This window comes from Salmo salar, chromosome 09 (genome assembly GCF_965601325.2).
Source record: "Salmo salar chromosome 09, fSalSal1, whole genome shotgun sequence".
NCBI classification, from domain to species: domain Eukaryota; kingdom Metazoa; phylum Chordata; class Actinopteri; order Salmoniformes; family Salmonidae; genus Salmo; species Salmo salar.
Genome location: NC_138299.1, coordinates 123645958 through 123789827, shown reverse-complemented (window position 1 = coordinate 123789827; position 143870 = coordinate 123645958). Strand labels below are relative to the sequence as shown.

General features: G+C 43.6%; 8 protein-coding genes across 14 annotated transcripts in view; 5 read left to right on the top strand and 3 right to left on the bottom strand.

The window, feature by feature from the left end:
- The window catches only part of plekhg2 (pleckstrin homology domain containing, family G (with RhoGef domain) member 2), a 45069-nt gene extending 39762 nt beyond the window's left edge, over nucleotides 1-5307 (top strand). Inside the window, exons 7-16 of the mRNA XM_082955534.1 lie at nucleotides 419-569; nucleotides 2290-2421; nucleotides 2710-2892; nucleotides 3115-3207; nucleotides 3314-3400; nucleotides 3610-3643; nucleotides 3771-3848; nucleotides 4337-4435; nucleotides 4874-4906; nucleotides 5270-5307. Coding sequence (XP_082811660.1) covers nucleotides 419-569; nucleotides 2290-2421; nucleotides 2710-2892; nucleotides 3115-3207; nucleotides 3314-3400; nucleotides 3610-3643; nucleotides 3771-3848; nucleotides 4337-4435; nucleotides 4874-4906; nucleotides 5270-5307 — 928 coding nt within the window. The remainder of the gene's footprint in view (nucleotides 1-418; nucleotides 570-2289; nucleotides 2422-2709; nucleotides 2893-3114; nucleotides 3208-3313; nucleotides 3401-3609; nucleotides 3644-3770; nucleotides 3849-4336; nucleotides 4436-4873; nucleotides 4907-5269) is intronic.
- LOC145850356 (uncharacterized) lies at nucleotides 5242-15543 on the top strand. Of its 3 annotated transcripts, none has more exons than XR_014378876.1 (5): nucleotides 5242-5518; nucleotides 5754-7398; nucleotides 7714-8872; nucleotides 11133-13490; nucleotides 14929-15543. XR_014378876.1 is itself a non-coding variant. In XM_014214083.3 (4 exons), exons 1-4 carry the CDS (start codon nucleotides 5351-5353, stop codon nucleotides 13156-13158), a joined length of 5004 nt encoding a protein of 1667 aa, XP_014069558.2. In that variant the 5' UTR covers nucleotides 5242-5350; the 3' UTR covers nucleotides 13159-13495. The 3 variants fall into 3 exon arrangements, 1 of the variants encoding a protein (XP_014069558.2); XR_014378875.1 differs by having other exon boundaries at nucleotides 5242-5524; XM_014214083.3 differs by lacking the exon at nucleotides 14929-15543 and having other exon boundaries at nucleotides 5242-5524; nucleotides 11133-13495.
- Nucleotides 15544-32320: 16777 nt separating this feature from the next.
- il15l (interleukin 15, like) lies at nucleotides 32321-49979 on the top strand. 2 transcript variants are annotated; one of them, XM_045724405.2, is made up of 4 exons: nucleotides 32321-32947; nucleotides 33542-33589; nucleotides 43075-43212; nucleotides 48657-49979. In XM_045724405.2, the coding sequence occupies exons 1-4, from the start codon at nucleotides 32789-32791 to the stop codon at nucleotides 48783-48785; spliced, it is 474 nt and encodes a 157-aa protein (XP_045580361.1). In that variant the 5' UTR covers nucleotides 32321-32788; the 3' UTR covers nucleotides 48786-49979. The 2 variants fall into 2 exon arrangements, with proteins under 2 accessions (XP_045580361.1, XP_045580359.1); XM_045724403.2 differs by having other exon boundaries at nucleotides 43072-43212.
- Nucleotides 49980-56426: 6447 nt separating this feature from the next.
- On the top strand, nucleotides 56427-84880 carry LOC106612680 (transcription elongation factor SPT5). Of its 3 annotated transcripts, none has more exons than XM_082956186.1 (31): nucleotides 56427-56527; nucleotides 60997-61016; nucleotides 61435-61550; nucleotides 61792-61948; nucleotides 62079-62144; nucleotides 67330-67341; nucleotides 67527-67596; nucleotides 67711-67776; nucleotides 67872-67937; nucleotides 68044-68074; nucleotides 68177-68245; nucleotides 68842-69093; nucleotides 69212-69301; nucleotides 69389-69459; nucleotides 69568-69673; nucleotides 70888-70981; nucleotides 71093-71229; nucleotides 71726-71881; nucleotides 72007-72153; nucleotides 72447-72593; nucleotides 73910-74035; nucleotides 74176-74260; nucleotides 74442-74552; nucleotides 75014-75116; nucleotides 75233-75360; nucleotides 75470-75575; nucleotides 75770-75928; nucleotides 76085-76253; nucleotides 80630-80833; nucleotides 84247-84342; nucleotides 84475-84880. In XM_082956186.1, exons 3-31 carry the CDS (start codon nucleotides 61464-61466, stop codon nucleotides 84613-84615), a joined length of 3252 nt encoding a protein of 1083 aa, XP_082812312.1. In that variant the 5' UTR covers nucleotides 56427-56527; nucleotides 60997-61016; nucleotides 61435-61463; the 3' UTR covers nucleotides 84616-84880. The 3 variants fall into 3 exon arrangements, 2 of the variants coding, with proteins under 2 accessions (XP_082812312.1, XP_082812311.1); XR_014378874.1 differs by lacking the exon at nucleotides 56427-56527 and adding an exon at nucleotides 82009-83297 and having other exon boundaries at nucleotides 60693-61016; nucleotides 84475-84616; XM_082956185.1 differs by lacking the exon at nucleotides 56427-56527 and having other exon boundaries at nucleotides 60701-61016.
- A 45-nt stretch (nucleotides 84881-84925) lies between these two features.
- On the bottom strand, nucleotides 84926-90055 carry rnaset2l (ribonuclease T2, like). Its single transcript, NM_001140972.1, has 10 exons — nucleotides 90010-90055; nucleotides 89551-89654; nucleotides 89152-89209; nucleotides 88992-89059; nucleotides 88804-88861; nucleotides 88654-88721; nucleotides 86329-86442; nucleotides 86160-86208; nucleotides 85643-85723; nucleotides 84926-85348 (listed from the first exon to the last, which is right to left on the bottom strand). The coding sequence occupies exons 2-10, from the start codon at nucleotides 89640-89642 to the stop codon at nucleotides 85151-85153; spliced, it is 786 nt and encodes a 261-aa protein (NP_001134444.1). The 5' UTR covers nucleotides 89643-89654; nucleotides 90010-90055; the 3' UTR covers nucleotides 84926-85150.
- Nucleotides 90056-90206: 151 nt separating this feature from the next.
- cox7a1 (cytochrome c oxidase subunit 7A1) lies at nucleotides 90207-93538 on the top strand. The gene is made up of 4 exons (XM_014214087.3): nucleotides 90207-90606; nucleotides 92658-92744; nucleotides 93185-93269; nucleotides 93383-93538. Exons 1-4 carry the CDS (start codon nucleotides 90592-90594, stop codon nucleotides 93436-93438), a joined length of 243 nt encoding a protein of 80 aa, XP_014069562.2. The 5' UTR covers nucleotides 90207-90591; the 3' UTR covers nucleotides 93439-93538.
- On the bottom strand, nucleotides 93449-97167 carry chp2 (calcineurin-like EF-hand protein 2). Of its 2 annotated transcripts, none has more exons than XM_014213712.3 (7): nucleotides 96883-97167; nucleotides 96195-96267; nucleotides 96007-96087; nucleotides 95609-95733; nucleotides 95439-95500; nucleotides 94945-95067; nucleotides 93449-94696 (listed from the first exon to the last, which is right to left on the bottom strand). In XM_014213712.3, exons 1-7 carry the CDS (start codon nucleotides 96947-96949, stop codon nucleotides 94643-94645), a joined length of 585 nt encoding a protein of 194 aa, XP_014069187.2. In that variant the 5' UTR covers nucleotides 96950-97167; the 3' UTR covers nucleotides 93449-94642.
- Nucleotides 97168-142661: 45494 nt separating this feature from the next.
- Nucleotides 142662-143870, bottom strand: part of dlc (deltaC) — a 6039-nt gene continuing 4830 nt past the window's right edge. The window contains exon 9 of the mRNA XM_014214088.3: nucleotides 142662-143870. This exon is cut by the window's right edge and continues 175 nt beyond it. The gene's annotated coding sequence lies outside the window, so the exon portion shown is untranslated.

Here is a 143870-nt window from a genome sequence, read left to right as displayed (position 1 = left end):
CAGAAACAGAATTAGATTTGTTATGAGACGTCGACGGTGCCCTGGCCCTGTACCTGAGCTGTGTGCATTCATCCAGGGATGTCTTAAAAAAGACCATGTTCATAGCTCATCCGAAAAGATGCTGTTAACAGATATCAGAGCTTTTGCCTGAGAAAGACATCACAGTCGGACAGCGAAGGGAATGAAGCAGAATGTTTTAGTGTATGTAAATAGTTGCGTTCAGCCAAAAAGAGGCCCCTCTGAAGGGGGGACCGGAGGCATACGCTGAACACATTACTGTACGCTTCACCATAAGATGAAGTGCTGTCTGGCATAGTGATGAGCCAACTGATGAGTCTTACTGTGGACCCCCCTCCTCCTCCTCTTCCACCCCCAACATCCACCTCCACCCCCACTCCTCCTGGATCTCTTTCCCCAGCTCGGTGGCTGTTCTGAGGGACTGCATGAAGAACAAGAGCCTGGTGGGCTTCTTCCAGGAGAGGCAGACCACCCTGTGCCACTCCCTGCCCTTGGAGACCTACCTGCTGAAGCCAGTGCAGAGGATCCTCAAGTACCACCTCCTGTTGCAGGTCAGTATGGGTCATGGACTGGGTCAGAGAGACAATATGATGATACTGATACAATACTATCAATGTCAAACTTATTCAGAGAACTACTACAACTACTTTATATTGTACACAGAGGAAAGGTACAGGCCCCATTGTAGACAGTTTCCCTTCACTCCAAATCATCAGAATTCATCCTGTTTCTTACTCTGCACTCCTTGCCTCAATTGGTGTGTGATACTCAGCAGACCAAGGGTACAGCTAGCAAGTAAATGAAGCATAGAGATTCTGTGAAATTAAATAAGGATCCTATCATTAAACACAGACTCACAACTCATGGCATTTAACTAGCTGTGTTTGGACACTGATCAACGACCTAGGGTTCTCTCTCCCACCTCTGTGGTGGTTGTTCTCAGGTATGGGTAGCTGTAGCCCAATATGGTATGGGCGAGTGGGTGTATGGAAAGGGAATCAGCTCATTTCAAAGTTGATAAACCAGTGCGAATGAGGGAGTTATATTAACCTGAGAAACGGTGCGCTGGTCTATGGCCCCATTGGCCAGTGACATGAACGGGCAAAATCGAGCAATGATCTGTGCCGTTCTATCATGTTGTCAACAACACAGCATGCTGCATCGTCCAGAAACATACAACATCTCTTTTCCATAAAATATATGTTTGAATTTTCAAACTAGTTTTCATTGGGAAGGCAGATGAAGCGTTTTTATCAAAAGCAATCACTTTTGCACGTGAAAACACAAAATCCTACTCATTATCCACATGCTTACAACTTTTCCGTGGGCTTTGAACAGAGCATCTTAATCACACCCGGGCCAGATAATCGAATCCCTTCATTGACTAGTGCGCCGGTGTTGTGTGGAGCAGCTTGCCGACATGAGGTGCTCCCCATTGGGCAGCTGTTCCAGTGTTGCAGGCTGTAGCTAACGTTTTTTTTTTACCTCCTATGATTTTATTTCAAGTAGGATAGCAGCCTACACAAGAAATAACTCATATTGAAAACCATCTAGATGTCACCTTGATACATACAACATCACCGAGACACAATGTCCTTCGCTCTCGCTTGCCAAGCACTACTGTCCCGCAACGATGTGGGAAGTAGATACCTAGTAGCCAATGTTAGGGTGACAGTCACAGTAAGAACACACACATGATCAGTACTTTTAATAAAAAATAAACAATAGTCAGTTTTATAACTGAAAACGTTAAATTATTGGTGTAAAACTAACAGTTAAATTACAACCCAGACTCATCCTCTGGCTTCAAAACAGAAGTTCAAACTCTCGCGGTACAGTAGTTGCCTTGTTACTCCTTTTCCTTTCGACACACCCACTCGCCCATACTCCGGTCGCCATATTGGGCTGCAGCTTCCCTTCTCGTTATACTGACACTAACGCTTCGAACACACCGACAGCATTAATGTGCAACATAGTACGCCTGGATATATAGTATCATCTGGATATGTATGCAACAAAAGTTCAACATTCACTGTCTGCTACCATTTTTGTCAAGCCGTCTACGCAGACAGTTTGACGTATACGTTCGATAAATCCAACGTATGCGCCACACCGAACGCACTGCAACTGCCTCTGCAACGCAATGCTGCAAGGCAAACGCAGGGTTTCATTTGAAATCAATGTAATTCTGGTGTACCAAAATGCAATGACACTGACGGTGAGATCGAAGCATAATAGAAACCTAACCTCACTATCGCCCCCGTGTGGCAGGAGCTGGCCAAACACTTTGATAAAAGTGACCCTGGCTACGAGGTGGTGGAGGATGCCATCATCACCATGACAGCCGTGGCCTGGTACATCAACGATATGAAGAGGAAGCAGGAGCACGCCGTCAGGCTGCAGGTATGGACCACCAGTCAGACTCTACCCAGTCACCCACTACAGCAGTTGTCATTGAAAATGTAACAAAGAAGTTAGCTTTTGTTGCTGATCATAATCTATGACTCTGAACTGGCTGTAGAGGTCAGAGGTTAAAAGTCAAAAGAGGTTAGAGGTCGCAGAGGTCTTTGGACACCTCAATCTCCACTACATCTGGAGGTTTTTGGACACCTCAGTCTCGACTACTGTTTTTGAAGGTCAGAGGTCAAGCTTGGGTTAACACAAACACTTTTTGTCTTTTGGCTCTGGCAGGAGGTTGAGAGCTTGTTGACCAACTGGGCAGGTCCAGACCTGAGTGGCTTTGGGGAGCTGGTGTTGGAGGGCGCCTTCAGGGTTCAACGGGTCAAGAAGGAGAGGGCATTCTTCCTCTTCGACAAGATGCTGCTTATCGCTAAAAAGAGGCTGGAGCATTTCATCTACAGCACCCACATATTTGTGAGTGACGTGCGGACACCGGAATGAATTGATCAGATTGTGTTTCTGTAAATGCTAGGAGCATGTATCATTAGAGATGACACCTACACCAATCAAAAAAGACGAATGTTTTCGTTTTTGTTGCTTGATTCTCTACTGACACCCTTATTTCCCCTCCACTCTCTTTCCTCTCGTCTTTCACTCTCCCCTTTCCCTCATCTCTCTACCCTTCTCTCCCGTCAGTGCTGTAATCTTCTTCTGGTAGAAACCATGAAGGACCCCCTGTGTTTTAAGGTGTCCGATCAGACCATCCCCAAACTGCAGCACATTGTACAGGTACGAGTAAACCACAATCAAATTACAAGTGAACCACTATCAAAGAACAGGACATTGTATTGTGTTAGACCAGTGTATTTATACTACCCTCCTACCCATGTTACAGACCAAAAACCAGGAGGAGAAACGCCTTTGGCTGCACTACCTCAAGAGACTGATAGTGGAGAACCATCTTGCCTCTCTACCCCAGAAGGTAAGGCTTATTGTACATTACTGTAAATGTTGCCGATATGAATGGCAATACTTTTCAGCCAATATTACACTTAAGGTTGTGGCTAAACTGAAACAGAGAATATTGTAATCACTCTGTTAGGATGTGCTGCCACCTTGTGGCTGGTTCTAGTTACCGCAAACACTGTCACAAGTTGAACAATCCTTGAAATACCTGTATGTATTTTTCAGGCAAGGCAGGTACTCGGTGACAACTTCTGTCAATGTGAGTTTCATGTCATTTCAAACCATCATACATTCATACACCTACACTTTTCACTTTCAATTTGACACCAATTGTGCACAGTTTACAATCATGCACAACTCAGTAACTCGCAATTTCTTTTTCACAGCTCCTCAGTTTGATCAGGATCATTTAAAAAAGTCATCTCCAAGATGCGATGAATACCATCGAGGGAGACGCCAATCAGGTCAGGACAAGCCATAGTATCTCATTTGAATCAGGTCAGCACACACACAGGTCAGCTCATTTCAATCAGGTCAGGACAAGCCATTCTTACCTGTAATGCACCTAGTATCTCATTTGTATGTGAACGACTTTTTTGTTTTAGTTCAAAACACTTTTATTTCTGTTGGATATCTTTACTGGTTTTAAGCACATTTTTTACCCCAAAGTTGGATGAGAGGGATGGCTTCTTCTTTGTCATAAATCTAATAAATAACAAAGCCATTTTGCCATATGCCTGTCTGGTCTGTGTTTGCTGAGTTAAATTAATTCTCTCGTGTGTGTGTGTGTGTGTGTGTGTGTGTGTGTGTGTGTGTGTGTGTGTGTGTGTGTGTGTGTGTGTGTGTGTGTGTGTGTGTGTGTGTGTGTGTGTGTGTGTGTGTGTGTGTGTGTGTGTGTGTGTGTGTGTGTGTGTGTGTGTGTGTGTGTGTGTGTGTGTGTGTGTGTGTCCAGAGCCCCCAGAGTTCATCTACACCCCAGAGAAGGCCAAGAAGAGCCTTCCCCTGCTGCTGGAGGGGAACCTGTCCTATCGCCGCGGCAGGAGGCAGTCTGGTGAGACTTCATGTCTATAGACCAGAACCTGTGTCCACAAAGCGTCTCAGAGTAGCAGTGCTGATCTAGGATCAGTTTAGCATTTTAGATCAGAATGAATAAGATTATATGGACAGATCCTAGATCAGCATTCCTACTCTGAGACACTTTGTGGATATAGGCCCAGGGCCCACATACATGAAGAGTCTCGAAGCAGAAATGCTTATCAAGGATCAGTTTAGCCTTTTAGATCATATTTGAATATAGATTATATGGACAAGGAGGACCTGATCCTAGATCAGCATTCCTACTCTAAGACACTTTATGAACAAGGGCCCAGAGAGGAATCACCCACTGCACAGGACTTGGACTAAACATACAGAGCTTGAAAATATGAATTCATAAATGTAATAATTGGAAATGACTCATTCTTGAATGCTTATGGCTGTTTCTTTCCAGCTCCAACTAAAGACTTCGAAACAGCATATCATGGTGAGAATTTTCTTAAAGGATTTTTGTTTATCTTGTTTCCTTGTTGTGCTTCAGTCTGTCAGGGCTGAAAGATTTGGTATGTTTTTAATGGAAAGTAAAAACACCCTTGTTTGTTTCCCCCCAACCATTCCTATCTTCTCATGGAATCCAGTCTCTTCAAAGGTAAGCTTGATTCAGACTGGTTTTGCCCCTATCCACCCACACAACTGTCATACACATCAGATGATATCTCATTTGCAAGAATGACTTGACAATAATTACTATGAGCAACGCCTTGTTGACATTGGAAATGCTATTGAGTAGTACACCTTCCCTTCCTGACATTCTCCATCTCAGTGTTGATGTTCATGTCCATCTCCACAGGCTGGCAGCGAGGGGGAGCTGTGTCCTGGGGCAGATAGCCTGGGATCCTCAGGCAGCACCAACACCCTGGCCTCCTCTGTGATGGAGGTGGAGGCTGAGGCAGAGCGGCCGGACCCCTGCCCGGGCCTGGAAGAAGAGGACCTACCCCCCCTGAGCCCCCCGCCCACCCTCTCCATCACCGAGGAGATCATGCAGTTCATTAACCAGAGCCGCGTGCGAGAGGGCATGGCCGAACTCAAGCCTGACATAGTATGGGTGGGCTATACTGTCTTTCACAATTCACACACTATTAAACAGCTGCCATGGATTTAAAGCAACCTGTGTCACTTGTCTAGTCACTAGACGTTAGTGTCTAGTTTTATGAGCTATCAATTTCATATCTATAGACCAGGATCTGGTCTATGCTGCATTACTTCCCCATGTACGTATAATAGGAGCTGCGGGGATGACTAGCTTTTTTGTGTCTGTTTCTGTCTCGCCACAGGATTCACCCCTGGATGAGTCTCTGGAGGACCAAACAACTGAGCCAGATCCATGTCCAGTTGCTCAGCAAGGAAATGGCCTGCTGCTTGCTTCCCCTACGGAGGATACTTACGAGTCGCAAGACCCCCATCCCAATAGTGCAGAGGAGATGACAGTGCAACTGGAGGGGAGCAGAACCAAAATGGAAGACCAAACTCTTCCACCGTGTCTGTCCAGGGAATCCTCAGAGGAAGGTGGTTGTGAAGAGGGAGAGTCAACACCTTTGCCAGCTGATGTTATAGAGGAGATGCCTCAGGAGGAGAGCACATCAGCCAAAGAAACCGGGACAGTTGGGGAAAGAAATGCATCAGAGGTGGAGGACGAGCAAACGTTCGAAACCCCGACGCCGCTCTCTCCTGTAAACCTCTCAGGCGAAAGGGAGAGGGAGAAGGAACTCTGCTCTGACCTCCCCAACGAGGACAAGCCCTCAGAAGCTCCTCTCTCCGTCCCAGAGCACACTGTACAGAGCCCTCTGGCGCCCAAGAAAGAGACCCAGCTCACCAGGTCCGACAGGCAGATCATCGAGAAGATCCGGAGCTACTACGAGGCGGCTGAGGCAGAGGCAGGAGACGCAGGAGAAGGTGACAGCAGACCCACCCCCAGGAGAAACAGCTTCTCCCTCATCATCCCCACCGGCCTGGTCAAAGACTCCGTGTCCCGCTTTGCTGTCTTTGGCCACCAGGACAGCCTGTGTGACTCGGAGAGCGGGCGCTCCGATGGGGGTGCAGAACCTGAGTCAGAGCTGCCCTCCCCACTTCCGTCAGTGCCTGACCAGGGAGAGGGAGCCCTCAGCCCAGAGTGTTCCTCTACTTCTGCTGCTGGTTCCCAGGAAGATCACAGCCAGGCACCAGGTCAGGGTGAGCCTGCTGTGGAGGAATGTAGCAGGTTTGAGCCAGTTAGTGAGCTCCTGCCCTGCACAGAGCTGATGAAGGATTGGAAAGAGAAGGAGAAAGTAGGAGCCGCTGTTAGAACAGAGAGGGAAATCATACCAAACCTGTCAACAGACATCACCGAAGGGCCCTCATTCAGCGACGAAGCAGCCAAAGTGATCACAAAAGACCAGCAGGTAATCAACGGCCACGGACCAAGTCCAAGTGATCCGGACGCAGAACCTAAAGAGGCCCAGAAAGACTCCACTGTCCTTCCACTTACAGGCCTTCATGACAGTAAGACCGCCCCAGTGTCCCAGGCTGGGTGGGGTAGAATCAGAGACAGGAGCTCCCTCACTGGGAACCTAGAGGGCCTACCCTGCCAGATCAAGGTGGGCTGCTGGTCCCACCACTGTAAGATGGTGTCCTCCAGTCGGACCTTGTACGAGAGAGCAGCGGTCGCAGACGTGGCGGGGATAGGCCTGTTCGAGGCCAGCCCCGGTGATCCATGTCTGGTGGAGAACTCAGAGAGGATCCTCAGTAAAGTTCAAATGCTGGCTCGAATGTACAGCGCCAAGGCCAGCATCATGAAGGTGCCACTTCACCACAAGAGGGTGTGTGTGGGTCATGCACCGTGGACCGTCACCACCAGGCACAGTGTCCCTTCTCAGGCCCAGCCGCCACAGCAGCATCAGGAGGAGAAGATTACAGTAAAAAGAGCTCAGAGCCATTCCACTGGTCAGTACCTTTAACATCCTGTATAAATGGCTATGATTTGATTAGATAGTGTAGTAGTGAGGATATCTAAAGACTTGTTGGTGTCTTATTGTTGAATTTTCTCTGAGTTGTTTTAGTAAGCACTGCTAAATAATGGAAGAACACATATAAACTGTGATTTACCATGTTTGATAGGGAAAGTAAAGCCTTCATATGGTTGGTCAGGAAACACAACAAATAAAACATGAAATGCAAAGCCTCCATATTGTTTATCAGTGAATGACAGTGTTTAGGCTGATTTTTTTATTTATTTTTATTTTTTTTTTAATTTTACAGGTTGCCAGGAGATGACTTCAGTTTCCTCAGAAGCCCAGCTCTTTGGCCACATCCTTGTCAGCGAACAGCTGTCCCCCACCTACCGCCAGCAGGAGCACAACTGCGCCCTGACCGGACCCAGGGACAGTGTTTCCAACCTGGGATCCACAGCCATTGTCTCTCCCCCCTCCTCCCCTCTGACCACCCCACCAAAAACCACTCAGGTTGGGCCTGAGGAGGTAGTGACAACTGCTCTGGAGGGGAAGCTTATGGAGAACCAGTCTGAGGAAGTAATCTCAGGAGCTGAGATGCGGAGGCCTCACCCCAAGAGGGCCTCCCCAGTCCAGGAAGGCCCCATCCAAGGGGTAGGGGTGGAGGTTCCAGCTGATGGTTATCCAGGGACCCCAGAGAGGTCTGTGAATCTCAGCAGGACTTGGGCAGAGCAGAAAGGACATAATCTGTACTCCATTAGGGAAGATTCTGCTCTGGGGGCAGCAGCAGCCTCTTTAGCAGACCCATGTGGGAACAAAGACAGGTCTCCAGGGGTTGGAGCTGCAGAGAAGCTGCTGAAGACCATTCAACAGCAGGCTCCAACTGAACCAGAGACAAGCCAGGTGGTGAAGCCAGACGAAGCCAGTTTAAACCCCAAGATAATGTCGCCTTATGTGGCCAGTGGGGCTGAGAGGGGGAGCTCACTCCAGATGGCCCCTGGTCAACAAAGCAAAGCTGAATCCACCAAAGCCAAGTCACAAGATGTCACTCTAGATGATCGGGATGTTTCACCTGCAGCACCAAAGATTTCCACTCACATCTCCGACACATCTCCCACACAACAGAGGTCCATCTCTGGGATAACTGAGGGGTCAAACCCCTTAGTGTGGCGTGCCACTCAGTCAGCCATGACTGAACCCATGCAAGCAACATATACATCTGGTCAGAGAGTCAAGGAGAGTCAAGTCCCAGAGGATTCCAAAGGAAAAGAGGGGGACATGGTTCCCCGTCCGTGGTCATCGCTCCAAAGCCTGAAGCCTACACCTCCGCAAGGGGTGCAGTCCTCTGACTGTCTGCCTAAGTTCACCAGCCAAAGACCACCCAACCTGCACCTACCCACTACCAAGGGCAGAAGGAGCCTTCCTATGAATTGGAACGGATCAAACAACGGCACACTCCCCAGCCAAAGGTACAGTATTTAATAGGACTTAATACAGTAGTAACACAATTTCACCGGTCCATAGCTTCATTCTTCCACTAAGAGTTATTGTAGATAATAGGCAGAATCTACTACATACCATGGCAAAATGTAAAACTGGAGAAAGATTAAAGGAATGTGCCTCTGACCGGAAGTGTGCAAATACTGTTTCCTGTTTCTCCACTAAGAGTTCTGAAAGAAATTCTATGAATCAGATAAAACAGTGTTATTCACAGAGTAGATGGAAAGAAAGCATTTTACAGTGTCTTCGTAAAGTATTCATACCTCTTGACTTATTCCACATTTAGTTGTGTTACAGCCTGAATTCGCAATTGATTACATTCTTTTTTTCCCCTCACCCATCTACACACGGTACCCCATAATCACAAAGTGAATACGTTTTTAGAAAGTTTAGCAAATTTATGAAAAATGAAATACAGAAATATCTAATTTACATAAGTATTCATACCTCTGAGTCAATACATGTTAGAATCACCTTTGGCAGCAATTACAGCTGTGAGTCTTTCTGGGGTAAGTCTCTAAGACCTTTGCACAACTGGATTGTAGAATACTTGCTAATTCATCTTTTTAAAATTCTTCAAGCTCTGTCAAGTTGATTGTTGATCATTGCTAGACAGCCATTTTCAAGTCTTGCCATTGATTTTCAAGCTGATTTAAGTCAAAACTGTAAATAGGCCACTCAGAAGCATTCAATGTTGTCTTGGTAAGCAACACCAGTGTTTTAGGTTATTGTCCTGCTGAAAGGTGAATTTGTCTCAGTGTCTTTCGGAAATCAGACTGAATTAGGTTTTCCTCTAGGGTTTTGCTTGTGCTTAGCTCTATTCCGTTTTTTTTTTATTAAAAAAAACTCCCTAGTGCTTGCCGATGACAAGTCTACCCATAACATGATGCAGCCACCATGCTTGAAAATATGAATACTGGTACTCAGTGATGTGTTGTGTTGGATTTGCCCCAAACATAACGCTTTATATTCAGGACATAAAGTTAATTTCTTACCCACATTTTTTGCAGTATGACTTTAGTGCCTTATTGCAAACATGATGCATGTTTTGAAATACTTTTTATTCTGTACAGGCTTCACTCTGTCATTTAGGTTAGTATTGTGGAGTAACTACAATGTTCTCCTATCACAGCCATTAAACTAAACTGTAAAATCACCAAATCCCTGAGCAGTTTCTTTCCTCTCCGGCAACTGAGTTAGGAAGGATGCCTGTATCTTTGTAGTGACTGGGTGTATTGATACACCATTCAAAGTGTAATTAATAACTTAACCATGCTCAAAGGGATAGTCAATGTATGCTTTTTCTTATTTTTATCCATCTACCAATAGGTGCTCTTTGCGAAGCATTGGAAAACCTCCCTAGTCTTTGTGGTTGAATCTGTGTTTGAAATTCACTGCTCGATTTATGGACCTTACAGATCATTGAAATAATGTTAAACACTATTATTGCACACTATTAGTCCATGCAACTTATGTGACTTGTTAAGCACATTTTTACTCCTGAACTTATACTTTCTGAAGGCACTGTAGATGCAAAGTATGTGAGAAGGCCCCTGACATGGAAATCACTGTGTTTTGTCATGAATGTCCATCGCTTTAGAGGTTGTATTGAGTGGGAAAATGTTCAAGAGTTCCTATTTGGTTGTATAATAAAAATAAATAGTTTTATTTTATTTAGTGTACATCGCAGCTAAGAGCCAAATTGCATATACAAATGTACAAACGTACTATCAAAGTAGCTTATTTTCACAAGACTGAGTAATCGCTGCCTGCACTCCTCTCCTCTCAATTCTGCTTCTCCTCAAGCCAGGTTTTGTGGCAGTGGCATTAATCAGTCCCCCCAGGGTTTCACAGGGATTTTTAGTGGTAATATGCATGGCAATATGCAATGATTTAGTTGAATTTGTAGCGAAAATGCACTGACGAGGAAAAAGGTTTGTTAACGTGTGGCTTGATTGAAACATGTTCTGTGGTGAATGTGCAATGATTGGTTGAAATTCCTAGCCCTTTTTTTGTACTGCGTTGATTGGTCAGTTCTATGCAATAACATTGTGATGATTTGGCTTTTCTATGCTGAAATAGTGCAGTGATTGGTCAAATTTGCAACCCCTCACATATTGTGTGTGAAATTGTTGATTTTGCATAACAAATTGCCATCACATAATCCTGGAGGGACTGATTAATCAAGTCTATTCATTTCCTCTTCTCTATGCTTTCCTTTGGTTATAGACTACCACCTTCTCCACTGAGGTCCAGAGAGCCAGGCCAGGATCCATCGCTCCCATCCATCCATGCCTCAGGGTTATCCCCCGTCAGACGGCCTTCCTCCCAGCCCTCACTGGAGAGATCAGCCACCATGCTTCCAGGCATTGGTCAGCCCATGGATGCCAAGCCCCCCTCTGCCTTCAGCCCCAGTCTCCACCAGCAATCTCCCTCCCCCATCAGGGGACTCCCCTGCTCCTCTCCCACCCCTTCTGCCTTGACCAAGTCCCTGGCTGCCTCCTGCATCAGCCAGTCCATCAGCCAGAGTCTGGCCAAGAAGAACGCTCGCTTCCAGGACCAGGCCACCCCTCCCCCAGACAGTCCAGCCCCTCTGGCTCCCGCTCCCACTGCATTCCCACTCAGGATGAGGTCTCCCTCCCCCAAACTCACCTCTGGCCCCAGCGGCCCCCCTCTGAGTCCTGGCTATGCCCATGCTTCCTACTCCAGAGATGGGAGCCAACCACCTAAGTGTCCCCCTTCCCCTCTCCGGTCTACTTCACTCCGCTCCAGCCCATGCGCATCCCCAGCCCCAGCCCTGTCCCCCCCACCGTACCGCAGCCAGCGCTCAGTCTCCCCAGCCCCCCCAGTCAGCCTGCATCACACTGCCTCTTCCTCTGCCTCTCCCCGGCCCAGGCCTGCTGCCCTATACCAGCCACGTCATATTGGTTTGAATGGAAACAGCAACAACAATAATAACAATAACACCACTAACGGAGGATGGGTCGCGAATCACCGGAAGCCACCGTTAGCGAGTGCCAATAGTATACCCCATCCCCATGATCCTCTTTGGAGTGGTTCTACTCACACTCTCAACAGGGTGGCAAGGCCCTTCTCTGCCTCGGAGCCCAGCTCACGAGTGCAGTCCCCGTCCCCCTCTCCCTCCCCATCTCCATTCAGCAGGATCTGCTCCCCTCCCCCAGTCCAGAATCATACAGGCCCCCTGATGAACAAGCCCCCCAACCCTAGAAGCACCCGGGCAGGAGGGGCTTACCCCTTCAATCACCTGGGCCTCTCCCTGGAGCTCCCCAGGGCCTCCTCAGCCTGCTCCTCAGGCATAACCTCCCCTCCGCCCATTGGGGTTCCTGCCAATATCTGGGGAGTCGCCGCTCCTCAGCCGCGGAATGCCAAATTGGCATTTCCTTTCTCCTCCATATCCTCACCAACATGGATAGATGTTTTTCCCCCCTCCATTCAGAGAAGCTCCAGCACCACCTCTCCTCCCCCATCTGGTTTCTCCCCATGCTCTCCAACCCATTCTCAGAACCTACGGAGGACCAAGGGAAGCAGCCTGCCCTTCCTTAGCCTGGCTGACCGACCACCCAGTCCAGTCAGGAATGGGAGGGGGTCTTGGGGAGAGAGCGGAGGGCGCAGGTCTGTGGATGCGGAGCAGGAGTCTGGGTTGATAAGCCCCCGAGGGGGATCCTGCTCCTATAGCAGCTCCTACAGTGGCTCCCCATCCTGCCTCAGCCCTGGGGCCTTGTCCCCTGTCAGACTGGCCCCTGGGAAGAGCACCCACGGCGAGCAACACTTCACCAGCATTGCCTGGCCCGACGTGCGAGAACTCCTGACCAAGTATGACAGTGGGGACAGCCCTGACCAGAGTGCTCCGACCTCCCCTGTCTGGCCTCAGGATGAGTGGGGTGACCCAGACCTTGGGGAGGACAGTTGCCGGAGCCGCCTGATCTGTGCCTATGTGCCTCGGGCCTCCCCAGCCCCAGACATGGGCGCACCCATCCAGTACCCTCACAGGAGTGAGCCAAAGCCAGAGGACACCTCCTCAATGCAGGCAGCCAAAAGGACTCTAAAGACTAGCTATGCTACCACTGTGAACCTGCAGATTGCTGGCAGTGGACGTATCACTTCTTTCAGCAACACCCAGGTGAGCCTGAACCAGACCTTAGCCCCCGTGGTAGACAGCCAGGGCAGACGGAGGGTCAGCATCAATGCCTGCAACCTTACCCTTCCCATTCCCCAGAACTGCAAGAGGCTGTGAGGGGCTGCGACTGGGGGACTCCTCCAAGGTGCCTTATGCCTCAGTGAAAGTCTAAATAGGCACTTTACCCTGAAACAGTGGTGTTCATAGGGATCCTATGAGATATAACTCCAGGTAATATGGTAATGAATTACATTAGACTTATTGGACAGTAGACTGAATCACCTGTTCTTCCAGATGACAATCTGACAATGTCAGGGATTCTGCAACCAAGTCCACATATCACCGTCCGGCCACCTATATCACTGTCCAACAGGACACCGACTGAACCCAGTGTCGTTTTTCTTAGTCTTTTTGTTGTTTGTTCTTTCAAAATAAATTCTGTTTATTCTGTTAACCTCTTGGGGCTAGGTGGGACGCTAGCGTGCCACCTGTGGTGCACTCCATCAACAGCAGGTGCATTTCAAGAGCGGCAAATTTGAATCCAAATAAATGTCAAAATTCAAATTTTTCAAAAATACAACTATGTTACACCATTTGAAAGATAAACATCTCCTTAATCTAACCACGTTTTACGATTTCAAAAAGGTTTTACGGCGAAAGCATAAATTTAGAGTATGTTAGGACAGTACATTTACAAGAGTTGTGTGTAATGTTTTGTCAAGTCAAAGACAGGGTCACCAAAACCATAAAACCAGCTAAAATGATACACTAACCTTTTACAATCTCCATCAGATGACACTCCTAGGACATTATGTTAGACAATGCATGCATTTTTAGTTCTATCAAGTTCATATTTATATACAAAAACAGCGTTTTACTATGGCATTGATGTTGAGGAAATCGTTTCCCTCCAATAACCGGCAGTCAAGTCAGCGTCAGAAATTAAATAATTAAAATTAGAAAACATTGGTAAAATATTATATTGTCATTTAAAGAATTATAGATTTACATCTTTTGAACGCAATCAACTTGCCAGATTTAAAAATAACCTTACTGGGAAATCACACTTTGCAATAATCTGAGCACTGTGCCCAGAAAAATACGCGTTGCGATACAGACTAGACGTCATGTTGGGGAGATCTAAAATCGAAAATACTATGTAAATAATCCATTACCTTTGATTCTCTTCATCAGATGTCACTTCCAGGTATCACAGGTCCATAACGAATGTAGTTTTGTTCAAAAAAGCTCATCATTTATGTCCAAAAATCTCCGTCTCGTTAGCACATGATGTAAGCCAGCCGGACTTCTCGTCATGAACGAGGGGAAAAAATATATTTCCGTTCGTTCAAACATGTCAAACGTTGTATAGCATAAATCATTAGGGCCTTTTTTAACCAGAACATGAATAATATTCAAGGTGGACGAATGCATAGCCTTTTATAACGTATTGGAACGAGGGTACCCAACATGAAGTAGCGCGCCAGGTGTCTAATGGGACATCACCGTTCCATGGCTCTTGTTCGGTCAGATCTCCCTCCAGAAGACTCAAAACACTTTGTAAAGGCTGGTGACATCTAGTGGAAGCAATAGGAAGTGCCAAAATATTCCTAAACCCCTGTGTTTTTCAATGGGAGAGGTTTAAAGTCAATACAACACATCAGGTATCCACTTCCTGTCAGAAAATGTCTCAGGGTTTTGCCTGCCAAATGAGTTCTGTTATACTCACAGACACCATTCAAACAGTTTTGGAAACTTTAGAGTGTTTTCTATCCATATATAATAAGTATATGCATATTCTAGTTACTGGGTAGGATTAGTAACCAGATTAAATCGGGTACATTTTTTTTATCCAGACGTGCAAATGCTGCCCCCTAGACCCAACAGGTTAAACAAAAAAAAAACGATGTCTTGTTTATCAAACTCCTGTGTTTGTGCTTGTGGCTGGCATGGTAAAAATTGTCAATTTTTTGTAATTTATGAACTAGTCTTATTTTGTCTGCATTTCTGGCACTTAATTTTATGTCTTTATTTTGCACAATGTCCTCAGCTGTGTGTGTAGTTAAGACGTGTCTGTGAAGGTAGCTTTTATTTCAGACCAAATCATGATGTTGATGTTTTTATGTGTTCTAACCTATGTAGTTTTATCAGTGGTTCATGTTGAAAGAATACATGATTTATTTGGTTACACAAGAGCAGAAAATAAGGGAAAATAAGAGCAACAAATTTCAGGGAAAACAAAGTGCAAGAAAATGAATAGTGACTCAACCAACATGCATTTTTATTGCTACACAACACAGTGTCTTCAGGCTACATTGGCCCGTTTTGATAGCATAGGCCTAACTACTTTTTTAAGTACAGTATTTAAATATCAGATTTGAAATTATGTGAACTCCTGTGGTCAAAAGACTCAAAGAACAACCACTGTGTCTATTACTGATGTGCATTTCAGTTATTTGTACTCCAATAATAATAATAATAAAAATATTAAAGACCCTTTAATGTTGTCTGTCTCCTTTTAGAAATCCTTCAATTATACATTATGATATCGATTAGTCAATATCCTGGAAAACATAGCTATTGTTGTGGAAATGCACCACTAAGGACTCAAATTCAAAGTAAATGACGAAATCTTTATTATCACGGCCCGGAGAGGTTCACAAACTCAATACAAGCCCGATGAAAACTCTGAGAAGGGGGTTCCCTTTCAGTCCTTATATACTGCTACACATACAAGTTATATAACCATGATTTACATTATTCATCATGAACGTTGATTCCTGCATGTGACTGATTGATACCTGACGAGGCTTCTTCTCTCAAAGCTGAGACCTTGTATCGCGTATTTAGTCACAGATATTTATTTTATTTATTATTTCACTTTTATTTAACCAGGTAGGCCAGTTGAGAACAAGTTCTCATTTACAACTGCGACCTGGCCATGATAAAGCAAAGCAGTGCGACAAAAACAACACAGAGTTACACATGGGACAAACAATTGTACAGTCAATAACACAATAGAAAAATCTGTATACAGTGTGTGCAAATGAAGTAAGGAGGTAAGGCAATAAATAGGCCAATAGTGGCGAAGTAATTACAATTTAGCAATTTACGCTGGAGTGATATATGCAGATGAGGATGTGCAGGTAGAAATACTGGTGTGCAAAAGAGCAGAAAAACAAAAACAAATATGGGGATGAGGTAGGTAGTTGGTTGGATGGGCTATTTACAGCTGCAGCAATTAGTAACCTGCTCTGACAGCTGACGCTTAAAGTTAGTGAGGGAGATATAAGTCTCCAACTTCAGTGATTTTTGCAATTCGTTACAATCATTGGCAGCAGAGAACTGGAAGGAAAGGTGACCAAAGGAGGTGTTGGTTTTGGGGATGACCAGTGAAATATACCTGCTGGAGCGCGTGCTACAGGTGGGCGTTGCTATTGTGACCAGTGAGCTGAGATAAGGCGGAGCTTTACCTAGCAAAGACTTATAGATGACCTGGAGCCAGTAGGTTTGGTGACGAATATGTAGCGAAGACCAGCCAACGAGAGCATACAGGTCGCAGTGGTGGGTAGTATATGGGGCTTCGGTGACAAAATGGATGACACTGTGATAGACTGTATCCAATTTGCTGAGTAGAGTGTTGGAGGCTATTTTGTAAATGATATCGCCGAAGTCAAGGATCGGTAGGATAGTCCGTTTTACGAGGGTATGTTTGGCAGAATGAGTGAAGGATGCTTTGTTGCAGAATAGGAAGCCGATTCTAGATTTAACTTTGGATTGGAGATGCTTGATGTGAGTCTGGAAGGAGAGCTTACAGTCTAGCCAGACACCAAGGTATTTATAGTTGTCCACATATTCTAAGTCAAAACCATCCAGAGTAGTGATGCTAGTCGGGCGGGCGGGTGCGGGCAGCGATCGGTTGAAGAGCATGCATTTCGTTTTACTAGCATTTAAGAGCAGTTGGAAGCCACGGAAGGAGTGTTGTATGGTGTTGAAGCTCGTTTGGAGGTTTGTTAAAACAGTGTCCAAAGAAGGGCCAGATGTATACAGAATGGTGTCGTCTGTGTAGAGGTGGATCAAATAATCACCCGCAGCAAGAGCGACATCATTGATATATACAGAGAAAAGAGTCGGCCCAACAATTGAACCCTGTGGCACCCCCATAGAGACTGCCAGTGGTCTGGACAACAGGCCCTCCGATTTGACACACTGAACTCTATCTGAGAAGTAGTTGGTGAACCAGGCGAGGCAGTCATTAGAGAAACCAAGGCTGTTGAGTCTGCCGATAAGAATACGGTGATTGACAGAGTCGAAAGACTTGGCCTGGTCGATGAATACGGCTGCACAGTACTGTCTTTTATCGATGACGGTTATGATATCGTTTAGGACCTTGAGCGTGGCTGAGGTCCAACAGTGACCAGCTCGGAAACCAGATTGCATAGCGGAGAAGGTATGGTGGGATTCGAAATGGTCGGTGATCTGTTTGTTCACTTGGCTTTCGAAGACTTTGGAGAGGCAGGGCAGGATGGATATAGGTCATATATAATCAAGATGGCACCGATAGATAGGGCAGCCGTGCTTCTAGCTCCTAAGCAACTTTGCAGTATTTTGTTTAAATGTGTTATTTCTTATATTATTAGTCTAGAAAATCTTTTGTGTTGTTACATACAACCGGAAAGAACTTTTGGATATCAGAGCGATGGTAACTTACCAGCATTACCAGCATTACGACCAGGAATACGACATTCTCAAATTGGATCCTTTGTTCGTACCCCCCAGGACAATTGAACTGATCCAAAACACTGCTGGTGGAGAAGAGGTAGACCTACTCAGGAGGCATGCACACCACCTACCGCTTCCAAGTATATTACTCGCTAATGTTCTGTCTCTGGGTAATAAAGTTGACGAGCTCAGGGTGAGGATCTCCTTCCAGAGACACATCAGGGATTGTAACATACTCTGTTTCACGGAAACATGTCTCTCTCGGGATATACTGTCTGAGTATGTACAGCCAGTTGGGTTCTCAGTTCATCGCGCAGAATGGAATAAAGATTTCTCCGGGAAGAAGAAGGGCGGGGGTGTATGTTTCATGATTAGCTACTCATAGTGTGATTGTGATAACATACAGAAACTCATGTCCTTTTGTAAACCCAACCTAGAATACCTCACAATCAAATGCTGACCGTATTACCTCCCAAGAGAATTCTCTTCCGTTATAGTCACAACCGTGTATATTCCCCCTCAAGCCGATACTACGACAGCCCTCAAAGAACTACAATGGACTCTATGCAAACTGAAAACCACATATCCTGAAGCAGCATTTATTGTTGCCGAGGATTTTAACTAGCTAAGCTAATCTGAGGAAAACGCTACCGAAGTTCTACCAACACATTGACTGTAGCACTTGCTCTGAGAAAACATTGGACCACTGCTACTCAGCTTTTCGAAATGCTTACAAGGCCCTCCCCCGCCCTCGCCTTCGGCAAATCTGATCATAACTCAATTTTTCTCCTCCCTTCCTATAGGCAGAAACTCAAACAGGAAGTACCTGTGCTACGGACCATTCAATGCTGGTCTGACCAATCGGAGTCCATGCTTCAAGATTGTTTTGATCACGCGGACTGGGATATGTTCCAGGTAACCTCTGAGAATAATATAGGTGAATACATGGATACGGTGACTGAGGTTATCAAGAAGTGTATAGGAGATGTTGTACCCACTGTGACTATTAAAACCTACCCAAACCAGAAACCGTGGCTAGATAGCAGCAATCACGCAAAACTGAAAGCGCGAACCCCCGCATTTAACCATGGCAAGGTGACAGGGAATATGGCAAAATATAAACAATGTAGCTATTCCCTCCATAAAAGCAATCAAAAAGGGAAAACCTCAGTACAGAGACAAAGTGGAGTCGCAATTCAATGGCTCAGACACGAGACGTATGTGGCAGGGTCTACAGACAATCACGGACTACAAAGGGAAAACCAGCCACATCGCGGACACTGACCTCTTTCTTCCGGATAAGCTAAACACCTTTTTCGCCCTCTTTGTTGATAACACAGTGCCACCAACATGGCCAGCTACCACAGACTGTGGGCTCTCCTTCTCCGTGGTTGATGTGAGTAAGACATTTAAGCGTGTTAACCCTCGCAAGGCTGCTGGCCCAGACGGCATCCCTAGCCATGTCCTCAGAGCATGCACATACCAGCTGGCTGGAGTGTTTAGAGACATATTCAATCTCTCCCTATCCCAGTCTGCTGTCCCCACATGCTTCAATATGTCCACCATTGTTCCTGTCTCCAAGAAAGCAAAGGTAACTGAACTAAATGACTATCGCCCCGTAGCACTCACTTCTGTCATCATAAAGTGCTTTGAGAGACCAGTCAAGGATCATATGACCTCTACCTTACCTGACACCCTAGACCCACTTCAATTTGCTTACCACCCCAATAGATCCACAGACGATGCTGTCGCCATCGCACTGCACAATGCCGTATTCCATCTGGACAAGAGGAATACCTATGTAAGAATGCTGTTCATTGACTATAGCACAGCATTCAACACCATAGTACCCTCCAAGATCATCATTAAGCTCGGGGCCCTGGGTCTGAACCCTGCCCTGTGCAACTGGGTCCTGGACTTCCTGACAGGCCACCCCCAAGTGGTGAAGGTAGGAAACAACACCTCCACTTCGCTGATCTTCAACGTGCATGCTCAGCCCCCTGGTCTACTCCCTGTTCACCCATGACTACGTGGCCACGCACGCCTCCAATTCAATCATCAAGTTTTCAGACAACACAACAGTAGTAGGCCAACAATAGTAGGCCAACAATGACGAGACAGCCTACAGGGAGGAGGTGAGGGCCCTGGGAGTGTGGTGCTTCAGGAAACTGCAGAGAGAGCACCCCCCTATCCACATCGATGGGACCGCAGTGGAGAAAGTGGAAAGTTTCATGTTCCTCGGTGCACACATCACTGACAAACTGAAATGGTCCACTCACACAGACAGTGTGGTGAACAAGGTGCAACAGCGCCTCTTCAACCTCAGGAGGCTGAAGAAATTTGGCTTGGCACCTAAAACCCTCACAAAAGGTTTACAGATGCACAATTGAGAGCATCCTGTCGGGCTGTATCACCGCCTGGTACGGCAACTGCACCACCCGTAACTGCAGGGGTCTCCAGAGGGTAGTGCGGTCTGCCCAACCCATCACCGTGGACAAACTACCTGCCCTCCAGGACACCTACAGCACCCGATGTCACAGGAAGGCCAAAAAAATATCATCAAGGACAAACAACCACCCGAGCCACTGCCTGTTCACCCCGCTATCATCCAGAAAGCGAGGTCAGTACAGGTGCATCAAAGCTTGGAACAAGAGTCCATCAGACTGTTAAATAGCACCTTAGAGGATGCTGCCCTATATATATAGACTTGAAATCACTGGCCACTTTAAAAATGGAACACTTGTCACTTTAATAATGTTTACATATTTTGCATTACTCACCTCATATGTATATACTGTATTCTATTCTATTCTACTGTATTTAGTCTATGCCGCTCCGACATTGCTCGTCCAAATATGTATATATTCTCAAATTTAGATTTGTGTCTATTGTGTGTATTGTTGTGAAATTGTTAGATATTACTTGTTAGATATTACTGCACTGTTGGAGCTAGAAACACAAGCATTTCGCTAAACCCGCAATAACATCTGCTAAACATGTGTATGTGATCAATACGCCGGCAGACTATGTATTTTTGTAAATAACAGCTGATGCACGATATCTAAGGAAGTCTCGAGCTATTGCTCACCAAAGGTAGAGTATCTCATGATAAGCTGTAGACCACACTATCTACCTTGAGAGTTTTCATCTGTATTTTTCGTAGCTGTTTACATACCACCACAGTCAGAGGCTGGCACTAAGACAGCATTGAATGAGCTCTATTCCGCCATAAGCAAACAAGAAAACGCTCACCCAGAAGCGGCACTCCTCATAGCCAGGGACTTTAATGCAGGGAAACTTAAATCTGTTTGACCAAATTTCTATCAGCATGTTAAATGTGTAACCAGAGTAAACAAAATTCTGGACCACCTTTACTCCACACACAGAGACGTATACAAAAGCTCTCCCTCGCCCTCCATTTGGCATATCTGACCATAATTCTATCCTGATTCCTGCTTACAAGCAAAAATTTAAGCAGGAAGCACCAGTGACTAGATCAATAAAAAGGTGGTCAGATGAAGCAGATGCTAAGCTACAGGACTGTTTTGCTAGCACAGACTGGAATATGTTCTGGGATTCTTCCGTTCAACACCATAGTGCCCTCAAAGCTCATCAATAAGCTAAGGACCCTGGGACTAAACACCTCCCTCTGCAACTGGATCCTGGACTTCCTAACAGGCCACCCCCAGGTGGTAAGGGTAGGTAACAACACATCCGCCATGCCGATCCTCAACACAGGGGCCACTCAGGGGTACGTGCTCAGTCCCCTCCTGTACTCCCTATTCACTCATAACTGCATGGCCAGGCACAACTCCAACACCATCATTAAGTTTACCGATGACACAACAGTGGTAGGCCTGATCACCGACAACGACGAGACATCCTATAGGGAGGATGTTAGAGACCTGGCTATGTGGTACCAGGACAATAACCTCTCCCTCAATGTGATCAAGACAAAGCAGATGATTGTGGACTACAGGAAAAAAAGGGTCGAGCACGCTCCCGTTCTCGACGGGGCTGTAGTGGAACAGGTTGAGAGCTTCAAGTTCCTTGGTGTCCACATCACCAACAAACTAACATGGTCCAAGCACACCAAGACAGTTGTGAAGAGGGCACAACAAAACATATTCCCTCCAAGGGGACTGAAAAGATTTGGCATGGGTTCTCAGATCCTGAAAAGGTTCTACAGCTGCACCATCGAGAGCATCCTAACTGGTTGCATCACTGCCTGGTATGACAACTGCTCGGCCTCCGACCGCAAGACACTTCAGAGGGTAGTGTAAATGGCCCAGTACATCACTGGGGCCAAGCTTCCTACCATCCAGGACCTCTATACCAGGCGGAGTCATAGGAAGGCCCTAAGACTCCAGCCACACTAGTCATAGACTGTTCTCTCTGCTACCACACGGCAAGTGGTACTGGAGTGCCAAGTCTAGGTCCAAGAGGCTTCTAAACAGCTGCTTCTATCCCCAAGCCATAAGACTCCTGAACACCTAATCAAATGGATACCCAGACTATTTGCATTGCCCCCCCCCCCCTCTTTTACACCTCTGCTACTCTTTGTTGTTATCATCTATGCATAGTCACTTGAATAACTCTACCTTCATGTACATATTACCTCAACTATGCTGCTCATTAATTACTTGTTACTTTTATTTCTTATTCTTATCCAGTTTTTTTTTTTTTACTGCATTGTTGTTAGGGGCTCGTAAGTAAGCATTTCACTGTCAGGTCTACACCTGTTGTATTTGGTGCATGTGACTAATAAAATGTGTTTTGATTTGAATACAATTTGATTTGATTTGTTTATAACATTATTATAGGCGTACTTGCTTGCGAGTGATAGTGTGGATTCCTCCTCAATCAGTCACTCGCATGTACTCAGCCAAGTGAGGTTGTGATTGAGGTGGACTCAAGTGCTCTGAGCATGTGACATTTCAGGATTTTGTTGCGGCAGCAACAAATATTATACATTTTTGCTAAACAAATTGAACTTCAACTTTGGATTTTAAAAAGTGTTCTAGGTCTGCTTTACGGGATTACTTTTGTTTTCACTTTGTACCTACCTATGATGCAAACTTCAAAAGTCGCTCAAGCTGATTTACCATGCCAGGGTAAGTTTTTGCTATGTGTAATAACCAATAGCCTACTGTAATAGAGAATAATTTTGTATTTCTTGAGAGTACCTATCCCAAATGCCACAGAAAAAATGAACTATCTTCTTTGCATAAATCGCTCTGTGACTCAGGTTTACAGTAGGCTAGGCTGTATGAGATTCTTATCATTTCCCATACAGTAGCATTCATGAATCCTGTGGTGTTTAGGATCAGCTACCTGTTACGCATTGCTTTAAATTGAATGTTCGAAGTGCAATAATGACCAATAAATTGCACGGATGGCAATTTCTTACATATCTATCCTATTGGATTCAAAGATGCGGGGTGATCTCAGAAAATCGATGTTCTTCTATTCTACAATTTAGGGACGATATTCTTGATTTTAGGCTCAAAAGAAGTGCGAAATCCTCTCCCATGGTGTTGTCCATTTTATATTCCGCTGTGTTTTGTATGTTTGTTTATGTTCCCTGTTTTTGTGTTTGGAATGGCATGGTTAGCCATTTATTTCCCTTTATAGTTTATTCGCCTAAGCATGACCTTCATCCACATACCATATTTCTCTCCAAACGTTGCTTTTTTCTGTCACCAATTAGACATTGCTCTTGGGGGTGGGGGGGGGGGGGGGGTAGTCAACCCCTACTGTTGTATCATGTCAATTTCATTATAAGTCATTTTGCTCCCAAGTCAGATGTGCTCTTAAACTCCAGAGTGCACTCAGAGTGCGCTCGTATATTCATACCCGTTGTCAAATTGTCCATTCAGAAATGTTCGCTTTTGGCCGAGAAGTAGAGTTGATCCGAGCGCTCTGACCTCACAAGCTAACTGGCTAAAGTTGGCTAGCTTGCTAGCTACTTTTAACACAAATGAGAGAGAACCTCACTCTGACCATTTTACTCGCCCTAGCAGAGCTGTTAAGGATGTTTTCATGTTATCTAGAGAGTTTGTGACTGTGCTGCTGGCAACAATTGAATTAGGCTACGTTTTTGGGCGAAGTTTTTACTGACACCGGTCAACGGGGGTTGTGCGTTCGTAAATTCATCAGTTATTCTGCACTCTGGCACACTCAGACGAAAGTGCGCTGAACTCGGAGTAGATACTTCTCTCCCAGTCCGCAGAAGGAAAAGAGCCACTCGGACGGCGAGGTACAAGTGGAGAGATGACAGGAGGAGACCATAGGTCCTTTACTAACCATCAGCTAACCACCCTCACTAACCATAATTTGGTCTGCAAAGCTCACCGGGCAAAAGTGCTATAAATAAAAAATGAGGGTTTTTAACTAACGTTGACGACTAGATGGGTATTTGTTTATTTTCTAAGCTGACATATGGAGTTGTTTTAAGATGGTCATACTATGGATCATTTAGCTATTTGATTTAGAATTTTAGGACCCTTTTAGGTATAAAAAAAAATGAATAAATACATATTTGATCAAATATTGAATTTGGCCTTTACTACTATAGCCCAGAGAAACGCATTGAATAACACATTCATAAATGACAAAAAAGACAGTCAAAAAATTATTCATAAGAAACAAGGATTTTAAGTGCTTGTTCTATATCTAGGAGATATAAGAAAAGCTCAGGCGCAGGTTTTCATCAAGGATCTCTCTGTCCTTTGCTCAGATCATCTTTCCCTTGATCCTGACTAGTCTCCCTGTCCCTGCCGCTGAAAATCATCCCCACTGTAATGACCGATGCTGGAGATGTGAAGCAGGTACGGGGAGTCAAACATTTAATCAGGAACAGACAGGTAACAAAACAGGAACAGCGTCAGCACACGGGTAAACAACGACAAATGACAATTAATGCTGAAGCAGGGAACAAAGCGGGGAACTAGACATATATAGGGAAGGTAATGACAGAGGTGATTGAGTCCAGGTGAGTCCAATAATCACTGATGCACGTGACGGGGGGAAGGCAGGTGTGCGTAATGATGGTGGCAGGAGTGCGTAATGCTGGGGAGCCTGGCGCCTTCGAGCGCCAGGGAGGGGGAGCAGGAGCAGGCGTGACACCCACAGCACGGTGCTGCCACCACCATGCTTCACCGTATTGATGGTGCCAGGTTTCCACCAGATGATGCTTGGTATTCAGGCCAAAGAATTCAAACTTTGTTTCATCAGGACAAAGAATATTGTTTCTCATGTTCTGAGAGTCTTTAGATGCCTTTTGGCAAACTCCAAGCGGGCTGTCATGTGCCTTTTACTGAGGAGTGGCTTCCGTCTGTCCACTCTACAATAAAGGCCTGATTGGTGGAGTGCTGCAGAGATGGTTGTCCTTCTAGAAAGTTCTCCCATCTCCACAGAGGAGCTCTGTCAGAGTGACCATCAGGTTCTTGGTCACCTCCCTGACCAATCCCCTTCTCCCCCGATTGCTCAGTTCAGTCAGGCAGCCAGGTGTAGGAAGAGTCTTGGTGGTTCCAAACTTCTTCCATTTTAGAATGATGGAGGCCCCTGTGTTCTTGGGGACCTTCAATGATGAAGAAATGTTTTGGTACCCTTCCCCAGATCTGTGCTTTGACACATTTCTGTCTCAGAGCTCTACGGACAATTCCTTCGACCTCATGGCTTGGTTTTTGCTCTGACATGCACTGTCAACTGTGGGACCTTATATAGACAGGTGTGTGCCTTTGCAAATCATGTCCAATCAATTGAATTTACCACAGGTGGACTCCAAGGAAGTTGTAGAAACATCTCAAGGATGAACAATGGAAACAGGATACACCTGAGCTCAATTTTGAGTCTCATAGCAAAGGGTCTGAATACTTATGTAAATAAGGTATTTCTGTTTTCTATTTTTAATAAATATGCAAACATTTCTAAAAACCTGTTTCGCTTTGTCATTATGGGCTATATATATATATATTTATTCTTCACATATTTAACCCCTTTTTGGCTAGGCACAAAACTACCTTCAAACTTCCATTCATTTTTTTCCCCCGGTACCGGTTAACTTCAGATGAGCCCCGACACTTGTAGGGGTCGTAGAGCCGTGTTCGTTAGAGTCTTCCCTATCCATAGAGTGGTCATAGTTTGTAGGCTAGACGTTTTCGTGACAAGACTGATTTTCGGGATGTCTCATGGTCTGAAACACTGTTGTAGCTCGGCCACCTTTCACCACAGATGCGGAAGTGCGACATCGGCAGATGCAGTGGATTGAGGTAGCCTATATAATGAGTCAAATAACCACTAGGACCTAAACATAGGTAACAAACGTGGGTTGGTAGACACACTGGAGAGGTGGAAATTACTACACTTCCACGCTTGGATGTGGTCGCATCCGTGCGAGATACAAATTCTAGCTGGTCGCTTCACTCAACTTTCTAGTTTTGGGGGCAGCTAAACCATAATTAGGTCAGTGGAGTCTTGATTCCTGCATTAAAGTGTTTGCCCTGCCCCAGTTTCTCCCTTTCTCCCAACAAAAACAGTAGGCACAGTTGTCGTTTTGGTTTCAAGTTTCCCTTTCATCAGTGATTAGCCACAAGTGAATTAGCCTATGTGACAGCCTATTTGTACACAAAATATGTAAGTATATTAATCTCTGTTGAACAAAATAAATGTGCAATTCTGGAGCCCTATTTTGACAGCAACAAATTCATGCCAATCACTGGTCTCGGTATTGCACAACAAAATATCTGTATCGTGCATTCCTGCTTGGACATGTTAGATTAAACAATTTATTTATTGAATAAATCTTAAGTCTGTAGCCCTCCTATACTGTTTTTTAAATATATGGATAACATGGGTTCATGGTAGGTGTCACGTCCTGACCAGTAAGGGGCTGTTTGTTATTGTAGTTTGGTCAGGGCGTGGCAGGGGGTGTTTGTTTAGGGTGTTTCGGGGTTGTTTGGGTTATGTTCTATGTTAGTGTATTTCTATGTTATTTCTAGTTGGTCTATTTCTATGTGGTGTTTATTGGGTTGACCTTCAATTGGAGGCAGCTGCTTCTCGTTGCCTCATTGAAGGTCCTATTTATAGGGGTGTTTGTTCTATGGGGGTTTTTGGGTAGTTATTTCCTGGTTTAGTGTTTGTTGCACCTGACGGGACTGTTTGGAGTTGTTTGTTTTGTATACGTGTTTATTTTGTTTTTCCTTCTTCAAATAAAAAAGATGAGTATACATTTTCCCGCTGCGTTTTGGTCCACTCCTTACGACAATCGTGACAGTAGACCGACACTGAATTGTGTAGTCCTTTTCCAGTCTCCTTTTCACCTCATTTAAGACCTGATTTACTTAACAAAAGTGATATCTCAATAGGTGGTCCAGGTCAGACGTCATGGCACAAGTGGGGGGATGGATGGGCCTTTCCTCTAGTCTTCCTCAAGCAAGGGGGAGGCTGATGACATCACATTTGACCATCAGACCAAATCCTTGAATGCTCTACTCCTTGAAGCTTGCAGTTGTGTCTAAAAAACACACATATTTCACTACACTTTAGTGTATGTACTTTATAGTATTTATACTTGGGACATTGCTTTTCAACAGGAAAAGTTTAAAAAAAATCAGGAGTATGTGCCATGATCCCAAGGGAAATAGATCTATGGGAGTTTTTGAAATTCTCCTGAATTGAGAATATTGCTATATCCAACAAGCAGCAAATAATCTCCAGACCTACATAGATGAAATCGAGAAATGGTCCAACAAGTGGAGAACACAACTAAACCCCATATAAACCCAATTTGGTCTCTCAATGTGTCGAACTAACAACAAAATTAAAACATGTATGGACAAAACCAAAAGACAGAAAAAATTGCAAAGTCCCTGGGGGTGACATTCCAGCAAGAAATGAAATATATAACACACATTCAAAACCTTCAAACAGAAGGAAAAAAGAGAATACCCCCCCCCCCAAAAAAAATAAATCCACTGTGTGGGAGGAGTACCGGAGCAGAGCCAACTAGGCTAAAGTACTGAAAGTGTATCAGAGCTACATCAAATCAAATTACAGTTTATTTGTCACATGCGCCGAATACAACAGGTGTATTCGTGAAATGCTTACTTACAAGCCCTTAACCAACAATGCAGTTTTAAGAAAAAATTGAAATAAAAAATACGAATTACGGAGCAACAATAAAATAACAGTAGCGAGGCTATATACAGTGGGTTCCGGTACAGAGTCAGTGTGCGGGGGAACCGGTTAGTCGAGGTAATATGTACATGTAGGTAGAGATAAAGTGACTATGCATGGATAATAAACAGAGAATAGCAGCAGCTTAGAAATGGGAGGTGGTGTGGGGACAATGCAAATAGTCCGGGTAGCCATTTGATTAACTGTTCAAGAGTCTTATGGCTTGGGGGTAGAAGCTATTAAGAAGCTTTTTTGACCTAGACTTGGCGCTCCGGTGCCGCTTGCCGTGCGGTAGCAGAGAGAACAGTCTTTGACCAGTGTGGCTGGAGTCTTTGACAAGTTTTTGGGCCTTCCTCTGACACCGCCTGGTATAGAGGTCCGAGATGGCAGGAAGCTTGGCCCCAGTGATGTACTGGGCCGTACACACTACCCTCTGAAGTGCCTTGCGGTCGGAGGCCGAGCAGTTGCCATACTAGGCAGTGATGCAACCAGTGAGGATGCTCTCGATATAATTGTTTACGGATCTGATAGTCAGTCAGTCAAGACTCTTCTCAGTTGGTCAACCATTGCTCGGAGTACACATCCTGGTAATCTGTCTGGCCCTGCGGCCTTGTGAATGTTGATCTGTTTAACTCACATTGACTTACTCACATCGGCTACGGAAAGCGTGATCACACAGTCGTCCGGAACAGCTGATGCTCTCATGCATGCTTCAGTGTTGCTTGCCTCAAAGCAAACATAGAAGTTATTTTGTTCGTCTGGTAGGCTCGTGTCACTGGGCAGCTCGCGTGTCTTCCAGTACTCCTCGCCTGGACTCAAAAACAAACTACCAGTCATACAGAACACAACCATAGGAGCAGCCTAGCTTCTACCAAGCTACCCGTCAGCTACATACATGATACACTATATATACAAAATTAGTGGATTCGGCAATTTCAACCACACCCGTTGTTGACAGGTATATAAAATCGAGCACACAGCCAAGCAATCTCCATAGACAAACATTGGCAATAGATTGGCCTTACTGAAGAGCTCAGTGACTTTCACCAAAACCGTCATAGGATGCCACCTTTCCAACAAGTTATTTAGTAATATTTCTGCCCTGCTAGAGCTGCCCTGGTCAACTGTAAGTGCTGTTATTGTGAAGTGGAAACGTCTAGGAGCAACAACGGCTCAGCCATGAAGTGGTAGGCCACACAAGCTCACAGAACGGGATCACCGAGTTCTGAAGAGTGTAGCACGTAAAAATTGTCTGTTCTCGGTTGCAACACTCACTCCAATTTATCTCTGGAAGCAAAGTCAGCACAAGAACTGTTCGTCGGGAGCTTCATGAAATGGGTTTCGGCTGGAGTGGTATAAAGCTCGCTGCCATTGGACTCTGGAGCAGTGGAAACTCGTTCTCTGGAGTGATGAATCACACTTCACCACCTGACAGTCCGATGGACAAATCTGGGTTTGGCGGATGCCAGGAGAACGCTACCTGCCGCAATGCATAGGGACAACTGTAAAGTTTGATGGAGGAGGAATAATGGTCTGGGGCTGTTTTCCATGGTTCGGGCTTGGCCACTTAGTTCCAGTGAAGGGAAATCTTAACACTACAGCATACAATGACGTTCTAGACGATTCTGTGCTTTCAACTGTAAGGTTCTGAACAAACAGAGTAAAACTCAGGACAGCTAGTAAAGCTCAAACCAAGTTCACCCAATTGGTCAAACAGCTGAAAAGATAAAGACATGTTTCCACCAGCACAAGTATTTATACCCTCAATTTTGGTGGAGACAACTCCTTGCACATCTTGACAGGCAATACATCTCTGTTGCTAGACAGGAACTTAAGTGGTGTGTGTAATACATCTGTATCTTACCTGACCTCAGCCCAAATTCCTCACTCCTCCCTAATCCACGGCTATTCAACTTGATCAGTGACCACAACCAAGTGTTTGCAGTTTTCCTCACTCAGTAACTTTCCATATCCCTAGTTCTTTTTCACTCTCCATTGATCCCGCCATATACATTCCTTGTACATGTAATCATTAACTTCTAGTATAGCAAGTATTTCAAGCTAGAATCAAACACAACTTTGTGGCAAAAATTTGGGGATGGCCCTTTCCTGTTTCAGCATGACAATGCCCCTGTGCACAAAGCGATGTCAATACACAAATGGTTTGTCAAGATCGCTGTGGAAGAACTTGACTGGCCTGCTCAGAGCCCTGACCTCAACCCCATCGAACACCTTTGGGATGAAATGGAACGCCGACCGTGAGCCAGGCCTTATCGCCAAACATCAGTGCCCGACCTCACTAATGCTTTTGTGGCTGAATGGAAGCAATGCCCTGCAGCAATGTTCCAACATCTAAAGGAAAGCCTTCCCAGAACAATGGAGGCTGTTATAGCAGCAAAGGCGGGACCAACTCCATATTAATGTCCATGATTTTGGAATGAGATGTTCGACAAGCAAGTGTCCACATACTTTTTGACATGTAGTGTAGTTTCCCATGTAGCAAAAGTAGTGAATCTTATCGAGGAGTTGATTCCTAACAGAATCGAAGCTTGACACCCAGAAATGGGACTCCCCACCACTTATGCACAAGTTTGAAAATTTCTGTTAGAATGCCCTGTTTTTGTTTTGTCACACTCACAACTGCAAGCTATTTTCTGTAATTAGCTCACCATTAACTTGTAAATAATGATCTTGTTGTAAGTTTATTTTCCTGTAATAATAAATAAAAAGTTGTTGTCAGCTATGATATTGTCACGTCCTGACCAGCAGAGGGTGTTGTTGTGTAGTTTTTGGTCAGGACGTGGCAGAGTATGTCTGTGTATGTGTGTTTCTATGTGGGTCAGCTGGTTATCGTTGTTCCTGATTGGGAGTCATATAATTAGGAGTATGTTTGTCACTTGGGTTTGTGGGTGGTTGAGTTAACACTGCTATTTGTTTGTTCGTAAGTAGCCTGTTAGCATGTCGTGAGTGTTTATTGTTTTTCTGTGTATACTTTACTTATATATATTAAAAAGATGAGTATCCACATTCCGCGTGCAGTTTGGTCTCTTCAACATGGCTTCAACATTTATGACAGATATGGTCATTATTTGAACTGGCTAGCTAGCTAACAGGCTTGAAAATAACCAAAACATTGTTTAGACAGTTGCTTTTAGTTGCCTGGTTTGCTAGATTGACATAAACTTCATTCATTTTTAAAAGGATGGGTTTATTGGTGTTAAAATACAGCAGTTATGCTATTTTGGACCACCAGGTGTCAGGTGCGTCGTAAAAGCTAGACCAAGGCGCAGCGGGTATCATGCTCATCTTCTTTATTTATTATAAGAGAACATTTAAACAAAATATAAACGAACGCCAAACAACAGTTCCGTAAGGATACAAGCACTACACGAAAAACAACTACCCACAAAACCCAAAGGAAAACAGGCTGCCTAAGTATGGCTTCCAGTCAGAGACAACGAAAGACACCTGCCTCTGATTGGAAACCACACTCGGCCAAACCTGGAAAACAGAACATAGAAAATGAACTAGAACCAAAATCCCCTAGACAAAAAAAACCAAAACACAAAACAAACACCCCCCTACCACGCCCTGACCATACTACCATGACAAAAGACCCCTTTTCTGGTCAGGACGTGACACCAGGCTGCTGATGTCATGCAGCCGGTCGTTTTTGTGTTTATACATTTTCATAACGACAACGATAAGTATGATGTCCGATGACAATAGAATGTTTATGTCACTGCATGTCGACAGACATGTCAATAGACAAACTGAAAACCTGCCTTAAGTTGTATGGCAGGACAGTAACTTTTGCAACCAAATAGTTTTACTGTGCATGGTCGCACACAGACTTTTATGGTCACATAAGGTGCCAACGGTGGATTCAAAATATATTAGGCCTTTTCCTCATGTCATTTATATGCTCATTTGAGTCATGTCTTTGTCCAGTGTCCAATGTGTCATGTCTCCATTCCATACCTCTAAATAGACTACGCAGTGATCTAAGGCACTGCATCTCAGTGCAAGAGGTGTCACTACAGTCCCTGGTTTGAATCCAGGCTGTATCACATCCGGCTGTGATTGGGAGTTCCATAGGGCGGCGCACAATTGGCCCAGCGTCGTCCGGGTTTGGCCGGGGTAGGTCATCATTGTAAATAATAATTTTATTTTTAATTGACTTGCCTAGTTAAATAATATATATAAAATATATATATATTATAGCCTTATTATTAGAAAAGTATTACACATAGTGAAGAATGTTATTCATATAAAACAAATGTCATTTCTCAAGAACATTCAAATTTCCATGGCAGCCTTGTTCTCCTTTGAAATGTTATTTATTTTTTCAAGTAGATAACATAGATAACAATGTAAATGTTGTACCTTTTATAATCAGTGATCAATTATGTATGACATCTCTTTCATAGATGTCAGCAATATTCTCTTCATAAGCATTGTTCACACAGTTCATCTTTCTCTCTCAACAGTGAGGAGCCTAGCCAAGAAAAAGGAGGCAGATGCTGAAGACTTGCCTAATCTCTTCTGCTGTTTTTACAGGACACACAAGAAAGAGGCTGCGTAATAAGTCACCGGGAAGATAGAAGAACGTTTTACCCTTCTTACAAAAGTAGGGAGCCTACTTGCTAAGAAGGAGGCATATAGCTGGAGTCTTGACTCATCTCTACTGCTGCTTCTCAGGACACACAGGGGATATACTGTGTCACAAAGAAGGCTGCAGATGACATGGACAAGAGGCTGAACCCTAAAACAATGGAGGATTTTAAACTAATTCAAGCTACTTTCCCACTGATCTGAAGCTCCTGTGACAGAGTGGGTCCATGCAATGTTGAGGAGACAGAGAACTGACTCTCTTCTAAACGTTTTGCTGTGGTTTCTCTTCTTCATTGCCATGACAATGAAACAGGCTTATGGACCAGCCATTAGCAGTCCAGAAATTCACCAAATTGTGCAAACATTTATTAAGGAGGAAGCTCACAAGATGGTATCAAGATGTTTTCAGTATTAAAAAAAATCATATTACCTCATGAAATATACACTGAGTGTACGAAATATTAGGAACAGCTTCCTAATCTTGAATGGGGCAATTTTTTCCCCTCAGAACAGCCTCAATTTGTCTGTGCATGGACTCTACAAGGTGTCGAAAGCGTTTCACAGGGATGCTGGCCCATGTTGACTCCAATGCTTCCCCCAGTTGTGTCAAGTTGGCTGGATGTCTTTTGGGTGGTGGACCATTCTTGATACACACGGGAAACTGGTGAGCGTGAAAAACCCGACAGCGTTGCAATTTTTAACATACTCAAACCGGTGCGGCTGGAGCCTACTACCATGATTGAAGTGTATTTAACAAGTGATATTAATAAGGGATCATAGCTTTCACCTGGATTCACAGAGTCAGTCTATGTCATGGATAGAGCAGGTGTTCCTAATGTTATGTACACTCAGTGTATGATGGAATACAATGAAGTCGCTGTACAATCAACATCCATCTGTTACAGCACACATTTTCAATACTTTGACTGTTTGTTTTTATGTTTACATTATCTGTGTTGTAGCCTGTTATTTTCTGTCATATCAGGAATCATTTGATTGCAGACTGTACACCCCAACTTTAGCTGATTATAAGGTATGTGGTTTCTTTTTATGTGTTATTTCTGCATACCTAATACAGTCGCTAGTGAAAGCCTACACACCCCTTGCACAGTCTTCACATTTTGTTGTCTTAAAATGTTATCTAAAAGGGATTCAACTGGATTTTTTTCCTACAGATTTACACAACCTACTCCACATTTTCAAAGTGTAAGAAAATTATAGAACATTTCCCAAATGAATTAATCATTTAAAAAATAAGAAAATGTATTGATTGCGTATGTCTTCACATCCCAGAGTTAATAATTGGTGGAAGCACCATTGGCAGCCATTACAGCATTGAATAATTTGGAATAAAATTCAACTAACCTTGCACAACTCTTAGGGCAACATATATCCATTGTTTTTGTCCAAATTACTCAAGATAATATAAGTAAATTTGGTTGGGAATTGTTGACGGACAGCTGTACTCAAACCTTTTCTCAGATTTTCAAGAAAATTTAAGCCAGGTCTGAGACTAAACCAATCATAAACACTCAACACCTATTGGAAAGTCATTCTGGTGTGTCTTTGGTATAAACAATCATACCCATACCACGATGCTGCCATCATAATACTTGAAAATACAGAGGATCAACAATATTGCATTCACTTAACATTACTGGCCTGTATGACAAACTGAAAAGAAGGAAGCCTGTATTAAAAAATACACTCAAAATCATCCATTCTGTTTGCAACAAGATCGTTAGGTAATACTGTCGTGGAAATTCCGTACTGAGAGAGACTTGGTCATTTCTTCAAACAATCCTCTTTATTTAATATCGATGAATTATTGCAGTAATGAAGCAGTCAATCCAACAGTCTTGACTGTCGAACTGAGTGCTTAACTTTTACAGAAATGCAGAGTTGTATATATAGTAGACCTAAAAATGCATTCATGGCTCCACCCTTCCCATGCATACTAAGGGCCATCATAAGCCACTCTGGGTTCATTTCCTGGTCATCTGCCTCTGGTGTTATTATTAACCCCACCATGTCTTAGTTTCCCAGATGCCAGGATATTTAGGAATACTGAGGCCTTTGTTCTGCTCCTCCAGGCTATCTCTATCTCGACTAAACATACACCATATCTTGTCTATGGAATGCAGGCTTAATCAGACTGGAGACATATGTCTCACATGCACCACTAATCCTAGAATGAAATGTGTCTGTTTGTTTTTTTTAATCACCGAGACATCAATCAATTGTCAGCTTCAAGCTATCTCCAGTAAAACCCATGTCCTCAACGCCGAGACTAGCTGCAGGAAGCTAGAGTGGACACCATAAAACTCAGCCTTAGCAGGCCAGTCTTTACTCTTAGTTAAATATATAATCGTTAACTATTAATATGAAACAAAATCAGGTAAGTATCTAATTTTTCTATCACACAACACAGAAAATCATTTTTTGGCCTGAGTTAAAAACGATAGTTTTGTTTCAAATCCAATACAACACAACAAAGAGTGAACCTTCTGTATTGTAAAGTATTGTGGTGGCAGCATCATGTTATTGGTATGCTTATCACCGGCAAGGACTGGGGAGTTTGTCAGGATCAAAATAAATATGAAAGAAGCAAAGCCCAGGTAAAAAGTTAAAGGACGTCATGATACTTAACCCTGGGATAGTTTAATTTTTCAGTGGGTCAATTACTCAAATTGTCGGCATCAAGTAATTGTCTCTGGCCCCCTTGGGGGAGTGATGAGCTCTACAGCAGTCTCACAACTCAATCGCTGGTTGAAAACTGTTTTCTGCCCCTCTCGAAAGATCGAATTTGTAGATAATTGGCCCTCTTTCTGGGACTCACCCAAAAACAGGACCAAGCCTGGTCTGCTGAGGAGTGACGGACTCCATCCTAGCTGGAGAGGTGCTCTCATCTTATCTATCAACATAAACAGGGCTCTAACTCCTCTAGCTCCACAATGAGAGAGGGTGCAGGCCAGACAGCAGGCTGTCAGCTTAGTGGAGTCTGCCACTAGCACAGTCAGGGTAGTCAGCTCAGCTATCCCCATTGAGACTGTGTCTGTGCCTCAATGTAGGTTGAGCAAAGCTAAACATTGCGGTGTTCGCCTTAGCAATCTCACTGGAATTAAGACCTCCATTCCTGTCATTTTTAAAATATATGTTTTTATTTTATTTATTTATTTATTTCACCAGGTAGACTAGTTGAGAACAAGTTCTCATTTACAATTGCGACCTGGCCAAGATAAAGCAAAACAGTTCGACACATACAACAACACAGAGATACACATGGAATTAACAAACCTAGAGTCAATAATACAGTAGAAAAAATGAGGAAGGATAAGGGAGGTAAGGCAATAAATAGGCCATGGTGGCGAAGTAATTACAATATAGCAATTAAACACTGGAATGGTAGATGTGCAGAAGATGAATGTGCAAGTAGAGATACTGGGGTGCAAAGGAGCAAGATAAATAAATAAATACAGTATGGGGATGAGGTAGTTGGATGGGCTATTTACAGATGGGCGTTGCTCTGTTCAGCTGGTGCTTAAAGCTAGTGAGGGAGATATGAGTCTCTAGCTTCAGTGATTTTTGCAGTTCGTTCCAGTCATTGGCAGCAGAGAACTGAAAGGAAAGGCAGCCAAAGGAAGAATTGGCTTTGGGGGTGACCAGTGAGATATACCTGCTGGAGCGCGTACTACGGGTGGGTGCTGCTATGGTGACCAGTGAGCTGAGATAAGGCGGGACTTTACCTAGCAGAGACTTGTAGATGACCTGGAGCCAATGGGTTTGGCGGCGAGTATGAAGCAAGGGCCAGCCCACGAGAGCGTACAGGTCGCAGTGGTGGGTACTATATGGGGCTTTGGTGACAAAATGGATGGCACTGTGATAGACTGCATCCAATTTGTTGAGTAGAGTGTTAGAGGCTATTTTGTAAATGACATCGCCGAAGTCGAGGATCGGTAGGATGGTCAGTTTTACAAGGGTATGTTTGGCAGCATGAGTGAAGGATGCTTTGTTGCGAATTTGGAAGCCGATTCTAGATTTAACATTGGATTGGAGATGCTTAATGTGAGTCTGGAAGGAGAGTGTACAGTCTAACCAGACACCTAGGTATTTGTAGTTGTCCACATATTCTAAGTCAGAACCGTCCAGAGTAGTGCTGCTGGGCGGGCGGGCAGGTGCGGGCAGCGATCAGTTGAATAGCATACATTTAGTTTTACTTGCATTTAAGAGCAGTTGGAGGCCACAGAAGGAGAGTTGTATGGCATTGAAGCTCGTCTGGAGGTTAGTTAACACAGTGTTCAAAGAAGGGCCAGAGGAATGCAGAATGGTGTCGTCTGCGTAGAGGTGGATCAGAGAATCACCAGCAGCAAGAGCGACATCATTGATGTATACAGAGAAGAGAGTCGGCCCGAGAATTGAACCCTGTGGCACCCCCATAGAGACTGCAAGAGGCAATCGTTTGAGAAACCAAGGCTGTTGAGTCTGCCGATAAGAATGTGGTGATTGACAGAGTCGAAAGCCTTGGCCAGGTCAATGAATACGGCTGCACAGTAATGTCTCTTATCGATGGCGGTTATGCTATTGTTTAGGACCTTGAGCGTGGCTGAGGTGCACCCATGACCAGCTCTGAAACCAGATTGCATAGCGGAGAAGGTACGGTGGGATTCGAAATGGTCGGTAATCTGTTTGTTAACTTGGCTCTCGAAGAAAGGCAGGGTAGGATAGATATAGGTCTGTAGCAGTTTGGGTCTAGAATGTCTCCCCTTTTGAAAAGGGGGATGACTGCGGCAGCTTTCCAATCTTTGGGAATCTCAGATGATAGGAAAGAGAGGTTGAACAGGCTAGTATTAGGGGTTGCAACAATTTCGGCAGATCATTTTAGAAAGAGAGGGTCCAGATTGTCTAGCCCGGCTGATTTGTAGGTGTCCAGATTTTGCAGCTCTTTCAGAACATCAGCTATCTGGATTTGGGTGAAGGAGAAATGGGGGAGGCTTGGGCGAGTTGCTGTGGTGGGTGCAGGGCTGTTGATCGGGGTAGGGGTAGCCAGGTGGAAAGCATGGCCAGCCGTAGAAAAATGCTTATTGAAATTCTCAATTATAGTGGATTTATCGGTGGTGACAGTGTTTCCTAGCCTCAGTGCAGTGGGCAGCTGGGAGAAGGTGCTCTTATTCTCCATGGACTTTACAGTGTCCCAGAACTTTTTGAGTTTGTGCTACAGGATGCAAATTTCTGCTTGAAAAGCTAGCCTTAGCTTTCCTAACTGCCTGTGTATATTGGTTCCTAACTTCCCTGAAAAGTTGCATATCACAGGGGCTAATCGATGCTAATGCAGAACGCCACAGGATGTTTTTGTGCTGGTCAAGGGCAGTCAGGTCTGAAGAGAACCAAGGGATATATCTGGTCCTGGTTCAAACATTTTTGAATGGGGCATGCTTATTTAAGATGGTGAGGAAGGCACTTTTAAAGAATAACCAGGCATCCTCTACTGACGGGATGAGGTCAATATCATTCCAGGATACCCGGGCCAGGTCGATTAGAAAGGCCTGCTCGCAGAAGTGTTTTAGGGAGCGTTTGACAGTGATGAGGGGTGGTCTTTTGACCGCAGACCCATTACGGATGCAGGCAATGAGGCAGTGATCGCTGAGATCTTGGTTGAAAACAGCAGAGGTGTATTTGGAGGGCAAGTTGGTTAGGATGATGTCTATGAGGGTGCCCGTGTTTACGGATTTGGGGTTGTACCTGGTGGGTGATAATTTGTGTGAGATTAAGGGCATCAAGCTTAGATTGTAGGATGGCCGGGGTGTTAAGCATATCCCAGTTTAGGTCACCTAGCAGCACGAGCTCCGAAGATAGATGGGGTGCAATCAATTCACATATGGTGTCCAGGGCACAGCTGGGGGCAGAGGGTGGTCTATAGCAAGCGGCAACAGTGAGAGACTAGTTTCTGGAAAGGTGGATTTTTAAAAGTAAAAGCTCGAATTGTTTGGGTACAGACCTGGATAGTAAGACAGAACTCTGCAGGCTATCTCTGCAGTAGATTGCAACACCACCCCCTTTGGCAGTTCTATCTCGTCGGAAAATGTTAATGTTAGATCCCTCACTTTCAAAGCAGTCATAGTCAATGAACTAATCACTGATCATAATCTTCATGTGATTGGCCTGACTGAAACATGGCTCAAGCCTGATTAATTTACTGTGTTAAATGAGGCCTCTCCTCCTGGTTACACTAGTGATCATATCCCGCAAAGGCAGAGGTGTTGGTAACATTTACGGCAGCAAATTTCAATAATTCAAAAAAAGACTGCGTTTTCATCTTTTGAGCTTCTATGCACCCTACTCAATCATTTTGTATAGCTACTGTTTACAGGCCTCCTGGGCCTTATACAGTGTTCCTCACTGAGTTCCCTGAATTCCTATCGGACCTTCTAGTCATGGCAGACCCACTCCAAAAGGCTTTCGGAGCCGTCATCGACTTAGTGGGTCACTGGACCTACTCATTGCCAAAGTCATACCCTGGATCTAGTTTTGTCCCGTGAAATAAATATTTTAGGTCTAAATGTTTTTCCTCATAATCCTGGACTATCAGACCACCATCTTATTACGTTTGCAATCACAGCAAATAATCTGCTCAAACCCCAACCAAGGATCATCAAAAGCCGTGCTATAAATTCTTGGACAACTCAAAGATTCCTTGATGCCATTCTAGACTCCCTCCACCTACCCAAGGACATCGGAGTACAAAAATTGGTTAACCACCTAACTGAGGATCTAAATGTAACCTTGCATAATACCCTAAATGCAGTCGCACCCCTAAAAACCAAAAACATTTGTCACAAGAAATGTTCTCCCTGGTATACAGAAAATATCCGAGCCCTGAAGCAAGCTTCCAGAAAATTGGAACGGAAATGACGCTCCACCAAACAGGAAGTCTTCCGACTAGCTTGGAAAGACAGTACCGTATAATATCGAAGAGCCCTCACTTGTGCTTAATCATCCTATTTTTCCAACCTAATTGAGGAGAATAAGAACAATCCCACATTTCTTTTTGATACTGTTGCAAAGCTAACTAAAAAGCAGCATTCCCCAAGAGAGGATGGCTTTCACTTCAGCAGTGATGAATTAATGAACTTCTTCGATGAAAAGATCATGATCATTAGAAAGCAAATTACGGACTCCTTTTTCAATCTGCATATTTCTCCAAAACTCACTAAAAGTGGCAGTCAAACTTGAAAAAGTCAAACTTGACCCGGAAAATGTAAAAAACTATTGGCCTATATCGAATCTCCAATTCCTCTCAAACATTTTAGAAAAAAACTGCATTCCTGAAGACAAATAATGTATACGAAACGCTTCAGTCTGGTTTTAGACCCCATCATAGTGGAGTGGGTGTTCTGGGCAGGGTGGCAGGACTGACGAGACGTGGGGCTGGAGACAGGGACCAGTCAGAACGGACGGAACTGTAGCGGAGAGAAAACGGCGTCATGCAAGGGAAAACGGGCACAACATGGAAACAGGCTCTATGCATGAGCCAATGGCTAAAATGCAGACTGCATGAGCCAATGGCTAAAACGCAGACTGAATGAGCAGAGGCTACGATCTGGCAGCGGCAGGGCTGAGTATTTATAGAGGTCTTGATTATGGAATAGGTTGCAGCTGGTGGGGATCTGCTCTGACTCCAGCACACCTGTCTCCGCCGAGAGAGAGAGAGAGAGAGAGAGAGAGAGAGAGAGAGAGGCGCGGCAGGTCAAGAAGACACAGGATGAGCAGTAGAGGGGCGTGGCAGGAGCAGATGTAACACAGGGTCATGTTTCGGAGGACGCATGGCTCTCGACCGTCGCCTCTCCCTAGACCGTACAGGAGTTGCAGCGATTGAATAATACTTTAACTACCAATTGGATATCACAAAATTGGGTGGGCGAAAGTACCAAAAACTTATAAAAAATTCTAACCTGAAATGTCTTTGTGTCAATAAATATTCAACCACTTTGTTAGGGCAAGCCTAAATAAGTTCAGAAATAATTTGCTTAACAAGTCACATAAATTGCATAGTTGATTTTTGGATGACTATTTCATCTCTGTACCCCACATATACAATTATCATATTGGGGCAGGCAGGTAGCCTAGTGGTTAGAGCTTTGGACTAGTAGCCGAAAGGTTGCAAGATCAAATCCCTGAGCTGACGAGGTAAAAATCTGTTGTTCTGAACAAGGCAGTTAACCCAATGTTCCTAGGCTGTCATTGAAAATAAGAATGTGTTCTTAACTGACTTGCCTAGTTAAATAAAGGTAAAATAAATAAAATCTGTAAGGTGAATTTCAAACACAGATTCAAAGACCAGGGATGTTTTCCAATGCCTCGCAAAGAAGGGCACCTATTGGTAGATGGGTAAAAAAAACTGACATTTAATATCCCTTTGAGCATGGTCATTAAAAACACTTTGGATTTCCTTCATAACTCATTTCACCATAAGGCCCATGGTGACTTTAAAACAGTCACAGATTTTAATGGCTGTGATAGAAAACTGAGGATGGATCAACAACATTGTAGTTACTCCTCAATACTAACCTAATTGACAGAGCGAAAAGAAGGAAGCCTGTACAGAATAAAAAATATTCCAAAACATGCACCCTGTTTGCACCAAGGCACTAAAGTAATAGTGCAAAAAAATGTGGCAAAGCAATTCACTTTTTGTCCCGATTACATTTTATGTTTGGGGCAAATCGAATAAAACACAGTACTGAGTACCACTCTCAATATTTTCAAGCATAGTGGTGGATGCATCATGTTATGGGTATGCTTGGAATCTTTAAAAACTCCACAGTTCTTCAGGATGAAAATTAAATGCAATTGAGCTAAACACAGGCAAAATCCTAGAGGAAAACCTGGTTCAGTCTGCTTTCCACCAGACACTGGGAGACGAATTCACTTTTCAGCAGGACAATAACCTAAAACACAAGGCCACATCTACACTGGAGTTGCTTACCAAGACAACAGTGAATGTTCCAGATTGGCTGAGTTACAGATTTGACTTAAATCTGCTTGAAAATGGCAAGACCTGAAAATTGTTGTCTAGCAATGATCAACAACCAATTTGACAGAGCTTGAAGGATTTTGAAAATAATAAATCAGAACATTTTGCACAGTCCAGGTGTGGAAAGCTCATAGAAACTTACCCAGAAAAACTCATAGCTGTAATCGTTGCCAAAGGTGATTCTAACATGTATTGACTCAGGGGGTTGAATATTTATCTAATCAAGATATATTACTGTTTTATTTTTCATATATTTCTTTACAAATGTTACAATTTGTCTTCCACTTTGACATTAGTGTATTTTGTGTAGATCATTGAAAAAATTGAGAATTAAATCAATTTTAATCCCACTTTGTAACACAACAAAATGTGGAGAAGGTCAAGGGGTGTGTCACGTTGGTATAAAGGGATCGGGAGACAGGCGCGGGGTTTTTATTTCCCTAAGTTACAGCGTGCCATGTAACGGCACGGGGACGAAGACCAAACAAACATGTATACAAAACACAGGGTTGAGCCCCAAACAAAAGAGCGAGGAGTACCTCAAATAAATACACAAGCGCAAAATGATACCACACGGGAGGAGACCTGCAATCATCTGCGCAATACACGTGGCACGAAAGCCAAAACAACACAGCACAGGTACTCGCACGACCAACGGACATTGAAACAATAATCGACAGCCCAATGAGGAAATAAAGGGCACATTTATACAAACACAATCAGTGAGGAATTGAAACCAGGTGTGCGCAATGACACAGTTCAGTGCAGCCTAGAAGGCTGGTGATGTCGACCACCGAAAATGGTGAACAGAATGAGCAGTGCTAGTCCATGACAGGGGTGCGAATACTTTCTGAAGGCACTGTATGTTGCCCCAAGAGCTGTACAAAGTTGGTATAATCTTATTCAGAATTATTCACGGCTGTAGTGGCTGCCAAAGGTGCTTCCACCAAGTATTAACTCTGGGGTGTAAAGACATATGCAATCAAGACATCTTCGTTTTTCTAAAATTATTAATTTATTTGGGAAATGTTCTGTCATTTTCTTTCTCTTTGAAAATGTGGAGTAGGTTGTGTAAATCTGTAGGAAAAAATCCAGTTGACTTTTAAGGCAGCAAAATGTGAAGCCTGTGCAAGGGGTGTGTAGGCTTTCACTAGGCACTGAATAGGATAAAATTATGGAGACATAGTAAATGACACTCACTGCGCTGAAGGTTAGACAGTTAGACACAATATTGAATTATAATTGTTGGAATTTATCATCCTGGGTTAGTTAACTGAACTGTTTTGTCCATGCACAAACCTGATTATTTATTTTCATTTATATAATGGGCTTATAACTCAAAGCATTTTACATTCCATGAAGGTAACTCTCGTCTCTCACCACCAAAGAAAGATACATATTTCGATCTGTTAAATCTTGTCTGGATTCTTTCAGATGTTTTACATCCATTGTTTGAGTTTCATATTATCCCCTCATCTCCTCAGCAGAAATGCCCCAGGTCCACACTCACATGCTTTACAACAGAAGTGAAAGTCCTGATGTTAGAATATGGGAAACGTTCCTCATCCTTACACCAGAAAAGACTAACCAAACGACTGACTGAATTGACGTCCTTGATAAAACAGGTAAGCCAATCAGTGTGAGGGAAACACAGGCCAGCTGCATTTGAGGTGCATTGGGATGTTTCTGATTCTACTTCGTCCTTTGGCTGTATAGTTTAATTCCAGCTATAGAGCATATTGTTGTCTAGGTGAAAATGATGGAGAGAGTCTGAATAGCTAATTTGTTACTGTTTGCTTATACTATTGTTATTCTCAGACAGTTCTCACACATTTGTTTAACATTTTCCATCTCTGTTTATAAGAGAAACATAAGCCTCATGTCACCATTGACTAATAGCATGATTATTTTAAGATAAAAAAAAAACATCTCAATGGAATAGTTTTGAAATTCCAGCGCTACTAAGGCTGCGTTTACACAGGTAGCCCAATTCTGATCTTTTGCCCATTATTGGGAAAATAGCTGGTCGGATTGTTCAGAAGACCAATTAGCACTGGGATTCGAACCGACAAGCCTCCGGTTGCTGGCCCCTATCTCTAATATATACTAATCAACTGAAATTCCAAACTTGGAACAAGCAAACAGTGCATTTGGAAAGTATTCAGACCCATTGACTTTTTCCATATTTTTGTTACGTTACAGCCTTATTCTAAAATGGATTAAATAAAGTTTTTTCAATCTACACACAATGCCCCATAACGACAAAGCGAAAACAGATTTTTTTTAAATGTATGCAAATGTAATAAAGGTAAAAACTGAAATACCTTATTTACATAAGTATCCAGACCCTTTGCTATGAGACTCGAAATTGAGCTCAGATGCATCCTGTTTCCATTGATCATCATTGATCATCTATCTACAACTTCATTGGAGTCCACCTGTGGTAAATTTAATTGATTTGACAGTGCATTGCAGGGCAAAAACCAAGCCATGAGGTCAAAGGAATTGTCCGTAGAGCTCAGAGACAGGATTGTGTCGAGGCACAGATCTGGGGAAGGATACCAAAACATTTCTGCAGCATTGAAGGTCCCTAAGAACACAGTGGCCTCCATCATTCTTAAATGGAAGAAGTTTGGAACCTCCAAGACTCTTCCTACAGCTGGCCGCCCGGCCAAACTGAGCAATTGGGCGAATGGCCTTGGTCAGGGAGGTGACCAAGAACCCGATGGTCACTCTGACAGAGCTCCACAGTTCCTCTGTGGAGTTGGGAGAAACTTCCAGAAGGACAACCATCTCTGCAGCACTCCACCAATCAGGCCTTTATGATAGAGTGGCCAGACGGAAGTCACTCCTCAGTAAAAGGCTTATGACAGCCTGCTTGGAGTTTGCCAAAAGACACCTAAAGGCTCACAGACCATGAAAAACAAGAAGAATCAAGGCTTTAGTCGCTGCCAAAGGTTCTTCAACAAATTACTGAATAAAGGGTCTGAATACATGTACATTTCATTATTCAGTTTAGTATTTTTTATAAATGTGCACATACATTTCTAAAAACCTGTTTTTGCTTTGTCATTACGTATTATGTTTAGATTGATGAGGAGAAACAAAACAATTTAATCCATTTTAGAATAAGGCTGTAACATAACAAAACATGGAAAAAGTCAAGGGGTCTGAATACTTTCCAAATGCACTGTGTATCCTGTCCCGTTTGATCTACAGTCATGGCATTTTAATTTTGTACATATATGCAGCCCCTCATGAGCATCAAGTTTCCTATGAGGACCTATGCCTATGAAATTTTCCCCAAATTATACTTTTTGTCCCACATCAAACTTTGAACAAGCATATCTCCTGCCCATTTGATCTGCAGCCCATGTAATTTTGTATATACAGTACCAGTCAAAAGTGTGGACACACCTAATCATTCCAGGGATTTTATTTATTTGTACTATTTTTTACATTGTAGAATAATAGTGGAGACATTTGAGATGGTGAAGCAAAAGCAGCCAACAAGAACTCAGCATATGTGGGAACTCATACAAGACTGTTGGAAAAGCATTCCAGGTTAAGCTGGTTGAGAGAATGCCAAGAGTGTGCAAAGCTGTCATCAAGGCAATGGGTGGCTACTTTGAAAAATCTAGAATATATTTTAATATTTAATATATTTGTTTAATACTTTTTTGGTTACTACATGATTCCATATGTGTTATTTCATAGTTTTGATGTCTTCACTATTATTCTACAATGTATAAAGTTTAACAAATAAAGAAAAACTCTTGAATGAGTAGGTGTGTCCAAACTTTTGACTGGTACTGACTGTACTTGTACCCATTTGTAAGGTCTGTCGTCAGGAATGGACCAAGGCGCAGCGGGAATGTGGATACTCATATTTTTAAGAAACTCAAGTAAAGCATCCACAGGAAAAAAACTATAAACACGACAGCAACAGTTTTGCAGGCTAACAAACGCAGTGCAAAAACAACTACCCACAACCCCAAAGAAAAACACACACCTGTTTATAGGACTCCCAATCAAAGGCAACTCAACACACCTGCCTTCAATTGGGAGTCCAACAACCCACTCACATGTAACACAAAAATCTCTGCCACGTCCTGACCAAAACTAATACAATTGCTCACTCTGCTGGTCAAGACGTGACAGTACCCCCCCCCCCCCTAAAGGTGCAGACCCCGGAATGCACCTTAAAAAAGAAAACACAAAAAATCCCCAATACCCCAACAAAACCAATAAACAATACCCCCTAAACAATAAGGGAGAGAAGGGAGGGTGGCTGCCGTCAACGACGGCACTGTGCTACACCCTCCCTCCCCAACCCACCTATCCTGGAGGTGGCTCAGGTGCGGGACGTGAACCTCGCTCCACCTTCGGCGTCGCCCACTTCGGTGGCGCCGATAGCTGCGCCGGATAGACGGGCCACTCGGGCTGACCCTGGCAGACGGGCCACTCGGGCTGGGCCGGAGGACAGGCGGGCCACTCGGGCTGGGCCGGAGGACAGGCGGGCCACTCGGGCTGGACCGGAGGACAGGCGAGGCACCCTGGCAGATCTGGGCAGATGGGCCACTCTGGCAGATCCGGGCAGGCGGGAGAATCTGGCAGCTCCGGGCAGTCGGGCCACTCTGGCAGCTCCGGGCAGTCGGGCCACTCTGGCAGCTCCGGGCAGTCGGGCCACTCTGGCAGCTCCGGGCAGTCGGGCCACTATGGCAGCTCCGGGCAGTCGGGCCACTCTGGCTGATCCGGGCAGACGGGCCACTCTGGCATCTCCGGGCAGACGGGCCACTCTGGCCGCTCCTGACTAGCGGGCGGCTCTGGCAGCTCCTGACTGGCGGGCAGCTCTGGCAGCTCCTGACTGGCGGGCAGCTCTGGCGACTCCTGACTGGCGGGCAGCTCTGGCGACTCCTGACTGGCGGGCAGCTCTGGCGACTCTTGACTGGCGGGCAGCTCTGGCGACTCTTGACTGGCGGGCAGCTCTGGCGACACTTGACTGGCGGGCAGCTCTGGCAGCTCCTGACTGGCGAGGCTGGGCTGACGCACTAGACGCCTGATGCGTGGGGCTGGTACTGGACGTGCCAGCCTGGAGACATGCACCTCCATGCTAGTGCGTATAGCGGGAAACACCGGACCGTAGAGGCGCACTGGCGGTCTTGAGCGCAGGGTTGGCATCACCCCTTCAGGCTCGATGCTCACTTCGCCCTGGCACATGCGGGGCGCTGGTACAGGGCGGACTAGGCTGTGCGTGCGTATAGACGAGATAGTGCGCACCTCAGCAAAACATGGCGCCTCCACCTCATATGCTCCTCCATGTAATCACGGGTAGCTGGCTTACGGCTCTCCCTTGGCCTAGCCAAACTACCAGTGTGCCCCCCCCAAAACAATGATTGGGGGTGCCTCTCGGGCTTCCTACCCAGCCGTGTTCCCTCATACCGCTGCCGTTGGTTCTTCTGTCCTCCTGCTTCCGCTCTTCTGAGTGCCTCCACCTGTTCCCATGGGAGGCGATCCCTTCCAGCCAGGATCTCCGCCCATGTGTAGGATCCCTTGCCATTCAGGATATCCTCCCATGTCCATGAGTCCATAACGCTGTACTCCTGTGGCTCCTTCCTCCTCCGCTGCTTGGTCCTTTTGTGGTGGGTAGTTCTGTAAGGTCTGTCGTCAGGAATGGACCAAGGCGCAGCGGGAATGTGGATACTCATATTTTTAACAAACTCAAGTAAAGCATCCACAGGAAAAAAACTATAAACACGACAGCAACAGTTTTGCAAGCTAACAAACGCAGTGCAAAACAACTACCCACAACCCCAAAGAAAAACACACACCTGTTTATAGGACTCCCAATCAAAGGCAACTCAACACACCTGCCTTCAATTGGGAGTCCAACAACCCACTCACATGTAACACAAAAATCTCTGCCACGTCCTGACCAAAACTAATACAATTGTTCCCTCTGCTGGTCAGGACGTGACACCATTAAACTCTGCCCGTTATATTTTCCGCAAATTATACTTTTTTTTCAATACAATTCATTTTTGTAATTAAATGCTGCTGCTCTTCCTTCCTATATGATTTGATGACACTACATAACTGCCTGGTCTTTTGTCACCAAACTTTGCGCAATGATTGACCACATGGTGGCTTAAATGTGGCTATGGTGTTCTTGGCCCCCTGGAATTGCTGCTTGTAGCTATATTTTATTCATAACTGATATTCAGATTTAGACCAAAAAAGTTAAGCATAACACCACTTCGCAAAAGCTTTGATGACATATCTGCCTGTTCAATAAACTAATTTCTAATCGCACTTCTTTTCATTGTTGACTCAAGTATGAAGTTGGCAACCTTGGTTAATGGTTAAAAAGACTGACAAAAAAATTCATGGCTGGCATTAAATGTAACAGTATAGCTTCCGTCCCTCTCCTCGCCCCAACCTGGGCTTGAACCAGGGACCCTCTGCACACATCAACAACTGACACCCACGAAGTATCGTTACCCATCGCGCCACAAAAGCTGCAGCCCTTGCAGTGCAAGGGGAACAACTACTTAAGGTCTCAGAGCGAGTGATGTCACCGATTGAAACGCTATTAGCGCGCACTACCGCTAACTAGCTAGCCATTTCACATTGGTTACATAAGCAAATGAACATAAATGTGCCTGCATTAGATATTCTCAACATAGTATTTTTTTTGGCGAGTACTTGATAATCATTTAAGGTGAGTATTCAAACAGTGAAATAATTTAAACTGCCCTAGTAACGCCTTACATGCCTACTGTGGAGGTTATTTGCATAAGTGTAAATGATAGACACTGGTGGATCGATGTGAATATTTAACTGTCAATTCATTGACATCGACCATTATGTTACTATCAGTATAGTCTGATCTCACTGGCTCTCTCTCTTTCTGTGTATTCTAACTAGTACTTAAAATATTAGCATTATTGCATTATTATAATATTAAAATAATGATTTCTCTGTCTTTCTCTCACTTGCTGTATCATAGAGCCTCTCTTTTTTGACTATGTATACCTATGTTGTGAGTGTTTTCCTCTTTGTATTGCAGAAGGATGGTGCCAACTGTCCAAAGTGTGAGGTCCACAGAGAACAGGCAGCAAATGATTTCTTAACAACATTACAAGGAATTCTGGAGTGGATGAACAATCAGGGGTCTCAGCAGCCAGCCAGCCACTGAGATGTACACACCCATAGCTAGGGACATCCAAGGACTCACATAAGAGCAGAAAGCTACCTGAACAATTGCTAGATGTAGCAAAATACTATATACACTACCGTTCAAAAGTTTGGGGTCACTTAGAAATGTCCTTGTTTTTGAAAGAAAAGCACATTATTTGTCCATTAAAATAACATCAAATTGATCAGAAATACAGTGTAGACATTGTTAATGTTGTAAATGACTATTGTAGCTGGAAACGGCAGATTCTTTATGGAATATCTACATAGTCGTACAGAGGCCCATTATCAGCAATCATCACTCCTGTGTTCCAACCCGCAAAACACCAGTCTCAACATCAACAGTGAAGAGGGATGTTCGTCTTCTAGGCAGAGTTCCTCTGTCCAGTGTCTGTGTTCTTTTGCCCATCTTAATCTTTTCTTTCTATTGTCCAGTCTGAGATATGGCTTTTTCTTTGCAACTCTGCCTAGAAGGCCAGCATCCCGGAGTCACCTCTTCACTGTTGATGTTGAGACTGGTGTTTTGTGGGTACTATTTAATGAAGCTGCCAGTTGAGGACTTGTGAGGTGTCTGTTTCTCAAACTAGACACTCTAATGAACTTGTCCTCTTGCTCAGTTGTGCACCGGGGCCTCCCAGTCCTCTTTCGACTTTGGTTAGAGCCGGAGGAAATGGCAGCAGTTTTACGGGCGCCCAACCAATTGTGCTATTATGTGGGGGTTTTCCGTGTTATTCGTAACTTATTTTGTACATAATGTTTCTGCCACCATATCTTACGGCAAAAAAGAGCTTCTGGATATCAGGACAGTGATCACTTACCTCGGATTACGCTACGATTTTTTCTTCAACAAGCCGGACGCACAGGACATACTCCGAATACCTGACAAGGCCAACATCCCCATTATTGGCAAGAGGAAGAGACGCAGGTACAGAGGACACAGGGCGGGGTGCCTTGTAAGGATCTGCAGAAGGTGAGTGGGAAAGCTGCCGTTACCGTCAATATTATTTGCCAACGTGCAATCATTGGACAATAAATTAGACGAGGTACAATCACGAATATCCTACCAACGGGACATCAAAAACTGTAACATCTTATGTTTCACGGAATTGTGGCTGAATGATGACATGGATATTCAGCGAGCGGGATATACGCTGCATTGGCTAGATAGAACAGCTCCGATAAGACGGGGGGGGGGGGGGGGGGGGGGGCTGTCTGTGCATATTTGTAAACAACAGCTGGTGTATGAAATCTAAGGAAGTCTCTAGATTTTGCTCGCCTGAAGTAGAGTATCTTATGATAAACTGCAGACCACACTATTTGCCAAGAGAGTTTTCATCTTTACTTTTCGTGGCTGTTTATTTACCACCACAGACGGATGCTGGCACAAAGACCACACTCAGTCAGCTGTATAAGGAAATAAGCAAACAGGAAACTGCTCATCCAGAGGACGCACTCCTAGTGGCCGGAAACTTTACTGCAGGGAAACTTAAATCAGTTCTACCTAATTTCTGTCAGCATGTTAAATGTGCAACCAGAGGGAAAGAAATTCTAGTTCACCTGTACTCCACACACAGAGTCGCGTACAAAGCTCTCCCTCGCCCTATATTTGGTAAATCTGACCACAATTCTATCCTCCTGATACCTGCTTACAAGCAAAAATTAAAGCAGGAAGCACCAGTGACTCAGTCTATAAAAAAGTGGTCAGATGAAGCAGATGCTAAACTACAGGACTGTTTTGCTATCACAGACTGGAACATGTTCCTGGGATTCTTCCGATGGCATTGAGAAGTACACCACATTAGTCACTGGCTTTATCAATAAGTGCATCGAGGACGTCGTCCCCACAGTGACTGTACGTACATACCCCAACCAGAAGCCATGGATTACAGGCAACATTCGCACTGAGATAAAGGGTAGAGCTGCCGCTTTCAAGGTGCGGGACTCTAACCAGGAAGCTTATAAGAAATCTTGCTATGCCCTCCGACAAACCATCAAACAGGCAAAGTGTCAATACAGGGTTAAGACTGAATCATACTACACTGGATCCGACGCTCGTCTTATGTGGCAGGACTTGCAAACTATTACAGACTACAAAAGGAAGCACAGCCGCGAGCTGCCCAGTGACACGAGCCTACCAGACGAGTTAAATCCCTTCTATGCTTGCATGATGAGAGCATCAGCTGTTCCGGACGACTGTGTGATCACGCTCTCCGTAGTTGACGTGAGTAAGACCTTTAAACAGGTCAACATTCACAAGGCCGCGGGGCCAGACGGATTACCAGAACGTGTGCTCTGGGCATGTGCTGACCAACTGGCAGGTGTCTTCACTGACATTTTCAACATGTCCCTGATTGAGTCTGTAATACCAACATGTTTCAAGCAGACCACCATAGTCCCTGTGCCCAAGTTAAGGCAACCTGCCTAAATGACTACAGACCCGTAGCACTCACGTACGTAGCCATGAAGTGCTTTGAAAGGCTGGTAATGGCTCACATCAACACCATTATCCCAGAAACCCTAGACCCACCCCAATTTGCATATTGCCCAAACAGATCCACAGATGATGCCATCTCTATTGCCCTCCACACTGCCCTTTCCCACCTGGACAAAAGGAACACCCACGTGAGAATGCTATTCATTGACTACAGCTCAGCGTTCAACACCATAGTACCCTCAAAGCTCATCACTGAGCTAAAGATCCTGGGACTAAACACCTCCCTCTGCAACTGGATCCTGGACTTCCTTACAGGCTGCCCCCAGGTGGTGAGGGTAGGTAGCAACACATCTGCCACGCTGATCTTCAAAACAGGAGCCCCTCAGGGGTGCGTGCTCAGTCTCCTACTGTACTCCCTGTTCACCCGCGACTGCGTGGCCAGGCACAACTCCAACACCATCATGAAGTTTGCAGACGACACAACAGTGGTAGGCCTGATCACTGACAACAACGAGACAGCCTATAGGGAGGAGGTCAGAGACCTGGCCTGGGTGGTGCCAGAATAACAACCTATCCCTCAATGTCACCAAGACTAAGGAGATGATTTTGGACTACAGAAAAAGGAGGACTGAGCACATCCCCATTCTCATCGACTGGGCTGTAGTGGAGCAGGTTGAGAGTTTCAAGTTCCTTGGTGTCCACATCACCAACAAACTAGAATGGTCCAAACACATCAAGACAGTTGTGAAGAGGGCACGACAAAGTCTATTCCCCCTCGGGAAACTAAAAAGATTTGTCATGGGTCCTCAGATCCTCAAAATGTTCTACAGCTGCAACATTGAGAGCATCCTGACTGGTTGCATCACTGGCTGGTACGGCAACTGCTCGGCCTCCGACCGCAAGGCACTACAGTGGGTAGTGCGTATGGCCCAGTACATCACTGGGGCTAAGCTGCCTGCCATCCAGGACCTCGACACCAGGCGGTGTCAGAGGAAGGCCCTAACAATTGTCGAAGACCTCAGCCACCCCAGTCATAGACTGGTCTCTCTTCTACCGCATGGCAAGCGGTACCGGAGAACCAAGTCTAGGACCAAAAGGCTTCTCAACAGTTTTTATCCCCAAGCCATAAGACTCCTGAACAGGTAATCAAATGGCTACTCGGACCATTTGCTTTGTGTGCCCACCCCAACCCCTCTTTTATGCTACTGCTACTCTCTGTTTATCATATATGCATACTCACTTTAACCATACCTACATGTACATACTACCTCAATCAGCCCGACTAACCAGTGCCTGTATATAGCCTCGCTACTGTATATAGCCTCACTACTGTTATTTTTCACTGTCTTTTTACTGTTGTTTTTATTTCTTTATTTATCTATTGCTCACCTAATACCTTTTTTTTACATAAAAATTGCACTGTTGGTTAGACCCGGTAAGTAAGCATTTCACTGTAAGGTCTACACCTGTTGTATTCGGCGCACGTGACAAATAAACTTTGATTTGATTTGAGTTTGCGCTGTTCTGTAATGGGAGTAGTACACAGCATTGTATGAGATCTTCAGTTTCTTGGCAATTTCTCGCATGCAATAGCCTTCATTTCTCAGAAGAAGAATAGACTGACGAGTTTCAGAAGAAAGTTCTTTGTTTCTAGCCATTTTGAACCTGTAATCGAAGCCACAAATGCTTTTTCTCCAGATACTCAACTAGTCTAAAGAAGGCCAGTTTTATTGCTTCTTTAATCAGATACAACAGTTTTCAGCTGTGCTAACATAGTTGCAAAAGGGTTTTCGAATGATCAATTAGCCTTTTAAAATGATAAACTTGGATTAGCTAACACAACGTGCCATTGGAACACAGGAGTGATGTCACAAGCGTCGTAAGGGACAGACCAAGGCACAGCGGTTAACACTCAAAACAAAATGAACAGACGACGAAACAGTTCCATAAGGCACACAGGCTATACAGAAAATAACCACCCACAAAAACACAGGAAAAACAGGCTGCCTAAGTATGGCTTCCAATCAGAGACAACGAAAGACATCTGCCTCTGATTGGAAGCCATACCTGGCCACACATAGAAAAAGAAACATAGAAATAGAAAACTAGAACCAAAATCCCCTAGAACCAAAAAAAAACAAAACGCACAAAACAAACACCCCCTGCCACGCCCTGACCATACTACAATTACAAATGACCCCTTTACTGGTCAGGACGTGACAAGTGATGGTTGCTGATAATGGGCCTCTGTACGCCTATGTAGATATTCCATAAAAAAATCTGCCGTTTCCAGCTACAATGGTCATTTACAACATTATCAATGTCTACACTGTATTTCTGATCAATTTGAGGTTATTTTAATGGACGAAAAATGTGTTTTTCCTTAAAAAACAAGGACATTTCTAAGTGACCCCAAACTTTTGAACGGTAGTGTATGTATTGTAATGTACCAGACCACCGCTATCTTTCTTTCGGGGTAGCTGATGATCTGCCAGGGACAGAAGGTGCAGGACATCCTTGGAATTGGCAGAGGATGGCATCATCTCCTTCACTTAATAGTCTGTCTGATACATTTTGTACATTGATGCACAAGGTACACACCAGTGTTTAAATACAGTGTATCATATGTTGTCTATATTGCTCGAGAGTAAGGTCTTTATTTGTATATTTTTTATTTGATTTTGAATTTTAGAACCCTTTTAGATATAGAAAAAACCCCAGCATTGAATAACACGTTCATAAATGGCAAAAGAAATACAGGTTTTGAAGTGTTAGTCTTATATCTAGGAGACATAAGGACGCTCGGGAAAATGTGTAGTTATTTTTTTACACATATTGTAATGGCCGTCGTAGGAGGTGGACCAAGGCGCAGCGGGTTGAGTGCTCATTATAACTTTATTTAGAACACTTACTAAACAAAACAAGAAAACAAACGGCCAACAAACAGTAATGCAGGCTACACACAGCTATGCACAAACAACCTCCCACAATTCCCATAACAAACACACCCCTAATTATAGGACCTTCAATCAGAGGCAACGAGAAACAGCTGCCTCCAATTGAAGGCCCCAATCACAATTAACTAAACATAGAACTAAACACCCTAGATCAGACATAGAAATACACAACATAGAACCTAACCAAAAACCCCAGACTAATCTAATCAAACACCCCTCTACATAAACACATACTCTAACACACCCCGAACCACATAAAACAAATACCCCCCTGCCACGTCCTGACCAAACTACAATAACAAATAACCCCTTACTGGTCAGAAAGTGACACATATTTAACGCCTTGCTCTTGATGACAAAGACCTATCTCCATACTTCCATTCATTTGTATGGGTTACCTTCAGACGAGTCCCGTGAGACTTGTGAGGGAGGTAGAGCAAAACAGAGAGCACCATCGTGTTTGTGAGAGTCTCCCCTTTTCATAGAGTGGTCATAGTTGGTAGGCAAAACTGTTCAGACGCTACAGACGTTTTCCTGAGAAGACCGATTTTCGGGATGTCTCATGGTCTGACAAACACTTGTAGCCACCTTCCACCACTGATGCGGAAGGCTGACATAGGCGGATACGGTGCTGCTGCATAAATTATGTAATATGCCTGGGAGATATGTATACTGTAGCTAAGAAAGTAATACTAAGTGTATGTTGTGTAGTAAGCTGTTAGTAGCCCATATGCCTCACCCTAATAATTTGGCTCCTTTCTCCCTCATAACTTAGCCTACTGTTCAGACTTGGTGGTGCACATGTAGCCTATAGCTCGTTTTAGAGAAATGTAATCATAGAATATTGTAAGAGCTTTTATTGTCTGCTTATATACACCCTTTATTTATCCTATGGTTCTGACTTGGTGTACAGGGAAAATACTGGCCCATGTTCTGAATTCTGTTGCTGTACTTTTCAAAACTGCTGAACAAATGGTTATATTGACTACGTCCGTCCTAGCTCGCTCATTAATGTCTTAGTCAAAATGACGGATTGCCTCTTATCTACTCGTCGTTCCTGAATGCCATATTTTGTACATCTTAATTGTGAGTAGAAACCACATAAGTCAGCCATATCAGCTATGTTTTTAAAAGGCAGTAAATGAAGCAGAATGAACTGTTTCGTTGCCAGACAAGGCTCTGCTGACAGCCAGGTGTAGCAGTGTTAAGGATTCACTCCATGGTGCTGAAAAGAAAGATCTGCTGTTGGGACAGCTTTATGTAGGTCCAAACAGTTTGTGGTCACCGTTTGTCACCATTATAGTGCAATTGATGTATTGTTTAGCATTGTGTTGTGTTCTGTAGTGGCTTTGCTGGCATGCATCAACCCCCCAAAACTGGGAGTTTACCCCACCAATATTTACATGCAAAAATTGCCACTGATGATATGTATTGCGATTCTCACGATTCTATATGTATTGCGATTCAATACTGAGACTGTATTGCAATTTGATGTTCCAAACATATTGCTAACTATATGTCTGCTGTATTATGTGAAATATGTCAAAAGAACCCGGAAAAGCCTTTATGCACAATATTGCGATAATGACCATCATATTGAAGTAAACTTGGAGTCGCATATGATATGTTGTGTGGTCCTTTCAGTATGACTTGTGAAAGCATGCAGTTTATTAGGATACAGATGAAATAGGCCCTATGTTATGTTGAACTTCACAGAGTCTTATTCTGGTGACATGATGATCGATGCTTGACTGCCATTTGACAAATAAAAACGATCTCGCTCACTAACCACGTTTCCATCCAGTTTTTATGCTTGAGTTAAGTCATACTGTATGAAAATAAAATCTTGACACCTGTGATGGAAACAGGGATTTAAGGAACTATTTTATAAATGCCTTTGTTCGTTTGACATGGAGGGATCTTTTTGTTTATTAGGCTATAATAAGTTATAAATTATGATGAACTTCCCAGGGTGGTGAATGTCGAGGGTCTTATTCTGGTGACATGGTCGATGCTTTACTGCCGTTTAATAATCTCATCATGTTGACAATTATTTATTTTTTCGCTCTTATCCATAATAATCACATCATGTAGATTCATACAGCCTACCAGCAGAGCCTAACCACACTGTATCTGCGAGTTGTTGCTATGGTGCATGTCCCAAGACCAGAGTAGGCACATTTGCTATTTAATGCAACTGTTTTTAAACAACACTGTTTGATATTTAATGAGACTGCACCACTTTAAGAATTATTTCAAACCATCGCGAGAATGTGGTTCGTTGCCTTCCAAATTTCGAAGGAAGTGACAAAAAAATATCTAGTATATTTTTGTTTTAGTTAAGTCCAAACCTGGGGCCTGTTGCACAAAACTAGGATAAGGGATTAAGCCAGGATATCTTGGTGATCCTGGCTCAATTGATCCGTAATCCGGTTGCACTAAAGATGGATAGGGGGCAGGAGGATATGTTATGGTATAAATTACCATGGAGATTTATTCTGTGGAGCTAGCCTGCTCCAGACCAGGCTAAATTCCAGGATCTATTTAATCTCATCCCTAATGTCAGTCAGCAGTCACCACAAATGGAAACCAATAGTTATTTCACTGCTCACTATACATTGTTATCACATAACTAGACCCACTGTCATTATTTAAACGTTTGTGATCATTAATTTCAATGATTTTGGATAAAAAATAATTTTTAGATTATGTTGCTATCATTAGATAATTTACAGTTTCCCATAGACTATAAGGCTATATATAAAATGATAGAATATTAGGGCCACAGAGGGGAAAAAAACACAAGTAATAATATTGTAACCGGTTGTTTTAAAGGAGGACAGTTGTTAAAATGACAGATGTGGGGCATTTCGTGAAATTGTACTTCAGTATGGTTTCATAAACAAAGACATGCTGATGTGCCAGAATATTAAGTATCACATTGTCATAAGTATCAAAACTGTAAAAACAATATGTAGCTTTTCTGCAGAAAGAACCAGCCTCATAAATTTATGACTTTATCCTTTTTCTTCAGTGTGGCCCTAGTACTCTGTCATATAAACAAATACACATTCCATATGAATATAAAAACACAATGTGTAACATTATGTTCCTTTATTGAATAAGGACAAAACAAAGCAGGTAAACCATCAGCTCCTTTCGAAACTGAAGTCACAGTGACTACAAGATGGAAAGCACAGAATCCAAGCATATTATACAAAATGATACATACACATTCAAAGGTCTGTATATAACACACCCTGCATGTCTGCACACTAAAATAAATGCAGGACAAATCCATACACATCAACTGAACAGACAAATGAATGGATGCAGTAGCCTCCCTGCAGCCTTGTATTACACACAGTATACCGCACAAACATCATAAGAGGCCAAATTCGTAAAAAAACGAACCCAAAAAAAACCCAATTCCTCTGCCACCGCAGGACATATTTAACCAAAATTGAAAGCACACATACTAACTAAAATAATTCAACACATATTGGTCCCTCAGCAGCCGACCACTGTCGTCATCAGGGAAGATTGCCGGATTGTCCCAGTCCATGGCTGGTGGCACTCTGGGGGCCCTCTCCTTCCTCAGGCAGGCCACATTGTGGAGGACAGCACAAGCCACAGTAATATCACATGCCCTAACAGGGCTGACCCTTAATTTGTGAAGGCAGTGAAAGCGTGCCTTCAGGAGGCCAAAGGTCATTTCAACTCTGGCCCTGGTCCTGGCATGGGCATGGTTGTAGGCCTGCTGTGCTTCCTGGGGGTCTGTGAAAGGTGTCAGGAGAAAAGGCTGGCAGCCATACCCCCTGTCTCCCAGCAGCACACCAGAGAATTCACCTGTCAACACAAAATCTCATCATTACTACCTCATAAACACAGTGATATTCTTGACACAGCCATGATGGTTATAAATAGGGGTTGTGTGGCTTACCTTGTGATAGGCACTGATAGATTTCAGAGGCCCGAAAGATTCTGGAGTCATGGACTGAGCCAGGCCATTTTGCCACAACATTGCTGATCACACAGTCAGCATTGCAGACCATCTGAAATCATAAGATGAGGAATATTACACCAATCAATGCACATCACTGGCAATGCAGAGTGTTCGTCAATGGACAATATCAAAAAGTTATGTTCACCTGAACATTAATGCTGTGAAAGGATTTCCTATTCACAAAATCGGCCTCATGGGCACCTGAGGGGGCTTTTATCCTTATGTGTGTGCAGTCCACTGCACCAATGTCATTGGGGAAACCTGTCACACAAAGTAATGAGTATCCTACTATGTGTTAACAGTTGTCCTGTAATTTGTAGATCCTCTTACCTGCAATCCTATAGAACTCCTCTTTGATGTCACAGAGTCTTCTGTGGCCAGGGAAGGAGATGAAGACATCTGCTAATGCTTTGATAGCCAGACACACACTCCTTATTGTGCGGCAAATTGTGGCCTTGTTCAGCTGTTCTGCATCCCCCACTGAGTACAGGAAGGCTCCACTAGAAAAAAAGCGCAAGGCCACACAAACCATTTGCTCCACACTCAGTGCATGGCTCCGTGCAGTGCGGTGCTTAATCCTGGGACCCAGTAGTCTGCATAGATACCTGATGCCATCTGCAGAAAACCTGTATCTTTCATATAGATGGTCATCAGGGAAGGCCAGTGGGTCCAACCGGTCCCTGAAGACCCTTTCTCGCCTGAAGGCTCTCCTCAGCACAAGTGCTTCTTCATCCACCACATCTCGCACGAATGGGCATGCCATTGTCAGAGCAGAAAGGAACACACAATTTTGGGCCTTCATATAGGCTAGTGGCCACAGCTGGTGCTGGGGGGGTGGGCAAAAGAGGGCGATGCCTTATAACGATGACTTGGTTGTACTGATTGCTGGGAAAATAAAAAAAACCTTAGAAAGATGCCACCGTCCTGTGTGCTCACAATAAGAGCTCATATGTCATGGCTCACTTGACTTTACGAGAATATACCTAATTTTTATTTTGAGCTGTGTCATCTTCTTGGAGCTGGGGGAGGAAAGAAAAATAATGATTAATACATTTGTGTTACAGTTAGCATACAGTGTACATTGAAGGCATATCTCACCTCCCTCTCAAGTTTTTTTATTTCAAGGTCCAGTTTCCTAATTGTCCTCTTTTTTATTTCGGACTCCAGTGCAAGATTTTCCATCTTTTTCTTCTTGTACTGAATGTCTATGTCTGCCAGTTCTATTTGGCGCCGGAGGTGGTTGCCATACAACTTTCTGATAGCTTGTGAGCTCTGTGAACACAATACAATTAGCGCAGCTGGAATTTGGCAGGATGTGGTGTCCTTTTATTAATACGCACTATGTTGCCAGGCTGGTTTTCCCACTGTATAGCATCTGGGTCCTGTAAAAGAAATTAGATTTTTTGATTTTGATGAGGACTCCTCACCATTGTAGAGTAAATAGTACTTTCACAGTCTTAACATGATACCTCATGCCTTCTGGAATCCAGAGAGATGGTCTCCTCCTCATCATCGTCTCCATCATGTGCTGTTGCTGCTGCACTGGGGCCTTCACCCTATCACATTTAATCGGATTCATATTGAAGCTAGTAGACAAGACATGCCAGGCCTACAGTATGCCTTTGATGGAGTACTCACTGGATCAGCATCGTCTGGTGCTTGTGCTGGTGGCTCTAACAGGAACACAGTGCTGCCAGACACTGCAAGGCAATAGGTAAACCAAAGTCAGACAGTCCAAATTGATTCAATATGAATGTGGTTGTATCCCATGTAGAGATGGAAGGACATACCTTGAATGAAGCGGGTGGCATCTTGGGAGGAACCTATGCTCGTCTCTTTCCCCCCAGGGATCCCCTCTAAGACGGGCCTGCCTTTATTTAGCTCCAAGGCCATGTCCTCTGCTGGGGTAAGGTCAGCCTTTGGTGACCCACCACCCGTGCCTTGTCTGTGGGTATTCTTTTTCACTGCTAAAACAGTACAGACAATGTGTGAGCAGGCACCTTCTGGGTACAATATATGCTTGTGCTTTGTTAAATATTAGTCAGGGACCATACCATTCTGCAGAATGTTCTTGTATTTGATTTTGACCTGCTGCCATGTCCGTTTTGGCCCGTTCATGTTTAATCTACACACACACACACACACACACACACACACACACACACACACATTTAATGGAGTCACACTGCAAAAAATTACTTGGCATTTTTGTCTTGTTTTCAGTAAAAATATCAAAAAATCTATCATAGCTTTATACAGTGTGATGGAGTTACTTTACACAATTTCACTCATATCTGCAGTGCATTTCAATTAAAAATTTAACCGTTTCATAATTACAGTACAACTGCATTTTTGGAGATGTGAATTAAATATTTGAATTGTAATTGTGATGTTTCAGCGGAGCGGTGACTGTGTAATTGTGCACTACTTACGCATTCAGGCGGTCTGCAATACTTTGCCACGCTTTTTCTCTTTGCTTTATCACTGTGGCGGTGTTGCCTTTCTTCTTAATTATATATTTTACCTCCTCGTATGCCTCCATGAGGATTTGTGCTTCCGACGGGGAAAAGTACGCGGCTCTAGTTGCCATGGTAAATCAGTTAATCTGTGATCTGTGGCGGGGTCTATTTGAGTGAGCCGTGAGCGCGCACCTATCCAGGATTGGTTTCACCTGGTTTAATGAATCCGTGTCTGCTCATCCTGGCTTGGTCTTTGTGCAACCAATTAAGCCTGGACGCACATGTTTTGGCTTCATTGAGCTCAGCTGAGTCATTTATCCCGGATGTCTTAATTCTACTTTTGTGCAACAGGCCCCAAGACACGTGTTTTAGAAAGGTAAGATATAACGTTAGCTATGCTTGGAATGTATTTATCAAAATATTATTGTACATTTGGGTTGTTTGCTAGCTTAACGTTAGCTTCCTAGCGGCCTCGCGTGATCCTGAGGCTACTAACTTACTATACTAGGCCTTGCTTTCGGTTTTAGCTATCAACATTGTACATTCTCTGTATGGTTTCGGTGGTTACATTATCGTAATAAGCTAACTAACTATAATGTGCATTGTTAGAGAATAATGTAGCTTAGCGTATTATCCTGAAACATATATTTTCTCCAGCTTTGTGGGTAGATACTGAAGCTAGTAATACAGTCAGTGTTAGATAGCATTTAGTTTTCAGTCTCACCCAAACAAGGACTGTCTGAACTCAGTTAACGTTAGTTAGAAAACTAAAGTCATTGTGCTTTTCAACTCAGTCTCTTTGGAGGAGACCCCGGGTCCAAGAATGTCGGACAGTGAGGACAGCGACTTCTCTGACAACCAGAGTGAACAAAGCAGCGAAGCCGAAGAGGTGGATAAAAATGAGGCAGAGGTAAGCTAGCTAGCTACCTAACAAGGCTCTGGCTAATGTCTGCATGCTAACTAACAACACAAAGCCTTGTACTGTGTGAATGGGTAGGTGGTGGAACAGATGCACCTGTGCATGCATTGCCCTCAATTTGCTACTGTATCAGAATTGATGCTAACAAACCTAGACTGGCTCCAAATTGACATTGTACGTTTTACTGCATTGACATAACTTGTGAGTGGTTTGAATGTTTTCCCCTATATAGGAAGATGGCCAGGCAAGTTTATCTGGCAGTGATAAGGCAGCAGAAGAGGAAGGGGAAGACTTGGCAGATGAGGAGTATGACGAAGAGGAGGAAGAGGATGATGATGACCGTCCCAGAAAGAAACCCAGGCATGGAGGTTTCATCTTAGATGAAGCCGGTAAGACAAATCTAGACTCTAATAATACCATTGCAGTGTAGAATAGTTGTCAACATGTTCTTGGTCACCAAAACGTTTTAGTTTTAATGTATCTGAAAGAAACTTTACTTATCCCTCTGGTTTTGTTTAGATGTGGATGATGAGTACGAAGATGAAGACCCGTGGGAGGAAGGCGCTGAGGATATTTTGGAGAAGGGTAAGGTCACACATGGGGCCATGTTTGAGGATATCTAATACCTGAGAGGAAGTTCTATATGAACAACGTTGGGGCAGTAGTCTGTTGATGAGGACCGAGTTCATGAACTTTGTTGAATTTTAAATTATTAGAAAATTACTTTCCTATGGGTGGTGTGCAGATGCTTAGGCATGATGGATTTGTCTGTAGTATTGTTTGGATTCAGGAAAGGACGGGAAGCATTACAAATACAATCAACAAATCTAAGCCAAAATGAGTATATGTGAGTGTTCTTCCTGTGCTAATAATTACTTTTCTTGTGCATGCCTCCTTCAGTTAACGGTAAATCAATTCCAGATTTTCTGCTGTCTGTTTTCCTTGTATCTAATTAAGTAGATTAGTTATCTCTCATTCAATAAGTCACATTCTGTTATAACTCCACCCACATTTTCATACTGCTACATTTCTAATCTTAAGGAGCACTGATGGCAAATGCATTATTGGGATCTCCTATAATAACTGAGGCTACCTGTATGAGGTAATCTGTATTTGACAGCTGTGACCTATTTACTAGTCAGGAAAATATTGTAGAAATGTTGTTGGACGGTATGTTAACCTGACACCGGCAGAGTTATGACTAATCAGTAGGGATGCAAAGGGTCGGAAACTTTCCGGAAGTTAAGCCTGGGATTTGTTGCTTAAATTCCTCAAAAAAGTGATCTTATAACAGTGAATGTTTTTTTGGTGGGATACACATAAGGCAATTCTAGGTCTTGTGGCATATTTTGGTTAAACTATCCCCAATTCAATGGAATTGCAACCCTCTGCATGCACAGTGCATTCTTCCATCACATGTACAGCTGATTCTCAAGATCTTGCATGCTAATGAGATGCTATTGAGCCAACACTACTACACTGTCTGAGCCAAGGACTACATGCTTTCTGGTAAGTTTTGATTACAATACTGGGTGGGGTGAATATATTTTACGACATAATTTTTTTGTTAACTAGTAAATAAACTCAGCAAAAAAAGAAACATCCCTTTTTCAGGATCCTGTCTTTCAAAGATAATTTGTAAAAATCCAAATAACTTCATATATCTTCATTGTAAAGGGTTTAAACACTTTCCTGTGCTTGTTCAATGAACCATAAACAATTAATGAACATGCACCTGTGGAACGGTTGTTAAGACACTAACAGCTTACAGACGGTAGGCAATTAAGGTTACAGTTATGAAAACTTAGGACACTAAAGAGGCCATTCTACTGACTCTGAAAAACACCAAAAGAAAGATGCTCAGGGTTCCTGCTCATCTGTGTGAATGTGCCTTAGGCATGCTGCAAGGAGGCATGAGTACTGCAGATGTGGCCAGGGCAATAAACTGCAATATCCGTACTGTGATATGCCTAAGACGGGACGGACAGCTGATCGTCCTCGCAGTGGCAGACCACGTGTAACAACACCTGCACAAGATCGGTACATCCGAACATCACACCTGCGGGACAGGTACAGGATGGCAACAACTGCCCGAGTTACACCAAGAACACACAATCCCTCCGGTCAGTGCTCAGACTGTCCGCAATGGGCTGAGAGAGGCTGGACTGAGGGCTTGTAGGCCTGTTGTAAGGCAGGTCCTCACCAGACATCGCCTATGGGCACAAACCCACCGTCGTTGGACCAGACAGGACTGGCAAAACGTGCTCTTCACTGACGAATCGCGGTTTTGTCTCACCAGGGGTGATGGTTGGATTCGCGTTTATTGTCGAAGGAATGAGCTTTACACCGAGGCCTGTACTCTGGAGCGGGATCGAGGTGGAGGGTCCGTCATGGTCTGGGGCGTTGTGTCACAGCATCATCGGACTGAGCTGGAGGTCATTGCAGGCAATCTCAACGCTGTGCGTTACAGGGATGACATCCTCCTCCCTCATGTGGTACCCTTCCTGCAGGCTCATCCTGACATGACCCTCCAGCATGACAATGCCACCAGCCATACTGCTCGTTCTGTGCGTGATTTCCTGCAAGACTGGAATGTCAGTGTTCTGCCATGGCCAGCGAAGAGCCCGACTCTCAATCCCATTGAGCACATCTGGGACCTGTTGGATCGGAGGGTGAGGGCTAGGGCCATTCTCCCCCAGAAATGTCCGGGAACTTGCAGGTTCCTTGGTGGAAGAGTGTGGTGACATCTCACAGCAAGAACGGGCAAATCTGGTGCAGTCCATGAGGAGGAGATGCACTGCAGTACTTAATGCAGCTAGTGGCCACACCAGATACTGACTGTTACTTTTGATTTTGACACCCCCCCCCCCCCCCCCCCCCCCTCCTTTTTTCAGGGGCACATTATTTAATTTCTGTTAGTCACATGTCTGTGGAACTTGTTCAGTTTACGTCTTAGTTGTTGAATCTTGTTATATTCATACAAATATTTACACATTAAGTTTGCTGAAAATAAACACAGCTGACAGTGAGAGGATGTTTCTTTTTTTGCTGAGTTTAGTTGCCTACAGCAGTGTTTTAAATAATTTCTAACTTGTTAACAATTTCTGCTAGGTAGTTTTTGCTACCATGTGGGTTTTAGCTTGCTTGAGCCTGCTAACTGAGGAGTGTTAATTCACCTGTTTCCATACATGTTTCATTTTAAAACATGTATCTTACAAAGGAGTCATTTAATCTAACTGCTTAACTATTTATTTATCTGTACATGGAATTGTATTTTATTATTTTTTTACACATTTTTTTGTAATCTTTACAGGAAAATGCCACGGGCACTATCTGATGTGTGGAGACATTTCACTGCAGCTCATGTAGAAGGAAATGTGTACATTTGCAAATACTGTGCCAAATCATGTGAAGAATGCAACAAAGATGCAGAATCATCTGGCCAAGTGCATAAAGTTCCCTCAGTGCCTTCAACAAGAAACCTCTGACAAAAGTCCCTCTACTTCTATTCGAGGTGAAAATGATGAATCAGACACCATATCGATAACAGCTGGAATCCTGGAATCCAAAGTTCTTTTGACTCAATGGAGGAACATAGTCAGAGAAATGTTGATGAATGTCTTGCTCAAGCTGTGTATGCAACTGGTTCACCTCTGCTCACAGGCAATGTGTATTGCAAGAGACTTCTGAATGTTCTTCGCCCAGCATACACCCGTTCAACTAGACATGCTTTATCTACTCATTTGCTGGATGCAGAGTACAACAGAGTTCAAGTGATGGGCAAGCTAATCACAGAGAAAGCAGACTGTATTGCAATCATCTCTGATGGGTGGTCGAATGTTCATGGGCAAGCAATCATTAGCTACATCTCCACCCCTCAACCAGTATTCTACAAGAGCAGGAACACAATGGACAACAGACACACCAGTCTCTACATTGCAGATGAGCTGAAGGCAGTCATCAATGACCTTGGACCACAGAAGGTATTTGCACTGGTGACAGACATGCATTGAATCTGCTCCTCAAGGACATCATGGCACTGAAAACAATGGATACACTCTACAAGAGAGCCAAGGAAATGGTTAGGTATGTGAATGATCAACAAGTTATAACAGCAATCTACCTCACCAAGCAACGTGAGAAGAATAAGGGCATCACATTGAAGCTGCCCAGCAACAGCCATTGGGGTGGTGTTGTCGTCATGTTTGACAGTCTTCTGGAGGGGAAGGAGTCTCTCCAAGAAATGGCCATATCACAGTCTGCCGATATGGACAGCCCCATCAAGAGGATCCTCCTGGATGATGTATTTTGGGAGAGAGTGGTAAGCAGCCTGAAACACCTGAAACCTATAGCAGTAGCCATTGTATGGATTGAGGAAGACAATGCCATCCTGTCTGATGTTCAGACTCTGCTTGCAGATGTAAGAGGAGAAATCCGTACTGCCCTGCCCACTTCACTGTTGCTCCAAGCAGAGGAAACAGCAGTTCTGAAATGCATAAAAATCGCGAAGACTTCTGCCTGAAGCCCACACATGCTGCAGCGTGTATGCTGGCAAGAGCATCCTGTCTGACGCAGCGATCAACAAGGCCTATGGTGTCATCACTACCGTGTCTCGTCACCTTGGCCTAGATGAGGGCAAGGTTCTTGGCAGTCTGGTGAAGTACACTTCCAAGCAAGGGCTTTGGGAAGGAGGTGCAATATGGCCGTTGTGCCAACATATCTCATCAGCACCTGGTGGAAGGGACTTTGTGGATCTGAGGCTCTTTCCCCTATTGTTTTCATCATCCTCCAAATCCCACCAACATCAGCCGCCTGGTTCTTGTTTGGGAACACACACACCAAAGTACGCAACAGGTTGACCAATATAAGGGTTGAAGAATTGGTGGCAATCTGTGGAAATTTGAGGCTTTTTGAGCCTGACAATGAGCCATCCTCAACGTTGGAAAGTGACAGTGAAGATGAGGCCTCAGAGTCTGACGTTCAAGAGGTGGACTTTGAGGAGGTCCAGGGAGAAGACATGGAAGCCTGAGAGGAAGACAACTAAAGCTTTAGTCCAGAAACTATCATTTTACAGAGATGCGATGGATCATTCAATATTCTCTTTCTTTTGTTCTTCAGTGAAATCGTCTCGGGATGAGTCGACTCATTTAATTAAAGTTCAATTCATAACTAAATTGTTTTTATTTCTATTGGAAGGATTCAATTATTTGCAATTGTCTACTTATGATAAGGTAAGAGGTTTGTTTCTGTCTCCATATGGTAAATATATCCAATGCAAAAAGCAATCTACATTTAAATTGAATTAATATTAATTTTCATATATTCCGTTAATTCCCACGGAAAGTTTCCACCTCTGAGTATTACCCAAAATGTACAACCTTATCTGTAGTAAGTAATCAGACCATGGGGTTCTAGGCACTTATGTGATCAAAGAGTGAACCAAGTGTGACCATTTGCCTGAAATGCTACCTGCTAGAAGAAAGCTAATATGTGTGATTTAGCTAACTGATATTGATTGTTTAAGCTTTTTTTGGCTCATCAATCAGCCATATCACAAAGACTCATAAGCATCCACATTACAATTACCCACATTACAATCATCCATGGTCTCATGAGCCATTTGGTCTTTGACCATCATTCATGTAAAAATGTTCTTCCTTTCATTTGTTCCTGTCTGCCCCTGCATCTCTTTGCTGTGTGTGTATGACAATCTCATTTGGCTCTTAATGTGTTTTTCTCCCTCTACCTTAACCTGCCTGGCCCGGAGCAGAGGAAGCGGAGGGTAAGTGTTTTACTTCTTCCAGTATGAAATAGACCCACCTGCCACTTAGGGCTAGACATAGGTGTACACAGATTAGGTTCTTTAAAGGACCACTTGTTTGAACTGAGAACTTTTACATTCAATCTTATACATTAAATTGTTTTTTGTGTGACTAATGTGCTCACTGAGTCTGCTTTACTCTTCAGTGTCCAACATTGACCATGTGGTCCTGGATGAGGACAACTCTGGCTCCCGCAGGCTGCAGAACCTCTGGAGGTAATGTGTTCATATGGGCTACGAGTGGCTAGGCTTCTTTCCATTACTGTTCCAGTTGATACTATGCAAAGCTGTGTTCTTGAAGTCTGACATTTGAATGTTTGGATATTTCAGAGATTCCAGAGAAGAGGCCTTGGGTGAATATTACATGAGGAAATATGCCAAGCAATCAGGAAATGAGTGAGCATTTTCACAGTAATCTGTTAATTGTTGTTTCAACATTGATTTTACCGGTTATCCCTTTGACTGAAATATCGGTTTTTGATTCCCTCTAGTTTTCTTGGGGGTTCTGAGGAACTGTCTGATGACATCACCCAGCAGCAGCTGCTCCCTGGCGTCAAGTATGTATCACCTTCACCAAGATGGGGAATGGATTTTTAGTGCATTACAACAATCCAATATATACATATTCTCAATGTTCTTGGTATTGTATTTTCTTTTTCAAAGGGATCCTAATCTTTGGACGGTCAAGTGTAAGGTATGGAGCTTATATTTTAGTGTAGACATCCTAAAGTTCAGCACACAAACCATTTTTTTTTTAAAAGTAATTTTGCCTATGTCATGCATTTTGTCATTACAGATTGGAGAAGAGAGAGCAACTGCCATCGCATTGATGAGGAAATTCATTGCCTATCAATTCACAGACACGGTATGTCCCCGCCCTCATTTTCTGCATTCACAGCTTCTACCCCCAAGCCATAAGACTCCTGAACATCTAGTCAAATTGCTACCCAGACTATTTGCATTCCCCCTCCCCTCTTCACACCACTGCAACGCTCTGTTGTCATCTATACATAGTCACTTTAATTAACTCTACCTACATGTACATACTACCTCAACTAACCGGTGGCACCACACATTAACTCTGTACCGGCACCCCCCTGTGTATATATATTATTTTTTTACTGCTCCTCTTTAATTACTTGTTACTTTTATCTCTTATTCTTATCTGTATTTTTTTAAACTGCACTGTTGGTTAGGGGCTCGTAAGTATGTAAGGTCTGCACCTGTTGTATTCGGTGCATGTCACCTAATAAGATTTTATTTGAAATGTTCTATGTAATAAGATGCTAATGTTTACATTTAGTGTTTTATATGATGGATCTCTTGATAGTATATGTATGTATATATTGTGTGTGTATGTATGTGTGTATATATACATGCATGCATACATACATACATACATACATACAAGTGCACTTTGACAACCTGTGAAACGGTTTCCTATACACCATTTCTACACAGCCCCTCCAAATCAAGTCGGTAGTGGCTCCCGAACATGTCAAAGGTTACATCTATGTGGAGTCTTACAAGCAGACTCACGTCAAGGCTGCAATTGACGGAATAGGCAACCTGAGGATGGGCTTCTGGAACCAGCAGATGGTTCCCATCAAGGAGATGACAGACGTCCTCAAGGTGGTCAAAGAGGTGACCAACCTCAAGCCCAAGTCCTGGGTCCGACTCAAGAGAGGCCTCTACAAAGATGACATTGCCCAGGTATGCTTGAAACACATTGTGGAAGTCAACACTTGTGAAGACTGATGAAAAGGTATTTTGAAGACAAAGGTAAATATCCTTACCATATTCTTGGAACATACATGTATTCTCCTTTTAGGTGGACTATGTGGAGCCCAGTCAGAACACGATATCACTGAAGATGATTCCCAGGATAGATTTGGACAGAATTAAGGCCCGCATGAGCATGGTAAGACACGCCAGCACTCTGTTATGGGCTACTCACCACCCTCAACTTTGATATCCCCTGACACTCTTCCTCTTGTCTGTCTCCCAGAAAGACTGGTTTGCAAAGCGGAAGAAGTTCAAGAGACCAGCCCAGAGACTCTTCGATGCAGAAAAGATTAGGTACAATGAAACATGTCCTGAAGACTATCATTATTGGGGATTTGATTACACTGTCCTAAATAGATAAGATCGCAGCCTCGGTTACTTCCTGATGGTGTTTTCTTCCAGGTCACTTGGTGGGGATGTCAGCCATGATGGAGACTTCATGATATTTGAAGCTAACCGCTACAGCCGTAAAGGGTTCCTCTTCAAGAGCTTTGCCATGTCTGCTGTGGTAAGACGACCACGTTGCCTCAACACTGTTTTTATTAACCATTTGTTGAAAGCCCTATAGTGAAAAATGGGGCTGAAAAGTGTTCTCAAATCAAATTTATTTATATAGCCCTTCGTACATCAGCTGATATCTCAAAGTGCTGTACAGAAACCCAGCCTAAAACCCCAAACAGCAAGCAATGCATGTGAAAGAAGCACGGTGGCTAGGAAAAAGCACCGTGCACGGTGGCTAGGAAAAACTCCCTAGGAAAAACTCCCTAGAAAGGCCAAAAACCTAGCAAGAAACCTAGAGAGGAACCAGGATATGAGGGGTGGCCAGTCCTCTTCTGGCTGTGCAGGGTGGATATTATAACAGAACATGGTCAAGATGTTAAAATGTCAGCATGGTCAAATAATAATAATCATAGTAGTTGTCGAGGGTGCAACAAGCACGTCCGGTGAACAGGTCAGGGTTCCATAGCCGCAGGCAGAACAGTTGAAACTGGAGCAGCAGCACGGCCAGGTGGACTGGGGACAGCAAGGAGTCATCATGCCAGTTAGTCCTGAGGCATGGTCCTAGGGCTCAGGTCCTCCGAGAGAAAGACAGAAAGAGAGAATTAGAGAGAGCATATTTAAATTCACACAGGACACCGGATAAGACGAGAAATACTCCAGATGTAACAGACTGACCCTAGCCCCCCGACACATAAACTACTGCAGCATAAATACTGGAGGCTGAGACAGGAGGGATCAGAAGACACTGTGGCCCCATCCGATGATACCCCCGGACAGGGCCAAACTGGCAGGATATAACCCCACCCACTTTGCCAAAGCACAGCCCCCACACCACTAGAGGGATGTCTCCAACCACCAACTTACCGTCCTAAGACAAGGCCGAGTATAGCCCACAACGGTCTCCGCCATGGCACAACCCAAGGGGAGGGGGGGGGGGCGCCAACCCAGACAGGAAGACCGCGTCAGTGACTCAACCCACTCAAGTGACGCACCGCTCCCATGGACGGCATGGAAGAACACCAGTAAGCCAGTGACTCAGCCCCTGTAATAGGGTTAGAGGCAGAGAATCCCAGTGGAAAGAGGGGAACCGGCAAGGCAGAGACAGCAAGGGCGGTTCGTTGCTCCAGCCTTTCCGTTCACCTTCACACTCCTGGGCCGGACTATACTTAATCAATTCTTAGTTATCTGTACCCATGGCTGTCTCATTATTGTGATCTATAGATCACTGAAGGAGTGAAACCCACTCTGTCAGAGCTGGAGAAGTTTGAGGACCAGCCAGAAGGCATTGATCTGGAGGTGGTGACTGAAACCGCAGGTAACAGCCACTTCTAAAGCATGCTCAGGTTATACGAGATTTGGTATTTACTTTCTGGTTTTCATTTATGTGTATCTGCTTTTGTAAGAGACATGTCTTATGTGACCACAGGTAAAGAGCGTGAGCACAACCTCCAGGCCGGGGACAACGTGGAGGTGTGTGAAGGGGAGCTGATCAACTTGCAGGGCAAGATCCTGAGTGTGGATGGCAACAAGATCACCATCATGCCCAAGCATGAGGACCTGAAGGTAATGACAAGCACCAAGCAGACAATGACATTGGGAGGACATTTCAGATTTGTCCTCCTAGAGTTGGGCCTAAAGTCAAATTGTGTGGAAACAGGTTCACATTGGTTAGAATTGTCAAAACGGTACATAATGTTCTGCTAGTTTTCGGCAGAATTTTGTTCAGATGTTCTCAGGCCCTAAAGTAAGATATTCAGTCTGCTTGTTGTTAAAAACAAGCCAAAGACATTGACCCGGGGTCAAGCGATCACAAACCAGATTCTTGTTTGCATAGGAATAATGTGGTTAGTTATTAGTCAAGCCACAAAAACTGGAATTTAGAGAACTAACTCCCATCACAGCATGATGAAGAAATGGGGCTTCCCAAAAATGTGGGACGGATAGAATTACGAGATAAAAACGTTCACATGAGGCGGCCAGACATTCCCAGACAGTGTTCTGTTCTCATTGGCACTGATACAAAGTAATGGTTTGTTATTGATGTCTGGTCTGTGTGCAGGATCCGCTGGAGTTCCCAGCCCATGAATTGAGGAAGTACTTCCGTATGGGTGACCACGTCAAGGTGATAGCAGGCCGCTACGAGGGCGACACCGGCCTCATCGTACGCGTGGAGGAGAACTTTGTCATCCTCTTCTCTGACCTCACCATGCACGAGGTAAGCAACATCACATTATTGAACTGGGACATCTATTTTTTTAAATAATGATATTTTACATCATTCCTACGTAACTTCAGTGAACCATTATCAATGTTACGGGGGGGTGTGTGTGTGCTCTGCAGTTGAAGGTCCTGCCCCGGGACTTGCAGCTGTGCTCTGAGACGGCATCAGGGGTAGATGCCGGGGGCCAACACGAATGGGGGGAGCTGGTCCAACTGGACCCCCAGACCGTGGGAGTTATTGTCAGGCTGGAGAGAGAGACATTCCAGGTTGGCACTCATATTACTCTTCCCCAAAATACATTTCCACTTAAATGATCAGGTTCAGATTAGGACAAAATAAATGTTATTTTACAAGAGATTGGGTGTGTGGCTTGGAGTCGTTGTTGTGTGCCTGCTGGAGAGATGTTTGGTCCACCATCTGTTCTTGAAATGGGAGCTTGAGTGATTTTGCGCAATTTTAAAATTGGCACAGTGTAATGTCTATTAAATTGAGACAGTCAAGCCTAAATCCCTGAGCGTTCCTTAAGTACTCACACTTATATTCCTCTTCTTCTCCCCAGGTCCTCAACATGCACGGCAAGGTGCTGATGGTGCGTCACCAGGCAGTGAATCGGCGGAAAGACAACCGCTTTGCTGTAGCGCTGGACTCTGAGCAGAACAACATTCACGTCAAAGACATCGTCAAGGTCATCGACGGGCCACACTCGGTAAGATTCACCACAGTTCTGCTTTCTATAGGTCTAAACTCATAAATGTATTTCTCAACTCCAGCTTTAGTAGGGCCCTATAAATTCTGCGATGTGGACAGGAATCACGGAATTAAACAATATTCAAAAATGTATTACATTTAATAGGAAATCAACTAAATGTGTTGAACTTAGATCATTTATTAATTTGCCTAAGATGATCATAATCAAGAACAAAATGCATAAGTGATTCTTAGTTTCCTTCAACTTTCTGAAGAGACAACGTGGAATTGCTTCGGGCTGTGTGCGCGTTTGTCTACCTACCACTTTGTGTAGCCGTTAGTTATCATTAGCATCATCGCTATCTTCTGGTAGATGGAAAGGCTTTCCAAAAAACCTTCTCAATTTAAATGTTAACTACAAAGTAGCCTACCTAGCAGAATAATCATGATTGTTTGCATCAATCCAGTGGTGATTTGTTTAGCAAACTCTGCAGTCACATTTGTGCTATAGAAACACTGCTAACCGAACAAGTCTCTTGCTGGTGTACACTTAAATTTGAAGCGGCTCTACACCCAAAAATGAAAATTCCTTAAATTTTCCCCAGACCTCAAACGTGGTCTCCTGATTTCGTATAAGCCTTGTTGTGGCCTTAGAACATTACAATGTTGTTTTTAAAGGGATTTTGAGACAAAAATGACATCTGAAACCAGGAAAAACAAAACGTTGAATGGAAAAGTAAACGGAATTAGTCTGAACTCAACCCCTATTGACAAAATTGGTAAGTCGGCTTGAAGAGCTTTGACGTACAGTACCAGTCAAAAGTTTGGACACAACTACTCATTCCAGGTTTTTTGGGGGGGGTTGCGAGAATGCGAAGTGTGTGCAAAGCTGTCATCAAGGCAAAGGGTGGCTACTTTGAAGAATCTTCCATATAAAATATATTAGGGATGCACGATATATCGGTGAACATATCGGAATCGGCCGACATTAGCTAAAAATGCCAACATCGGTATTGGCCCGATGTCTAGTTTAACGCCGGTGCATCACTAAAATATATTTTAATTTAACACTTTTGGTTACTACATGATTCCGTATGTGTTATTTCATAGTTTTGATGTCTTCACTATTATTCTACAATGTAAAAAATAAAGAAAAACCTTTGAATGTGTAAGTGTGTCCAAACTTTGGACTGGTACTTTATTTTCATGCACAGAATGGGACTGTATGTTGAGTTTTAGGTCATATTGCTTATCTCTAGCTGTTTTTCTGTTTGCCAAAGGTGCGATTAGCATGTGTATGTTATTAGCATATTAGTGGTGTGGTTTGTTTGCCAGGGGCGTGAGGGAGAGATCCGCCACATTTTCCGAGGCTTTGCCTTCCTGCACTGTAAAAAGCTGGTGGAGAACGGGGGCATGTTCGTCTGCAAGACACGCCACGTAGTGCTGGCCGGGGGCTCCAAGGTCAGTCTCCCATTTAGCTCTCACTGCATCCCATCACTTTCAAGTTTTCCATCTATGCCATCAACTACCTCTTAACCTTCTCCAGTGGGAACCATCAGAGCTGTTGTTGACATTTTGATTCTTCCATTCTTTGGCTATAGCCTCGAGACGTCACCAACTTCACCGTGGGAGGCTTCGCTCCTAAGAGTCCAAGTATCAGCAGCCCCATGCATCCAGGTGGTGGTGGTGAGTGGAGTACAGCTCACAGAGAGCATGCGATCTTAATCCCAATCTCACCCTAAACTGTGTATTACACTGCCTTTTGTTGATTTGTAGACATTAGTGAACAGTTGCTTAGTGCAGGATACAACACTAAATAACAATTATCAGACCACAGGCATTACACAACTCCTGTCCTCTCCTTCAGGCCAGCAGCAGAGGGGTGGTGGAGGAGGTGGACAGATGGGGCGTGGCCGGGGCAGGAGGGACAACGACCTGATTGGACAGACCGTCCACATCTCCCAGGGACCATACAAGGGTAATGCTGTGTAATGCTGGAAACTCGTCTATCACCTCCAAGCTCTCACTTCTCCCACATGCTAAAATCTGATGTAACATACTATTGAAATGATCTCAATAACAGCATTTTTGACACTTAAATGCAACAGCAAAATGTTTTCGAACACTTTTTTTTTTTTTGCAACCTTAATAGCTGTACTTTTAGTTTATTGTTAACCCAGCTTGTTTGCCATTAGCCAATCTGCGTTCTCAATGACTTCAAGGCATGTGAATGCACACAAGTAGGATTTTCTTGCTATGAATGCAGATAAAGGACCGAACCAGGTCACATGTGAACCAGATAGGGTTGTCCTCTGCCATAGAATGAACAATAAACACATTTAGCAGAAGATGCTGTTGCACCGTGGGTGTTGAACTTTCAATACTTGGATCATTCTCAATAGGGAATCTTTTGGCCTAACCCTTGCTATTATTTCCCAGGGTACATTGGAGTGGTGAAGGATGCCACCGAGTCAACAGCCAGAGTGGAGCTGCACTCGACATGCCAGACCATCTCTGTGGACCGACAGCGTCTCACCACAATGTTCGTTCACATCATCAGGGATCTATTACAATGATATATTGTGAACACAGTGATATTAACGCAATAGTTCACCTTTTTAGTGTTAATTACTGTTGACTTGTTTTTGTTACATTCAGGGGAGCCAAGAGGCATGGAGGAATGACTTCCACCCACGGACGCACTCCCATGTACGGTTCCCAGACCCCCATGTACGGGACAGGCTCCCGTACCCCCATGTATGGCTCTCAGACCCCCTTACACGATGGTGAGCGAGACACCCCACCAAGGAAATACCTCTATGGCCCTCAATCAGAATATATATCTATGACCTGCAATATAACTATTCTCATTGTGGTGATCCTTGTTCCCCACAGGGAGCCGTACACCTCACTACGGCTCGCAGACCCCGCTGCATGATGGGAGCAGGACGCCGGGGCAGAGCGGAGCGTGGGACCCCAACAACCCCAACACACCGTCCAGGTAGGCTACATGTGGGGAAAAAACTAAATGTGGGAAAGTGCCTCAGCATTCTATGGTTGATAAGGGTTTCTTTGCCTGGTCAAGAGTTGTCAAAGTTAATACAGCTATTTTTCTGTACTTTCTACAGATCCTGAAAATGTTTTCCTAATAGGATAACTTTGGAAACAGCCTTTAACCTGTTCCTCTTGTTTCAGGGCGGACGATGACTTTGAGTTTGGTTATGATGACGAGCCCTCGCCGTCCCCTCAGGGCTACGGGGGCACGCCTAACCCCCAGACCCCTGGCTACCCAGAGGTGCCCTCGCCCCAGGTCAATCCCCAGTACAACCCCCAGACCCCAGGCACCCCAGCCATGTGAGTCTCACACACACACACACACATGGTATTCCATTGTCTGTTTGCTCTCTTTTTCAATGTCTCTAGGCCCCTTTTACAGTGACGACCAACTGCTCAAGGTGGGTTTGATTCTCTCCGTCCTAGCCAAGTCCACTGACTGTGTGTGTTCCTCAGGTACAACACTGAACAGTACTCGCCATACACTGCCCCCTCCCCACAGGGCTCGTACCAACCCAGCCCCAGTCCCCAGAGCTACCATCAGGTGGCCCCCAGCCCAGTGGGCTACCAGAACACACACTCACCAGCCAGCTACCACCCCACCCCCTCACCCATGGCATACCAGGTAAGACCCACCACGCTTCACATATGTTTTTTTTTGCCACTTAGTAGGACTGATGTTGATTTTTAATTTTACTTGTCTGAAAGCTCAAGTCACTTGTCCCAAAAAAAGACAAATGGTCTGTAACACCATTTCTACATCATTGTATGATGCCCGGAACTACTTTAAAAAAGAAAATCCATTACTGTCTTTTTACCATGGAGAAAAGATAGAAAAATGTAGGCTACACTCTGCCCATTGGCCTCTTTGCATATTCAAGCCTGTCTCAAAATACAACACTGCCCCTTTAAGGCTCTCCTGGAGGATGGTGGGCCACCCTTGGTAGCCTATAAAAATATTGAAACAATTACAACCTAGTACTTTGTCTATATAAAATAACCTGTGGTGAGTTATTCACAAAACTCAATGAACAAATAAGGTTTTATATGTAAGATGGTTAAATAAAGAGCAGAATTATTGATTATATTATTTGTACTCTGGTCCTATAAGAGCTCTTTGTTTCTTCCCACGAGCCGGGACAAATTCACACTCATTCTTAAGTTTAATAAATGTATATTGTGTCTGTGGCAGGCTTACAATGATGGCAAAAAACAACATTTGAGAGGGGTGCTAGAGGGGGTACGTTGCTGGAGGTTGATTGTTTGAAAGGGTACTGGACTATAAAAAGTTGTGGAACCACCAATAGAACATAAGAGGTGCTGGTTTCAATGACACATGAATAGTTTATAAATGTTGAGGGAATTATTTTCTATGGTTGTGTTTTGGCTAGGCTAAGCTTCTTTGAAACAAGACGTGTCATAAAATGACAAAACAGGTTTTGAAGAATTCAGTTTATGGTTAAACAGTTTTATAAATGCTGACTGCATCTGCTCAGATTAAAGGTGGGTGACGTATTCCAATGTTGGCTTCTCTGATCAAATTCTCATCTGAGTAATTGTTTGATAGTGTAGATTACATTTTTTTTTACTTAGTTTACAAAACATTAAGAACACTTTCCCTGACAGACTGACCAGGTGAAAGCTATGATCCCTTATTGATGTCACAATCAGTGTAAATGAACGGGAGAAGGATTTTTAAGCCTTGAAAAAATCGAGACATGGATTACGTGTGTGCCATTTTAAGGGTGAATGGGAATGAATAAACATGTAAGTGCCTTTGAATGGGGTATGGTAGTAGGTGCCAGGCGCACCGGTTTGTGTCGCTCAACCGTTTTTCACGCTCAACCGTTTCCCGTGTGTATCAAGAATGGTCCACCACCCAAAGGACACCCAGCCAACTTGACAACTGTGTGAAGCTTTGGAGTCAACATGGGCCAGCATCCCTGTGGAACGCTTTTGACACCTTGTAGAGTCCATGCCCTGACCAATTGAGGCTAGGGGGAGGAGGGGGGGTACAACTCAAAATGAGGAAGGTGTTCCTAATGTTGGGTATACTTAGTGTATATTCTTGTCCATTTTATTTATAAAAATAAAATGTTTTACTTGTTCTGGACAAGCGTTAATGTCGAGCCCTGCCACACACTTCATATTATTTCCCAGACATATGTCTTTCTCTTTAAGGGTGTTGCAATACGCTGTTTTAGCTTTCAGTGTGATGTGTTGCCTTTCATACTAGTAAGACTTAGTGCTGTTGGTTTATACAATGTTACCCTTCCCCAGATCTGTGATGTGGGGGAAAAGTTTTACAATCAAACACGTTTGGAGGCTAATCTGCTAAATTCATCAGAACCTCCGTAGGCGCAACGTTAATCTCCGAGCTGCTTCTCATAACCATTGTTATTGAAGTTGCTCTTAAAAATGCTCGTTATTTACTGACTGTGTCAGCTATTGTAGTGGTCCAGATGCTTTGTTGCCCTTTTGGCACTGTTAGGTTCTTATTTTTCAGAGTAAATAACCCACGGACACTAGAGAAGCTTTAACCAAGTTTATTCTTCCCAAAGGTTCTGTACAGCTGAAAACGGACAGCTAAACATTTCAGACATCACAGTTTATATGCATCCTACTTAAGACACTCCTCTTTACAGTTTATGGCTCCACAGGAAAGAAGGTGACCAGATAGCAACCCGGATTACTCCCTTAAGGGGAACTGACCTCACCCCTCACCTCCTGATCCACAGATATCCATCTGTCTTCCCTATATCAACACATCGCTCTCCTCTCCTCCATCAAACACATTCCAAAGCCTTCTGGCTTTTTACAAACGCTTTCTATTCAAGGCTTTGTCTCTATCTATTTAATATCTCAATGTTCAAAGTTTAGCCGATTTCCAACAGCACCTTATACTCAGTTCTCCGCTAAACATAGAATCAAGATTTCTATCTATCTTTTTGAACGCCGGTAACTCCCAGGACGAAGTTGACTACAAATACAAAGTTGCCAATGTCTTCACAAATGTTTCAAACAAGTGAAAGTTAGAAAAAGATGTTTAAAATGCAAACTGGGATGACTGCGTTAAAAGATAAATACAGTAGGCTACCTAGGCCTGTATTTTGAAATCAATTTCATGTTCTAATTTTAGGCTACTGTAGTCTAGGCTTATGTAGTTATTGCGTCAATATACAGGGCATTCGGAAAGTATTCAGATCCCTTCCCTTTTTCACATTTCCTTAAATTGACAGTGCATGTCAGAGCAAAAACCAAGCCATGAGGTTGAAGGAATTGTCCGTAGAGCTCTGAGACAGGATTGTGTCGAGGCACAGATCTGGGGAAGGGTACCAAAACATTTCTGAAGCATTGAAGAACCCCAAGAACACAGTGGCCTTCGTCATTCTTAAATGGAAAAAGTTTAGAACTACCAAGTAGTCATTCTTAAATGGAAGAAGTTTAGAACTACCAACTCTTCCTAGATCTGGCCGCCCGGCCAAACTGGGCAATCGGGAGAAGGGCCTTGGTCAAGGAGGTGAGCAAGAACCCGATGGTCACTCTGACAGTGCTCCAGAGTTCCTCTGTGTAGATGGTTGTCCTTCTGGAAGGTTCTCCCATCACTGTAGCACTTCACCAATCAGGCCTTTATGGTAGAGTGGCCAGACGGAAGCCACTCCTCAGTTAAAGGCACATGACAGCCTGCTTGGAGTTTGCCAGAAGGCACCTAAAGACTCTCAAACCATGAAAAGCAAGATTATCTGATGAAACCAAGATTGAACTCTTTGGCCTGAATGACAAGCACCGCATCTGGAGGAAACCTGGCACCATCCCTACGGTGAAGCATGGTGGAAGCATCATGCTGTGGGGATGTTTTTCAGTGGCATGGACTGGGAGACTAGTCAGGGTCACGGGAAAGATGAACGGAGTACAAAGATGTCCTCGAAGAAAACCTGCTCCAGAGCGTTAAGGGCCTCAGACTGGGGTGACGGTTCACCTTCCAACAGGACAATGACCCTAAGCACACAGCCAAGACAACGCAGGCGTGGCTTCAGGACAAGTCTCTGAATGTCCTTGAGGGGCCTGAACTTGAACCTGGCAGAGCTTGTTAGGTTCTGCAAAGAAGAATGGGAGAAACTCTCCAAATACAGGTGTGCCAAGCTTGTAGCGTCATGCCCAAGAAGACTCGAGGCTGTAATCGCTGCCAAAGGTGCTTCAACAAAGTACTGAGTTAAGGGTCTGAATACTTAAGTAAATGTGATATTTCCAGAGGGTTTATTTTTTACATTTGCAAACATTTCTAAACCTACTATGTCATTATGGGGTATCATAGATTGATGAGGGGAAAAAAACGATTTAATCCATTTTAGAATAAGGCTGTAACATAACAAAATGTGGAAAAAGTCAAAGGGTCTGAATACTTTCCGAATGCACTGTGTATGTGTAACACCGTGCACAATGATATACCAAATATGTGATTTAGTGTTTTGTTGTAGAATAAGCCGCCTCAATAGGCCTGTTAGCATCTATAGGTGATCATATAATTATGTTACATTAAAAGGAAAAATCGTCACTGTGTTTTAACGACGCGTCATTCCAACAAGAGCTGAAGATTAACGTGTTTCTCAAAACACCATGCAGAAAGAACATTCGCTTAAATACGTTTTGCGTCATCATATTGATGTGACACTTTGCTTCTCGAAAGTCCAAAATCTTGACTACTGGCATGCAAAACATTTTGGGACTGTATTAACAGTGGACTAATGAAAAATACCCAAATATATTTTTGAAGTGTTTTCCTTTTTAAGGTGTCTAAATAAAGATTTGAAAAGAGTGCTGATCAGAGAGCTGCATTGCCTTTCTTTTGGTCCCATTGGTATGTACACGTGCTTCAACAACTAAGCGAACATTCTCTCTGTGTGGTGTTTTGGCTGTTGTCAGAACGATGCATCGTTGAAACACTTTCAAATCTAAGTTCCATCGGCCTGATCTTTGTTTTCTCCTGTCGTCCCACCCCAGGCCAGTCCGAGCCCCAGCCCGGTAGGCTACAGCCCCATGACCCCCGGCGCCCCCTCCCCTGGCGGCTACAACCCCCACACCCCAGGCTCCAACATCGACCAGACCTCCTGCGACTGGGTCACCACCGACATCCTGGTGCGCGTTAAGGACACCTTCCTGGACAGCCAGGTGGTTAACCAGACGGGCGTCATCCGCAGTGTCACGGTGAGTAGCAAAGACCCCACCACTCCTCCACGTACCTAGATGCTACAGGGGTGAAGAAAGGCTCTCATGGATTAAATTCTACTTTGTTACCCAAGTTTCCTGTCTGGTTTGAAATGGAGGGAACATTACTTTGCCTTTTAGGGAAAAAGAGTTGTATAGAAATGTTGATTTGTCTCCCATAACCAAAATGGTATGTAGTCATTTGAGTAGAAATGAACTCTGGATTCCTGACAGTAACGGCTCCTTTTTGGCCTGTAGATGGAAGAAAGGAGACACTGCCAAGATGGAGCAACACAGTTGTCGTATCTTGGGTAGATTGAGGGGAACAAAAACAATTTAATACATTTTAGAATAAGGCTGTAACATAACAATGTGGAAAAAGTCAAGGGGTCTGAATACTTTCTGAATGCACTGTATATGTGTAACGTCCGTGACCAATGATATACCAAATGTTGGGTATATGCTGTATCATCCCTCATATTTGGTCTCCCATTGCCTTTTGATGTAACCAATACAAACCATACAGAATGGGGGAATATATATTTTTTTTATGCCTAATGGTAAAGACATGTATTTTAATGGTAAAAATGTATTACCTTTTTTTAATGTGACGTGAACACAACCTGTCGTGTTTTCATCTGACTGTCAAATCACCTCAAAAAGTAGGCTACCTGCACAAGTTCATCCATTCCAAAATAATTCCAGTATCCAAACAGTGCACCTAACATTTAATGAACAGAAAGAAACATTTTACATAACATCAGTGTAATGACACTGTTGTAACTTGCATTAATTGATGCTGATAAATGGACTTTTTTTTTTGTAAAAAGAAAAATCGACACCTGAAAAGGGGCTGAAATACAGCCATCTGAGTCTCCTGAGTTTGCTAGCAAAAGCTCAAGACCATGAGAGAGGCAGAGTAAAGAGATTACTGCGACTGAAACAACTTGAAACTGTCACTGGTTTAAACCATGACGGAGAGGTGGGGAAGTTCGCTTCATTCGGAATAAGCTTTTATTTTATATATTTACCGCTGTAGCAGGACAAAATAGCATTTTATGGCTCAGTTGGTAGAGCATGGCGCCTGCACCACCACGAGTTGTGGGTTCGATTCCCAGGGCCCCCCATTTGTAAAATGTGTGGTGTGTGGTGTGGTGTGTGTGTTGTGTGTGTAGAAAAAGCCCATGGAGTTGGTGGAATACGAGGAGCCATTCGTAAGCACCAATACGCCTGTGTGGAATGTCAGAGATGGCGGGCCAGAGCCACAGTGCCCAAAATGGCAGATTTACCCCCTGCTCGCTTGCACCTCCTCAAACCACCCTTCTGGTCAACAGGAGTGGATTGCTTTGGCCCCTTGATGATCAAGTTAGGTCGTCGAGTGGAAAAGCGCTGGGGCATTCTATTCAAATGTTTGACCACTAGATGTGTCCACCTGGACCTACTGGAGAGTTTGGATACTGAAGCGTTCCTCATGGCCCTACGGCGGTTTATCTCCCGACGGGGGAAACCCTACGAGATCCTGGCTGACAGAGGCACAAACTTCAAGGCAGGAGAAGCCAGGTTAGAGGAAGCCTTCCAAGCCATGGAACCCAGCCTCCAGGATCAGCTGATGGACCAACAAATCTCATTCAAATTTAACCCTCCAGGAGCTCCTCATTTTGGGGGAACATGGGAGCGAGAGATCAAATCTGTAAAGACGGCCTTACGAGTTGTACTGGGGGACCAAACTGTCTTGCGGACTTTCCTGATAGAGGTGGAAGGGATTCTGAACTCCAAACCCTTGGGATATCTCTCTGCAGACATCGCTGACCCCGATCCGGTTACACCGAATATGCTCTTGATGGGACGCCGAGATGCATCACTTCCTCAAGCCATGTACGCTGATACCAACCTCGTTGGCAGGCGCCGGTGGCGACACAGCCAGATCTTGGCTGACCATTTCTGGGCCCGACTCATTCGGGATTACCTACCAAGTCTACAGCACAGAGGGAAATGGAGGAGAGAAATGGCCAGCCTGGAAACTGGCCAAGTCGTAATGATGGTGGACCCTCAGCTGCCTCGAGCCTCCTGGCCTGTGGGCCGTATCACTAAGATCATGCCTGGGACCGATGGTCGTGTTAGATCGGTGGAGATCCAGGTAAAGAACCGGACATATATCCGGCCAGTTGCCCGACTAATTCCTCTCCCTGAGATGACAGAGGACGGGGAGCAATGAGCCTTTTTTGAGGAGTGTGGAAATTAACCAATTTCCGGGGTGGCTGTAGAAAAAGCCCATGGAGTTGGTGGAATAATCCTTTAATTCATTGCCACTTACTCAGCTGGGCCAGGGGCACTTTAATTAGGTCAGGTGGAAATGTCCGACAGATCTCCACTCCATAAAAGGAGGATCACCATCGCCTGATCGCGCTGCTTTCTCTTCCTTCACTCTGTCAAATCCAGAAGTTCTGTGCGTCCATGAATCCACGTAAGTCCACCGACTCTGTTACCTTTCATCTGAACTATCTGTTGCGATCGGGAGAGTGGGCCATCAGTTGTTGTTTGAAGTTATTATCGCGTGGCTTGGAGCGCACGCTTCAAACATTTTGTCTAATGTGAATGGTCAATGATTCCGGCCCTACGGATCATAATAGGACAATTATGCAATTGGTATAGTTAATATGTAATGAAATTCCGTGTACACATGAAGACACTTGAAAGGGTAAAATAAGAAAGTAATTGTTTGTTGAACTGATCGGCTCTGATATACAACTAATGGCGATTTATAGATTGAATAACCGATCACTGTTTGTATTATTCTTTCATGATTTATGATAAATAGTTACGAGCCTAAATTACTCACCGACGATTCCTATTGACTTATTAATTAACTGGATTGTTGAATTCCCTAAATGATAACAATGAATGATTGTTATGATTAGATCTTTGTGATGACGGATTTCATTGGATACACGTTATTCTGTTTCCTTTATTATGCAGCACAGACTACTCAGTAAATATACCACTTTATGGTTAAAGGAATTCCTGCCTCAGTCTCATCCATTCCTCTGTCACCTGACCCGTGACCACCTGTTCATCCTCACTGTCAGTCATCCTACCTGTCCAGCTACCCACACAGATTCTACTAATCTTTGTGTGTGTGGTGTGTGTGTGTGTGTGTGTTAAGTCGCTTTGGATAAAAGTTTTTGCTAAATTGCTTATTTTTATTATGCTAGAAACCAATAGAATAGTTAAATTAGAGCCCCCCCCCCCAAGTTGGAGTTTTGTTGAATTTAAGGGATCTTGTCTTATTTCCCCCCCACTTTTACTAGTCTTACCTATGTGTTACGTTGGCAAGTTTGTTCTATCAAACACAACATGAACGTGCTGAGCCAAGTACTCCCATCATTGACCTGATGCGTCTTCTCCTTCCTCAGGGTGGCATGTGCTCCGTCTTCCTCCAGGACACAGAGAAGGTGGTGAGCATCTCCAGTGAACACCTGGAGCCTGTCACCCCAACTAAGAACAACAAGGTAAGGCTGTTTCTCACCACAGCACCTCTTCACTGGACTCAGAGCTCTGTGGACAGATGCATGGTTCTTTGGGTTCATAAGGCTCTGGCTGCTCTTGGTGTGTCATCTGTTGTCTGTGGTGCCTCTCTCCAGGTGAAGGTGATTCTAGGGGAGGACCGCGAGGCCACGGGGATTCTACTGAGTATTGACGGGGACGACGGCATCGTCAGGATGGAGCTGGATGACCAGCTGAAGATTCTCAACCTCCGCTTCCTGGGCAAGCTGGAGCTCTGAGCCATCACACCCCAACCTCACGCCCACAACACGCCCTCACTGCAAAGCAGCGTCACTCAAAACAAGCAGAATATGTGCCCCCGTGTTCACTATCAAAGATTAAAATTGTCCGTAAAAAATTTTTTCAGTCAAACTTGTGCTGTTAGTGAACTCCCATTGGTTTTTAGTGCTCTGTGGTTGTAATTTCTGTCTATGCTTTACTTTTTTGTTATAGAAACTACCTTTTGGTTATGTGTGTACAGTGTCAATTAAATGTTAACTGTTGCGCTGTGTCTTAGATAAACATTTTGTATATACGCAACAATAAGGTGCTTTAAAATACTCATTTATTTTGCCTACAAAATGTATATTTGGACTCACCAAAAGCATGTTTGCAAAAGAAAAATACTTAAAGGACATAAAGTGCCTGCGTATGACATGAGTGCCTTAAATGTAATCTGTGTCAGATGTGAGCCCTGCAATTCAAGAACTTGCTTATCATTAGGTTAAGCCAGCAGGCATGGCAGCCCCGTCTGTGGTGAAGGCAGACATAACACTAGTCACATGGCTGGTGTGGGCGGTCGTGTTTTATAGGGAAGTAAAAGACAGGGGAGTCCTGTGGACAGGGGTGCCCAGGAAAGGTGTGCCAGAGCTGGGTAGGTTCTGGTTCAGCTCCCTGGTCCTCTTTGTGATGACATCCAAGGGTGAGGTTTTGAGACAGAGGGATCTTCACCTGGACCAATACTTCTCGTCCCTGAGGGAAGTGATGGGGGATTCCATTTACATGCCCACAAATAAACTGTTTCTCTACATCTGCAAAATCTTGGAAGCATCAATGCCACTGCCAAATTACACCAAAGGCAAACAGAACTCTCAAGTGGTTATAATGTGTGGTTTGATACAATACCACAGTGACTCTAGCTTGGTTCCAGATTTGTTTTTGCACTTGCCTACTCCAAACAGTTTGGCATGACACAGTGACAAGGAGCTGGCATGATGGAGCAGACAGGCACTCAGGCTAGGGATTGTTACCTAGCTGTTAGCTTACCTTTTCATCATTTATACACTGAATCTGGACGTTGGGGTCATCTCCAATGACTGGGGCCAGAGCATGGTTGACTTTATCGTACTGAACAGATGGCAGAACAATGCAGTAACTGAATTCAAGTTTCATCATCCATGTAAACTTAAGTTCAATTTTATAAGATCCTACTGAAACCCATGCTGCAAAAAGCCTTCAATGTAGTTTTTTTAAATTTTACCTTTATTTAACTAGGCAAGTCAGTTAAGAACAAATACTTATTTTCAATGGCACCCTAGGTTAACTACCTTGTTCAGGGGCAGAACAACAGATTTGTACTTTGTCAGCTCAGGGATTTGAACTTGCAACCTTTCAGTTACTAGTCCAACACTCTAACCACTAGGCTACGCTGCCACCCCATGTCTCAGTCTGTACATCCAGATAATGGTACATGAAAAGCATTGTAGTTTAGTTTCTGTAAAGCCCACAATGCATGCCTATAGATGTCTCTTAACCCTTCCCCAAGGTGATAGTGACTACCTACTGGATAAGACTGGTTACAGGAGGGCTTTATGCCTGCGTCCTCCAAGGCTCTGAATAACGGGCGGAGAACAGGTAGCTTAGCCAGGATAAAAGCCGTCAACAAGAGGTTTGACTATGTGTAATGGTGAAACAGGCAGGTTAGGTTTGTGAATGTGAACAGTGGGTCTGACCGGTCAATATCGAAGCGCCCGCGTAGTTTCAGACATATCTGGAAGTAACGCAAGGGAGAGTTCATGCCCTCCACACAAGCAGCACAAGAGCCATGTTTGATCCATTCATCTTTCCTGTTGTAGAAACACAGGGACATTCAGTGACACGCTCTGCTATGCAGCTCTAACACCTTTTATTCTGTGAACCGGAATACAGTAATAACTTTTATTCTGTGGGGACCTCTGAACCTTTCCAGTCAATCTAACAGAGAAAATTATGTATTGCATTTGGAAAGTATTCAGACCCCTTAACTTTTTCCACATTTTGTTACGCTACAGCCTCATTCTAAAATGGATCAAATTATTTTTCCCCTGTTCACTCAACACACAATACCCCATAATAACACAGCGAAAACATTATTTGAGCAATTTGTGTAAATGTAAAAAGAAAAATACCTTATTTACATAAGTATTCAGGCCCTTTGCTATGAGACTCAAAATTGTGCTCAGGTGCATCCTGTTTCCATTGATCATCATTGAGATGTTATCAACAACTTGATTGGAATCCACCTGTGGTAAATTCAATTGATTGGACATGATTTGGAAAGACACAAACCTGTCTAAATTTATTTTTCCTTTATTTAAGTAGGCAACTTGATTGGAATCCACCTGTGGTAAATTCAATTGATTGGACATGATTTGGAAAGACACAAACCTAAATTTATTTTTCCTTTATTTAACTAGGCAACAAATTCTTATTTTCAATGACAGCCTAGGAATAGTGGGTTAATTGCCTTGTTCAGGGGCAGAACAACAGATTTGTACCTTGTCAGCTCAGGGATTTGAACTTGCAACCTAGCAGTTACTAGTCCAACACTCTAACCACTAGGCTACCCTGCCACCCCAAATAAGGTCCCACAGTTGACAATGTATGTCAGAGCAAAAACCAAGCCATGAGGTCGAAGGAATTGTCCGTAGAGCTCCGAGACAGGATTGTGTCAAGGCACAGATCTGGGGAAGGGTACCAAAACATTTCTGCAGCATTGAAGGTCCACAAGAACACAGTGGCCTCCATCATTCTTAAATTGAAGAAGTTTGGAACCACCAATACTCTTCCTAGAGCTAGCCGCCCGGCCAAACTGATCAATCGAGTGAAAAGGGCCTTGGTCAGGAAGGTGACCAAGAACCCGATGGTCACTCTGACAGAGCTCCAGAGTTCCTCTGTGGAGATGGGAGAACCTTCCAGAAGGACAACCATCTCTGCAGTACTCCACCAATCAGGGATTTATGGTAGGTAGAGTGGTCAGAGAAGCCACTAAAGGACATATCTGGAAGTACCATGATAAACAAGATAGAATTATTTTGCCTGAATGCCAAGCGTCACATCTGGAGGAAACCTGGCACTATCCCTACGGTGAAGCATGGTGATGGCAGCATCATGCTGTGTGGATGTTTTTCAGGGACTGGGAGACTAGTCAGGATTGAGGGAAAGATGAACAGAGCAAAGTACAGAGCGATCCTTGATGAAAACCTGCTCCAGAGCGCTCAGGACCTCAGACTGGGGTGAAGGTTCACCTTCCAATGGGACAATGACCCTGAGCACACAGCCAAGACAACGCAGGAGTGGCATCGGGACAAGTCTGAATCTCCTTAAGTGGCCCAGCCAGTGCCTGGACTTGAACCAATCCAATATCTCTGGAGAGACCTGAAAATAGCTGTGCAGAGACACTCCCCATCCAACCTGACAGAGCTTGAGAGGATTTGTAGAGAAGAATGGGCGAAACTCTCCAAATACAGGTGTGCCAAGCTTGTAGCGTCATACCCAAGAAGACTCGAGGCTGTAATCACTGCCAAAGGTGCTTCCGCCAAGTACTGAGTAAAGCGTCTGAATACTTATGTAAATGTGATATTTCTTTTTTTATTATTTTGAATACATTTGAAAAAAAATCTAGAAACCTGTTGGTGCTTTATCATTATGGGATATTGTGTGTAGATTGATGAGGGGGAAAAAACTATTGAATACATTTTAGAATAAGTTTGTAATGTAACAAAATGTGGAAAAGTCAAGGGGTCTGAATCATTTCTGAATGCCCTGTATATTAGAGACAGATGGTGGAACAGGTAGTGTAAAAGTTGAAGAAACAAATTTGGTAAGTAGACCTTTTACCTGGGTTGGAGTCAATTCGAATTGAAGCCAGTCAATTCAGGAAGGAAATTGACATTCCAGTTCAATCATTTAAAAAAGGCCATCTCTTTTTAAATGACTTCTCAATAAACTGAAAAGGAGAAGCTACGTATGTGAAACATGTACTTCAATTGTAAATTGACCCCCATCCTGCCTCTTACCAGAAGAGAAAACTGGATTGGGTCTTGAGTAGGGATGGCCAAAGTTGAGAGAGTTCAGGGTCCAGTTCCTGAAAGAAAGAGGGATGTCTTCTGAACACACAGATTCTTCATTGTCCTTCAATGGTGACTGTAACCAGAGACATGTTTTACCTTGAGGTCAGAGTGGAATATTGGCCAGCAGAGACAACATGTATGAGCTTTCAAAGGCCTAGGTCAAAAAAACGAAAAGTGATCAGATATGAATTGTCATTCTCATTCAGTTTATTAAGATCAGTCAAAAGGTTTTATTCTGATGGGGAATTACAAAAATTAATGGGTATATATAATTCATTTTTTACCACAGTCCATGGATAGTCCAGGTCTGGATGTTTGGAGGTATTCTGCATTGTGATGAATTCTTTAGACCCTGTGCAGAGTTAGAGTGAGTTAGAATAACAAGAATGGGTGATTGATGACGATGAGGATGATGAGGTGCTATGGAGAAGAGGTTGAACTCACCAAACAGAAGCTCCCAGGCCACTGCAGAGTAAACTTCAAACACTGCCATGTACAGAACCTGGGAGAGATAGAAGGATTCTGTATCCTCATGCCCAAGACTATTTCATATTTCAACATAACAGTACATCACACTCACGATAGATGCACATTTAGGCTGGGTTTCTGTACAGCACTTTGTGACATCAGCTGATGTAAGAAGGGCTTTATAAATACATTTGATTGATTTGATTGACATGCAACTATACTTGTCCCAAAAGATGGTATTATAGTCAAAAATAAACATGTACTATAGAAGTTGAAAATAACTAGACTTAAATGGAAAAGTCCAACTTCTGCACTTGATCGATCTACATTTCACTGTTGGATTGAAGTATTTACAATGCAAGATCGCAATCTTACTTTTCCTGCTGGTCTGTTATCCAGTGGTCAGACTCCATGGTGACGGTAAGGACAGTCAGCAAGGCCACCATGAGCAGCACTGGTGAAAGCATATTGATGCTAGTCTAGGAGTGTGTGACATAAATATATTGGCTACAATTGCATGTGAAAAAAAGTGTGAAGTATGTTGTTCTCATAAACATTAAAGAAACTGCAAACTAGTCAATTCATAGAAATGTCATAACAAATGATGTGCTAACATCTTGTGTTAGATGCCAGTTGAAGAGGTATTGTACATTTCACATGTGCATGCCTTACTGTTGAGTCAGGGCTTGTCTACACTTTGCTAAATCTTACTATCTTTGTTTACATCTCTAACTACAAACAAGTACAGCTAGAGCCATACACGTATGCCTATAAACATCAACAACGTGCACAAACCCTATAGAACAACTATAACAAATGTGTTTTGAGACTTACCAGAGAGAGTGACTGATCATGTGTGACTGATCTACAATGACAGTTCCCTGCTAATGTGAGAAAAATGCTTAACCAAAACTCTCTGTTTGCCTGATCTCATGATCACAGCTGGGGAGAGGTTAGACAACAGACTCAGTTCCTCTTTCTGAGGACCTCAACACAGAAATGAAACTAAGAGTGTCTAGCTTTGAGACTCTTTTAGAATATTATTCACACAACTGGAAGATGGACGGTGTGCGCTGAAAACAAGTGAATGCATTAGAACGACGCAAATACAGGAATGAGATCTCCTAACTACAAACTGTCAATGAGCAGCATACAATTTCCACATACATTTTTTTCATTTGAATTCAAATAAACATATGTATATTTAATGATGTGTGAGAGCAGAAATCAATGTGAACAACGGCTACCAAAGAAGCAATTGTAGACCATTGGAGGGAAGGCTTGAGCAGAGTTTGTACTCTCCTGGTGACCATAGTTTGGCTCCCATTCAGAAATGCTGCAATATGTGACTGCGCCCTTGAACAGGCCACGGCTAGACAAGCAGCAAGAGGCTTCACACTGAGTACACCCTCCACCATGAATCACCTACTGGTAAAAAAATAACACTTTTTCAAAATGTTTCTGTTCTCTTTGCTGCCAGTAGTAATCTCAATCATAAAAAGAGTTTAAATATTATTTATAGATTCTTGGATCTTATTTGGAAAGAGAAGTACAGTTGGACTGACCTTTGTACCACCTTTTATTAATGTGGAGAGTAGAAGGCAAAATTTGTAGTGATATCTGTCTTCCTGATTACTTGTTGCTAAGTATTAAATAAACAAATACATTCCAGTGTGTGTGGGGGATAAGTTAGACGGACTATGGCCTCAAATAACCTGTTGCAGGCCTCGTCTCTGCCCCGGTGGTCGACTGAGAGTAAGGCCAGCATATAAGCCACTTTAGATAGTAAAACAAGAAGGGTGGTCCCAGGAGATTCTGATGTCATTCTAGAGAAATGCAGTTACAGGGATATATTACTATCTGTCTAGATGATCTCTCTGTGAGGTCGTACTGGACTCATATTGTCATTCAGACGAAAATGGAATACAAAACTGAGTCTTATTGATCTTTTAAAATATGTAGTTTACAAGCTCCTACTGAGAGGTCATATCGTTTTAACTACATCCCTCTCTCTTCTCGGTGAGGTGAGGTGGAAAAATGCGATGGTATATTAGTCTTGTATATTTTTATTGATTCACATTTCCTCTATCGGTCCTTTATGATTTCTCTAAGCAAACTGTGCCGTGTCCACATATAGCTTACACATACGTACGCACACACGTATACACACACACACACATGGAATTCAGTTCAAGGGGAAGGGTTTAATGTTCCTCTCTCCCTCCATCTAATTGGTTGAGGTCACAGGTTGAGTGGCAGTCATTGGCTGGCAGCAATGCCAGTTCTCGCCCTGCTGGTTCAGGCCCCCAATTTGACCTTGGTAGATATTACACTGTGGCACAGTTCTCTTAAAGGGACAGAACCCAAGTCAACACAAGTATACGAAATGGTCTTCAATGAAATTAAAAGGTTTTGCCGGTGATAGTAAAAAGTAGTAAGAGATTGACCTCACAGAGAATGTTTACCTGATACCAAGACCAATAGATTAAAAACTTGAAAAGAGATGACTTTCTTTCAGAACACAAGTCCCCAGTGATGAAATAGTCCTGTTATAATATACATAATGGGTCAGAACCAATGGTATGGGTTGACCCTGATTTTCAACTGATTATCTAATTGACAATAATGGTTAAATACCGGTATGCACTTGACAGTGTCCTTTTACAGAATATCGAAAGAATATCGCTCTGATTTCATATTTCATTAGGAGTGACAGATTATCTGTCAAAGGAAGTTGAATCTCTGCCTTGTTAACAGAGAAGGCTTTTGGTTGGTTTTTGTATCTTGGAGGATGTTGATTTAATCAAGCATATTTGATGTGACAACCCAGCTGTCTTTGATACTAGCATCACTTTGGATGGAAAGCGTATCTAAGATGCCAAAATTGTATATTCACTCAGAAGGTCTAAAACATAGTGAAGAAGGTGATACACACTTCAAAGTCTGGATAATTTCCCCCCTGCATGCTGTTGAAAGAAAAGAAAAAGGAACGTTTGCGACTGTCTCATTTTTTTGTGTATGCAAACCACTCAAAATGTCTAAAACAGTTAGAAGGGGGTACTTCCTCTCATAGCCAAGACTGTATACAATAACAGTTGTTGTCATGACGAACACTATTTCAACGGCGAGGGAAGTAAGAGTAACCCAAAGAGTATTCCATAGCTCTTTCCTCTTACAGAAAACAACAGGCTAGTATCACATCCCTCCAAAAGTGAAAGTAGAAAAACAGGTGTTGAATCAAAAAGGTAAATGCCACCCTATTTAATGTTATTATCAAATGATTTATTCTACTAGAAACACTATGAAAACAGCACCTAGCCTCAGCCGCTCAGTCAGCATGTCCCATCAAGAATCCAACCAATTTGTTTTGCACATTTGGCTGTAAGGGATGCAAAGGAATGTTTTGGTATAAACCCTGTATTTTCAATCTAGCTTTCACATCCTTTGTAACATGGGTGATTTTGTGACTGTGATCCTTTCAGAAGCTGCCCCGGCTGGCTACCAGAGCCTTCAGCACAACAACCAAACAGATGAAGAACAAGGTGCCAGATCATCAGAAGATATTCCAGGTGAGCATGACATCATTAGGACACCTGGATGAGAAACAATCCCAAACAAGAAAACCAGAGGCGTCTTAATAACAGTGTATTTAGATGATTATTGGCGGTCAACAATGTCAACAAGATGTGATTTTGGCAGCAGACAAAAGTCATCTTTATCACAACGTTCATCAGTGTCTGCAGAACATGTTAAATCAAGTACTTTAGAGCAACATTGACCTGATTGGGATCTACTGTGTGTGTCATGTTGCAAGATTGATGAATCGCCTGAGATCTACCATTGTTGGTTGGCACCTCAGAGGGGATAATTGTTCTGTTCTTCAGATTAGTGGTCTGGAATGCAATTCAGTCTGGTTTTATCATATCACAAAGTTATTTTTGGCTTACAATAAAAGCCTCCAATGATTCATGATCATGAATAGGTATTTGAACCCTGACTTTGGTTGCAGGCGGACAACGGCTTGCCAGTCCACATCAAGGGAGGGACCACTGATGTCCTTCTCTACCGTCTAACAATGACCATCACCCTCGCAGGTACCTGTTACATTCCTCCGTCAACACACTCTGTACATTTGGAGTATTGTGGTGCTGGTTTTCTATGCCGTATCACATATGTTCTAATCATTGTGTCTTTCTGTTCTTTCCAGGCACTGGATACTCCTTATTCTGGATTCTATGTGCCTGTCAGCCTAAGGGCAAATGAGGAAGCCCTGCTAATGCATGTGTTTATTGTTTGAATCAATTCCACTTTATGAACTTCTGTCATGGTACAATTTCTGTACAGAATAAATCTCTCCATTATGCCTCTGTCTCAAGGCAAGCCTGAATGTCAGTCAGTGTGTAAATGTTAACCACCAAATATTTCCCTCTATCACCCATGTGTTAATTCACTTAACCTCAGTGAAAATATCTATTCCTGCCACTCTGTGTTCAATCAGAGAAATGAAGGAACATTTCACACGGAACAAGCTTTGGAAATATCCCTGTGTTATATGGCCGTAGATAGCAACAAGAGGTGTGACTATTTGAATCAGTAACATCATTTAGCTTTTTGTACTGATGCTTGAAATATGAAAATCAGTTTCAAAATATACTACACCCAAATACCAACAGGGTTATTTAATTAAAGATTCCATGTTTCTGACAAAAAGATGCATAGATTTGAGAAATATATTTTGGCACACATTAGTTCAATGCTATCCAGTCAGTCACAAACTGACCCTTTCATTACTCTGGGTCAAAATGTAGACATTAGTTTTGTTGGACTGTCATTCTCTCTAAATCAAATATATTGAATCACAATTATAGCAAAGCTTAAGTTTTCACGGCCTTTTCTCCTCATGAGCAACTCAGTAAAGGAATGATATAATTTACAAAAATATTTATTTGTAGAAATATTGTATCACTTTCATACTCGTATGTATAGTTCTCATGTTCCGTGTAATTGGACAACGACTGCTACATCTAGAGACTTATTGCAGTCAAGTCTTGTAAGTTACAAGGAAGAGTGAACTTCAAGTATCGGGTATCGGTTTCCCTTCATAAAAGCTTATGTTTGCCCTTGTAAAAACGAACCCAATTCAAACTGTAGGTTCTGCAACAACAACAAATTATTAAATTACATTTTACTGTATTATATAAAAGCAGTTACTATGTAATTATACATTAGGCCTATAGTGCAGTTATACTTTGGTACATGATCCCCATACTCCAGTATACAGTAAACATATTAAGTTACAGCATATTAGTCAGTCATTTAAGGTATTTAGTGTTAGTCATCCAGTTAAAAGAATCAGTAATATAGTTATATTTCCCTGCAGAAGCCTTGTTTCTACCATGGAGGGATGAGTATACACAAAGTGGGCTACATCTCTGAACGGTCAGTTGACCCAATGCAACCACTCTAGCTAGCGCAGGAAGCGAATGCTCATCTTGTGGTCGATGTTAACCTTCTCCAGGGACTGTAGGGAAAAAGAATAGACCGACAAATGGTGGAATTGGTATATTACATCACAATCAAATACAGCATTATGCAGCCACTGAATATGAGAGGATAGGCAAAATACTGTCATCGTACAATGTACAGTATGCTGTTTGACTACAGAAATGGCCAGCATAATTTTCTATGTGTATGACTTAGTATTCTGGGTGCACTGTGCTGCAATGGCTCATGTTGATATGTCATTGTTAGAGCTCTTCCTGGTGGTACCTTGCGGAACTCCTCAAAGGAGATGGCATCATCCTTGTCCAGGTCAGCCTCCTGGATGGTGCGGTCGGCAATGCTCTCTAGCTGCTCCTCCGTCACCTGCATCTCCAGCATGGACCGCAGCACCTGTACATCCCAAACCCATTGGAGAATGGGCTTCATTCTATAGGATCCTCAAATTCAAATCCCGACCTTGAAGCCAGTTCCACTGCTTGTTTTCATTGTTCCCTTCTAATCAGGGACTGATTTAGACCAGGGACAACAGGTGGGTGCAATTCATTATCAGGTAGAACAGAAAACTAGCAGGCTCCGGACCTCATAGTGTAAGATTTGAATACCTCTGGTATAGGGTGTAGGCATTTTAGCCATCAATTGCTGGGGCATACCAGACCTGGTTTACAACAAAGAAACAATTTGCATCACTAACTATTGGTGGTATATTGTGTTGCTCACCATACAGAGTATTATTGTCAGTAAAGCCAACAGTTATTACAGACCTGTAGAAGCTCTGCTCTGGAGATTTTGCCATCCTTGTCCTGGTCATATAGTTGGAAAGCAACTAAAAGGAAAGAGAAAAATCAGGGAAGAACTGACTGAGTTGAATTTGATTGCTAAAATCTATTTTGAGTCAACCACAAAAAAAAAAAAAATCTGACAGAGGACTCACACTTGAGTTTACTGGTCCTACTGTTGACAGGTTCAGGCATACTGGGATCTTTGGGACGTTTTTCGTCCGCAGGCCGGAAGTGGGCCAGGATCCTCACAAAGGAGTGGAAGTCCACCGTTTCCTGTCTGAGAGAGATATTCTTTTAAGACGAGAACCCACTTACATTCCAAAAGTACAGGGTACATGGACATTTTATTTAAAAAATAAAAATAAATGGTGCACAGAATCAACTGAAGTTGAATAAATATTTAGTCTTGTTGATTGTGCTCTGTTGTTTTAAGGAGACCTACAAAAAGAATGGACTTTTCTATTACAGCTGAAAATTGACATTAACCTTCATTGGTGAGGTTATCAAGTCAATAATGTTACTCAAACATGTAAGAAATGTTGTTCTATACCCTGGAGAGAAGAAAGCCCCAATGATCCGATCCCCGATGGGGTTCATCGCCAACCTATTAATGGCTCCAAAATCCTGTGGGCTTCACAGTAATGGGGATAAAACAAAGACAAGACATTCAGACATAAGTTATTCTGAAATGCACTGTTTTAGTCAACTCCATAAAGCTGACATGGTCCCACCACTTACCGGAGATGGCCTGTCTTCTCCTTGTCCAATGCTTCGAAGCGGTCATAAAGTCGAACAATGTGTGCAGGGGTGACTATGATAAAGAGAAAACAAGAGAACCATAGATTCATGCTATTAGTAATGGGGCAGGACTGTGGCCACCAAATAATTTAATCAATATATGCAATAACCATATAGAGGCCAGTTCATTGCTCTGGATACCACTCAAGCAAACACTCCATGAATTATTCAAGCATTTATAAAAGTAGCTTAAAGGCCAAATTATTAATTTACCTACAACTTCTCAAAGCCATATGTATTTGTCAATATAACTCTGTTGAAAGCTTAGACATCCAATACTGTATTTGGTTGGGTAAGACGCATGCTTATTTTGGTCAGCCAAAGTTGCGCGCGCAATTTGCGCATCTGTCAAGCATCAATCTTATGGTTGCAAAAGCGATTCATAATTTCCACGCATTTCAACTTATCTGCGCTTTAAAACTTTGATGAAAAAATACAATAGAATCAAAAGAAAAGCTGGGCTCCATACAGCTGTCACAATAACGTCTATAATGAAATCCGTTATACGCCCACTCAACGATTTGTCTTCGAATTTGGCATAAACTATAAAGTCATTGTATAATCATGACAATCTCAATACATTTTTTATAATAGCCTAAATTACAGTCCTACCCATCGGAGAACTTACAACCCGTTTCTTGCATTAATTCTTCGACGTTTGGAATTTTTGACAGGGTGGAGTTTGTCGAGCCCATTTCCACAGAAAAAAAACAATAACATCTGATTCACTCGATAAATAAACGTCAGATCCCGGAACTTCAAATTTTCCTGTTAACTTCCCATTGCCTGTTGTTTAGAAATGATAAACGAGTGTAGCTATGAAATAAACGTTAGTATCCTCGACTAGAGCAAGGGTTTATTGAACGTCAAGTCAGGCAGTTCAGGGCTAATGACAGACATCATATCTACCCAACGGAAGTTCAACCAAGGGGTTCAAATGACCAATGGGGTCGTGATTTATATGTTTTCAAGAACACACATTCAAATTCAGTCTGTTCCTAAAACAGATCTCCAAGAATGATATAGAATTCTATCCATAGCCTGGATTTACTATCCAACATGGATAGCATTATATATAGCAAAGTGGATCTTTGATTAATATACGTAAACGTAACCTTTATTTAACTAGGCAAGTCAGTGAAGAACAAATTATTTGTTCTTGGCCAATTGTGCACCACCCTATAGGACTCCCTATCACAGCCATGTGATACAGCCTGGATTCAAACCATGGACTGTAGTGATGCCTCTTGCACTGAGATGCAGCACATTACACCGCTGCGCCACTCGGGAGGCCTTATATCATCCCTAATAGCTTGCTACCAACATAATGGAACCTTTAACCTAATGATTATAATAGGCTACTAGCCTGTATACTCCCGTATAGCCCGACCATCACTATACTGTCCAATACAATGTATTACATGCAAATCAAACATGCTTTGCAGACGCTGTTATAGTGGTCCTTTGACACTAGATGGCACCATCCCTTTCAGATAGCAAGGAAACAGAGGCTACTACTGAGTAGGACAACGTGTGCATTGTGAGTAGTCTAGTTATAGTATGGGTCAGCTCTGACCGTTATCAGTTATCAGTTGGAAAGCTGGTTTGTGTATCATGAGTCAGTGAACTGCTCTGCATTTCCTGCATACTACTTTTCCACAACCGTTATTAGATAATAGTCCATGGGACTCAAAAACTGTTCCTTCTGAATGAACCTGGTGCTATAAAATCCCGATCTATAATGTTCAAAATTATTCATATTTATATAACTTCTAGGCAACAGGTTTCCACATCAACAAAATGAAGGGTCTTTCTCTTCATCAACAAAAACATACAATTTGTGCATCCTGGATCCTTGCTCCTGAGTGGCGCAGCGGTCTAAGGCACTGCATCTCATGCTAGAGGTGTCACTACAGACCCTGGTTTGATTCCAGGCTGTATCACAACCGGCTGTGATTGGGAGTCTCATAGGGCGGCGCACAATTGGCCCAGTGTCGTCTTGCCGAGTTCAATAAAGGATAAATAAAAATAGCTGATAATTTGTTAGCAACGGTTTGAATTTGTTTACATTACTGGCAGCTGTGATGCTTGCCTTGCTCATGTATTTAAATAGCCCAAGACTTGAATCATTCTCTTTGCTGACCTTTACATTTGAACCATTAAAAAGCATTTGTGGGCTAGAAAGATAGCTGACAACATCAAGAACATTTTAGTAGGCCTACTCACACCAAATGTCAACACTAATAACAAAACAAACAAATCAATGCCTTTTTTCTGTCCACAAACATCTATCATAAATAAACATGTTTCCTTTGTAGCTGAATCATGTTTTTCCGGAAAAGAAAGGCATTTATAGGGCTGGATACGCAATGTGGTGCGTCTCACGGTCTCACATGAAGTAGACATCAAATCCGTCCACTCCACTGCTGCTGTCATGCCCCAAAAATAGTTTGGTAAATAATTCAGGTCACCTTCATTCAACCAAATAGTAGAGTAATAACACATGTAAATATGAGAGATGTAACCATGACGACTGACAAGATGTGATTGTCAAGCCCAGGGCTCCATGCCAAGGCAGCTAGACAGAAAATACCTCAGCCCTCATGATCACACTCCCAAGTGCCAAAGAGAGACATTAGCAAGCTGCTCCCCATGTCTTGTTCTATCGTTAGTTGTTAACATACACCATATGTGGCGAGTCACTCACTCAGGAGCCACAGCACTAAGACACACTGGATGGAGCTGGACATTCCTTCCATATTGTAATGTACAGAGAGTTAGGAAGTAAGAGTGACAGAGTGGTCCAATCAGTGCTCTCCACTCAACGAGAGTGAGAAAGCTAGTGTTTTTCTTCTCCTTTGTTCAATTCCTCATTGGTGGCAGAGGTGAACATGCAGGGTGGTTCACTAGATGTTAACACATCTGTCTCCTCCAGACTAGACACACGCGCACGCACGCACACACACACACACACGCACAAAGAAGAAGTCAGATTCAAATTTAGCACAGTGTGCTGCTGTATAACATGCCTCAGATTGAGTCCTGGGCTTATAAAAATGCTTATTATTATTGTTACACAAGTAAGCAGCCTCTACATATGGCAGGCTCTTCATTTTTAAGAGCTGGAATTTTTCCCAGATAACATCTCCTTTTTCACCACTTACAGTTTGTTTATCTTAATGGAGACCAGTAACTCAGAGCCCCCATTACTTTTTTTCTCCCTATCAGATGTTGAACTATGTACAGTAATAAATCAAGAGTATTTCAAACGGCCAAAGGAGTGAGTTGCCTTCAGTATAACTTTGCAGAATCAAGAAAAGCTGTGTTGACCTAGCAGTAGTACAGTAAACTGAGCAATCTGGACTCTTGACAGGCATGCATTGTTCTGTGCCGATAGTCGTTCACCACCATAGATAAAGTATTTATAGATTCTTTCACAATGTTTATTCTATGATAGATGATTCCATGTTTGTTTTTCATTTCTGTTCTATATTTCTTCTTTCCTATAATCCACACCTTTTGAATCTCACTTTCTGATACCAGCCAGCGAAGTGAAACTATCTAGGCTCTTAGGTTCCGTTTCATGACATGTGCCACGGGTCACTGACAAGGTGACACAACACAAAGATTCAAATTTATTCCAGCCGTCTAGAAGTCACCCGTGGGGAACTTTGTTTGGCCATTTGTTGCGTTTAACCTTCAAATGAATTAAGACGAATGGCTCTTTAATGGGCAAGGAATAACCAACAAGACGGGCTTTGATTGGAACCTGTCTGTCCAAAGCAACTTCTAACTGCAGAGAACAGATTAACAGAACAAGGGAGCATGACCGGGGAAAAAAATAAAAAGATAAAAGCGGACTGATGAAAGCCCACCTCTCTCGTTTTGAGTAATTTCCACAAACTTTCTATTGGGGCGGTTTTGTCCTTGGTGCCACAAGCAATGAAAGTGAAAGCATGTCAGAGACTTGGTTGGGCAGTGTGCCAATTGGGTGAGAATGAAGCTTTGCTGGCTATTTGAACTTTGGCCCTGCTCTGCCATGGATGATAAAAGACTTGTAAACACCATCCCCAGTCTGAGTGAATGGGAAGGTCAACCGTGTTCCATTCATCTCAAACTAAAGGCACCACAGGCAGAGAGCCCTCTCAGTCTGTCTGAACTGGAAAACTAGGACATTTTCAATTGTCCTGTATGTCATGGCAGGTTAAGCATAGAAATTATGTTATGTTACTTTAAAAAACAGGAAGCGCAGTTCAACGTTTAGTGTCATACCAGGTTGTCAGCCAGTTGTCTTCTTTACACCCCCTGCATTTCCTGAGAATTTAATAACAATGAGAAAAATACCTCACAGTTAAAAATCAATATGTCTAAATGATAGGCTACCCTTTGATTAACCAAAATCAATGGCCAATATTAATATGGGTAAATAATAATGCATTATGCAAGAGGATGGCGCTCCACCAGGGTGCTCCACATCCTTTCCCTCTGTTGGTGGTCCTCGCTGGCACCCTCACACATCTAACCACCATCCTTGGCCAACTCCCGTCATGCAACTTGAGCAGAGGACACCCGCTACCGTCTCAAGTATGCTCAGCCGCAAACTGGGTCAATTAACCTTGGCTGGAGAGGGAGTCTGTTGGCCTGTCTGTCTCCCCCCTCGTCTGTGCGGCTGGAACTGGGGCTGGGGCTGGGGCTGGGTGGGGGAGTGACTTGGAGCTGAGGAAGGGGTGTCCTGCTGGGCTGGGGCAGGCTGATAATGAAGGGAGAACATTCCGGACCAGTGGAGTGCAGGAGAGACCAGACTCAATGTGACAGACACAGGAAATAACAGTGAGCGGGTGCCGCTCTGCTACAACTACCTATCTCCAAAACCTCACCTCAGACACATCAGTGCCTTGTCTAAACAAGATCCCCTTTTACTTTCTTTACTTGAGGCCACACTCCAAGGCCACCAGGATACAAAGCACACTCCAAGGCCACAAGGATACAGACCACACTCCAAGGTCACCAGGATACAGACCACACTCCAAGGTCACCAGGATACAGAGCACACTCCAAGGTCACCAGGATACAGACCACACTCCAAGGTCACCAGGATACAGACCACACTCCAAGGTCACCAGGATACAGACCACACTCCAAGGCCACCAGGATACAGACCACACTCCAAGGTCACCAGGATACAGACCACACTCCAAGGTCACCAGGATACAGAGCACACTCCAAGGTCACCAGGATACAGACCACACTCCAAGGTCACCAGGATACAGACCACACTCCAAGCCCACCAGGATACAGAGCACACTCCAAAGTCACCAGGATACAGACCACACTCCAAGGTCACCAGGATACAGAGAACACTCCAAGGTCACCAGGATACAGAGCACACTCCAAGGCCACCAGGATGCAGACCACACTCCAAGGTCACCAGGATACAGACCACACTCCAAGGTCACCAGGATACAGACCACACTCCAAGCCCACCAGGATACAGAGCACACTCCAAGGTCACCAGGATACAGACCACACTCCAAGGTCACCAGGATACAGAGCACACTCCAAGGCCACCAGGATGCAGACCACACTCCAAGGCCACCAGGATGCAGACCACACTCCAAGGCCACCAGGATGCAGACCACACTCCAAGGCCACCAGGATGCAGACCACACTCCAAGGCCACCAGGATATGGAGCACACTCCAAAACCACAACCATAACACACCATAACCATCCACCAGCTTATCTTGGGACAGCATATCTAAACTACAATTTACAACAAACTAAATCCAAAACCCCAGCCACCATCCTGAGGCCCATCAGACACCACCCTGTCCCCACAATGCACTGAGCAGTTCTGGCTAATTAATATTGCCATCCAGATGAAAGGGCAGCCATGGGAGGCACGAGTTGAGGCCGGGGGGGTTCCTGGGGCTTGTAAGGAGACAACACCCCCGCCCCCCAACCCCCCCAGCCCCACCTCCCTCAGCTAATGATTAAGTTTTCATCTAACAGAAGGTAGCTAAATGGAATGGTAGAGGAGCGCTGGGGCCACCAGGTGGGAAGGGAGGTGGCTCTCCAGGCCCCAGGACTGGGACCCTGGGTGTTGAACACTGTGGAAGCCCTTTTAATCAAGACATGCCCTGGAGCATGGCCCATCTGTGACAGACAGGGCCCTCACTGAGGGGAGAGAGGAAGAGAGGAGAGGGAAGGAGAGGAGGAGAGAAGAGAGGAGAAAAGGAAGAGAGAAAGGGGAGATGAGGAAAAGAGAAGAAAGGTGAGAGGAGAGGAGGCAAAAAGCAGAGGAGGAAAGTCCTTGAAGTGGTTGTGAGAGAGGCGCTGCTGGGGAGGGGGTTGGGCAGGGTTGCTTGTTTACACTAATTTCCCAGTTTGAAGAAGTTTCTCTCCCCGTGCCAAACGATGGATTATAAAATGACTCCTCCTTCCTCAACACAAACGCACCTCAAAATCAAAGTGCTTAACATGACTGTGACGGGTCCAAACCCAGCTACCCCCTCTCTGAGGGGACGGTTCAGTGCCAGGCTGAGATTCCTCTTCTCATTTGGAAGTTGGCGCTTAAAAAGTGTTAAAGAAACTGATGCATAATAGAGCTGAGGAGAGAACAATACGGAGTGGGCTCCTTGCTTGCCACGCTGACAGATGGCGGGGGAGGAGAAGGTTTCTTGGAATAGGACCAGCTCTTAATTACTGAGCGTCTGAATGGAAGGCGCTCAGCTCATTAGCGAGGAGCAGGCTGACATGGACTCTCCCCGCGCTGCGCTGGGGGCTGACAGCCCTGCCCTGACCCTAATTGCGCAAATTGCTGGAGCACCGTCACTGCCAACCCACCTCCCCACCACCACACTGGCCTACTGCAGAACGGGAGGTGGGTGTTGGAAGATGGGGGGGTTGGAGTTACGCCCTTGTATCCCCACAGGAATCAAGCCCTGAAGAAAAAGAGACGTAACGGAAAATGAATGACCCTACACTTATGTAACTGTAGGCCTTGAGTGTGGGATACTACTGGGTCAAAGAAGAGACAATATTGGATAAATGAGTTACGTTTGGAACCCAATGGGAGAGACAGCAAAAGCTGTGTTGTTCCTATAGTTTTGGTTCAGTCTGTTTAAACCAATGATTTATGCGCACGTCATTGGTTTTAACACTAGCTAGCTTTCTGTGGCATGGGTTGTTCTCCACTAAAGGGCAAACTAGCGTGCAAAGCCTTTTTCCTTCTGCTTTTCTAATCACTTAATTGTTATTGTGTGAATAATGTATTAGGCAGGAATGAAACAATGCTCAAAGAGAAAAAAGGCCACTGATCAGCATTGCATCATGTTTAATGTTTAACTTCAATGTAAAACGGCCTCAGACTTCCAGTGATTTATTTCATTCCCGAAATGTTTCCGGTCTGATTAGGTCCTTTTCCAATTAAGCCCTCCTCCATGGGCCAGATTGAATTACTAAACTATTGATCTACTCATCCGTAACCACTATATATCTGAGTAAATAGCATCTGTTCTTCATCAATACACTGGCATTCCTTGCACTCCGGAAAATTTCCCATGTCTGGGTTGCACCAAGTACTGATATTCATGTTTGTTGCTCTCATTTGGATGTCTCAACGTTTCTGTAAATGTTTCAACACATTCTCAAAGACAGGTCCTCAATGTGGCCAAAGAAGCCCCTACAATCCCGTCCACATCATTGGGTATTTGTGGTAGCACCTAGCATGTGGTGGACGTGGGTTTAGATCTGATGTTGAACAAAGGTATTTGTCCCTTGATCATAGTACTGGGAAACCACAATGTTCCTTTGTAATGAGTCACACTGTGTATCAATCGTAAACTACACAGGTTTTTCCTGTTTGGGGCTTTTGGACACAATTAACATTGTTTCCACGTCATTTCAATGAATTTATGTTAAACCGATGTGGAACAGAAGTTGGATTGACGTCTGTGCCCTGTGGGTGGTCACTGTATGTCAAAAACTTGGTCATATATGTAACTTTTTCTATTTTTCTATGTGGAAAATGCTTTTACTGTCACAACTTTTACCATCATGTCTGGAAAAACCTATACTTGCATTTTCAGCAAATATGTAAGCATCGACCAAGTAAACAGCGGAGTTAATGGCTTACATATGGATGACAAAGGGGAAGTGTAGGTAGGCTTGCATGTACTAGGGTCTGGTTTCAATCCGTAGCACTGAAGAGCTGCTCTACAGGGTGATAGAAATTAAAGGCAATGTTCCCGCGATAGCGGAGACTGCATTCATGGTTAACGCTGTCGGCTCAAATCTAAAATGACCTTTACATTTCAATAGTGTGAGAGCGCTGAACATCAGCGATACGGATTGAATCCAGCCATAGGTCTTGATATTTTCTTGAGTTAGTGGATGTGAGTTTTTTATGATTAGGCATCTGACTTGAAGAGGTATACAGTCAGCCACGTCTAACAGTGGGAGGCTACCGAAGCCACAAAAACGTACTTCCATAAAGAGGCATAAAAACATCTCTTCCTTTATCATCTACACATCAACCTGTTTAAAAACAAAAAACACCTTACGAGAGGGATTTTCCAAGTCCCTTCAGATGAAACTGGTTACTTTATGTAACGTGCTCCAGTTAGAGCTGTGGTTTACAATAAGTAGTAATTACGGGATACAGTTAGGAATCAAAAAACAAATGTGTTTGCAATGTCTCCGAGGACTAAACAACAACTTCCGGTTTAACTTGACTCCTCTATGACTCCTCTATGACTCCGTCAGCATTGACTCACCAGACAACCAAAAGGAAGAAAGCCCAGGGCAACGGGTGTTAAAACGTTGCTAAAGGGGTGTTGTTGAGGGATGGTTGTCCTGAAGGAACATGGACTGAAACTGAGACTCTCAGATTTCCTGCCAAGTCTTCCTCCTCCAAAGAGAACTCAGATTGTTTAGATATTCTCATAACAAGCTGCTGAAGGCAACATACTTAACCTAGACCTAATGAATACGTTTGGCCACATTAATAAGTAATGTTGTTCCATGTCTGTTTAGTTATTCCACACTATCATTACCTATGGCACTGTGTAACTATTCAAGCATATCATAGGGATTTCATTGGACATTTAGTCCTACTAAAACAGGTATACAGTTGAAGTCGGAAGTTAACATACACTTAGGTTGGAGTCATTAAAAATAGTTTTTCAACCATTCCGTTCTGGCAAGTCGGTTAGAACATCTAATTTGTGCATGACACAAGTCATTTTTCCAACAATTGTTTACAGACAGATTATTTCACTTATAATTCACTGTATTACAATTCCAGTGGGTCAGAAGTTTACTAAGTTGACTGTGCCTTTTAAACAGCTTGGAAAATTCCAGAAAATTATGTCATGGCTTTAGAAGCTTCTGATAGGCTAATTGACATAATTTGAGTCAATTGGAGGTGTACCTGTGAATGTATTTCAAGGCCTACCTTTAAACTCACTGCCTCTTTGCTTGACATCATGGGGAAATCAAAAGAAATCAGCCAAGACTTCCGAATTTTTTTTTTAGACCTCCACAAGTCTGGTTCAGCCTTGGGAGCAATTTCCAAATGCCTGAAGGTACCACGTTCATCTGTACAAACAATAGTACGCAAGTATAAACACCATGGGACCACGCAGCCGTCATACCGCTCAGGAAGGAGACGAGTTCTGTCTCCTAGAGATGAACATACTTTGGTGCGAAAAGTGCAAATCAATCCCAGAACAACAGCAAAGGACCTTGTGAAGATGCTGGAGGAAACAGGTACAAAAGTATCTATATCCACAGTAAAACGAATCCTATATCGACATAATCTGAAAGGCTGCTCAGCAAGGAAGAAGCCACTGCTCCAAAACCGCCATAAAAAAGCCAGACTACGGTTTGCAACTGCACATGGGGACAAAGATCGTACTTTTTGGAGAAATGTCCTTAGGTCTGATGAAACAAAAATAGAACTGGTTGGCCATAATTACTATTGTTATGTTTGGAGGAAAAAGGGGGAGGCTTGCATGCCAAAGAACACCATCCCAACTGTGAAGCACGGGGGTGGCAGCACCATGTGGGGGTGCTTTGCTGCAGGTGCACTTCACAAAATAGATGACATCATGAGGCAGGAAAATTATGTGGATATAGTGAAGCAACATTTCAAGACATCAGTCAGGAAGTTAAAGCTTGGTCACAAATGAGTCTTCCAAATGGACAATGACCCCAAGCATACTTCCAAAGTTGTGGCAAAATGGCTTAAGGACAACAAAGTCAAGGTGAGAGTGGCCATCACAAAGCCCTGACCTCAATACTTAGAACATTTGTGGGCAGAACTGAAAAAGCATGTGCGAGCAAGGAGGCCTACAAACCTGACTCAGTTACGCCAGCTCTGTCAGGAGGAATGGGACAAAATTCACCCAACTTATTGGGGAAGCTTGTGGAAGGCTACCTGAAACGTTTGACCCAAGTTAAACAATTTAAAGGCAATGCTACCAAATACTAATTGAGTGTATGTAAACTTCTGACACACTGGGAATGTGATGAAAGAAATAAAAGCTGAAATATATCATTCTCTCTACTATTATTCTGACATTTCACATTCTTAAAATAAAGTGGTGATCCTAACTGACCTTATACAGGGAATTTTTTTACTAGGATTAAATATCAGGAATTGTGAAAAACTGAGTTTAAATGTATTTGGCTAAGGTGTATGTAAACTTCTGACTTCTACTGTATGTAAGACAGACTTTATGCTAAGCTATAATCTTCTGCATCTCAGTTTCACTATGAGGCTGAATGTTTTCAGTGTGGCATGGTATTTAACCTCTTCGCTATCTTAACAGCTATGTTTATGTCATGTCATGTTTAATGGATATTTACAAGCACAGGGATACAGTGTCTTTGTCTCACATAAACGATTTCTGGATGTTGACCAAGTTATGAGTCAGCAACACATTACTTCCTGTTTTCTACGAATAGTTACAAATTTGCATTGTGATAAGATCCCCCTCCCTTCCCATTTCTGGGAAGACCCTTACAAGTATTGGATTTTCCAACCACAATGTCAACATAAATGCCCTGCAAGCCATCACAGTCATTACACCACTATTAAAGCTATGTGGTGAACCAGATAGCTTTGAGGAATATTTGAGGAATATTACAGTATGTAATAATCATCTACTACACATCTATTAATGATGTTTTAGCATCTAGCCTTCCCTGTAGCTCAGTTGGTAGAGCATGGTGTTTGCAACACCAGGGTTGTGGGTTCGATTCCCACGGGGGGCCAGCAAAGAAAAAAAAAAAAAAAAATGTATGAGTTGTATGAAATGTATGCATTCACTACTGTAAGTCGCTCTGGATAAGAGCGTCTGCTAAATGACTAAAATGTAAATGTAAAATACCTGTTTTCTCAACCTTTATGCAGTTCATTGACACGTGATATAATCAACCTTTCCCGACACAGAAAATAAATGTGGGTGTGCACAAATGCTTGCGTGTGCATACCTTTATGCATATCTTAGTATCTACCTGCATAGAAAAGGGGAGCAGCGATTTGGTGCGATTTCTTCACTGTGTCACGCATGGTAAAGAGAGAATAGCGGAAAGTTAGTAGTACAGTCAGAGAGAAAACTGAGATATCAAGGAGCTCGGTGACAACACTTCGCCTGTGGGCGATATCTTTCCAAGGAACAATCTCAATGATGGATGCACTTTAACCTAAATCTCTCCATCTCTGACTGGTTGCATAATGCAGAGGTGTGCTTCTAAAACTCAGGGCTATGTGTGAGCTAGCTGAGAACAGGTGAGGAGAGGTGAGGAGATGAAGAATGACGCTTTGAATGGCCATTGGAACAGGATATTAGGAGTTAGATTGAATGATCATACTGGGTTACATTTCATAACATGCAAGCGGCCATTACGGTATGTGGTTTGGTTTGGTATGGTATGTCCTCAGTTCTGAAACACACTCCGAACACCTAAATAGATGATTCCCCTCAGTGGCCATCTATTTCATGACAGCATTTCGTGGGAGACACCAAAGTGTTTGTTTCTGCCAAGCCTATCTGGAATTTCTGGATCTTGAAAGTAGAGGCAAGGTGTAGAATAATCAGGGTAATTACAAGGAACTTAACGCTGCTTGATATCAACTCATAGTGCTTCACTGTTCTCCAAGACCAAAGGGTGAACCAAACAACTTAGCATGTCACATTTGACTGTAGCCTATCTAGTCTTATCTGAATATATGTTGTTGTTGTTGTTGTTGTTTTGATAAGAACCACTAATTGCAACAACTGTGGAATTTAGATGATTCCCACAAAGTCAGAGTTATACTGGTTGAACTATATTTAGAAATATTGTCCTGAGATTCACGATCCACATGGCGATTAGGTATTTAGTTCGTTTTTAAACGCTTGTCATGCCCCATATGCAAAAGTTAAAGAATATTTCATTGCATTAGGCTACTTATATGAATTACCTGGTTTACGTTAGATCAATCGTCAATATCTAATTTATACAGTTGTTATTAACTCAAAAGTTGTTTCTTTACTGCTTGCATACTGTAGGCCTAATTGGCAGAGTAGGTTATATGCCCAAGTTTACGGCTGTGTGTCACGTCCTGACTAGTATAAGGGGTTATTTGTTATTGTAGTTTGGTCAGGGCGTGGCAGGGGGTGTTTGTTTTGTGTGTTTCGGGGTTTTGGTTTATGTTCTATGTTTTCTATTTCTATGTGGTTTTCTAGTTTTCTATTTCTATGTTGTGTTTTTTCAATGACCTCCAATTAGAGGCAGCTGGTTGTCGTTGTCTCTAATTGGAGGCCATATTTAAGTGTGTTTGTTTTCACTTGTGTTTGTGGGTGGTTGTTTCCGGTTTAGTCTGTGCACCTTACTGGACTGTTATCATTGTTATTTTGTTTAATTGTGTTTGCCTTCAATAAATACGAAGATGAGCAATATACCCGCTGCATATTAGTCCGATGATTTCTCCTCTTCAGACGACGAAGATTATGACACCGTGGTTATGCCATAAAGAACTGTTGAGACCAAGGCCACAGGAAAACCCAATCCCAAGATCTAGAACATAGAATGTTTTTGAAATATATTTCCCTACCCTACACTTTGTTTAGGATGATTTCTGACACGTGTTATCTTCCATGTCTATGTGACTCACCTCTGGCACGCGTGGTATGAAGACCCCTTCAACAGAAGTGGTAAATTCGCCTTGGCAGCTCCAACACAGCTACACCACCGACACCTCCAAAACATCAGCTATGCGCATTATTCTACCGAACTACATTACTTTGTTTTAGAGGTGTTCAGAACAAGGTTAAGGGCAGAGAAAGCTTGTTGAACATTAAGAAAACTTTGTTGTAGAGCGTTTAACACAACAACCGGGAAGGGGCCAGCTGAGTATAAGACTGTAACATCTGCATATAAATGGATGAGAGAGCTTGTTGTTGATGTAATTTGAGAAGAGTGTGGGGCCTACGTTTGAGCCTTGGGGTACTCCTTTGGTGACAGGAAGTGGCTGAGACAGCAGATGTTCTGACTTTACACACTGCACTCTATGGGAAAGGTAGTTTGTAAACCATGCCAAAGACCCCTCAGAGACACCAATATTCCTTACCCGACTCACAAGGATGGAATAGTCTACCGTATCAAAAGCTTTGCCAAGTTAATAAAAATAGCAGCACGACATTGCTTAGAATCAAGGGCAATGGTGACATCATTTAGGACCTTTAAGGTTGCAGTGATACAGCCATAACCTGAGAGGAAACCAGATTGCATACCAGAGATTACTATAGACATCAAGAAAGCCAGTCAATTGATTATTTACACGTTTTCCCAACACTTTTGATAAACGGTGAAAGATATAAATTGGTATGTAACAGTTAGGATCAGCTTGATCTCCCCCTTTAAATAAAGGACGCACCGTCCGGATAGTCCATCTTCAGACTATCCAAATAAAGTGTGACCATGCGCATTCCTCTACTAACTGTTAGTAAAGGAAAGCGCACTAACGCCCTGGACCAGAGCTATGGTCCATCCAGACCGTACCAAGGAGAGGGCCTGTGTGCTACACCTGCGGCAGCTTCCTTGCATCTAGGAAGTAACTATTCAAACATGTTTGTAGGAATTGTTTAACAATCACAAAAGCATACATGAGAGTTTAGGAGACTATTGAAACACCAAGCAAAGACTGCTCTACATACAAGAGAGCCTGGTGGTAGTGTTCGGAGTAATAACAGACACATTGAGTTGTGTTGGGAACTATAATAGCACTGGAAGGGCTATAAGCAGCACCATCAACAGCCTACGTTTAAATAATCGGGTTGTGTCCAAGTCCATGCTTTATCAGTGTCGTGTCGTTGACTATCATTAAATGTGGATACTGTATCTTATCAAGTCAATTCTTTATGTGTAATTTAATTACGCGATTAAACTAATTATGTAACTTTAATTAACTAGGAAGTCGGGGCACCACGGGAATATGTTGTTTATAGAGTTTCAATTCCCGAATATAACTCTTCAGATATTTTCATATCTTGTCGAGTACAGTCTTGTGTTAATGTATTATTATTACCTCATCAGTCATATTATTGAACATCGCAAACCCTTGGATGTCTGCACAAACCCTAGCCTAAATCATGAATCAGCGATATACAAATTGGTTCAGTTATTTATTTACTGACTAACTTAATCAATCACAGAATTACATAATCACACACACTATTAGTTATACATTGGGTGCTACATGATACAAAGAAAAAGTCCCTAGCGGACGAAACTGATATGATGGCTTGGTAGACAAAGGAAAGGGTGTGGGGACCGCTCAAGAGTGGGAGACTCATAGCTGATAACTACACCCACAGATATTGCTAATACTTTGAATATGAACAACCACTCATTTGAAAATAAATTGCAATTTACATATTTACGAGCGTATGTCTTGTTGTCTCTCTCTGTAGTCGCAAGTTCATCTGCTGGAGAGATTCAACCGAAAAGTATCTGGTTGCGTTCCCCAGAAGTCACAGTCTGTCATAGTTAGAATGGATACTTCAGAGAACCATCCGGAATTGTTCTTAGAATTGGATGCGTTTACCAGACTAAAGTATTTAAACAGCTGCAGTCTGAATAATTATTCTTTAGTTTGTAGATTTCTTCTCCATTTCAACGTGGGAATGATCTCCACGTTCTCTGGTCTTGTCCTGTGCGCCTGGCACGTACTACCCCATTCAAAGGCACTTAAATATTTTGTCCTACACATTCACCCTCTAAATGGCACACATACACAATCCATGTCTCAATTGTCACAAGGCTTACAAATCCTTCTTTAACCTGTCTCCTCCCCTTCATATACCATGATTGAAGTGTATTTACAAGTGATGTCAAGAGGGATCATAGCTTTCACCTGGATTCACCTAGTCAGTCTATGTCATGGAAAAAGAAGGTGTTCCTAATGTTTTGTACACTCAGTGTATAAGTAGGCCACAGAAAGGGACAGTGCAGTATAATCAGTCTCTGTTCCAATGGCTCAGATCTGAAAGCTGCTCCCGACAGGAGTTGCATCAATGAGTGATACCTGGAGATGATCACCTAGTGTTGTATGTCATTGTCTGCATACTGTACCCACTCAAGACCAACATCAGTATGTGGCTCTACAGACTGTCTCTGTGAGAACGGAGGTTATCCTTAGCTGGGTTAGTAAGAGGGATCCTACTAAAGCTCTGGACACATGGACACTGTCGCAAATCCCTTGTGTTCAATTACCACAATCAGATTAGGGACCCTAGGGCGAGAGTGGGGTTCTCCCTCCATCCACTGTCACTCATCCTGTTCACTGGTTCCCAGGCTTAAGGCACATGGAAATATGGAGATGTCAGATTGGTGCCAACTGAGGAGCAGTGGAGCAGTAATCCACTTACTGAACATATCCACCACGCAAGCTACGAGGGAATGATTTACTCTACATAGCGGTTACTATACCTGCTTGTGATTTCCGTTGTTCTCAAGAACCAGTATAATAAATTAACTATATGGTCATTTTATTGTTAACAGATGGAAGCCGGGAGCAACACAGTGACGCTAGGTTAATAATTGTTCATCTTTTGGCCTTTATTCAGAAGAACCACTTTCACTTTGACACTTTGCCCATTTGGACTGTTACCAAGGACATGGTGGCAAAGTAGAACAGAAATATGCAAAGCTAGGATTTTCAGCATAGGTATCTGTATTATGGCAATGCATAATAATTCCACTTAAATCACTTGCTGTCACAGACTGATCGTTGATGTCCATTGATATTCAACACAGCTGGGTGATACATGATGTAACGGGACCTACCGTTCATGTCATAAGATGACCACACAAAAGAGGACATGGGGGATGTAGTGTGATGTCATAGGCCCAATGCTGATGTCAAAGGATGTTGTACTAGGTCACAGGACGGTCCATGATCATCTGCCATGTCTGTGGGTCTATAGAGCCAGAGTAGATGGCTGGGCTGGTGCAGGGTACGGAGTTGCCCTCTATCGCTGACAGGAAACGAGTCAACAGGAAGAGACCGCTTCCCAGTTTTACTTCCAATCCTATTTTAGGCCCCCTCTGAAGTGACAGGATAGAGACAGGTAAAAACTCTGTTAACCCTCTTTCCTGTAGTCCCCCTCCTAGAGAGAGCAAGTCTCCAGCTTCCTTTTTCTGACTGTTTTTATTTTTATTTATTTAACTAGGCAAGTCAGTTAAGAACAAATTCTTATTCACAATGACGGGCTACGCAGGCCAAACCATAATCCAGGCAAAGCTGGTCTGTAGTGACGCCTTTAGCACTGATATACAGTGCCTTGGAGCGCTGAGCCAGGGTGTCTGTAGCGACGCCGCTAGCACTGATATACAGTGCCTTAGACCGCTGAGCCAGGGTGTCTGTAGCGACGCCTCTAGCACTGATATAAAGTGCCTTGGAGCGCTGAGCCAGGGTGTCTGTAGCGACGCCTCTAGCACTGATATACAGTGCCTTGGAGCGCTGAGCCAGGGTGTCTGTAGCGACGCCGCTAGCACTGATATACAGTGCCTTGGAGCGCTGAGCCAGGGTGTCTGTAGCGACGCCGCTAGCACTGATATACAGTGCCTTGGAGCGCTGAGCCAGGGTGTCTGTAGCGACGCCTCTAGCACTGATATACAGTGCCTTGGAGCGCTGAGCCAGGGTGTCTGTAGCGACGCCTCTAGCACTGAGATACAGTGCCTTGGAGCGCTGAGCCAGGGTGTCTGTAGCTATGCCTCTAGCACTGAGATACAGTGCCTTAGACCGCTGAGCCAGGGTGTCTGTAGCGACGCCTCTAGCACTGAGATACAGTGCCTTGGAGCGCTGAGCCAGGGTGTCTGTAGCAATGCCTCTAGCACTGAGATACAGTGCCTTAGACCGCTGAGCCAGGGTGTCTGTAGCGACGCCTCTAGCACTGATATAAAGTGCCTTGGAGCGCTGAGCCAGGGTGTCTGTAGCAATGCCTCTAGCACTGAGATACAGTGCCTTAGACCGCTGAGCCAGGGTGTCTGTAGCGACGCCTCTAGCACTGATATAAAGTGCCTTGGAGCGCTGAGCCAGGGTGTCTGTAGCAATGCCTCTAGCACTGAGATACAGTGCCTTAGACCGCTGAGCCAGGGTGTCTGTAGCGACGCCTCTAGCACTGATATACAGTGCCTTGGAGCGCTGAGCCAGGGTGTCTGTAGCGACGCCTCTAGCACTGATATACAGTGCCTTGGAGCGCTGAGCCAGGGTGTCTGTAGCGACGCCTCTAGCACTGATATACAGTGCCTTGGAGCGCGGCGCCACTCAGGAGCGAGTTGTTTCAGCAGAGGTGGAAAAGAAAGTGAACCCCTTTGGTGGAGGAGAAAAGGATGAGAGGAGATAGGGGACAAAGAAAATTACACTTCCTATTGGCACGGGAGTGAAAACAAATAGCGTCGCATTCCTCTGTGTTCTGCCATAGAGATATAGTGAAGCAAGTTACTGCATTGAGCTGCATAGCCATGTTTAATTATTGCCACAATACCATTAAAAAAATCCTATACGAGAGTTCTCTAAACTGAGTGGATATGCTTATAAATCTCTCAGATATGTATGCACCTTATGTCTGGAACAAGCAGCAAAGTATCTCAGTGGATCAGAGAACAAACGCCTACTTGGTCCCTTGTTTCCACCCTTGAACGTTGCATTCACGTGGTATATTACTTTCTGAAATACAGGCTATTGGATATGTAGTAACTCATCCCACATAAAGATCAGTGTGAGAGATGGATATTTGGAGTGATAAAAGCAAAGGAAGTTAAATGGATTCGATATCCTTGTTCAGTGATGAAATCGCATCAAATCTATTGTAGGATACCTCGTTCCCATGGCATACCATCTCAGTGCATCCCAACCAAGTAGAAGAAATCATAGAAATTGCATTACTCTAATGGATATGCACTTTCAAGTCAACATTTCATGATAGGTGGGTTGGCGGCCATATTGAGTGTACCACCCATGACGATGTAGTCAAATTTCCATGGTTCTAATGGTTCTATTTCTATGGAAACCCACTCAACAGCAGCATCATTAACTCCTATCCATTAGTACGGACCACTTCCCACCTATTCTGTCCTCCAGCCTCCACTGCCTCTTGTTATTTTTCAACATGCATCCTGTTTTGCCTGCGTGCGCCGAGGCTATACACATTTATGCAGGAAGCTGTAGGATTGGGGCTCTTGACTATTTTCTCCTGTCTTGCCTATGGTCTTCAGTTGTGTCTGGGGAGATGGCCAGTGGCCAACACAGCAGCCGCCAGGGCCTTTGCTCCACGAGCACATTCTCTGAATTCCTGTCTTGTTTGTGCTGAAATGACTGGAGGTCAAGGCCAAGTGGGGCTGCTGCTACACTACAGGTGTGGACAGGGACCGTTACTTTAGAAATAGCAAGGGCATGATGATTGTGAGGCTTCAACAGCTTCATAATAGTCGGCTATCAATAATACTATGCAGTGTGTCCTACCTTATACGTTTTGGAAGAGAGAGGCTACTTAACCTTTCACTGCAGTGGGCTAAATCAGGGTCACACAAAGTGTTTCTTGGTAGTCTACAACAAATCTATTTTGAAACAAAAGTATACACCTCACACACATGGTTATGGGCTTAAAACATGGAAAACACCTGTACCAGATATAGAGTTGAAATGTATTCAATTTGGAGTTTGCATCCCAAAATAATACTTTATACATCACAGAAGACTGAAATAAAACAACATTGTTTGACATAGAAACTTTGGATTTTCTGAATTTCTTTTAATTATGTTTATCAATTCTCAAATTCTGAAAAATATGAACAACATTCCACGCCTGAGGCCGCCAGGTCATTTGGAAGGGCTAGTAGTCATATGTTCTGTGTGTATTCAAGGTAATCTGGCACCATAAGTGCCAAAAATATCCCAAATATGGAGAACTCACTGTCGGCTTTCCCAACGTGTTTCTCAAGCAGTGAAACGCTGATTGCTGGTAGATTTCCAATTTATTTTCAAAGAGAAATACGTGTTGCCTAATCCGCTGTGCAGAGGCTCTTGAGACCTGGCCAAGGCTTTCGACTCTGTCAATCACCACATCCTCATCGGCAGACTCAATAGCCTTGGTTTCTCAAATGATTGCCTCGCCTGGTTCACCAACTACTTCTCTGATAGAGTTCAGTGTGTCAAATCGGAGGGCCTGTTGTCCGGGCCTCTGGTAGTCTCTATGGGGGTGTCACAGGGTTCAATTCTTGGGCCAACTCTTTTCTCTGTATACATCAATGATGTCGCTCTTGCTGCTGGTGAGTCTCTGATCCACCTCTACGCAGACGACACCATTCTGTATACTTCTGGCCCTTCTTTGGACACTGTGTTAACAACCCTCCAGACGAGCTTCAATGCCATACAACTCTCCTTCCGTGGCCTCCAACTGCTCTTAAATACAAGTAAAACTAAATGCATGCTCTTCAACCGATCGCTGCCCGCACCTGCCCGCCCATCCAGCATCACTACTCTGGACGGTTCTTACTTAGAATATGTGGACAACTACAAATACCTAGGTGTCTGGTTAGACTGTAAGCTCTCCTTCCAGACTCACATCAAACATCTCCAATCCAAGGTTAAATCTAGAATTGGCTTCCTATTTCGCAACAAAGTATCCTTCACTCATGCTGCCAAACATACCCTCGTAAAACTGACCATCCTACCGATCCTCGACTTCGGCGATGTAATTTACAAAATAACCTCCAATACCCTACTCAATAAACTGGATGCAGTCTATCACAGTGCCATCCGTTTTGTCACCAAAGCCCCATATACTACCCACCACTACGACCTGTACGCTCTCGTTGGCTGGCCTTCGCTTCATAATCGTCGCCAAACCCACTGGCTCCAGGTCATCTACAAGACCCTGCTAGGTAAAGTCCCCCCTTATCTCAGCTCACTGGTCACCATAGCAGCACCCACCTGTAGCACGCGCTCCAGCAGGTATATCTCTCTAGTCACCCCCAAAGCCAATTCCTCCTTTGGCCGTCTCTCCTTCCAGTTCTCTGCTGCCAATGACTGGAACAAACTACAAAAATCTCTGAAACTGGAAACACTTATCTCCCTCACTAGCTTTAAGCACCAACTGTCAGAGCAGCTCACAGATCATTGCACCTGTACATAGTCCATCTATAATTTAGCCCAAACAACTTCCTCTTCCACTACTGTATTTATTTATTTATTTTGCTCCTTTGCACCCCATTATTTCTATTTCTACTTTGCACTTTCTTCCACTACAAATCCACCATTCCAGTGTTTTACTTGCTATATTGTATTTACTTTGCCACCATGGCCTTTTTTGCCTTTACCTCCCTTATCTCACCTCATTGGCTCACATTGTATATAGACTTATTTTTCTACTGTATTATTGACTGTATGTTTGTTTTACTCCATGTGTAACTCTGTGTTGTTGTATGTGTCAAACTGCTTTGCTTTATCTTGGCCAGGTCGCAATTGTAAATGAGAACTTGTTCTCAACTTGCCTACCTGGTTAAATAAAGGTGAAAAAAAAATATACAAAAAATAGATAAACCGGATGTTTTGTCAAAGATCACTTAGACGTTGGGACAGTACTGGCGGTGTGTGTGTGCACGTTCGGTACGTGCATGCGTAATGTATGTTTCTGTGCATGCTATGGACAAGCTGAGAAACGCACTGGGAGAGGATTTTAATCAGAGTTGCCATCTCTGCAAGCCCGTGGAATTTTACATTCTATCCCAACGGAAATGTGTGACACTCATATCAGACGTGACGAACAATGGCTTCCTGTGTTCTGATCTATGCACCTGCCAAAGACGAGGGGGATTGCCACCAGCCAAACCAGTTTAAAAGAGGTCATAATCAAAGGCAGACAAGGTTACTGCAGGATATACTGTATGTCTAAATGTCATTTCAATTCTAACCGAGGTAGAGGGCAGATGTGGTTCCTTCCGTGTGTCACCACACCGTATGGAAGTTGAATTCCCACTACAACCCTCATTGGACCTAACAAAGTCACCTTCTTTCACCTACACCCATTCACTTCAAACCTGAACTCACTTTTGTTTTGACATTGAGGCTTATAATGTGCTTGTATGACCATTTCCTGTTCACTTCCTAAGGTCATTGTCCTATCATGTTAGTTTCGTATTGAGTCTAAAGAATACTGGCATAACATAATGGGTGTCGTAACGCCCCAAAACAAGCCCATTATGTTGAAATTCCCCTTTATTCTGTTTACTCTGGGAACTGAAGATGGAGTCCCCTTTCTCACCTTTCTCTTTCTAGCTGCTGTGTGTGCAGGATCCTGAACCCCAAGAGGATAAATCACTTCCTCTAACTCCCGATGAAAGTTGGCAGCTTAGCACCCTGGAGAGAGGTCAGAGGTCACAGGGCTCTCTGTATGGCCCTGGACTGGCCAATAAGAGCGCAGTGAGAGAGAAGCAGCTGTCAGGACTCCCGTTAGATTTTTACTGAGCGGGAACGGCCTGTTTCGGGCCTGAACCCCCCAGCAGTGGTGGAAATGACCCCTGCTTTTCCTGTTATTAATCTCACAGATAAGAGACTAGGCTGCCTGGTTCTGTACCAGAGAGAGAGTGGCCACCTAAACTCTGTCGCTGCACTAACACTATGAGCCACCAAACAGGCCTGACTTATCATAACTTAGCCATGTCCTGAGTATCATAGACTGTAAACGATGATCTGGCCAAGCTCTGCTACTAAAGTCATTGCCATACAGCAAATCAAGTGTCATGACTGACATGTCATCCACTCTCACTGTAATGGTGAAAAAGGAGTGAACATTGTATTTCATATCGAATTATTGTAATATAATTATGTTTCTTATACTTTAACATCTTCTTGGGTAATTTGCATGATGTCAAATAGCTGTCGGTGTGATTTCCTCTTCCAGATTTACAAGCAGCTAGAGACTGAACCAACCTGGGATTTGAACCAGACAGGCTACCTTATTACAAACCTGTTTCCCAAATGTCTCATCATACTGCTGCTGGAGGAGATGATGTCATCACTACCTCCTGTGAGGTACAGGAAGGGTTCAGAGGAGTGGATTATGGGAGGAGGCTCCATAGCACCTGGTCAGTGTCTACACCCCCTAATGGCTTGGACAGAGACTGGGGAAATAGGAGCCTTTCCGTTTCCTACAAGCCCTAAATACAAAGGATAACTTACGTTTTATACGTTAGAGACCACAGGATTAGATTTCTGTGATCTAGGCGGCAGATAGCCTAGCGGTTAAGAGCAGGTTGATGGTTTAAATCCCTGAACCGACTAGGTGAAAAATCGATTGATGTGTCCTTGAGCGAGGTACTTAACCCTAATTGCTCCTATAAGTCACTGTGGATAAGAAAATCTACTAAATCAGTGGTTTCCAAACTGTGGGGTGCACCCCCTAATGAGGGGTTGACGTGGGGGAGTGGATAATCGTGTCTGCTAAATGACTAATATGTTTTTAAAAAATGGGTCGGGGATGAGAATGGGAATTCTGAAGCATGGTTTTACATAAATAAGGTTTAATTTCATTTTAGTCATTTAGCAGACGCTCCTATCCAGAGTGACATAAAGGAGGAATTAGGGTAAAAGGCCTTGCTAAGGGAACATCGACAGATTTATCACCTAGTCAGCTTAACTGTCATTGATTAGTGGCACCAGAGACCAGACATCATTCTCAGGTACAGTACCAGTCAAAAGTTTGGACACACCTACTCATTCAAGGGTTTTTTCTTATTTTTTACTATTTTCTACATTGTAGAATAATAGTGAAGACATCAAAACTATGAAATAACACATATGGAATCATGTAGTAACCAAAAAAGTGTTAAACAAATCAAAATATATTTTAGATTTTAAATTCTTCATAGTAGCCACCCTTTGCCATAATGACATATTTGCACACACTTGACATTCTCTCAACCAGCTTCACCTGGAAGGCTTTTCCAACAGTCTTGAAGGAGCTCCCACATATGCTGAGCACTTGTTGGCTGCTTTTTCTTCACTGCGGTCCAACTCATCCCAAACCATCTCAATTGGGTTGAGGTTCGATGATTGTGGAGGCCAGGTCATCTGATGCAGCACCATCATCTCCTTCTTGGTCAAATAGCCCTTACACGGCCTGGGGTGTGTTGGGTCATTGTCCTGTTGTAAAATAAATGATAGACCCATTAAGTGCAAACCAGATGGGATGGCATATCGCTGCAGAATGCGGTGGTAGCCATGCTGGTTAAGTGTGCCTTGAATTCTAAATAAATGACTGAGAGTGTCTCCAGCAAGCACCCCCACACCATCACACCTTCTCCTCCATGATTCACGGTGGGAACTACACATGTGGAGATCATCCGTTCACCTACTCTGCATCTCAGAAAAACATAGCGGTTGGAAACAAAAATCTCAAATTTGGACTCATCAGATCAAAGGACAGATTTCCACCAGTCTACTGTCCATTGCTCGTGTTTCTTGGCCCAAGCAAGTCTCTTCTTATTATTGGTGTCCTTTAGTCCTTTTGAGGCGACAGGTTGCCAAGTGGTTAGAGCATTGGGCCAGTAACTGAAAGGTTGCTAGATTGAATCCCCGAGCTGACAAGGTAAAAATCTGTTGTTCTGCCCCTGAACAAGGCAGTTAACCCACTGTTCCTAGGCTGTCATTGTAAATAAGAATTTGTTCTTAACTGACTTGCCTAGTTAAATAAAAATAATTTAAAAAAATAGTAGTGGTTTCTTTGCAGCAATTTGACCATGAAGGCCTGATTCACAGTCTCCTCTAAACAGTTGATGTTGAGATGTGTCTGTTACCTGAACTCTGTGAAGCATTTATTTGGGCTGCCATTTCTGAGGCTGGTAACTCTAATGAATGTATCTTCTGCAGCAGAGGTAACTCTGGGTCTTCCATTCCTGTGGCGGTCTTCATGGGAGACAGTTTCATCCTAGTGCTTGATGGTTTTTGCAATTGCACTTGAAGAAACTTTCCAAGTTCTTAAAATTTTCCGGATTGACTGACCTTCATGTCTTAAAGTAAAGTTGGATTGTCGTTTCTCTTTGATTATTTGAGCTGTTCTTGCCATTATATTGACTTGGTTTTTACCAAATAGGGCTATCTTCTGTATACCACCCCTACCTTGTCACAACACAACTGATTGGCTTGAACGCATTAAGAAGGAAAGATATTCCACAAATTAACTTTTAACAAGGCACACCTGTTAATTTAAATGCATTCCAGGTTACTACCTCATGAAGCTGGTTGAGAGAATGCCAAGAGTGTGCAAAGCCATCAAGGCAAAGCATGGCTACTATGAAGAATCTCAAATATAAAATATATTTTGATTTGTTTAACACTTTTTGGGTTACTACATGATTCCATATGTGTTATTTAATAGTTTTTATGTCTTCACTATTATTCTACAATGTAGAAAATTGTAAAAATAAAGAATGAGTATGTGTGTCCAAACTTTTGACTGGTACTGTACATTGAGAGGAACACAATCGAAGCCGTGAGCATTGGGATTCTTTAACATTGTGGACTTGCCCTGTAATTATATTGTATGGTACAGATTCCAGACGACACGGAACGTGTGGGTTCATAGCTGAAGTGCTTGGCTGTGCTTTCCTCCCATGAACAATGACCATAGCAGGATATCCTCTGGGAGCCCTGAACCTTCCCTAGTAACAGCTTGTTAAAAGGATTGAGGAGCCATATCACACTGCAAAGTCCCTTCAATAAAAAAATGTCTCTCTCTTTCTCTCTATATATCGGTTTCTTCCTCTTTCTTATGGTCTAATATGTGTTGAAATGTAGAACTGACAACCTCAATAATCCCTCTCTCTCTTCTTTCTCTTCGTTGATGGTATACAATCAAATCCTTGCGGCAACAGTGTTTCAATACTCTACATTTAAAGCCCAACCAAACTTTTGAGCACAATCAGGTAGGCAAGAAAGGGAAAGTGTCTTAAATAGCAGCAGCAATGATGGGATTAGTTCGCAGCTAAATTAACATCCATTACCATGACTTGTATGTGTTTTAAAAGACCCTCTAAATATCTTAGCTAAACTTCGCCATTACTTTTCATTTGAATAGCCTTTTGTATTTCTTCACACAGGCTCTGCTGCCTTTGAAGTTGCAGGTCTTTCCTCCATAAATGGGCTGTGTTGGCCTGGGAAACCAGTTGTGGCTAAAGCAGAATACTGGATGGAGCCCTTTGATGTGGACAAGAGGTGATTCTCTTGCCCCCCCCCCCCCATTCTCTCCCCTTTTCCCATCATCTATGAGAATCACTAACCCCCCTCTTACTACCTCTTACCCCCGCCTCCCCTTACTCTATGCCCCTGTTACATAAAAGGAGCTCATCAGTCCTCACCTTAGGACCGAGGCTTTTGGGCCTGGCTCAGGAGTGTGTTGACAGCAGGCACACTTCATTATTTTCTTTAGGAATGTAGTGAAGTAAAAGTAAAAGTTGGCAAAAATATAAATAGTAAAGTACTTAAGTAGTACTTTAAAGTATTTTTATTTAAGTACTTTATTCCACTGCTCAGAAGCTCAGTTTCGATCACATTTCCTGTACAGAAAAGGGGAAATTAGTTTATATTGGCCTTCTGGTAACCACTTTGTCAGTTGCATGTAAAACCACAAATTATTGTATTGTCCCAAGACAGAAGGAAGCATGTCACTGAAAATGTGTAGTGTACTCTTACCAGCACAGACTGTGTTGATTCTGGTGAACAAATAACCACAGTTTGTTTTCTGTTAACCACAACTGGCAGGCTATTCTTTGTTGAAAAGTCAGCCGATATATGGGACAAACCCACAACACTCACGCTCTTGTAGAATGTGACATTTGTCCTCTCACGAGAGGCCGTTCTGTTTGGGTGTTGCCGTCTGGCTGGCCTCCAGAAGGAAGGACAGAGACACAGACTGGCACACTTTCACACAGTGCTGTTGATGACTGGCTGTGGCTAGCAGGAGGCCCCCAGACTCTGTGGTGGGGCCCTTTGAAGTCTCAGAAGGAGAGGAGGAGCGGTGGTGGCACACGTTGCTCAAACCTCTCCTTCCTCAGGCGCAGGGCCAAGAGGTAGCCTACCTCCTCTGTGATGTGTGAGTGTGGGACTGGGGACAGACAGGCAGATGGAGAACAAGGGGCTGCCACTGTGGGAACTTCTCCACCACTTCCCCATCGGGCTGCTATACAGCCACGGGAACACACTCCCGTCTGACCGTAACCCGCCTGCTGGACAAAATGTCTACGGCTGCTGTCCCCTTTCACCTACATACAGTAAAACTGAACCCCAATGCCATAGCAGAGGAAGTGGGGTGCAGTGCTCCCTTATAGCCCAAATCTACAGTATGGCCCCTGATGTTTACAGATTCACTGTCCAATCAGTGTCATGATACTATATGCCTTTCCCTTATTGGTCCAATTGCATAAGAAATTACATCATTTAAACTAATGCCTCTTTACAAAATTACTTGACTATTTTTGTTGAAAGTTGTAGTTTTTCCTACTGGTAAAACTCAATGGAGATAAGTCAGCCTGCCCTAATCACATAGCAATCCTCCATTGCCTGCCCATGTGAAAACGACCAACTCTGCCTTAATCTGACAGAAGTTGTTTTTTTTACCCCAATCAGTAGTAGTTACAGTCTTGTCTCATCGCTGCAACTCCGTACGGACTCGGGAGAGGCAAAGGTCGAGAGCCATGTGTCCTCCGAAACACAACCCAACCTAGCCGCACTGCTTCTTGACACAATGCGCATCCAACCCGGAAGCCAGCCGCACCAATGTGTCGGAGGAAACATCGTACACCTGGCGACCTGGTCAGCATGCACTGCGCCCGGCCCGCCACAGGAGTCGCTAGTGCGCGATGAGACAAGGATATCCCTGCCGGCCAAACCCTCCCTAACCCGGACGACACTGGGCCAATTGTGCGTCACCCCATGGGCCTCCCGGTCGCAGCCGGCTGCGACAGAGCTTGGGCTCAAACCCAGAGTCTCTGGTGGCACAGCTAGCACTGCGATGCAGTGCCTTAGACCACTGCGCCACCCGGGAGGCTAGACAGATGTTGTTGAACGCAACAACGAACATTGCGTTCATGGACATGATAAAATATGCTACCACCACACCTGTCATCCTCTCACAGACAACAAAGAAAATGGTGGCCATCATCATCTCCTTTAGAGAATGGTCTGAGGCTGAGCTTGGCCTTGTACAGGAAGTGACCTCTCACCCTGGCGTGTGGGCTGTCAAGGGTGGCCTTCATAGACCAGCCTCTGGAGAGAGAGAGAGAGAGAGAGAGAGAGAGAGAGAGAGAGAGAGAGAGAGAGAGAGAGAGAGAGAGAGAGAGAGAGAGAGAGAGAGAGAGAGAGAGAGAGAGAGAGAGAGAGAGAGAGAGAGAGAGAGAGAGAGAGAGAGAGAGAGAGAGAGAGAGAGAGAGAGAGAGAGAGAGAGAAACTGAATCCCCTGTGACCGGAAACGAAGAGAGGATATATATAAATGTTTCTGGAACAGTAACCACCAGATCTACTGAATATTGACAACTAAACATGCTGTTACACATTTCCTAATTGCTTGTGAATAGACTTGTATAGACTTGTGACAAAACAAATGGCAAAAGTCCAATCAAACTAAAGAAATTAAAAAATCACTTTTCAAGGAATCGACAAGGTCGTCAGCCCCTTCACTGAGGTGGAGCAGGCCAACGAGGGAGTTGGCTATAAGTCACCCAGTTAAGAATGCCTGGGTTGGTTCCTGGTTCCTGAGCCCTGGTCTGGTCTGATGTGATGTGAGGGAGGTCAGTCCTCCCTGTCCCACTGTGTGTTTCCCCCTGGGAAAAGCCTCCTGCTCCTTTTTGCAGATCTTTATCACCACCCTCTCCCAGCGCGAATGAAACCAACTTCCTTCCTCTTCCTCCTTTCCCACACTTTGGCTCCTATTGTGCTGCGAGACGGAGCTGTCCATCATCGAACCGACTGCCCGTCGACAACATTTATCAAAGGTCGGGCGGTTAGTCCACTAGTCTACTCGACCAGCAGGATATGGTCAGCAGAGGTCGATGTGGAGCGGGTCAGACTCACTACCGCCATCTCTGACTTGGGCAGCCTGGCTGGTACACGGGGTTGTCGCATGGGAGTACAATACAATTATTTACATGACAAACTCCAGAGCTGGTTTCAAAGAGCTGATACAAAAACAACCAATTACATATTGGAACAGTCAGTCTTTGTGGGTGGTGTGTGGAAATGGTGAGTGCCATTGAGTGCTCTATTGTTGAGTGTCACCGAGTGTACTGTACATAAAGCAGCTGGACCCACTGCAGCAGGCTATTCCATCACCACCACAAGCAGCATTCTCCTAGCACTCGTAACATTAGAAACACTGTTATTCACTGTGACTGAATGAAATGTTGAAATCCATAACGGATCCAAATGGAGGAATTGCTTGAGAATCAATTCTGTCTGTTGGTAGTCATTTTCCAAGCAAATAAGACTCATAACAGTACAGATACAATATCTGATGTCATGTCAAGTACAGTAACAATGGCTGGTAGTTTAATCAGCTGGAGATGGCTGCTCTCTATAAAGGCCCTAAAATGAAGCAATGTTACCCAATACTCCTATGTGATTTCTTGCTTGTGCAGGTTTGCCCTGAGCCTTGTCTGCACATCTCTAAACCTCTGTGACCAGCTAAAAACGGGCACTCACCATTTCCCAGGGCATATGATTGATTACCCACAACAAATCCACCTTGTCATCTCCTGTTCCTATCAGGGGTGTCGGGTTTCACCAGTGCAGCTTCTGTAAGAGAGATTGGTGGGAGACAGGAGGCAATGGGGACTGTGTGGGTCTTTACCCCAGCAGTAGCCCATCCTCTGCCCATCCCGCCCTCCCCCTCCTTGGGAAGCCTCAGTGAGAAGAGTCCTGTTAGAGCAGGGGGTGGGGACAGGTGTGGGGCAGGTCTGCTAGAGTCATCTACACTAATGCCCAATGGTCACGCAGGTTCTCTCTTCGCACCCTTTCCCACGCTGCCTAGGGTCAAAGGGGAGTGCTTAGCCGGATGTGGGGTTCCCAGTCTAAAGCCCCCAAACACCAGAAACTGGCCTCTACAGTCATGCTCACCTCCGTATAGGGAACTTTCTGAGCCACCACCACATGAACTATCAGGTAATATGTCATGTCAGTCCACTTAGACCAGGGATCATCAACTAGATTGAGATGCGGGACTATTTTTTCTTGAGTGGATTATCAGGGCCCGGAACATAATATAGAAATAATTTGTAGACTGCAAATTGACCAAGGAAGCCCAAACAGATATAATCTCTGGCTAAAACTGAATCAATTCAAACATTGCTTACTTTGTATACTCTCACGTATCTCTTAATTATGTGTGGGAATACTTGGAAACAGATTTACAAAATGTTAGTCACTTGGAGCTGATCTCCTTGTGTTTTTACAGTCTTTTATGTCCAACAACAACATTTCCACAAAATGTTATTTCGATTTTTTTTGGTTTTGCGCAAATAAAACCACGGGTCGCAGGTTGGGGAACGTGGTTTAGACCATCTCTTATGGATGTTTCAAGTCTCCAAATGTATTTCACTCATTTGTTTCCTGTCTCAGAAACCAGTGAGGACGTACTACACAATGTGTTGTGGGTGTGTGTGGGGGTGTGGGATTGAAACAGTCATTTAAAACGGTTAGAGAGCACATCTTGCTGCTGTTGTGTTGCTCTGCTTTGGCCTTAGCTAAGTGTTCAGTGGCACATAACAATGTATGCCCCTTTCTTTCGCAGTGAAAGTGCATCTCTAAGGTTAGGGCTGGGTTAAAGGGAGGCTGCTACGGTGTTGTCCTGCTGTTTAGGTTTTGTTTTGTGTCTGAGGAGTTCATGCTGCTATTGTTTTCCTAGGGAGAGCGAAGGAGGAGAGCCCAGGAGAGAAGAATCTCCCATCTGTTCCACAGGGGAAGGAGGAGAAGTGTTTATTTTCCAGCTACGTGACTTGAGAAACCCCCATTAGTCCAAACACAAACCTCTCATGTCCTCTATGATTGATGGAAATGCTGGGAGATGATTTTTCCTACAGTCCCAACAATAGGCAGAGGCCTATGAACATGCCGCTATGGTTAGGTGATTCATCAGTGCATCCTACTTAGCACCAAGTAGAAACTCAACGGGGTGAACAAGCAGGTTACAAACTAACGATGCAGCCACCACTTGTTCTTTTCAAATATGCAAACCACTTGGCAAACGCCACTAGGTTGAATGTCATTCTTCTTCAACCCCTCAATGAATGTTCTTAGGTATATTCCCTTTATGTGTGGTCTCTCATGTGGCATATACCACCAGGCTTTGATAAATCTTCCACAAACATAACAGTATGTGTTAGAAGCAGATACTCTACCTTTGGGCTCCATAACCACACAGACAGAAATGGACATTTACAAAAACAAAAGCATGTAAACGTGGAGGCTACATACCGTGCACGCACACACAGAGACAAACGTTCAGCCGTGCATACAATAGTACAGGCTGTTTTGTTTTCATTTTTTCTGTAGATTTCAGGAGACAAACAATCTGGAAAGCCCAGGGATCTCAGCTCCATACAAAGAATGCAATCCGAGAGGAGAGGGGGAGGAGAGGGGGAGGAGGAGGAGAGAAGATGCTCCGATTAGCTTGTTTTCCCTCTAATTGATTTTTGCTGGTTCTTTTTTTTGTGTTGTTTTGTTGTTCCAACTTCCTTGTCTCCTTCATAGCCTTCGCTTGAAAAACTCCCCCCGGTTACATCCACATGAGAATCACCCCTGTCTGTTATGTCTATATTTGTGTCCTATTTGTCTTGACCTTTGACCTACCGGTCCTCAGCAGCTGAGGGGCAGAGGGTGGTGTCAGGGCCTGACCTCTTAAATAGCTTGGAAGAAGGAAGGGAGAGAGAGAGTGTGGGTTGGTGGGGCCCCGGCTCTACGCATTGCCCCACCAACCTACCACCCAGACTACAAGAAACACCCTTGGAAACGTGCTGTTTATTATGAAATGTTGTTTATCACAATGATGATGCTGTATGAAGAAATTTCAGCACATGTATATTACATACCAGTGGTAAGTCAAAAGGAAATGGAACATCTTCCTGCCTGGCCACACACACACATGCAAACCTATGCACACAAAACTTTGTGTGTGTGTGTGGCCAGGAAGACGTTCCATTTCCTTTTGACTTGAAAATAAAGAATAGAGGCTGAGGAGTGACGCGTGTGTCAGAACAGGGTTCACTTCCCTTCCCATGTCAGGGCCTATAAATACATGGAAAACAGGAAGCTAACCGGGATGAAATAGTGGGCCAACTTCAAGCCTAGATAACTTTACCTCAACACTAACACCTAACATTCACATCATACAAATGCACACCCTATGCCCCTATCAAACAATAAAACCAAAACACATGCAGGCTCCTAACACAACTAACCGACCTCCAACAAACTGAAGCATTCTAAAACCTACACACTCTATCCTCAGCCATTTCAGTTGCAAAAATGTTTTTACTTCAGAGTATTTCTCATTATAAGATCGTATCTAACATGAAAGTAAACTGGTCTGATATCTGCATCGGATGGCCTGTGACAGAGCTCTCCTATGCATGGCAGTAGGCAGCAGCAGAGGTGTACTTTTCACATACCCATCAGATTTAGGACCAGAAGAGCAGGTGGCGTGTCATGCCTCTTTCCACTTGTCTTTTAGTCCAAAGTAAAGCCAATGCCCCAACAGAGGGCTCGTAGGGCACAAGCATGACCACAGAGGTACTTAGAGTGAGTGTGTCAAAAGATTAAGCTACTTCACCAGTGTTATGTGCAGGGCTCTTAATAAATACAAATAATTGTAAGTAGCGCTGCAAGATATGGCCCCAAAAATGTAACGATTATTCTAATTCTATGATTGTAATTTGGCATGAGAAGAAATGAAAAAGCCAGGTAGAAATGATGAATTATGAGTAGGAACCAAAGTTTTGGTCAGTGTTTAACAGGGGCCTTAAATCGCCTTGTTATCGTGAGATGAACGCACTAGCTGTGGGTCGCTCTGGATGGGAACATCTGCTAAATGACTAAATTGTGATGTAAATGTAGTGTTATGTATATTATACACACTATAAATACAAAAGTATGTGGACACCCCTTCAAATTAGTGGATTCGGCTTTTTCAGCCACACCTGTTTTATAAAATGGAGCACACAGCCATGCAATCTCCATAGACAAACATTGGCAGTAGAATGGCCTTGCTGAAGAGCTCAGTGACTTAGGATTCCACTTTTCCAACAAGTCAGTAAGTCAGTTCGTCAAATGTCTCCCCTGCTAGAGCTTCCCCGGTCAACTGTAAGTGCTGATGTTGTGAAATGGAAACGTCTAGTAGCAACAATGGCTCGATCGCGAAGTGGTAGGCCACACAAGCTCACAGAACGGGAATGCTGAGTGCTGAGGCACGTAAAAATTGTCTGTCCTCGGTTGTAACACTCACTACCGAGTTCCAAACTGCCTCTGGAAGCAATGTCAGCACAAGAACTGTTCATTGGGAGCTTCATGAAATGGGTTTCCATAGCTGACTAACCGCACACAAGCCTAAGTTCACCATGCGCAATGCCAAATGTCGGCTGGAGGGGTGTAATGCTCGCCGCCAATGGACTCTGGAGCAGCGGAAATGCGTTCTCCGGAGTGATGAATCACGCTTCCCCATCTGGAAGTCCTACGGACAAATCTGGGTTTGGTGGACGCCAGGAGAACGCTACCTGCTCCAATGCAATGTGCCAACTGTACAGTTTGTTGGAGGAGGAATAATGGTCTGGGGCTGTTTTTCATGGTTCAGGCTAGGCCACTTGGTTCAGTGGAGGGAAATCTTAAAGCTACAGCATACAATGACATTCTAGACGATTCTGTGCTTCCAACTTTGTGGCAACAGTTTGGGTTAGGCTCTTTCCTGTTTCAGCATGACAATGCCCCCGTGCACCTCCCAGAAGAGTGGAGTCTGTTATAGTAACAAACGGGGGACCAACTCCATATTAATGCCCATGATTTTGGAATGAGATGTTCAACGAGCAGGTGTCCACATACTTTTGGTCATGTAGTGTATTCTATGTATTTTATTTGTTGTGTTTAGTTTCCTGTTTGGACCCCAGGAAGAGTAGCCACTGCCTCTGCAGCAGCTAATTAGGGATAATAAATACTACTACTAAAAATCACATTTGAATTTATGTTTTATTGGATTTTCTTTTAGTCGCACTGGTTCTCCCATAATAAAACTCTAGGTCGCATAGCAAAATATTTAATCGCATGTGCGACCAAATTAGTCTCACTTCAGAGACCTGGTTGTGTCACACATTTAGAAGATGTGGGCTGTGTCATGGCTTAACTAAATAAGGAACATCTAAACCCAGCCCTATCTATGGAAACACCATAGGACTGTTCGTCGGGAGCTTCATGAAGGTCCGGAAAATTGCTAAAGCCTCCAACCACCCAAGCCATAGACTGTTCTCTCTTTTTCCGCACGGCAAGCAATACAGGTGGATGAAGTCTGACCCCAACAGGCTTCTGAACAGCTTCTATCCCCATGCCATAGACTGATAATTAACTAACTAAATAGCTAACAAAATGGCTACACAGACTATGTGTTGACCTTTGTATTTTATTCTATGCACACTCACAGGGCCCTACAAACTGATGCTCCAACACACATACAAACACTCACTCCATAATTTGCTCACACACAGAATATGCACATACAGTGGCAAGAAAAAGTATGTGAACCCTTTGGAATTACCTGGATTTCTGCATAAATTGGTCATCAAATTTGATCTGATCTTCATCTAAGTCACAACAATAGACAAACACAGTGTGCTTCAACTAATAACACACAAATAAATGTATTTTTATTGTCTTTATTGAATGCATAATTTAAACATGCACAGTATAGGTTGTAAAAAGTATATGAACCCCTGGGCTAATGACTTTTCCAAAAGCTAATTGGAGTCAGGAGTCAGCTAACCTGGAGTCCAATCAATGAGACGAGATTTGAGATGTTGGTTAAAGCTGCCCTGCCCTATAAAAAACACTCACAACATTTGAGTTTGCTATTCACAAGAAGCAATGCCTGATGTGAACCATGACTCGAACAAAAGAGATCTCAGAAGAACTGTTGACTTGCATAAAGCTGGAAAGGGTTACAAAAGTATCTCTAAAAGCCTTGATGTTCATCAGTCCAAGGTAAGACAAATTGTCTATAAATGGAGAAAGTTCAGCACTGTTGCTACTCTCCCTAGGAGTGGCCGTCCTGCAAAGATGACTGCAAGAGCACAGAGCAGAATGCTCAATGAGGTTAAGAAGAATCCTAGAGTGTCAGCTAAAGACTTACAGAAATCTCTGGAACATGCTAACATCTCTGTTGACGAGTCTACGATACGTAAAACACTAAACAAGAATGGTGTTCATGGGAGGACACCACGGAAGAAGCCACTGCTGTCCAAAAAAAAACATTGCTGCACGTCTGAAGTTCGCGAAAGAGCACCTGGATGTTCCACAGCGCTACTGGCAAAATATTCTGTGGACTGATGAAACTAAAGTTGTGTTGTTTGGAAGGAACACACAACACTATGTGTGGAGAAAACAAATGCACAGCACACCAACATCAAAACCTCATCCCAACTGTAAAGTATGGTGGAGGGAGCATCATGATTTAGGCTTGATTTGCTGCCTCAGGGCCTAGACAGCTTGCGATCGTCGACGGAAAAATGAATTCCCAAGTTTATCAAGACATTTTGCAGGAGAATGTAAGTCTTTATATCTGCCAATTGAAGCTCAACAGAAGTTGGGTGCTTCAACAGGACAACGACCCAAAACACAGAAGTTAAATCAACAAAAGAATGGCTTCAACAGAAGAAAATATGCCTTCTGGAGTGGCCCAGTCAGAGTCCTGACCTCAACCCGATTTGAGATGTTGTGGCATGACCTTGAGAGTGGTTCACACCAGACATCCCAAGAATATTACTGAACTGAAACAGTTTTGTAAAGAGGAATTGTCCAAAATTCCTCCTGACTGTTGTGCAGGTCTGATCCACAACTACAGTAAACATTTGGTTGAGGTTATTGCTGCCAAAGGAGGGTCAACCAGTTATTAATCCAAGGGTTCACATACTTTTCCCACCCTGCACTGTGAATGTTACACGGTCTGTTCAATAAAGACATGAAAATGTCTAATTGTTTGTGTGTTCTTAGTTTAAGCAGACTGCGTTTGACTATTGTTGTGACTTAGATGAAGATCAGATCAAATTTTATGACCAATTTATGGAGAAATCCAGGTAATTCCAAAGTGCTCACATACTTTGTCTTGCCACTGTACATGTATACTGACTCTATACACATCCGCTCACATACAATCAATATATAAGCTGCTGGCTATACATACAGTGCATTCGGAATGTATTCAGACTCTTTACATTTTTCCACATTTTGTTACGTTACAGCCTTATTCTAAAATGTATTAAATAAAACATTTTCATCAATCTATACACAATACCCCATAATGACAAAGCGGAAACAGGTTTTTAGAAATGTTTGCAAATTTATTACAAATAAAAAAACCTTTACATAAGTATTCAAACCCGTTGATATAAGACTCAATTTAGCTCAGGTGCATCCTGTTTCCATTGATTATCCTTGAGATGTTTCTCCAACTTGATTGGAGTCCACCTGTGGTAAATTCAATTGATTGGACATGATTTGGAAAGGCACAAACCAGTCTATATAAAGGTCCCACAGTTGACAGTGTATGTCAGAGCAAAAACCAAGCCATGAGGTCGAAGGAATTGTCCATAGAGCTCCGAAACAGGATTGTGTCGAGGCACAGATCTGGGAAAGTGTACCAAAAAATGTCTGCTGCATTGAAGGTCCCCAAGAACACAGTGTCCTCCATCATTCTTAAACGGAAGTAGTTTAGAACCACCAAGGCTCTTCCTAGAGCTGGCCGCCCAGCAAACTGAACAATTGGAGGAGAAGGGCCTTGGTCAGGGAGGTGATCAAGAACCCAATGGTCACTCTTGCAGAGCTCCCAAGTTCCTCTATGGAGATGGGAGAACCTTCCAAAAATACAATTTTCTCTGCAGCACTCCACCAATCAGACCTGTAAAATCAGTAAAAGGCACATGGCAACCCGCTTAGAGTTTGCCAAAAGGCACCTAAAGGAATCTCAGACCAGGAGAAACAAGATTTTCTGGTCTGATGAAACCAAGATTGAACTCTTTGGCCTGAATGCCAAGCGTCACGTCTGGAGGAAACCTGGCGCCATCCCTACGGTGAAGCATGGTGGTGGCAGCATCAAGCTGTGGGGATGTTTTTCAGTGGCAGGGACTGGGAAACTAGTCAGGATCGAGGGAAAGATGAATGGAGCAAGTACAGAGAGTTCCTTGATGAAAACCTGCTCCAGAATGCTCACGACCTCAGACTGGTGCAAAGGTTCACCTTCCAACAGGACAACGACCCTAAGCACACAGCCAAGACAACGCAGGAGTGGCTTCGAGACAAGTCTCTTTGTGTCCTTGGGTGGCCAAGCCAAAGCCCGGACTTGAACCCAATCCAACATCTCTGGAGATACCTGAAAATAGCTGTACAGCGACGCTCCCCATCCAACCTGACAGAGCTTGAGAGGATCTGCAGAGAAAAATGGGAGAAACTCCCCAAATACAGGTGTGCCAAGCTTGAACCATCATACCCAAGAAGACTCAAGCCTGAAAACGCTGCCAAAGGTGTTTCAACAAAGTACTGAGTAAAGGGTCTGAATACTTATGTAAATGTAATTTCAGTTTTGAAAAAAAGAAAATGCTTTGTCATTATGGGGTATTGTGTGGAGATTGAAGAGGGAAAAAATTATTTAATCCATTTTATAATAAGGCTGTAACATAACAAAATGTGGAAAAAGTCAAGGGGTCTGAATACTTTCCAAATGCACTGTATATACACCTCTACCAATCCAGTACCAGTCTACCAATCTACATTGTGAATATGGTACTGGAACTAACCCTGTATATAGTATGCTTACTTACCTTATCGTGTTCTTCTTATTTCTATATATTGTGTATTTTTGTTCTACCTTGTTATTTTGAGTATTACGTTGTTATTAATTACTGCATTGTTGGGGTTAGAGCTTGCACGAAAGGCATTTCACTGTACTTGTGCATGTGACATTAACTTGAAACTTAAAACTTTTAGTCCATGATTAGGCTTAGTCTGTGTCCGGGAAACTGAGATACCTGATAACTGTTTGGACTTCTTACTCCTATGCTGCAAACATGTCTTAGCGTAGGAGATGAGATGACAGTCCCTGAGCACCTTAGTACCATCCCATATAATGGTGTCTGTCTGGAATGGAGCGTAGCATGTGAATGCATGATGGAAATCTCATTTTGAGCTGAGAAGGTAAGTGTGTATACAAAATGGAGGTCTTGATTCATGTCTTTTAGCCTTCCTGCTCCGCTTCCTTTTCTCGGTCACACAGGACTGTAGCCAGACGGGGTGTAGCCAAAATAGGCGGCGAGAGGAAGAAGGGTCAGGCAAGTATTGATGTAGTGATGGCAGGTGTGTCTTTCATCTGTGTGTGTTCTTCACTCCCCCTCTCTCCTTATTCCTCCTCCCCTCTCAATGCACTCTTCCATGTTTCTCCTTTTCCTCTCTCTCTCCCTCCTGTCCTGCCTCTGCTCCCTACCAACCAAAATGTAAAATGTTCTGCTATCATCCACTGAAACAAGATGTTGCACAAACATTTTATTTCTAAACATGTTCAAGCTAGTGAGAGGAAAATGATGGAGACATTGCAAGGCCTAGAGGGAGTTGCCATTTTTATGGATAACATTTTGGTATATGCAAATACCATGGAGATGCACGATGAGCGACTAAAGAGACTACTGCAGAAGATAGTCAACCGTACTAAAGTTGAACAGGAAAAGTGTTTCCTCAGGGAAACACAGCTACGCTTCCTGGGACACCTCATCAATCCATCAGAAGTCAGGCCTGATCCAGAGAAAGTGGGAGGTCAACAGGCAGCTATCCCCACCAGAGAACGTTCTGGAGCTGAAGAGAGTTCTTTGGATGGTTAACTACCTAGGGAAGTATATCCCCAACCTTTCCGCCCTGGGCCAACCACTGCATGAGCTCCTGAAGTCAAAGACAGCGTGGACATGGGACTACACACAGCAGACGGTGTTCCAGCGCCTCAGAGCTTCTGATGACTTCCCCCGTCCTGACGTTCTACGACAGCAACAGAGCCACCACAGTCTCAGCAGACGCAAGCAGCTATGGGCTGGGCAGTGTACTACTATAGCGCCATGGAGAGGGGAAGCCAATGGCGTACTGCTCTAGGTGGCTCACAGAGGCAGAAACCAGATACGTGCCGATCGAAAAGAAGCGTCTGGCGACTGTTTGGCCCTGTGAGAAGTTTGAGAAATACATATACAGCCTGGAGCACTTCAAATTAGTGACAGACCACAAGCCCTTGGTCCCAATAATGAACAGCAAAGACTTGGATAATGTGGCTTTACCATGCCAGAGACTAAACCCACAGCAGAGTATGCACCAGGAAAAACCTTGGTCGTGGCGGACACGGTCAAGGAGTCCGTTGACACGCACAAAAAAAGGACAGACACGCACACGTTGAGCGTTACGTCGCAGCCAACATCAACAACATACCTGCTACACAGACAGAAATGGAGAACATCAGAGTTGCCCCTGCAGTAGATGATCAAGTAAATCAGGTCAGACTGGTCTGAGCAAAACCCCAGCCACAGTCAGAGATTTTTTTCCAGTGAAACAGAACTGTCAGAGTACAATGGGGAAGTCACAGGGGGAACCGCCACAGGAGGCTACTGAGGGGAGAACAGCTCATTATAATGGCCAGAACGGAGCAAATTGAATGGCATCAAACATCTGGAAACCATGTTTTTGATGTATTGGATACCGTTCCACACATTCCGTTCCAGCCATTACCATGAGCCCGTTGTCCCCAATTAAGGTGCCACCAAATCTCCTGTGGGAACCGCATAGTAACGCCACAGACAAAGAGGGCAGACATTGTTGATAGAATACACAAAGGACATCAAGGTCTAACCAGTGGTGGAAAAAGTACCCAATTGTCATACTTGAGTAAGAGTAAATATACCTTAATAGAAAATGACTCAAGTAAAAGTGAAAGTCAGCCAGTAAAATACTACTTCAGTAAAATGTAATTACTAAAATATACTTAAGTATCAAAAGTAAAAGTATAAATGATTTCAAATTCCTTATGTTACGCAAGCCAGAAGGCACAATTTATGTTTTTTTTATTTTACTTACGGATAGCCAGGGGCACACTCCAACACTCAGACATAATTTATAAATGAAGCATTTAGTGAGTCTGACAGATCAGATATGCGCGTACATTGGAACATTATCCTGTCCTGCTAAGCCTTCAAAACGTAACGAGTACTTTTGGGTGTCAGGGGAAATGTATGGAGTAAAAAGTACCTTATTTTCTTAAAGAAATAGTCAAATAAAGTACAGATACCTCCAAAAACTACTTAAGTAGCTCTTTAAAGTATTTTTTATGAAGTACTTTACACCACTGGGTCTGACTAAATGGTGAGAGAAAGCCTCAGTATGGTGGCCGGGGATCTCATCAGTGGTAAAGAAAAAGATCCTGTCTTATCAGTCTTGTTGTGAGCTGAGAAAGGCACAACAAAACAAGCCACTAATCTCTATGTCACTCCCCGACAGACCATAGAAAGGAGTTGCTCTGGATCTACGTGAGCGTGACAAACAAAACTATCTGATCATGTGGGGCGGCAGGTAGCCTAGTGGTTAGAGCGTTGGACAAATAACTGGAAGGTTATCAAATCCCCAAGCTGACAAACATCTGTTGTTCTGCCCCTGAACAAGGCAGTTAACCCACTGTTCCTAGGCTGTTATTGAAAATAAGAATTTGTTCTTAACTGACTTGCATAGGTAAATAAAAATCATATCAGACTGTTCATCAAGATACTACACAAACACACAGGTCACCATGAAGATGAAAGGAACCTCCACAAGGTATGACATGGCAGATTAGTTGTTACTGATTAGTTGTTACTCACATTTCTCGAGTAACTGAGAAATGGCAAAGCAGCTTGACTTTAAGCACATTACTTCCTGGCCCCACCACCCTCAGGGTAGGTGAAGAAGAGTCTAAAGCAGAAAGACCTGCTGGTTGTTCTCCTGCTACAGGTCAATCCCATGCAAAAAAACAACACAACTCCCAACCTAAGAGGCCCAACAACAAAAAACACATCAAGCTAAAGGATGCATTGGAAAAGAGGAAACAGAACCTTCTACTACAACCAACCTTCACAGGCCCCTGTGAGACCTTCACAGTTGCTACCGCCGGGACAAACCGTGGTAAAAAGAGAAATGTACATGTGAAATCTTGCATCGCTTTATTGTTCTTTCAAAACCTTTACAGTAACTGTGTCTCTGTTAATTGCTGTTGTCAAGTACAGTTGTCTTATATTGTGGTGCACACTCATTTGTAGAAAGTGTTCAAAGGAAATGTGTGAAAGTTAAAGGTGAAGATATCATAGTATGCACGACAGTGTCACGGCATGTTGTAAGGCAGTACGGGAGTTATCTTCGGGCATTCTTGTGAGACGTAAAACAATGAAAGTTACTCCTCGGATTGGACATTCACTTTATATTACAGCCCTGACCACTCCGTGTCTTAGCCTGCTGAGCTAAAGGCCACTCCGCACCACGGCAGTAATACAACAGGAACAAATGAGGATGGGGTGTAGCTCCTCGTCCTCATCCTCCTCCTCTGACCGTTGAAGAGGATACAAGGAAAAGACAACAGTGGCAACAATAGAGTTCCTACCCCGGTGCCTGGTGTCACCCAAAGCCAGGAGCACAGAGGGAAGGCTGGAGTTTTTCACCAGTGTTTACCTGACTCACCGACTCCCCCCCCCCCCTCCCCTCGCTATTGACCAAGAGGAAAGGGGATTCCGGAAATAAACACTCACTCATTGAGGAGTTGTATTTATCATTTGAATTGAACTTGAGACCTCCCTGAAAACCATTTTCCCAACCAGATTTCAACCACTTTCTGATGAAATTATTAGGGAGTGGTCTTTCGTTCATGCACAGAAACCAAGCTGTTCTGTTGTGACAAAACATTTGAAAGAATGTTGAACAAACATAAACACTAAATAAATAGATGGCTAAAAACAGGGTGAAATTGAAAGAGCTTTTAGTATGTTGATAGGAATCGCTGATTATCTTAGTACCTGCATAGAAAACATCTCCATTTAATTGATAGGAATGAGCATGAGTAGCCCATTGACAGCATTTGCCCCGTCCCAAGAAGAACATAAGGGAAGTAGAGAATCACGCGCAGAGGGCTCAGTTTGTTTTCTGAAGAGATGGCTTTTGACAAGTAGTGCCACAATCAGTTGGCACAGGGCGCAATCATCACAGGAAACTAGGGAAGGCCACTTTTGAGGGGCGCAGGCAGGCCCCCTCTCTGCAGCCTCTGCTCGGCGGGGTAAACAGGACGCAGAGGTACTCTGTGACTCCAGCTGCGCGTCTCAGCCACTCCCAGACCTGTGTATACAACCACATCCTGTTTTGACCCAGCACTCTGGCCAATCCAGAGCAGCCATCTTCAGACGGCCACCACTCAGTCAAACCCTCTCTCTTCCACTCCAGGGGCAGGCAGTGTCAATGGGAAAGACTTGGTTGGTCTTCCTCGCTCCCCAGATGACATAACAAATGTTCAAAGTTCAAACTTTAGTGCAAGATTTTTTTTAATAAAGCCAGGTGAACAGCAGGCAAGCCTGAGGTCTGAAGTCCCTCCACTCCTCTGCTGTTTTCTAACAGGGTCTGAACACGTGGCACTTGGAACTGATTAACTATAAGGATGGTTCGGTTGCCCCTGTTTGATGTAACAGAGCCCCTTGACAGTTAGGCTGTGAGCGTGCACAAAGCTATCTGCTCTGTGCACGCCCCCTTTCACTATAAATGAAAGTCATGTACAGTACTATGACATGTTGGGAGGGGTTTCTTCTCTACACAAGCAGTTTAGTGGCATGACTGCGACTTCCTATCATTTTAATACACAGTCATGTTGCTTTCTGTTTTGGTTCCGCTCGCAGAGTGCGATGAAAGGAGCCACACGCCCCTCTGCAATACCCCCTCACCCATGACACACACACACACACACACACACACACACACACACACACACACACACACACACACACACACACACACACACACACACACCTCTCTCACAGTTCAGTGTACTCAACAACACCATGTCCAACGAGCTTAGCAGCTTGCTCATCTTAACCCCCACTTTTAGCACCAATGGACAAGAGGATTTGTTAAGATTTTACTCAGGTTGGACAGCTGCAGGAAGAGGGAGAAAAAGGAGGGGAGGGGTGTTGTGATGAAAAGAGAGGAGAGTATCATGCTTCAGATCAATAATAGTTCATTGGACCATGTTTAGATCTGATTATTTCCCACTGGGCACATCACGTCATTTCAACGTGGAAATGTGGGTAATATTTGGTTGAGACGCTGATCAATGAGATTTTGACCTTTATTCACCCACTCAAAAAGACAGCCAGAAGTTTGTTGTATACCCAATGTGTTATCACTATGCTTTCAACCAGCTAAAAGCACAAGCAAATTCCAATGGAAAAACAATGTCAGATTTTTGGTTTCGTTTTCATCCAAATGGGTTTTCACTGCGCTTTCAACCATTTAAAAACACACAACAAAGCTCAAATGGGAACACAAGGTCAGATTATTTATTTGTTTATGTGCTATCGCTGTGCTTCCTCTAATAGCACAGCCAAATGACCTGGATGGCAGTTGAGAGTACATAGTACATATGCAAGTGATCAGGCAGCCTAGCGGTTAAGTCGCTGGCTCGAATCCCTGAGCCGACTAGGTGAAAAATCTGTTGATGTGCCCTTGAGCAAGGCATTTAACCCTAGTTGCTCCTGTAAGTCTCTCTGGATAAGAGCATCTGCTAAATCAGTGGTTCACAAACTGTGGGGCGCACCCCCTGATGAGAGGTCGGGGGGGGGGGGGGCAGAGTTTTTGGGGGGGGGGTCTCAGTCCGGATTTCACTTACCCTTGAAAGTTGTAATAGTAGAATCCACAAGGTGCAATTTCTAAAATGTCAGTCATTGCATACCTTAGAGCACTATTTATGACTTGTCAGATCAACTAGCCCATGTCAGCTAACGTTTTTTAGCCCATAGACTTTGTTGTAACGTTTGAGTTACTCAAACATCAGACAAGCAAGATGGACAGAATTTCACAAGAATTTGCTTTCAAATTGAAAAATTCTCTGCACCCCTGACAAATTGTGTAGAATTGCAGGAAATAACATTTATAGCTGCAAAGTTCTCTCTCCACTAACAAGAGGGGTATGAACAGTTTGTCATAAATAGTGCCTGTGCCCGTAGAAGTAGGGTGCGGGATGTTCCCCAATGCTGAAAGAGACTGAGTGAAAAAGTTTGGGAACCACTTTGCTAAATTACTAAAATGCAAGATTCTGTGCAGATTATTATAGCAATTGTGAAGATCTCCACAGACCTGCGACTGAAATATCACATTTACATAAGTATTCCGACCCTTTACTCAGTACTTTGTTGAAGCACCTTTGGCAGCAATTACAGCTGCGAGTGTTCTTGGGTATGCCAAGCTACAAGCTTGGCACACCACGCTTCACCGTTGGGATGGTGCCAGGTGTCCTCCAGATGTGATGCTTGGCATTCAGGCTAAAGAGTTCAATCTTGGTTTTATCAGACCAGAGAATTTTGTTTCTCATGGTCTGAGAGTCTTTTAGCTACCTTTTGGCAAACTCCAAGTGGGCTGTCATGTGCCGTTTACTGAGGAGTGGCTTCCATCTGGCCACTCTACCATAATGGCCTGATTGGTGGAGTGCTGCAGAGATGGTTGTCCTTCTGGAAAGTTCTCCCATCTCCACAGAGGAACTTTGTAGCTCTGTCAGAGTGACCATCAGGTTCTTGGTCACCTCCCTGACCAAGGCCCTTCTCTCCCGATTGCTCAGTTTGGCCGTGAGGCCAGCTCTAGGAAGAGTCTTTGTGGTTCCAAACGTCTTCCATTTAAGAATGATGGAGGCCACTGTGTTCTTGGGGACCTTCGGTGCTGCAGAAATGTTTTGCTACCCTTCCCCAGATCTGTACCTCGACACAATCCTGTCTCACTATTGACAATTCCTTTGACCACATGGATTTGTTTTTGCTCTGACATTCACTGTCAACTGTGGGAACTTATATAGACAGGTGTGTACTTTTCCAAATCATGTCCAATCAATTAAATATACCACAGGTGGACTCCAATCAAGTTGTAGAAACATCTCAAGGATGATCAATGGAAACAGGATGCACCTGAGCTCAATTTCCAGTCTCATAGCAAAGGGTCTGAATACTTATGCAAATAACATGTTTGTTTTAAATTTTTTATACATTTGCCAAGATTTCTATGGGGTATTGTGTGTAAATTGATGATTAAAAAACAAAATCAATTTTAGAATAAGGCTGTAACGTCACAAAATGTGGAAAAAGTCAAGGGGTTAGAATACTTTCCAAACTTTGAAGATCTGACGTTGTTTCAAAGGTACAAATTCAACATATTTTATACAAGGTTTGTCTATATTGGAAATTGGTTACACTGACATAATCCTGAGGTTGAAATTTCACTCTCAAAACAATAGTTTACGTTGATTACTTTTTTCAAATTCAATGTATTTTCCACGCAGATTCCACATCACAATAGGTTGACATATTACGTTGATTCAACCTGTTTGTTCCCAGTGGGTTGAGATCCTTCACATTTGATAAACAGCATGGACAATGGGGATGTATCCCCCAAGTATAAGGTTCAGTGCGGTGGACTAACATGAACTAGCATAGTTTAGCATCCTGGTTTGGAGGTTTGGACTGGCACATGGAGGCTAGCAGAACCAGAGAGAGTAGGGGTAGGATAGGGGCCCACAGGGTCAGGTGCTGAGTGGGACCCAGCCCACATGGCCATGCTCCCCATGGGGGGCCAGTGGCCATCCCAGCTCTCAGCAGAAGTGCTCCCCTCCCCCCATTTATACAATTTCTTCTCCCTAACCATCACTTTTTTCAGAAAGGGGCGGGGGGGGGTACTTGAGAGGCAGGTTATTCTCAATGGATCTTCCACCAACACAGGAACACTCAATTTCAGTTTCTCATGATGCTTATTGCTTGAGTAAAATACAGAAAATAAAACAGATTTCAGAACTGATGTTAGAAATCCGATCTCATGAGCAGTCAGCAGATGTGTGCACACGACACTAGGAGCAGTGGTGCAGATTTGTTAACATACGCTTCTCCTTGGATCTATTTTGCACAATACAGGGTCTCGTTGAAGGGGGGGGGAGAAAGTGATAGAGAATTAGCATATGTATACAGGCGTCAGGGAGATGGATTAGAGCTGGTCTTTAGAGCCAGATAATGTATGCTGTGGGAACTATGCCCCAGGCTTTAGAGAAAACACCCTGTAGGATCTCTCCCTTTTCTAGCCTGGCACATGAATCCCTAGATGATGCATCTCCAAACAGCACCGCAGCCTCCTCCTAGGCAACAATCTGCTAGCGTCATCCACGTGATTCCCTTTCTGTGATAGCAGGGGTTGGCCTATCTAGGAGGGTTCAAGGGGCCCAGCAACAAAAGTAAATGGGCCCCATCGACTTGAGCCCCATGTCCCATCTACTTACCATAAACATCAAGCGAGCAGCCCAAAGACCCCAACCCCCAGTGGAAGACAACACATGAATTACTGTTTTCTCTGATTTATTATGAAAAAAATATATTTTGGGGGACTTTGTGACAATAGTCACAACATAGACATATATACAATTCTCTTCATAAATACAAATGATGTACAAAAAAATTAAATAGAAAGAATATCTCATGGTTATGTACACATTGCATTGTTAAATTAAAGAGGACAATAATACAAATATTAAAATAAAAAAAAACATCTATTTGGTTTCAAATTAAAAAGAACAACCTCTTTGGAGTCCTTCACTCTGTAAAAAATAAACATATTTTTAAAGATCCAGCACTGTCGGTTAAAAAAAACTAGGATATTTTGTCATCGGGGAAGCAGAGTTTATGCATAATGCACTTCATTCAAGTCAAGGGAATGCCATAAAAGCACTGGGTGTTTGGCAAGATGGAAGCTGTAAATTGAAAGACATTGAGAAAATCAAACTGTACAAATTACATGTACTACGACTTTCAACTGGTTCAAATAAGACTTTCTGGTATGTTTGTAAAAAAAAAATAAAAAAAAATACTCCGGAAGAGACTGAAAAAACATGTACAGTATCAAACAAACACAAAAGGACACATACAAAATGTCAGTGTGTAAGATCAGTACCATTTTTCCTTAAGTCATAGCATAATTTAAAGATCAGGCACTTGATAAGATTTTCCTAAGTATACTGTACATGTAATGCGCTGAAAGATGGAGCACATTGGTGATTTATTTCCATAGGTAAAGGGAGTCCAGTTTAGGGACTTGAAGGCCTAGATATGACATACAGCCACTACAAACTCACAGATATTTGTAGACAACTGTCCATCTAAGCTTTCAGTAAACCTGAATCTTCAGTTCTTTGATAGCTTCAACATTGTTTCCCACTTTGACACAAAAAAAACAAAAAACAAATAGGCCACAAATGTCCTTGCTGTTAATTTTGATTCTCAAGTGGATTGCAGTGATATCATATTCATAGTTTGTAAAAAGGCCCCTCTAGATTAATTGAGATGTCGTTTTCTTTTCGATAAGGCATCAGGGGAGAAAAAGGTCCTGCTTCTCTGTGAATGGTGAATCCTTGGCACTCTTCCGAAGAAAGTTTTCTTTTTGTTAAAATTTAACACAAAGCAAATTATATTAGATTTAAAAATGTAGTGCAAATTATGCCGGAACATTCTTTTTACTCTCCACCCCCACTTTTCACTTATTGTATCCAAAATT

Coding starts and splice junctions, on each gene's coding strand:
- LOC145850356 (XM_014214083.3), top strand. CDS start 5,351: ATGGAGGTGGAGGCTGAGGCAGAGCGGCCGGACCCCTGCCCGGGCCTG. Junction 7,399..7,713: donor AGCTCAGAGCCATTCCACTG/GTCAGTACCTTT, acceptor TTAATTTTACAG/GTTGCCAGGAGATGACTTCA. Junction 8,873..11,132: donor GGCACACTCCCCAGCCAAAG/GTACAGTATTTA, acceptor CTTTGGTTATAG/ACTACCACCTTCTCCACTGA.
- il15l (XM_045724403.2), top strand. CDS start 32,789: ATGTTGAGGAGACAGAGAACTGACTCTCTTCTAAACGTTTTGCTGTGG. Junction 32,948..33,541: donor AGGAGGAAGCTCACAAGATG/GTATCAAGATGT, acceptor CTGTCATATCAG/GAATCATTTGATTGCAGACT. Junction 43,213..48,656: donor TGACGTCCTTGATAAAACAG/GTAAGCCAATCA, acceptor TTTGTATTGCAG/AAGGATGGTGCCAACTGTCC.
- LOC106612680 (XM_082956186.1), top strand. CDS start 61,464: ATGTCGGACAGTGAGGACAGCGACTTCTCTGACAACCAGAGTGAACAA. Junction 70,982..71,092: donor GGTGGTGACTGAAACCGCAG/GTAACAGCCACT, acceptor ATGTGACCACAG/GTAAAGAGCGTGAGCACAAC. Junction 75,117..75,232: donor CGACAGCGTCTCACCACAAT/GTTCGTTCACAT, acceptor TGTTACATTCAG/GGGAGCCAAGAGGCATGGAG.
- rnaset2l (NM_001140972.1), bottom strand. CDS start 89,642: ATGCTTTCACCAGTGCTGCTCATGGTGGCCTTGCTGACTGTCCTTACC. Junction 86,209..86,328: donor GGGCGCTTCGATATTGACCG/GTCAGACCCACT, acceptor CCCGTTATTCAG/AGCCTTGGAGGACGCAGGCA. Junction 85,724..86,159: donor CCTGTAACCAGTCTTATCCA/GTAGGTAGTCAC, acceptor CCATCTGTTCAG/TACGATAAAGTCAACCATGC.
- cox7a1 (XM_014214087.3), top strand. Junction 92,745..93,184: donor ATCATCAGAAGATATTCCAG/GTGAGCATGACA, acceptor CTTTGGTTGCAG/GCGGACAACGGCTTGCCAGT. Junction 93,270..93,382: donor AATGACCATCACCCTCGCAG/GTACCTGTTACA, acceptor TGTTCTTTCCAG/GCACTGGATACTCCTTATTC.
- chp2 (XM_014213712.3), bottom strand. CDS start 96,949: ATGGGCTCGACAAACTCCACCCTGTCAAAAATTCCAAACGTCGAAGAA. Junction 96,268..96,882: donor ATTAATGCAAGAAACGGGTT/GTAAGTTCTCCG, acceptor TCTTTATCATAG/TCACCCCTGCACACATTGTT. Junction 95,501..95,608: donor TAGGACCAGTAAACTCAAGT/GTGAGTCCTCTG, acceptor CTTTCCTTTTAG/TTGCTTTCCAACTATATGAC.